Source organism: Lactuca serriola, chromosome 8 (assembly GCF_051521515.1).
Source record: "Lactuca serriola cultivar US96UC23 chromosome 8, Lser_US96UC23_V15, whole genome shotgun sequence".
Classification (NCBI taxonomy): Eukaryota; Viridiplantae; Streptophyta; class Magnoliopsida; order Asterales; family Asteraceae; genus Lactuca; species Lactuca serriola.
In genome coordinates this window covers 230,109,873-230,254,051 of record NC_136415.1, presented here as the reverse complement: position 1 = coordinate 230,254,051, position 144,179 = coordinate 230,109,873, and the positions used below count along the sequence as shown (strand labels likewise).

Here is a 144,179-nt window from a genome sequence, read left to right as displayed (position 1 = left end):
ATTCCCATCGCCATTAGATGATGTCTAGTACATCTCTGTCTTTTGATTAGGGATTAGCCTTTGAACATCTGTGCTCTAAGTAGCGCTTGTCTGTAAAATATTCCTAACTTTCAGTACTCTAATTAGGAATCTAAGAACTGTCAAACTTATCCTTTTGGTATGATGTAAGACCTGCTGTTAGGTCGATTTTCCTTGAACTTATTACATCAGTAATACTCGTACTATTGAAATCTATCTAATCTATGGGAAAAATCTGTACACTTGTGTATTCCTACTAATATTTCTTATTGTGATTTCAAACACTCATTCAACTCTTGGGCTATGGTTATTTAGTCCATGTGTCACTCTCACGTTGCTTACAAATTGATTCTTACCATCTTTCTTATCTTTATAAACTTATAGCTGAAAGATGCCTCCTCACAAATCTCCCAGGAATAGGAATAATCCTGCACCTCCACCGCCTCCACCGCCTCTGGTTATCGATACTGCAGCTCTGAATGCTGCCGTAGCTGCAGCAGTGGCAACTGCCATGGCTCAGTATCACTCATCCGATGCCAGCAGAGGTGGAACCCCTGTTGAATCTATTCCAGTCGAAATCCCGGTGCGCTCGAGAGAGTGCTCCTACAAGGATTTCACAGACTGCAAGCCGAAGCCTTTCTATGGCACCGTCGGAGTCATTGCCCTCTCACAATGGTTCGAGAAGACTGAATCAGTCTTCGAAATCTGTTCATGCCCTGCTGCGTGCAAAGTGAAATATGCCGCATGCACCTTTGATGGGAAAGCCCTAACGTGGTGGAACGGCCATGTTAAAGCCCTAACACTCGTCGTGGCTAACGACATTGGCTAGGAAACGATGAAGGACCTCATGACTGAGGAATACTGCCCGAGGGGTGAAATCCAGAAGTTGGAACATGAACTCTGGAACCTGACCATGAAAGGCACCAATGTGATCGCTTACACTGCCCGATTTAGCGAACTGGTGGCCCTCTGCCCCAATATGGTTCCCACTGAAGGGAGAAAGATCGAACGGTACATATGGGGGCTAATGCCTCCGTATCAGGGGAATGTCTTAGCATCGAACCCCGTTACCTTCGACAATGCCAAGCATTTGGCACAAAGACTCATTGACCATGGAGTCAAAACCCCTGCAACCACAACCACCCTAGCCATTCCAGAACCCTCCAAACCCGCTGACACTAAGCGGAAATTCTGGGATGAGAAGAAGAAACAGCAAGCTGCCAAAAGACAGCAAATCGTGGCAGTACATGTCGCGGTAACCCCTACTGCTGCTACTGCTCCGGGGAAGCAGTACGCTGGAAGTTTGCCGAAGTGCAACAAATGCAACTTCCACCACAACGGCGCCTGCCGTGAAATGCAGTGTTTTAACTGCAACAGAAAAGGACACACCGTCCGTTTCTGTAAGTTCCCGGCACAACCGATCTCCCAAGTCCCTGGCTCAGGCGCGAGCCCAACTTGCTATGGATGTGGCGAAGCAGGCCACTATAAGAGGGACTGCCCCAAAGCAAAGAATGCTGGTGGAGCAGGGAGGGTACTAGCTATAGGCCACGGGGAAGCAGTTGCTGACGCGACAGTGGTGACTGGTACGTTCCTCCTTGATAACTCCTATGCATGCATTATGTTCGATAGTGGAGCGGAGCGAAGCTTCGTAAACCACAAATTTGCTCGCATGCTTAAGCAACAACCACACGAACTTAACGAACAATTCATAGTAGAAATGGCCAATGGGAAAACTGAAAGTACTAATAGCATATACTTAGGTTGTCTCCTAACCTTAGATAACCATTCATTCCCAATCGACCTTATGCCGGTCTCAATAAAAAGTTTCAACGTTATTATCGACATGGATTGGTTAAGTCTTCATCGCGCCGACATCATGTGCTACGAGAAAGCAGTCCGTCTAAACCTCCCGTCTAATGAAACTCTTATAGTCTACGGCGACAAACCTGGTGCGAGTCTTCGCATTATATCAAGTATTCAAGCACAGAAATATATGCGCAAAGAATACCACGCATTCCTTGCTCACGTCGTCGACACGAACCTAGAAACGAAAGAACTAAAGAACATCCCAGTAGTGAGCGACTTCCCCGACATTTTCCCAGAAGAACTACCCGGATTACCTCCGCAACGACAAGTCGAGTTCAGAATCGACTTAGTCCCAGGAGCTACCCCAGTAGCCAAGTCGCCCTACCGTTTAGCACCAGCTGAGATGCAGGAACTCTCTGGTCAATTTAACGAACTGCTCAGCAAGGGCTTTATAAGACCAAGTTTCTCACCTTGGGGAGCACCGGTCTTGTCCGTTAAAAAGAAAGACGGATTATTCCGTATGTGTATTGACTACAGAGAACTCAACAAATTGACGATCAAGAATCGTTACCCTCTGCCACACATAGATGATCTATTCGACCAACTGCAAGGGGCGAACTATTTTTCCAAGATTGATCTAAGATCCGGATATCACCAGTTACAAGTGCTAGAGGAGGATGTGCCGAAGACAGCCTTCCGAACTCGTTACGGACACTACGAGTTCGTGGTGATGCCATTCGGATTGACCAATGCGCCCGCAGTCTTCATGGATCTGATGAATAGAGTATGCCGACCCTACTTGGATCAGTTCGTCATCGTTTTCATTGACGACATCCTAATCTACTCCCGAAGTAAGAAAGAACATGGCGATCGCCTACGACAAGTTCTAGGGACATTACGAAAGGAGAAACTTTATGCAAAGTTCTCGAAATGTGAATTTTGGATCCGAAGAGTCGAATTCTTAGGACACGTGGTAAGCGAAGAAGGAATCCACGTGGACCCATCCAAAATTAAGGCCATTGAGAACTGGTCAGCATCGAAGACGCCTACAGAAATTCGACAATTTCTAGGTCTCGCTGGCTACTACCGCAGGTTCATTCAGAACTTCTCACGAATAGCGAAGCCTCTTACAACCCTAACCCAGAAAGGCGTGGCCTTTGACTGGGAAGAGAAACATGACAGAGCGTTCCAAACGCTCAAACGAGCCTTGTGCACCGTACCAATACTATCCCTTCCCGAAGGAATAGAAGACTTCGTAGTTTATTGCGATGCATCGAATCAAGGGCTCGGATGTGTTCTGATGCAGCGAGGTAAGGTCATCGCCTACGCCTCGAGACAATTGAAGACACACGAGGTTAACTACACGACCCACGATCTTGAACTAGGAGCAGTGGTGTTTGCTCTGAAGATCTGGAGACATTACTTGTATGGAACGAAGAGCACTATCTTTACCGACCACAAGAGTTTACAACACATTTTCGATTAGAAGGAGCTCAACATGAGACAACGACAGTGGGTCGAGCTACTCAGTGATTACGAATGCGATATTCGTTATCATCCGGGTAAAGCCAATATAGTAGCAGACGCCCTAAGTCGGAAGGAATATTCTGGTCACAAAGTCAAGTCATTATCGATAACCATCCATTCACACCTGACTAAGCAAATTCAGGCGGCTCAACTTGAGGCCATGAAACCTGAAAATGTGTCAAGTGAGTCCCTTAGAGGAATGGACAAGAATTTAGAGGCCAAGGGTGACGGAGCTTTACATTTCATGAACCGGATCTGGACACCGAAACACGGTGGTTTCCGAGACTTGGTCGTGACCGAGGCGCACAACACTCGGTATTCCGTCCACCCAGGTTCAGATAAGATGTATCGTGATCTTAAGAAGCTATACTGGTGGCCTAATATGAAAGCAGAAATTGCTACCTTCGTAAGTAAATGCCTTACTTGCGCAAAGGTTAAGGTCGAGTACCAGAAGCCCTCTAGTTTACTGCAACAACCAGAGATTCCATAATGGAAGTGGGAGCGGATCACTATGGATTTCATAACCAAGTTGCCCAAGACAACGGGTGGACTTCACACCATATGGGTCATCGTTGATAGATTGACCAAGTCTGCACACTTCCTGCCTATCAAAGAAACCGACAAGATGGAGAAACTTACGAGAACATACATTAGGGAAATTGTACGGCTACATGGTGTACCTATGTCCATTATCTCCGATAGAGATAGTAGGTTCACCTCAAGATTTTGGCAATCACTACAACATTCCCTAGGAACAAGGCTGGACATGAGCACAGCCTACCATCCACAGACCGACGGACAGAGTGAGAGGACCATCCAAACACTGGAAGATATGTTGTGAGCCTGTGTGATTGATTTTGGGAAAGCATGGGATACTCATTTACCCCTTGTCGAATTTTCCTATAATAACAGTTATCACACGAGCATCAAGGCTGCTCCATTCGAAGCTCTCTACGGCCGAAAGTGCAGATCTCCTCTGTGCTGGGCTGAGGTGGGTGATACCCAATTAGCTAGGGGGCAAGCTTCCGACAGTACTCTCACCGGTCCGGAAATCATTCGGGAAACGACAGAGAAAATCGTTCAGATCCGTGAACGATTGAAAGCCTCTAGAGACCGACAGAAGAGCTACGCCGATAAACGAAGAAAACCTTTGGAATTTCAGGTGGGAGACCGAGTCGTTCTCAAAGTCTCACCCTGGAAAGGCTTGATACGCTTCGGCAAGCGTGGGAAGCTTAATCTGAGTTACATAGGGCCTTTCGAGATTCTTGCAAGAGTCGGCCCCGTACCTTACAAACTCGACCTACCCGACACACTTCGTAACGTACATTCTACATTCCACGTATCTAACTTGAAAAAGTGTCTATCCGACGAGACTCTTGTAATCCCACTCGACGAGATTGAGATCAACGAGAGCCTCAACTTCGTGGAAGAACCTGTAGAGATCATGGACCGTGAGGTCAAGCAGACGAAACAAAGCCGTATCCCTATCGTGAAGGTTCACTGGAACGCCAAGCGAGGACCGGAATTCACTTGGGAACGCGAGGATCAAATGAGACTGAAATACCCTCATCTTTTCGCTTAATTATTTGTAACTTCGTATTTGCTTAAATTCTAATTTCGGGACGAAATTCCTTCTAACGGGGGGATGATGTGACAACCTGAAATTTCCATTTGTACGAACATTATCTATTCAATAGAAGCTAGTCCAGTTTCAGTGATTTTCATACTTTTCCGAACAAGTTTGTGTACATTAGGGTTTATGTTTAAGGAGATATCAGGAGAGTGGATGCTCCTGGTTTTGTGAAATTTGAGCATTCCAAGTTTCATAATGTTACAGTCCTATTTCCAGAATAACAATATTTTCTGCCAAAATATTTCAGGACTATAAATAGTTTTCTGAATTAAATTAATTCATTATTCACAATTCCAAATAGAGAAAAGCCAATTTCTCTCTCACGGATCTTTGGGTTTTCATCCCAGATTATGAGTCTACTTTCCTAGATGTGTTTCATTACTTGTTATATGCTTTATAACATCAATTACATGTTTAAAACGCAAGATCCGGGAGTTTACCGCCCAAGAACGTTCTTGGGGAGTAAACTCCAAAATGGAGCTTTAAGGCTACCTAGTCCCATTTTCTTGTTAAGCAACTAGTTAAGGAATTAGTGTATGATCATTAGAGGCTAGAAATCATTCAAGAAACAAAAGTAATAGGAGTTTACGGCCAAGGACAATTCTTGGGCCATAAACCCCTTTTCAAGGGCTTTAAGTGCCCTAAACCACCCCTAAAGCCTAAGGACAATTACCCTCTAATGCTTGTAGCTATTTTGGACTTCAAAACACTTCAAAATCATAGATTTATAGGAGTTTACGGCCAAGAATATCTCTTGGGCCGTAAACCCCTTTTCCAAGGGTAAAATGCACCCTAAACATCCCTAAGGCTTTAAGACAATTACCCTTGAACACATAGGACTTGAATGGGGAGTAAAAGACATCAAAACCATCCCTTAAAGGGAGTTTATGGCCAAGGAACATTACTTGGGCCGTAAACTCCAAGTGAAGGCATAAATGTGTGCCTCTTGTCCCCTTTAGCCTTAGATAGAAACATGGAAGCTATCCTACATGTGCAAGTGCCTCAAATGAATTAAAACCAACACCCCATAGGAGTTTACGGCCGTAAACTCTAGGGGATATGGTCATTAGGCCGTAAACTCCTCAATGGAGCATTCTAGGGCCTTAAACTACTTCAAGGATTATTCCAACAAAGCTAGGTTAATTCTAGGATCAAGATAACACCTTAAAACACCCAAAACCACCAAGTGAGGAGTTCACGGCCATACACCCATAAGTTTACGGCCGTAAACTCCAAAGGTGGGGTTTGTTGGTGGTGAACTCTTATACAAGGCCATTTGATGCTTCAAACCCTTTTGCCTTGTCCCGTAGCAACTTAGATGCAACCATTAGGACCTTTAACACTTATGAAAAGTGTTTACATGTTCCTAAGTGTCTTAACTTATTAGTTAAGTTATTATTTGGCTAATTAGTTATATATATGGTTATTATATGATAACTAGGCTCGTGCATGTAAACAAGTCTCTGTTTGCCACCTAGCACGGTATCCGACACTACAATTCGTACAACTCACCACAAGTGAGTTCATACCCCTTTAATCAACCTTTGAAATGATTTTAAATGTTTTAAATACTTTATGGGGGGGATACAAGTCAAATACTTATAGTTATTGCTTCAATCACATGTGATTGCATTTAATCACATGTGATTAATAACTAGGAAACCAATGATTTTACCACTGTTCAAACTGTTTATCAAACTGCTTTACTTTGAAATGTTTTACAAACTCTTTTACTTTCCAAACTTATTTACAAACTATGATTCAACATATATTCCTTATACTTAAACTGTTTTATCAACTTATGCCTTCAAATTGTTTTATAGATTGACATCAAGTCGATCTTTTCTTGAAATAATATTTATGTTTTAAATGTCTTATGAAAACTTATTTATGCCTTTATATTATCAATTGCATGCCCATATATGTATAGATGTATAAATAATGTTTAAAGGGCTTAGGAAGGCCATCCGCCCTATTTCCTTTTTCTCGATTTGGATGTGGTCTGGTGGGATTTCGGGTGACCATCCGAAGGTCGTTTCAATATTAGTTATATATCATATATACATATATAGACATAAAAGTACTTCCATATTCATACTTATCAGTACATCAATTGTTAGTTACCATCGGGGTAACACAGGAACATATACAGCTATACTAGAAACATGAACATATACAGCTATACTAGAAACATGAACATATACAGCTATATTAGAAACATGAACATATACAACTATACTAGAAGGAGAACATCTACAACTATACTAGAACGAGAAACATTACATATACATGAATACGTTAACAATTGTGATCCACTGTGTCGGAGCATGCCTTAAATGTCATGGCCCGAGTTGTAGCCAGAATTCTCTTGGAGGGAGAGCGTGAGTTTGCGTATAGATCTATACTGGATTGACTATCCTATACCTTGCTGCTAGCTACAGCCGGACCTGCAGGTCTGCGGGTGTCAAACATCATTCTGTTATTATGACCATTCATTATGTCGTTGTTATCAGTCGATAGCATGGTGCAATTTATCGCATTATACCTTAATATAAATCCGGTTTAAGGTAGTTAGTATAACAGTAGTTCTTATTATACAAAACTATAGTACTAGAATGATTTACCCATTACATATTTTAGTGATAACCTTATTTAAGCATTAATGTACAAACTATATTTTATTAAATGATAGTTATACTTGGGTAATTACGCACTTTTACAACAAACAAGTATAAAAGACAGTTAAGCCTTGGTAGAAGGTTACTTTAATAGAAAATATAGGATTTTATGAGAGATTCAAACTTTTACAAACACTTTCAAACATTTACTTACATTTTTACAAACTTATACATTGAGACAGGTTCAAACGTTTTTGACAACAAACATTGACACTAAAATACTTATGAACTCACCAGCTTAATGCTGATAAACTCTTTCAAAATAACTTGTATTCTCAGGTCATCAGTAAACAGGTACCGATGCCAGCTTTTGAGAAGATGGAGTGCATTCAAGACTCATCTCATATTATTTTGTGTTACATTATTTTGGTGTCTATAACTGTACAGAACACACTTGTATTAAAATTATATATTTAATGCAATGGATGATGTTGTTTGCTTATTTACATTTACTGTGTTGTGATACTATACATGACGTCCTCCGCCCCAGAACGTTTCCGCCGTTCTTGGTTTTGGGGTGTGACAGCGCACATTTAAAGTTTCTAAATGGGTAAGCCTAGGGCCTAATGAGTTCGTGTTGCACATATATTTCCGTCAATTAAAACAACAAAAGGTTTTATCATAGAGTTTCAATAAATCATACAACACACATATCATGCAATGTCATAATTTAGGTGAACAATTAATTATCCAGAGAAAGAACCAAAGGTTCATTTCCATTCACCTTGAGACAACTAATCATCCATTGTACTCAAGTATTTTAAATATCCAAGGAATTGAGTATGATTCTCAATTCCCATCCCCGCCGATCACACACATCCGTCATGCTCACGGCGATTAAACACCTACCCATTCCCAATAAACATGTCACCCAAAAAAACGCACAAAATATAAACAACTTAAAATAAAAATTGTACGCAACCATACTTATCATAAAACATACTGTCAATAAATAAATAAAAACCACATAATAAACGCATGACAAACAATTATGTGCGAGCAACCACAGAACACGAAAAACTCACCTTGATGGCGTTAGTCTTAACCGGATGTCGTCATGCTACCCGCATATATGCACCCTAAGTTTGACCAACATTTATTTTCTAAGGCTCAATCCTATAAACATCTTATGTGTGTTTTGGTTCCATCACACATATGTCTCCTTCGTCCAACAAATAATTATTTCATCATATTAAGTAGAATGTGCATAAAAACTTTAATAAAAATATTATTGTCTTTTTCTTCATTTTCTTTTCATGTCGTCATTCCCATTTAATGAGGTTTTACCCGTAAAAGATTTAATACTCAAATGTCAAAATAACTAAACCTTAAAACAAAGACTTTTTTTTGAATAATAACAATAAGTAATATTAACATCAATATAAAGTAGCAAATTTAAAATAACAACCATTTATATGATGGTGTACAGAACTAAAAATTGTCAAATTATGAAAACTGGAGGGACTATTTTTATTTCTTTTGTTATGATTCACAAGTAACACATTTGTTACCTATTTATGAAAACTAAAATTGCCAACTTATCAACAATAGTGGGACCATTTATGTAAATATCATTTTTATCATTTGAAACATCAAGAAAACTGTTTCAACAAAAGATCCAGATTCTTTTCTTCTTTACCCGAACAATAAAAACGTTTCCGACCATTTTATCACAGTAAAATTTAAAAACTGTTGTCAACTAAAATTTATAAAACCACCGTTATTCATCTCCATTTCATACTGACGTATTCATATACTAAATTTTGAATAACTTATTATAAAGCAAGTTTATATTCACCATTTGTTTTACCAAAACATAACTTTTGTTTTTCACCAAATTCGAGTATTCCTTGGCCGAAAAGAGACATAGGATTGAGCCAAAAAACATACTCAAATCCTATAAACCTACTCAAACAACTTAATCCAACTCAAATCTAAGAGACATACCTTAATTTCTAAAATAGATTTGAAAACTTTCACGAACTTCAAACCGCGATTTCTCTTTTGTTTCCCCAACCTTTTTTGCACTTTTTTGTGGGCGTTACACTCTATTTTCCATGCTTTTTATAATACCAAGTTGTAACCTTTCTAGTTAAACCAAAATTCCAAATTTATGGCACTAATCAAAGTGATGGGTTTTGGAATTAAAATTCCATAATTTCTCTAGTTACTCCTACTTAATCACCATTATAATATTTTAATAATATAGTCAAATTATATATATTTATACATTTTTTTAGTTTGAGTTATCACAAACTTTCCCCCTTCGAAAAATTCCATCCTCGGAATTTGAAATAAAAAAACAAATAAGGGTATTTTGTCATATTATCTCATACGTTTCCCCATGTCGTTACTTTCATTGTGCTTTTTGAGTTATATTTCCACATTCATTAACTTCATGAACAGATAATCCATTTCTCGTTGTAAACTCTTCCAAAATGATGATATAAAATTAAGGTTCTGGTCATAAATAGACAATTGAACCATCTTATCAACATATAACTTAACTAACTTTTTCGTGATGTATATTTCACCTGATGACACACTTTATGGGAGTATTTTATATATCCAGAGAAAGAACCAATGGTTTGCTTCCCTTCCCACTTGGCACAACCCGTCTGTTGTGCTCAAGCATTTTAAATATCCAAGGAAATGAGTAACGTCTCAATTTCCTATCTCCTGCCGGTCACACCACATCCGTTATGTTCCCGGCTATCATACACCCATATCCTGATTAAACGTGTCATCATATATTAGGAAAACAATTCTAAAAAACGTTCCACTTCTCCTCTATCGAGGATTCTTCCGACTCCTCTTCAGTCCACCCAATACACCGAAGGTTACATCAATACTCATCAAATAAATCTTACTTGGTTCCTTCCTTACATACGACTTAGTGAATAAGTGACAACGTTAATCTTCCATAATTCGTAACGATATTACACCTTCTTTGACTTTTGGTATTCCATACGCATATATATCGTCCTCTTTTTTTTCGTGACGAGCACTAATAGTGCACCCATGCTGATGTACTATGTCGAATAAAAACCTTATCAAGCAGATCTTGCAACTGCTATCAAATTCTTTCATCCTTGTTGGTTTACTCTCTCACTATCACATTTCCTTGTTCCATCCTCAAGAATTCTTCCTCCAATTGCTTGATCGCCGTTCGAGAACAAAACATCTCTCTTAAGATTCTGGCACACTCATCCCATGACATCGTATTGATTGTATTTGACACCTTAACTTCTTTTACCCTCCCCATCAATATAAAGCCTCATTTTCAAACATCGTCATGACATAAACCATATTGTCATTATTTGGACACTTATCGGAATCAAATGTTTCCTCTGTCTCTATTATCCACGTTGATGATAGGATAGGATCAGCATGCCCACGACACGTTTATCGTTTACAAGTCATGAAGGTCTTGTAACAATTACCTCATCATTTGTCATTTACATCTTTCTGTGATCGTAGTGCAACACTAGGGTCAGAAATTGTAGGGACATACCATATCCATAGCCTTCCTCGTCATCAACCCTGTTACCACCGTTCACATTCTATAGTGCATCACGGTCCTGAACATTTACGTTCGACAATGTAGCTTGCATATCTTGAGCAATCTCATCAATTAATTATTCTCGCGTAACCATATTTGTTGCACGACCTTGTCTTCAATCTTGACCCAGACCACAACCTCGATTGGAGTTAGCGGTCAGTTTCACCAATTGTGCTCGTACCGGTGCTATGATGACTCCTAGACCTCTTCCCTTACACCTTCCTCTTCCTCGACCGTAACAGCGCCAACAACTGGAAATAGGGTTTACGGGAGCCTCTAGTACTTCTTTGGGTGCAGAAACATCGGCTCCAAATTGGAATGTTTTCCCGATCTAGTGTTACCTTAGTAAGCCTCCCATATATCCATGAGGACATGATGCCTACTAGTAAGATATGGTCTAAATTAGTTGCTAGGTTACCTCTCGCTCCTTCCGTCTTAGCTTAAGTGTTTACGGAAACACCTAATCTGCTTAAACCTGTCTCTGATACCAACTTGTAACACCCCAATTTTCATATATAGATTATATAACAAATAATTGTTCCAACATCTCCGAAGATCAATTAGGAACTAACTTATAGACTAAACTACAGCGGAAGAAAAATAAAACAAAAAAAGTTTTCAACCGAAGAGCTTCGGGTGTTATGTCTTTGCAGAAATCCTTTGTCTTCTTGTTGATCAATCCTTCTCCCTAGCCTTCTTACTGCCACTTGTTAAATAGTTCCCTGGGTTGCGCACATTTAAAGTTTCTAAATGGGAAAGCCTATAGCCTAGTGAGTTCGTGTTGCACATATATTTCCATCAATTAAAAAAACAAAAGGTTTTATCATATAGTTTCAATAAATCATACAACACACATATCATGCAATGTCATAATTTAGGTGAACAATTAATTATCCAGAGAAAGAACCAAAGGTTCATTTCCATTCTCCTTGAGACAACTAATCATCCATTGTACTCAAGTATTTTAAATATCCAAGGAACTAAGTATGATTCTCAATTTCCATCCCCGCCGATCACACACATCCGTCATGTTCACGGAGATTAAACACCCACCCGTTCCCACTAAACATGTCACCCAAAAAAACACACAAAAGATAAATAACTTAAAATAACATTTGTACGCAACCATACTTATCACCTAAAAAACGTACAACTTAAAATAACATTTGTACGCAACCATACTTATCATAAAACATACTGTCAATAAATAAATAAAAACCACATAATAAACGCATGACAAACATTTATGTGCGAGCAACCACGGAACACGAAAAACTCACCTTGAGGGCGTTAGTCTTAACCAGATGTCGTCACGCTACCCGTAGACATGCACCCTACGTTTAACCAACATTTATTTTCCAAGGCTTAATCCTATAAACATGTTATGTGTTTGTTTTGGTTCCATCACACTTATGTCTCCTTCAGCCAACCAATAATTATTTCATCATATTAATTAGAATGTGCGTAACAACTTTAATAAAAATATTATTATCTTTTTCTTCATTTTCTTTTCATGTCGTCATTCCCATTTAATGAGGTTTTACCCGTAAAAGATTTAATACTCAAATGTCAAAATAACTAAACCTTAAAACAAAGACTTTGTTTGAATAATAACAATAAGTAATATTAACATCAATATAAAGTAGCAAATTTAAAATAACAACCATTTATGTGATGGTGTACAAAACTAAACAGTGTCAAATTATAAAAACTGGAGGGGCTATTTTTATATCTTTTGTTATGATACACAAGTAACACATTTGTTACCTATTTGTGAAAACTAAAATTGCCAACTTATCAACAATAGTGGGACCATTTATGTAAATATCATTTTTATCATTTGAAACATCAAGAAAACCGTCTCAACAAAAGATCCAAATTCTTTTGTTCTTTATCCGAACAATAAAAACGTTTTCGACCATTTTATGACAGTAAAACTTAAAAACTGTTGTCAAATAAAATTTATAAAACCACCGTTAATCATCTCCATTTCATACTAACATATTCATATACTAAATCTTGAATAACTTATTATAAAGCAAGTTTAAATTCACCATTTCTTTTACCAAAAGATGACATTTGTTTTTCACCAAATTCGATTATTCCTTAGCCGAAAGGAAACATAGGATTGAACCAAAATACATTCTCAAATCCTATAAACCTACTTAAACAACTTAATCAAACTCAAATCGAAGAGACATACCTTAATTTCTAAAATAGCTTTGAAAACCTTTACGAACTTCAAACCCCGATTTCTCTTTTGTTTCCCCAACCTTTCTTGCACTTTTTTGTGGGCATTACACTCTATTTCTCATGACTTTTATAATGCCCAAGTTTGTAACCTTTCCAGTTAACCTAAAAGTCCAAATTTATGACACTAATCAAAGTGATGGGTTTTGGAATTAAAATTCCATAATTTCTCTATTTACTCCTACTTAATCACCATTATATTATTTTAATAATATAGTCAAATTATATATATTTATACATTTTTTTAGTTTGAGTTATCACATGAATGATGGGGGAACTCACTAAGCATTGTGTTTACAGTTTTCAGTTTGGGTTTGAGGTACCTCTTCGTAGAAGGGGAAGGAGGCAGCACAACAACATCGCATCGCACACACATGATTTCGCATTTTGAGATCCATGGGATTGTACTCTGACATTATTTATTATTGATGATATGATTTTTGAGACTTTTGATTATGGTCTTATTCATTGATATGATATCCATGATGTTTTTAAGTAAACTGTTTTATGAGTAACATAATTAAAAACAAAATTTTTGGTCTCGAAAACGGGGTTGTTACATTCTAGATTCGCTTTTCCCTTTCCTTCAACTTTTGTAGTAGATTCATTCCCCATAAACATTGTTTCAGAATTAGAGACATTCTGATATGTAGAGAACATGGTTTGAGAGTTGCAACTATACAATGTAGCTCCCTTATTAATCCCCCAATCCACACAGCTGCTAACCATGTTGGATTGAATCACAACAACAAACTGATTTAGTGATTCAACCATGTTGGTTTGACTAGAAGTTCCTCCAATAGAATTACCACCATTTTTCCATTGTTTCCTCATTGATCCCTCAGGAATTTGCAATCTTTGGCATTGTGTCCAGTTTTGCCACAAACATAGCATGTACTAGATATCTTCTTGTTTGGGCCATGATTTTTTTTCCATATTTGGAAGAGTTTTTAGATCTTTGCTTCTCGTTCTTATTATTATGCTTGGTTCTTGAAGTACTTTATTCTCCAACAATGTTTACACTTGGTTCCAAGGAATTTGCATCTGCCTTCTCATTCAATTTCTTATCTTCTTTCACACGATTTCTCAAAACATGTTGCTCAAAACTCATGTCATCAGTTAAGTGCTTAAGGAATAGTTTGAATTTCTTCCAAGAAGGAGGAAGTTTTTTGATGATTTAACCAACAAGAAAGTTATACTTGATACCCACACGTTCAACTTCAAGATCATGTGTAATGACTTAAATTTCCTCCACCTGTTTGAGGAAAAATTTGGTATCCAACATCTTTCATGAACTTCCTAATCACGAATTTTTTAGAACATGCGACTTTTGTTTTGTATTTTTTCCAGTGATTCTCATGTATCTCTAGCAGTTGGAATGGTAGAGTAGATATCATAGAGGGAATCATCCAGGACATTAAGAATATAATTTCTTTAATTATATTCATTTGTGTTCAAGGATTCCACAACCCTTTGATGTTCTGCCAATTAGGATGCAGTTGGTGAATTTGTCCATTCTGTAATGGTTGTACCAGTGGGATGAGTTGAAGAATCATTAGTGAGAGCATTGGAAACATGAAGAGTTGTTAGATAAAACATCTTCTGTTGCCATCTCCGAAAATCCGAGCCTTTGAATTTGTCACATTTTTCCACATGTGTTTTGATGATGAAATTTTGATCAATTCTTCACCTTTCTGATTTCTGTCTTAGATTGTTATTACAAAAGTAATCAAATACGATATTGAACAAACATAAAAATAAATAAATCAAACTTATATACAAAGATTCACAAATAAGAAGAACATACTTATATATGGATGTTTACAACAGTTTCACTAATCGCTAAAAAAAAAAGAGATTAAGGTTTGGTTTGTAGTGTCCTAAGACAAAAATTTACATGGTAGGGATGTATCTAAAGGATACAAAAATTTGATCATGATTAAATCTTGATACTGATGAAATTCTCCATGCTTCCTTGACTCCCAAAAAAATAAGAGTGAAAGAAAGTTGTATTTTGAATATGTGATTAGTACTTTAATCTGTTAATTGATCATGTATTTATTGATTGTTAAATAGCAGCTAAAACTGCCAACTATTATACCTATTCGAAAATCCAAATAAACTTCTTAATTAACTTCCAACCAGTTAATTAACAATTAACATATTTTGTAATTAATAACTGAATTTCGGAATTTGTGTATACAAAAAATAATTAATTACTCAAGAAGCGTCCCAAGGCCCAAGACCATCTTTTGACCATTAGTTATATTAATGACAAGCTTAATATAAGACTAATTTGATAGCCGAATACCACAATTCCTGCCCAAATGCCTTTTTATGTTGTTTTATCCATTTAAGAATATGTGGAGACAAAGACTTATAAAGCTAGTCAATGTTCTTTCTTTCTGATATGTGGGACAATGTTTTTAAGAGATAAGCAAAGTTCAAACACAGTTCGAAAGAGAATATGTTAAAACACAACATTCTAAAATAAATATATTACAATACGATCAATGGCGGAGCTAGATGGATAACTATTATTTATAAACTTTTAAGAGATATGCAAAGTTCAAACACAGTTGGGAGTACTACAGTACCCCTAAAAATATATATATATATATATATATATATATATATATATATATATATATATATATATAAAATATTATTTATAAACATTTTTCATGTTATTTAATGTTTGATATTAGATAACTACATATAATATATATTGACAATGTTTGTATCTCCATATCAAAATTCCTGACTCCCCCATACAATACATCTAAAACATAGTTTAAGGCCTACATTCCATATGTTGATTTAGTCTTATTGCATAATATATTATGATATATAAGTTGTTCGTTGGTCATTCCATCTGTATTTTGTGTTAGAATTTTATTTTTTTGAATCTCTTTGAAGACTTATTTGAGTCTTTGTTATCTTTAAGATCTTCGGCTACTTCTTCAATTCCAGACACATGTAAAGAGTTAGTTTCTTTAATTAAATCTTTTAAACGGTTACATTCAATTAGTTATTAGTTGAGGTAGTCGTTTTTCCTTTCTATTTTCTTGTTGCTTTTTTTCTTTCTCATCGGATGAACTGTTAGTTCATGATGTTCAACATTAATGATTGTTTATGAATCAGATGATGTTGTGCAACTAGACAAGCTACTCTTTCTTCTCTTAATATAAACATCGTCTAACCCCAATACCATTCCGCTTCATTCTTAAGAATAGCTCATTCGTACTCATATTTGAATGCCTTCTTCTACATCGTTTTATATAACTTCCTTGCAACATGCATCAACTTATCATTAGGCCATCCATTATGTGTGAAGGGTGAATGTATATAAAGTATGAGTGATTTCTTTCAAGAACAAATAATATCTTTTTTTATAAATGTTAAACGTCACAAACAAATGAAAATAGAAATAAACGTATACCTAATCTTTATTTTATAAACGTAAAATATGAAAAAATCAGTACATCATAGTTATGAAAAAAATGAAAATATTATGTAATCGTTATAAATTTATATTTCATAAATAAAATGTCATTAAATATTTGATTGAAACGATTAACTAGTAACTAAATTAAAAATATTTGAAATTAAAATATAATTAAAGGGTAAATGAAATATGATGAGAAAATGAGGGGTTAACTATACTAAATATAAACTATTTGACCAATTCAAACATATATTGAATAGTGAATAAAACAAAACAACTTATTACCTCCAATGATATTAAATTGTTTAAAGAAAATAATAATAAACCACAAAATAAGATTATTTAAAATACTCTTATTAATATTAATGATAATAAATTATTTAAAATGCTCTTATTAATTTTAATGATAATAAATTATAAATGAAATAAAACAGATAATAACAAGCTATGAAATAAGCTCTTGTTAGAGATACACACCAAATGATAAAATATAGTCAAAATTACTGAATGACAAAATATAGTCAAAATTACTGAATGTATTTCCAACCGTTTATATTATTCAAATTGATTGTTATTTTATATCATAATTACAAAAGATATTATTTTTTTAAATATATGCACCGCTAATTGTCATCTCGTTATTAATCATTGGTTTGCTAAGCGCCATGAAATATGATTTAATAAAAGAGCCACTTGCTTTTTGTAAAAGGTATATGTTTCATTTCCTAGTACATTCTTTCGATTTATCCGAATCCTTGTGCGAACCACGAATGAGCATAAAGGATATGCCAATTTCCCGACAAACCCTAAAAATGTTAACCGACCAAATTATCCTTTTTTATATACATGTATGTATTCACTAAGTAACTTTTGATTCCGTTTGAATGTCATCAGATACCGGGATTAGAATCTGCACATATACAAAAGAGGAACATTTGCTTAAACGGAATATGTAAAACGTTCACGTTAAGACTATATTTGAAATATTTCTTTTAACCTATAAACTAGATGAACATGGATGCGTTGTCCAAGTTAAATCAAGTAGTTAAAGTTCTCACAAATGTAGTTTGTTGATAATGATTGTCATTAATTTGTTATTTATAAAATAATAACTGGTATAAAATTGTTTGTAGGAACAATATTACAGAAATGTAGGAAAACAAATAATAAAATAAAAAAAGGCTGAAACATATGTTTAACACATTGTTATTAAAATAAATTTGTCTGCTATCCGGTGTTCATTTTCAAAGATACAACAGTTTAAAGTGGCTTTTCTATACAACCCGAACCCTCAATAGACCCAGATTATAACTTCAATGCAACAAAGAAACCAAGAAGATAAAGTTGAGAAATAGAGAAGGGAGAATACCCTTCGTAAACATCGATATATCATATTTGTCCAATTTAATTTTGAAATATCATATTTACCATTCATAGGTTTTTAAAATATCATATTTGTCCAAATATTTATTTTAAATATTTTATATCCACTTTAAATTCTTACTTTTTTAATTGACTATTATACCCTTTTTATAAATATCAATTGAAAATCTCTATTCTAAGCAAGTTATTTCAAAATTCAAATTTATATTTTCTAATTATATATTAAATTCGAAGTTATAATAATTTTAAAATTTTGATATATCTCTTAATTAATAGTTTATTTAAAATAATTGATTAATAATTATAAATTTTTATTATGAAAGTTTAATTAGTTTTGTAACATGTGGTTCCCATGAGTTATAAACTAGTGTCATATATACATTTCATGATAATTCTTCCTAAATATTATATTTATCTAAATGTAAATTATATATATATATATATATATATATATATATATATATATATATATATATATATTCTTCTTAGAATTGCCATTGTATAATTGAGAGTTACGTTTAATCGCCTGAGCCTCCAAACTTTAGGAGACGAAGGAGCTGTTTGGCAGCATCTGAATTTTTAAGATCTAAATTTTTAAGAGATCTAAATGTCTAAGAGGGTCTGAATTTTTAAGATCTGAACTTTTAATATATTGTTTGGTTGGAACGTCTGAATTGTTATGCTGAATAACAAAAATGACCATTTTACCCTTATGTATTATTTTATGTTGAATTCAATGTTTCTATTTAGAAAACAATTTGACAAACTTATTGAATAATTGTGAAAAATAATGTAACATCTGGATTTCCATGTACATTATTTATTCATTTATTTTGGAGATTTTGGAGGGACTCGGTGAGTTGATGCTTAGACTCACCGAGTAGAGTCGCGAATTCCATCCGGGTTAATGACCAGACTCGGCGAGTCGACTAGTAGACTCGGCGAGTCCGCCCTGTTTAATGAAACCCTAATCCCCGGGGTTTGAGGCCTATTTAAAGGGGCTTATATCCACCAATTGCGGCTACCAGACCCTTGAGTGAAACCCTAAGCGATCTAGAGCGTTTGCGAGGAAGGAGAGGCCATTTTTGACCCTTGTATGGGTGTTTGTGCAAGAAGAAGGTGACCAAGGCAAGAGGGAGCTGAAAAGGGCACTATTATGTGGATTTTAGAGCCAAAGAACTTCATATTGAAGTATATATCCGATCCTTCTTTAGTTTTGGGTGTTAATCCTTGAGGGTTAGGGTTTCTAGCCTATTTAGAGTGTGAATGATGGTGCAATTGGTCCCTTCTTGTGTTGAAGCTTCAGATCTGGATCCAAAGAGGTCCAGAGACCTTAACTCCCTGATCTTTATGGGGTGACATTGGGTAATATGAGCTTAGGGTGACATATTGAGGCCATTTCTTCAAATAGAGCCATTGGATCTTTGTATGGGCATCAAGATCTAGACTTTACGTGTTTATATTGCTTAAGGAGGCCAGATCTATGGGTTAGAGGAACGGATCTGACCTCAGAAGGTCATTTGAGTTAGAGCATTGCATGAACTCGCCGAGTCCCAAGAACAGACTCGATGAGTAGGGCTAGGGTTTCCCATAGTTCACTCAGTGAGTAACTTGCTGAGTTGGGGGAATGACTTGGTGAGTCAGAGGGAAATAGAGGACTGGAGCTCACGGCGGAACTCGCCACCTTCATAATGGGACTCGGCGAGTTGAATCGGGGTGGCCCCGCGATTCATGCCAAGTGTAACCCGTCGAGCAGGGGAAAGACTCACGTGTCATGCGAGACTAGAGGGATAGTGGACACGCGTAGACTCGCCGAGTCACCCAGGTGCACTCGGCGAGTCGGGTCAAAGTTTGACTGTTGACTTTGTTGACTTTGATGGTTTGGTCATCAATGGGGTCTTTGTGTCAAGAGAGGGGTAAAATGGTCTTTTATCCTTCTGAGGATGCCAAGATAGGGTCGAGTCTAGTCTCGAGAGTTATATTTATGAGAGTAATTACTTTATATGATTAGGCGTAGGCTAGACCATATTTCTACCGAGTCAGAGATTTACTGAGACATTTGAGGTGAGTCTTCTCACTATACATTACCTAGAGTGGTAACAGAGTTATGTGCTAGTGTATTGTATGCTATTTATGTGTTATTATGATATATGATATGCATGATTCAGAGTTTCCAGAGTTAGGACCAGTGGGTCCATAGAGTTAGGGCTAGAGGGCCCATAGAGAGAGTTGGGACTGGAGGGTCCCATTGAGACACACTGACCAGAGGGTCAGCAGAGTTATAGCCTTAAGTGGCTAATATATGTTAGAGTGGTATTTTGGGGAACTCACTAAGCTTCGTGCTTACAGTGTTTTGTGTTATGTGTTTTAGGTACTAGTGAGGAGCACGGGAATGCGCTGGCATGATTCGTACACACACACATGGAGTTTTATGTATTTCGATCTTGGGAAATGTTTTGTGGAACAGAGATATGATACAATGAGATTTTATTAATAATTGTGAATGAACAATGTGTTTTGAAAATGTGAAAAATTGCTTTAATTTTTACGGTGTTACAAATAACTTGACGATTATGTACTTCAAAATAAAAACATGCTCAAGCTCTTACCTAGCTAATTAATGGTACAATGCTTCTGAAATAAATACATGTTCATACACCCCTAATTTGTGACGAAATGAACATTCCATTGCTAATAAACATCCATATTACAAAGATTCATAGAAATTCAAAATTGATAACAAAGTCAAATTTAGGTATTTACATTTACAATTTATGTAAATAGAATAGTGAAAAGCACAAATCCACATCATCTTTTTTACTTTTGCTCCCTGCATCAAAAGATACTCCTAAACATTGACACCCATCCAATATGTTTTTCACCTTTTGTATCGGTATGGACGGTACCAAGCTGCAGCGCTGCACCAAAATAAGACTTTTAATAAGAAACTACTAATCAAAACATAACCATAACTATCTGAATTAATAATGAACTGTAAGCACATCTCCAGAATAGCAACAAAGTAGATAACTGATCAAACTGGTTCAAATCTTGATAAAACATCAACCAACAAACTCAATAATGGGTAGTAAACAACTCAATAATTGGTTCAACTTTGCCAGAAAATACTTCTATCAGATCAAGACTATATTGATTCCGAGTATACACCTGCTATCATATTTTATAAACAATGCATACCAATATGACTTGAAATATGCATATGAAAATGGCGGTGCTGAGTCATGGGGTTGGCTAATAAACAATATCTCATGCGGTGATCGATAGACAATTCCAAAAAACCAAGATAAATTGAAAACCCTAAAATTCTACACAATACCTGGTGTGATATCTGAAAATGGTGGGGCTGGCCGGTTGTCTTATTAGGTGGAGGGACTACGCTCCAACGATGGTCTGATTAGGGATGTGAGTCGTTGGAGGAGACGGTGACAAGCAGGCGTTGGAGGGTAACAGTCTTCGGAGAGGGGTTGGAAGAAATAGGAGCCGTGAGAAATAGAAAGATACGAGGGGGCGCAGGGGTAAAAACGAAATACGCGTCGATGAGGGAGCCGAATGACTTCTCTGTAAGCGACAATGTCGGAGAAGGCGGTGTCTGGAGGGGATGACCGGAGTGGATGGTGGACCGTGGAGGGTTGTAATTGGAGTTTTCAGTGGGAAGCGCCATTTGTGAAGAAGAAAGAGCAAAGGGAAGGAGATAAAGTATTTGGGCAAAAATGGAACGCACATTGTTTTTATTTTTTCAGATATGTCTTTAGATCTGAAAGTTTAAGAGGCAACTTATAAATTCAGAGGCATAAAATAATATGCAACCAAAAAGTCTTTATCTGAAAAATTAAGAGCTTGCCAAACAAGACAGAAGGCACCTTAAAAGACAAATCAGTTTCATCTAGTTTGACTAGCGGCACCTTCAATTTCTAACCAATTAACATAATCTTCATGGCCGAACTCTTGTAATGAGATTCCAACATGATTGATAAGTTATTTTCTCAAGTAACTTAAATTAATATACTATATACAACTTAAATTAATATACTATTTACATATAATTCAGTAAGTGTGAGCATAAGTCAAATCAATGACATGAAGATTTCTAAGATGATTATAAGTAGGCGTGGACAGCGGCCACAAGAACCTTATTTTGAAACCTGTCGTTTGTAATTGTGATATAGGGACAATATTGACATTTTAACTTTTTTATTTATTTTTTATTTTTTTATAATTATTGTGATTTTAAATTATTTAAAATTGTTATAAAATATTAAAATTAAACATTTGGGTAAATTTGATATGTTGAAAAGTTATAAAGAGTAAATATGATATTTCAATATTAAGCCGGACAAATACGATATTTTGATATTTAAGAAGGAAACATACAAAAAATTTCATAGAAAAGTTGGTCGCATTCTATATTGCGTCTAAAATCGTTGCGAAGAGGTTGTATATATATACTACAACCTATGACCAACAAGACAATGATAATAAAACACATATCGTAAAAGCAATTATACTTCATATCGTTCTTAATTACAAATTATAAACGAAAATTAAACATCAATTTTCATTATACATCATTAAGCTCCTCAACTTGGATGATGATTTCTGTCAATTCATCAATTATTTTTCCAACATTGCTATCACAATAGTCAATTTGTTTATGTATATCGTTTTTTTCTATATTAATAAAATTAAACGTAAAAATTGATTAAGTGTTACTTTTATGATCAAATAATTTAAAATTTACTTATTTGATTATTTTTTTAAAAGTTTTGATCGTAATAATTCTTTAAAATATCAACAATTATTTACAAACTAAAATAATATAATAAACTCGATTAAGGTTTTTATTTAAAACATGTAAACATTTTTATCTATTAAAATGAAATCTTAAAATATTTTTCAAAAGTCTATTTTTTATTTTGATTTGGATTTTTTATTTAACATCATATTTAAATTAACTAATTAAATATTTTATATTGATAAATCAAAAAGTTTTTCATCTATATAATAACTTTTCTTTTTTCTTTTATTTAATAACATATGACAACTCAAAGTTTTGTAATTAATATAATAATATCTTATACTTAAAAATAAATAAATTAAAAAATAAAATATATTAGTTTGAAAGTTGAACGTAAAAGGAAAAAAAGATTATTGTATAATATATTATATATAGATCTAAAATTCCATCGTTTTAACTTATATTTTCAAACTAGATTATTACCCGCGTAAAACGCGGAGAACGTATAAAGAAAATACATATAAATGTATAAAAGTTGACATAATAATAATAATAATAACAATAATAATAATAATAATAATAATAATAAGATAAAGTAGCATAAATAGACTTAACGTTAACATTGAAATGTCTAAAAAATACAATAAAATTCTTGAATATTTATAATTGTTGAAGGACCTCTTTGTATATAATATTTTTTGTTTTATTAGTTGGACGACCTTCATCGTCATATATGAGTACCTTTTAGCCTTTTTTAATTGTGATGTGAGGAAAATGACATATAACTAACCATAAGTGAAGACGGATCTACACAAGTATAATCCAACATTTGATAATGATTGTGATTGAGTTTTGTAAATGATCATAGAAAACAAACAACTAAGGGGAATTGCCTCCATTGAAAACAAAATGGGACTCTTTTATCTGGCGACTCTGTCTCACATAAAGAATCTGAACTCAAATACGTTTTCCTTTCATCTTTCATCAATCCTAACATGTAGTCATTAATATCATCGACTTTTTCATTTGTAGGGACCAAAATAGTTTTATCTTGAAAATATGATGGATTATCAAGATGGTTTTCAAAGGATGGATAAATGATGGATACAATTGAATGAAAATGGTCACCTGTAAAGCGAACAACAACGTCTTCTGGAAATTCAACCTCGGCTTCACTATCATTAAGGTCACCAATATTACATTCATCAATTTTAAGAATACATTCAACAAATGTTGTTGTCACATCCAAATCATTAGTTAGACAACCAACATGAAGCTTCATGTTTATGGTTAAACATAAAACTGTATATTCATGCCATAATCTAGATGAATGCAATGATGTTTGCACAATATCCGAACGATTGCATATTTGTAGTACCAGAAGAATTTGTCTAAAGTCACCTTCAAATACAATGAAAACACACTATTGATAATTCCAAAGCATGAAAACATTTTTGTTATTTGTTAATGTCTTCTGTTGTATTGATGTTTATGTTATATGATCGTACCCCTTTATTTGACTCCAAAAACTAAGACTAAGTTTAGTTGTGTAAAGATTCAAGGTCTCAAACTTGATGCTTTTTAAGTTTAACATCTATTCAACCATATTAGTATTTTAATTTTCGAAATGTACTTATTTTGTCATCTTATGTATAACTTATATTAATAGTTAATTTCGCCAGTAATGGCTATGTTAATTTTCAAGTTAAAAATTTTAATTATTTGACTTCCAAAAGTAAAAGACAATATTGGACTTGTATTTTGGAAGTAATCAATATTAGTTTATTTAACGTTTATTAATTCTTATTGCTTCGTTACCTTTGTTAAAGTCACTAAACATTCAATTTGAGCTTTTTACTTACCATTGATTCTTTAGTACCTTAGTTACGGTTCACTGTCTTTGGTAATTTTCTTCTCTTAGGAGCATTTGCTTCTTTTTTGTTTTTTTATTTATTAAATTCCTTGCAGAAGCAGAGTAATATATTTGTTGCAAAACTTTTTAAGGGATCTCTATGATGGTTGCATATTTGGATATTTATTTTATTGTTCAGTTCATGTAGAATCAACAGTGAAAATAAGTGATATTATTCCATCACTTATGCCTTCTGTATGTTTATGTTTGTGTAAATGTGTGGTTATGAGTGTATGTCTATGTCATCAGTTTTTAGTCTCCAAATTTCCCATTTTAGATTATACATATAAATGCTGCATCAATTTTCATGAATTAAAGTAAAAAACATGCTCTTGTTAAGTCTTAAAAAAGCTTTTCTATCTTATAAATGAAATACATGCTTTATCCATCAACCACTTATTACCAACCTACAATATTATTTAGTATTAAATGCTGCAACAATTAGGCATGTATAAAAGAAAAAAAAAAACCCAACGTCAACACTAATTTGTGACAAAAAATAAAAAAGTAATTTATTGTGCCTTAACTATTATTTGGCACTAACTTGATTCATTTTTAGTACATGGACCAATATGCAACTCATTCAATTTTAGCACAAACAAAAATCCAAAACTACACAGAACCAAAATCCAAAACTATTATAGGAACTAAAACTGTTACAGGGATCAAAATTATACAAAATTATCCAGGGTTCAAAACTGTTGGGACGAAAACTATTACATAGACAAAAATGTAGGTAAAAAATAACATTTTAATTTAATCCGTATATCATAACCTAATAACTTTTTTTACAAGATAAAAAGTTAATAACAAAACCTTACAAAGTGAAATATATATTTTATTACTATTTTTTGACTAAAAAATAAAAATTAACACAAATAGAGATCAAAATTAATATTATGTCTATAAGATATTTTTCACTGGTCTCTAATCTATACACTATATGAAAGAAATTTACCTTTCTAAAAGAAGAAATCTAATAAAATAGTATTAGATTTTTAAATCATCCAAATAACAATGCTATACATAAAAGATCTTATTTTCATTTTGACCCGAGTCTTATCAACAAACATGCTGACGTGGCATCATAAAGACATCAACTCGCCTGTTTAGATCAATTGAATTGCTTTAAAAGATTGAAAGTCCGACTTCAAATTTCAGATTTAGCTTAAGTCATTGATCTTCTGTTCTATCATCCTTTTCCGTAACAATTCACCATGGATATTATACCCATGACTACAGTGGACCATCCCTGCACTAAAATAACTTAGGGTTTAGAAGAACTAAAATATAAGTTTTCTGGAATATGTTTCTAATATGAATTTTTTTATTGAAATAATTAAATATGGATAATTTAAGATATTAACACTCATCAACAGAAAGAAGACCACTTTAATTCCGTCATTTGTAAGAAAACGATGGTCGGATACATTAAATAATAGTACAGGTTTTGCTTACACATAACTCAAAAGTATAATAATGCACATTAACTTGTACCTCTCTATTGTCTCTAAGGACCATGTTATCTTCAATTTCAGTATTCAAATCAAGCATGTCCATCATTCTTCTAAACCATCTTTTTATAGGTTTCTCAAGAATTCAACTTTTTCAAATCTGAATCAAGATAATTTTTATACCTATAAACAGAGCATTTTGTAGTTAGTAATGATCAAAACTGTCATCTTGCAAGACAAGAAATAAGCCCATCCTTTCCCAAAGTTACACAACAAAACACATATAATATTACATATAAACGACAAAAACATAGGGGTATTTGAAAAGATATCCATCGTAAGGTATGTTCATATGTAGAACTGAAACACAACAAATAACAATAATAATAGACAAATAAATAAATAGCCTACATGTATGCCATTACTCTTCAATAAAGTGCTTTTACATGAGTAGGAATGAAGACTGAAGTATAATAATATTTCAATGGAATGAAAAATGGATGTATAGTAATATTTCAATGGTATAAAGTTATCATAGTGTAGAAACGGGGATGCATGTGCTGCAAAAAATTATATAATACTGCTCATATGAAACATTTATGAGCGTTCAAACCTTCAAAGAAAGATTTCAAATTCGTTAAAGCAAAAGGTTTCTGCATGTTCCAAACTTCAAAGTGGTGAACAAGTAAGCCAATTTAAATTACACACCATGAACCGGAATCAATTATCTCAGCATTGAAGATGTCAATTTCATTGAATTAGAATAGGATACACATGAGATTACAACCACCTTTTCTTTACCGTTACTTCCTAAACAGTTGACACTTACATTAATTCAAATAGGCTAAGAAATGCTTGTAAACTCTTTGATTTTTTTTCAAGAGTAGTAACAAAACACCACATTTTGTCCAACTTGTGCAAGGATTCGTTGTCTAGATAATTTCCAACCAGAATAACAATAAAGTTAAAAGTTGAGGAAAGGAGCAAGATATGTATCTTTCAATGGAATTTATTACTCATACAACAACTTTAGCTTTTTGATAATCAATTTCTGTCATTAATGCACTTAAAACTTTTCTAAAGACCTCTGAGGCATTTCATCGAATGGGTGGTGAGTGAAAGCAGCAAATTTCCACTCACGCCTAAATCGACGGTTTCTGTGAGGCCAAAGGGGATAATCGATTCATGAAATAAAAATGTGGTAAATTAAATTGAAGAACTTACCCAGACGGATTTTAGGTGGATTCCAAGTTCCAGTTAGATAGATGGTTTTGCATTACCCTATAATCATCCATACAATAAAATTTGAGTTTGAAAATGAGTAAGCATTCCTGGGATTTAATTTTGAGCAAGAAAATCAACTCAAAGAGGAGAAAATTCTAACCTTGTATCCAAATCAATCAGAGCGCTCTAAAGCCATAATCACATAGAAGATTTTTCGATGGCAAGAGTTCGTTTGTTTCTCGATCAAATTGTTGAGAGGGAAGAAGATCTATGTAAGCACGTGAGTGTTAATAGGGAAAGATATGGTCGCTTACCTTCTTGTAGATTGTATCGGCAACATACGGTGGGTGGTGGTAACAAACGGCTGCAAAATACTCAAGAGGGACAGGAGATAGACATAGGAGATGTGTTTAGACGATGACTGATGATGTGTATAGGAGTCTAGGGTTTTCAAAGTGAGATCGTAAGTTACAATCAGACATGCGTGTATATTGAATGCCAAGCAGCTGTATTTGACTTAGTCTATGATGATGTCATAAAAAAATCCAATGGTGTAAAATATATAGTTGAAATGCAATCAATGGCTTTGATTTCTTTAGTTTAAAATTAAAGGTTCTGTTTTAATAATATTTAAGATAGTTTTCCTAAGCTTTTCCTTTATTTTTGGTCCAACTTTTCCTTAGTTTTAGATTATTTTAGCTCAACTCCAAAGCTTCATAGATCTTGGAGAAATAGAAGTTTTCGGGTCGATGTTCTGTCGTCGACATTCCGACTTTTCGCTAGAAACTTTGGAGGTTAAGATACACTTGTTATGATTTAAGTGTAACTTATGTTTAAGTTTATTATCATTATTATGAACCTATAGACAAGATTTATCAGTGATTCTATGTCATCATACCGATTAATCTATTTACGTGAGTGACGTCGATGCTTGATCTAGTGATGTATAAAAAGTGGGATTTATCAGTGAACCTACTTGGTTGTTCCATATTTGATTGATCTCGATGTATTGGGACTAATAAAAGATCTACCTTTCATTCCAGATTCCCATAAGATTAATAAGTTACAACATTATAGGTTAATACTTGTTAGGCATGTTGTTCGCCAGTTGGATCGCCGAGATAGCTGTTAATCGTTAGATTAACTGTTTAGGTGAGTTACCTCATTATACAATTTATTATGATATATATATATATATATATATATATATATATATATATATATATATATATATGATAGGATATAGGAGCTAGTAGAGTAAAGTCGAATGTATAGTCTGTATGTGATTAACGTTATTTTGATGTAGTTAATAGGTAGAGCCGAAATATAATATCTGAAAGATCTTATATGCCCAAGAGTCATTATATAATGATATTGCTAATAATATATGATCATATAAGCTCACATTATATAGCAAATTACCGTGAATTGATGAATTATTAGTATATTTGATTATTAATAAATATATCAACACTTGTATTTAATTGGAAAATTATTGTTTCATTGAAATAACATTTTACTAATTAAGAATTTATTATTTGTGGAAATAATATTTATTGGAGAAATAACAACTTATAAAAGATATCATAAAGTATGATTATTTATAAGTTATATTTATATCTTAATAAACTAGTTCAATTTATATAAAATAAGCTACTTACAATTTATATAAAAGATATTTATGAAAAATAAGATATTTATATATGAGTAGTTATATGAACTTATATATATATATATATATATATATATATATATATATATATATATATATATATATATATAGCCATGAGACAACTTTTGTCTCATGGGAGACATGCTTTTTCAAAAACTGATGAGGAGACCAACCATGACTCTCTTTTGAATTGTTTAATCAATTCATGTCATGCTTGGAACAAAGTTGTCCATGCTTTTGCTTTATGATCTCCTTTCAATTTTTGACCATTATATAAGGAAGGGCATGGAAGACATTTGAGGGAATTCATGGAAGTCTCTTCTTCCTCTTCTTAGAGCCAAAACCAATGGCACATACTCTCTTAGAGGGCTACCAAATTTCAAAGGTTTATGAACAGCAAATTACAAGTGAATAATAGCATGTTTTGATGATTCTACTCTTGCTTGGTGGATACTTCTAGAGAACTATTGATTTAGAGTTTCAAGCCACACTTCATCAACTTCGAACCTTCCATGAGCATCAAAGTCTTCAAAGGCTGTTATGCTTTCCATTTTATGGTTGTTTTAATCTTTCTAACTATTGCAAAGTATTCATCAGGGGGGTAAAATAGTTTTAGTTTTATTGAACATTTTTAAGCTCCCGTTGTCATTTTTATCGGTTATGAAACCGGATTTTATGAATAAAAACTCAATAATTGGTATCGGAGCCATTTTTGCAAGATTAGTTAGATTAATTGTTTAGTCGATGAAATCTTTCTTTTTTGAAAACATGGATGGTTTTCTCTTTGCAAGAAAAATTCATACATATTTTCTATGACAACTTTAGAATGTTTATAATTGTTATTTTTGACCAAAAGTTTACATGCATCTATTTGATCATAAAGGTTGTCTTAGAAAAACAAATAGTTGTTTTATTTATTTTTGAGGATATAAATATATATATGATGTGCATAAACTCACCATGAACCTTTGTGTTGTTGTATGTGTTGATTTATTTAAAATGGTTGTAATTATTTATTTATTCATATGGTAAGTAATAATTAAATAGATAGTTTTCTTCTATTAGTTTCTGTAAATAATAGATTAGTTTTAGAAATAGTTTATTTTTATAAAAATGTAACAAGAACAAAGATGGTGGTCATTTTGAAGATCAAAAGTTTATAAAGTTGATTTTATTAAAGTTTCTTAAACTTTATAAAATTATTTTTCTAAACTTGGTACAAGGTGTTAAAGCAAGTGGGAGTACATGAAGACTTTATAAGATAAAGATCCCTTGTGTCCCTTTAGGAATGGACTTGATAATTTTGTGATGGCTCACAAAAGTATTACTAGCTAATAGCTTGATTTATGCACATATGTTATAATTGTTATGCATGCTTATGTTGTTTTCAGTTTATGTTATTATTATTATTATGTTATGGTTGATAAATTAGTTTGTCAAATACCAAATAATATTTGAACATAAATAAATATCACAAGGAGTTTGGTTCTAATTAAATATACCTTTTAACATATGATGCTAAAAATAGTTTAATAATAAAACAAACTTTATTGTTAAAACTAGTAAGTGGTAAAATTTTCGGATTAAAATTGTATAAGTTTAAAATTTAGATTTATAAACTTATCAAACTTCAAACCTTATTTATAAAAGGAAGTTTTATTGAAAGATTTTCAAATGTTCTAAAGTGCTCAAACAATATAACTTAATACTAGTTATATATTTAAAACTTTGATTGCGTCAATTATATAAAACCGGGTTTTATGTTTTATATATAGAACATTTTTAAAATTTGATTTTTTTCATAACATAAGATATTTTAAAAGGTATACCATGGTTTGTTGAATGCATGCAATAACCATGATATAACATGTTTTTTTTAAACTAGAATTGAAACAAACATCAAGGACCCCTTACAAACCTCAAATATATGCAATTCTTTTTAAAGAACACTCGTAAGTTTCTTGTATACACTGGTGGCATAAATGATACCTAACAAATTGGTATTATCTTTATATATATATATATATATATATATATATATATATATATAGATATATATATATATATTGGAATATTGCTTAACATGTTATATATATATATATATATATATATATATATATATATATATATATCTGATAATATACCATGTTAAGCAATATTCCAAAAAATATAGTGATATTTTGTTGGAATAGTGCAAGGCTAAAAGAGCCACCTTGTGTGATCTAAAAGGCCCATGTTTTATGAAATAAACACCTTTAAGGCCATGAAATACAATAAGGCCCATATAGATGGATCTTGGACACCGGTAGAGGAACTGTTCCTCTTATCTAGAAAGAAAGTCTGAAAGAAACTAGTACTTCAGGTATCTACTGGATAGAACTCATACTTTTCATGCAACACTCAAGTACTTGGTACTTAAATGTTAATGTAATATTTGTAACTTGATTGCAAATATTTACAAAAGAGTAACTAGTTGAGCACAAGCAAGTTGGAACTACAATCTCGAAGTTTAGTTTATTATTTATGGTTAGTATATAAATTGCTTGTAATATAAAACAATGTTTGTTTTGGAACAATGTTTGTTTTAAATTTAGCATGTTTGAATATTTATGTCTCAGTTATTTATTTAAATGTTTGATTATTTAGCAGATCGTTTTTCGTAACGATAATACTCATATTGTGAAATGATTGACTTTTATTTCTGAGACTAGATCTCTTAATAGAATTACAAAGTAAATATTAACATTTTATAAATAAATTAAGTTCTATACGCAAGCACTTTTGACTTAAACTTGTCTTAAAGCGAACTTATCCATGACATTGTTATCTTTATTGTATAAATAAAATCCACATATTCCAACTTCAAGAAAGGGATCTTTGAAGGCAAATAATGTATTTTATTTGACATATGTGAATCTTATTTATATATAAAAGATTCCTACTAATATTTTCACTAAAGTGTAGAGAAGATAAGTATTAAGGAACTATACACTTTGGTGTATGACTTCCTTTCTAATGAATGTATATTATTGAGCACAAGATATAACCTAATAGTACCATCTAAAGCCTTTGTGATGATAAAGGGTGAATTAAACTTTACTTGATATAGTTTACTTTCTAATCGGTAGAAATATCATGCCTTTAACCTTTTTGGGATTATACTTCAATCACTATTAACAGTATTTAGAATACAAACACCAGCATATTACATAATTTTAGCATATTCTAAAAGGGCATTTAGATTATTATATACAAACCCATCAAGAATAAGTTCCTTTATTCCTCTAAAAGTTGAGTTAGAAGAAAGCAAGCTTCTAATGACATAGTAAGTGGGAGGCACATGGAAGTTGAAGTAGTTCAAGAACCATAGCCTGATGTAACAACTATTGGCACTAATTTTAACATGAAATTATTAAACATGAATAACAGCTATTAATAAAACAATTTTTTCTCAATAATGGTAGAAATAATATATGACTTGACTATGGTCCTTATCACACTGATGACATTGACTATGATCAAACATTTTCACAAGTAGCTATGATTAGATCCACAAGGATATTATTTACTATAACTTCATATTCTTAATATGAGATATATCAAATAGATTTCAAGAAAGACTACTTTTCTTAATAGACATCTACTAAAAGATATATATACATATAGTTTATCATGGAGACTTTCTTAATCCATGTTATCCTAAACAAATCAAACATCTCAAGGTTGGAATAATCCTTTTAATATAAAGATACAAGGTATGCTTTTATATCAAAATAAAAAGAACGTATATGTGTTTACTAAGAACTAGTGAGAGGATAGTGATATTCCTAATCTTGTATGAAAGAGACATATTTAATCATTTGAAATGACATTTCGACTATGCAATATGGTTTTCACCTTGACTGGGAAAGTATTTCTAAAATGAAAGTCTTAGGAATGACAAGATACATTCTTGGAATATAAAATCCATAAGAGATAGATAAATATGAATATTAAAGGTTTTAAAATTCTTTTTGCATGAAATGACAATATCTTGAAAGAGGTCAAGATACAAGATTCCTTTGGAAGATTCTTGACATTGTCACATGACATGATTTTTGAGTTTGTCTCAAATGGATCTAGCACAAGGTTACAGCTAGATAAAAGGATTTATATTCTATTTTCTTGGCAAATGAATCCATCATTTATGTCATATCATGAGTTACACAATTGAATACATGGTTAACTCACAAAATGAGTGTGAGAACATTCTAAAACTACTTAAGAAGAGCTAATAGAATGTATATGAGATAATTAGTTTAGAAAAAAATCTTAATAGTTATATATGATTTTGATTTCTAAATAAATATAGATAATTATGAATTATAATTGGATTATGACTTCATTATAGAATGAAGAGTAAGTTTAGTTGGAATGAGGTCCAAGAAAAACAAAATAACACAATCTACTAAATAAGAATACATTACTTTTCAGAAGTTAAAATCAAATATAATTGGATAAACTAAATCTTTGAAAAACTAGGTTGAATCCTTCCATTCAGGAATAACCTAGATATCTTTTGTGAGTAATAGAGTGTACTTAATTAAGCTAAGAAACTCTATGTCACATAAGAGCACCAATTATATTCTCCAAAACATTTAACTATACTTAGAGTAATGTCAAATATGGAGATGATTGTATTCGCAAAATTCACGCTAATTAAACTTAGTTGAACCCATTAATAAAGTCTTTCCTTTTAAGCTAAGTATGAGTGGTCACATATCAACCACAAGACTTTTATTATTTTAGTAATGAGATTTTGATTCGAATTTAGTGTTTGGATATTGGAACATTATAACAACTATTAAATAATGCTTTGATATATTGGGATATGATCATTACATTAGTACTTGTTGTGTTCTATATTAATAGTTAATACATGAATAATCTTATTATTCTAAAGGTTCATAGTCGGTCATGATTGTAGGAGCAATTATGAAGTAAGACTAATATGAAAAGGATTGGTTGACTCTCACTAGATGAAAGTCGGCAAGTGGTTGTAACCAAGTTTCATAGGTACTTGTCAGAGAACTAGTACTAAACGGACCCACATCAAGATCATCTCATAGATTGCAGTTATGAGTGATACTTGATTAAAAGTTACTATCTTTGTATCCTTAACATCTAAGATACATAGAGGGTACTTAAGTGTACAGAGTGCTATGCTTTGATATGATCAAATGATGTTCCTTGACCGGGTAGTTATAAAAGTCATATTCAGGTATGGTGTGAACTATGCAATAGGCTTATGTAGTCAAGATGGGATTTGTTCCTCTTAAGTGTTGAGAGTTAGACATCTTACGTACAATACGCAAAGTTGAATTACAAATGAGATTGATTGCGATCCAAGGCTCATGTTCAATAGGATGTCTGTAACAAAAGGGATACTTGATCAACTTACCTTAATACATCAATTGAAGCTTACAGCTTTTAGGAATTGGATGTTGATGAATGGAATTCTTCGTCATATGTTATTGGGGCAGTGAAATGTTGCAAGATGTTCACCACTATCTATATCAATCTATGATGTGTCTTGTGCAAGTGGGAGATTGAAAGATCTTCTATGCCCAAGAGTCATTATAGAATGATATTACTAATAATATATGATCCTACAGGGTCACACAATATAGCAAGTTACCGTTAATTGATTATTTATTAGTATAATTTGATTATTAATGATTATATCAACACTTGTATTTAATTGGAAAACTATTATTTCATGGAAATAATATTTTACTAATTGGGAATCTATTATTTTGGAAATAATATTTATTGGAAAAACAACAACTTATGAAATATATCATAAAGTATGATTATTTATAAGTTATATTTATATCTTAGTAAACTAGCTCAATTTATATAAAAGATAGTTTTATATAAAATAAGATATTTATATATGACTATATATATATATATATATATATATATATATATATATGTGTGTGTGTGTGTGTGTGTTTGGAATTCACTATATATATATATATATATGTAATAACTAGCCATGAGACAACTTTTGTCTCATGGGAGGCATGCTTTTTCGAATATTGATGAGGAGACCAAGTGTGGCTCTCTTTTGAATTGTTTAATCAATTCATGCCATGCTTGGAGCAAAGTTGTCCATGCAATTGCTTTATGGTCTTCTTTCACTTTTTGGCCATTATATAAGGAAGGGCATGGAAGACATTTGAGAGAGTCCTTGCAAGTCTTTTTCTTCCTCTTCCTAGAGCTAAAACCGAGAGCACATACTCTCTTAGAGGGCTACCAAATTTTCGATATTTAAACTCTCCATTCTCCTTGATTCTCTTGCATTTTGATGTCAAGGAATGTCTCTTTGTTGCTTCACGTTTGAACGTATATTTGGTATATATTTCAAGGATTTATAAACAACAAATTACAAGTGAATACTAGCATGTTTTGATGGTTTTACTCTTGCTTGTTTGATACATCTAGAGAACTCTTATTTTAGAGTTTAATACCACACTTCATCAACTTCCAACCTCCCATGAGGATCAAAGTCTTCAAAGGTTGTTATGCTTTCCCTTCAATGGTTATTTTAATCTTTCTAACTTTTTCAAAATCAACTTTGTTGGTTCAAATAGTTTTAGTTTTATTCAACATTTTTAAAGCTTCCTTGTCATTATTAGCGGTTGTGAAACCAAATTTTATGAATAAAAACTCAACAATTGGTATCAGAGCAATTTTTGCAAGATTAGTTAGATTATTTGTTTAATCGACAAAATCTTTATTTTTGGAAAACATGGATGGTTTTCTCTTTGCAAGAAAAATCCATACATATTTTCTATGACAACATTCAAATGTTTATAATTGTTATTTTTGACCAAAAGTTTACATGCAACTTATTGGTCATAAAAGTTGTCTTAGAAAAATAAAGAGTTGTTTTATATATTTTTGAGTAGATCAATATATATAATGTGCATAAACTAGCCATGGACCTTTGTGTTGTTGCATGTATTGATTTATTTAAAATGGTTGTAATTGTTTATTTATTCATATGGTAAGTAATAATTAAGTAGATAGTTTTCTTCTGTTAGTTTCTATAAATAATAGATTAATTTTAGAAATAATTTATTTTTATAAAAATATAACAAGAATGAAGATGGTGACCATTTTGAAGATCAAAAGTTTATAAAGTTGATTTTATTAAAGTTTCTTAAACTTTATAAAATTATTTTTGTAAACTTGCTATAAGGTGTTGAAGCAAGTGGGAGTAAATGAAGACTTTATAAGATAAAGATCACTTATGTCCCTTTAGGAATGGTTTTGATAATTTTGTGATGGCTCACAAAATTATTAGTAGCTAATGGCTTGATTTATGCACATATGTTATAATTGTTATGTGTGCTTGTGTTGTTTTATGTTTATGTTATTATTATTATGTTATGGTTGATAAATTAGTTTATCAAATGCAAAATAATATTTGAACATAAATAAATATCACAAGGAGTTTTGTTTTAATTAAATTTACCTTTTAACATAAGATGCTAAAAATAGTTTTACAATAAAACAAGCTTTATCTTTAAAACTAGTAACTGGTAAAATTTTTGTATTAAAATTGTATAAGTTTAAAATTTAGATTTATAAACTTCTGAAACTCCAAACCTTATTTTATAAAAGTAAGTTTTATTGAAAGATTTTCAAATGTTCTACAACGTTTAAACGATGTAACTTAATGCTAGTTATTAGTTTAAAACTTTGACCGCTTTAATTATATAAAACCGGGTTTTATATATAGAATATTGTTAAAATATGATTTTATTTCAAAACATATGATTTTTTTTTCAGTTACACCATGGTTTGTTGAATGCATCCAATAACCATGATATAACATGTTTTTTAAACTATAATTAAAAAAAACATCAAAGAACCCTTACAAACCTCAAATCTATGCAATACTTTTTAATGAACACTCGCACATCTCTTGTATACACTAGTCGGATAAAGGTGTCACACACCCCCAAACCGGAATGACAGAAACATTCGGGGGTGGAGGACGTCATGTACAGTATCACAACCATTGTATAATAGGAATCAAAGAAAACACAACTTTTACATTGATAAGGTAAAGTATTTACATCTATTCAATACATGGTTTGTATGACATCAAAATGTATAACTAAAGTGTAAAAGACGTGACTCTGGAAAGCTCCGTCTTCTCAGAATCCTGCAGGTGTACATGTCTTATCGGTTCCCTGAGAATACAAGTGATTTTGAAAGTGTATTAATATTTAAGTTGGTGAGTTCATAAATATGTTTTAGTGTTGGAAAAACTTGTCTTTGTGCTTTGAAAATACTAGTGTTTTTCTCAAGAAAATCCAATATTTTCTATAGTGAATATAATGTAGTCATGTATGTTCCTTGAATTTGTATACTGTATTAGTGTACTCTGTGTTAGAAAACAGTGTGTTATATCTATATTTGTATGAAAACCCTTGTATGTATGCTTGGATGTCACCAGTTGTTGTGAAAGCAATATACTGTAATAGTATCTGTATAAAATCCTTATGAAAACCTGGTATTCATCAATTGTAGTGTAAAGTAGTGTACCACAGTAATGTTTGCATGAAAACCTTGTATGAGTGCCTGGTTACTACTAGCTGTAGTGTAAGTAGTGTACTATAGTTTTACTAATTAAAATAAAACCAACAAACTAGTGTTAATCCCGTAAACATACGTGTTAGTTATACTGTTGTGAGTTTCATATAACCATGCTTGATATGACCTAGTAACCTCTAAGATGTTCTTCAGGCGTCCAAAAGTTATGACATTTGTCACCCTAGGCCTATCGGCCTAACTGTAGCTAACAGTTCAGGTGTGGGATTGTTAGTCTCGTACAGATCTAAACAAAAATCTAACGCTCTCCATCTAGGAGACTCTGGTTATACTGTATAGGATTTAGTTCTGTACCCTAATGGATACTAGTGAAGTAGTGCCTCACAACCCTGTATTAACTAGTTTACGTGTAGTGTTGTAGTGTTCTCTTGTATTAAAAATTGTATGTATTGCCTTGTGTTAATGTACCTTATAGTGTTAAATAATTATACTTAAATAATTGTTTTAGTAGCATATACTTGTATCATTGTATCAGAGTAGTGTTTCCCAAACTATACCTATTATAGTTTGTATGTATGCTCTCCTTTCGTGTATTGAATAATGTACAAGTAATGTAGTGTTCCCAAACCATGTATGTATTGTATTGAAAACTTGCAAATTTTGGTTGAATTTTGAAAGCTACCCTTATGCCCAGCATGTTATAAAAGGGTTAAAAATATCTAATATTTTTATAAATTGTAGTGATTTATCGGTTTGTATAAATTGCAATAGCTTTAAATTGTTTGAATAAAAACACAAAAAGTCCTTGTGTTTTACTTGTATTCCCTTATGAAAACATTAAAAACAGTGAAATTGTAGGGGTATGAACTCACCTTGAATATGCGTTTCGAATTAGCGAGTTGTAGAGACGATCCCCGGGTAGGCGTACTCACGAATAACGTTATCCTAAAAATAATTATATTCCTCGTTGTATTTAAATTAATAATATATTAATTTAGATAATGGGGTTAAATTATAATTTAATTATATAAGGACTTACAATTAAATTGGAATTAATTGGGAAATGTTGAAAATGAGTTTTCGGTTGGAAAATGGAGTTTACGGTTGGATTTTATGGTGTTCACGGCTGGACCTTGGATTATTTTGAAGATTTGAAGATTTGAATGTGGGTATGTGAAAGACCCACACTTTCATAATTGAAACATTACTTCAAAATATGCTACATGCATATTTATAAACGATATTTTGCATTGATAGTTTAATTACAAAAGACTGGATACAAACCGACTAAGTTTTAGTATATTACATAACTACCCATGAATCTATTATTCATATACATACATAAATCCAAGTACAAAAGTAATGGTATAAACTATTCTAAATCTTCCAACAGTATAAGACTATACTGGATGCTTATTATCTGTAATTGTTAAACATTGAGAGGGGTAAGCGGTGACGCTTAGCGAGTTCAATAATAGATACAATATAACGTTATGCCATATATATGCTTCCATAGGGCAGAAGCAAAGAGGAACAAGGAACAACAAATGTACATGTGTATTAAGTGACAAGCTTTCCATATCAATCAATGATTTGATTCAAATATATATAATCAATGAGACATAACAATTTCAATACTTTATATACATCAATAAAGCTTCAGTCCAAATGGCACAGAAGACATACACTTTCTGATTAAACATTTTGGTAGATTTCAGGCTTTCAACCCTATCTAACCTTCTGCCAATGCCATAGGGGTAGAAGTCATTCTCTTACGAGGCATGCTCTACACGGCTAGAGGCTACATACAAATACCATCGTGAATCTAAGTCCTTTCACTTATCACATGGTCAGAGGTACAACTTTGCTACCATAATAGCATGAAATAATAACACGGAAAAGAACATAGCACATATAACACATAACATACAATTGTTCCTATATATTGAACTCACTATGAATTAACTGGAGGTTAAAATATAAATTTGGGCAGCACTTCGTTACTATAATTAACTTTCTTTGATGAAAACTGGGAGCTTTCTTAAAAAATGGGCCTTGCGAGGGTTGAGCTTCAAAACGAAAAGTTAAATTTCTTGGGCTCTTCGGGCACTTCGGAACGTATTTCGGGTGTTGGGTATGATCCCGGGGCTTTGGGGGATGCTAAGTAGCTTAAAAGAGGGTGTAAGGGTGAAAATTGTGTGAATTTCTAACATTAGTCGGGAGGATTCGCACCCTCCTATTGATAGGTGTGAACCGAGGGTCTTCGGTCGAAGGAGAGAAGCACGTGGCAGCAGCGAAACAAGGCAGGTGGCGAGGGCATACGTCGGATGCGAGGGGAGGCCATGCGTCGGTCTCGGATTCGAGACACGCGTCGCACTTCAGACGCGCCACAGATGCGACACGCTGCTGAGCCAAATTGGACCTCGCTTCGGGTGACTCATCGGAATTGGACACGGGTCACTTCGCGGGTAAGGGCAACGTGGGTGTAGTATGGCCATGTGAAATTCCTCGGATTTTGGGATTTTCCTCGGTTTTTATGCCCCAAACTTAAAAAATCCATAACCTTCACATACGAGCTCCATTTTTTACGTTCTTTATATGCACACGTAGGTGAAATTATGCTCTAAAACTTTTCTTTAGACTCCATCGGCTAAGTTTGACATTATTTTTATTATTATATTTTTAACAGGCTGGGACAACAAAAGTATGTTAAAAATTCATAACTTCTTCATCCGATGTCCGTTTTCATTTTTCTTTTTACCGTTGTACTACTATTGACGAGACCTTCGATTCTCGTTTAGGTTGTGTCGACTAAAAATCGCTCGATCTTTATTTCGAGTTTTTAGGTGTCTAGTGCTATTCCGAAACTTAGAAAAAATCATAACTTCCACACACAAAGTCATATTTAGACGTTCTTATTATGAAAATTCTCGGTTTAACGAATACTACGACTTTCATTTAGATCACTAAGGCTAAAAAGTAATTTATCGAAAACTCATTTTTTACGCTAAATAGTGTTTGTTGGTTTTGTCGCGGATCTTCGATTGGTCATAACTTCTTCGTTCTAACTCGGATTTCGATGAGGTTTTCGCCTAAATATTTCTCATGTGATTCTTTACAACTTTCCATAATATAATTACACTTATTTCAAATTTTATATTTTCGTTAAATTTCAATATTTAACTTTTGATCGGAATCTCATAAGACTTCCAACACATTTTGAGTGATTCTAAACATAGTTTTACTTTAATTCAAGTAAAAACTATCTTTTAGAACTCAATACTCAAATTTCATATAATATTTGATAATATTATTCATTACAAAACATGATAACTAAACGTGCATGTTACAATAGGAATGTTCTTGGTGAATTGGTTGAAGATTTGAAGATTCTGGGCGTAAACCTTTGAAAATTCAAAGAAAATGAGGCTGTTCACAGATGAAGATTGAGAGGATTTTGGAGTGGTTCACGGTTGAGAAACAGGGAAATGAGTTGATTCAGGGTGTAAACACATATATAGGGGGTGTTTATGGCTGAAGTGGTATTGGACTTTTGTGTTTACGGTCCATTAATGGACTTGAATTGGGGTATTTAGCCCAATAAGGGGTGTTTATGGCCGTGAACCCTTGTTCCCACTTTGACTTTGGCCAAAAACTCCACTTTTGAATTATCTGTAGACCGTGAACTCCCTTTTGGAGTGATTTATTGGCCGTGAACTCCATTTGGAGTTCACTCCTTGACCGTCAACCCTTTTGGGGTGTATTTTAATTATTTAAACATTAATATATTCTCTTATATTAAGTTATAATATCATGGTTCACCTAATACTCATGTTATAAATTAATTATTAGCTTATAGATATGGCTTTGAAGTAATAGAGGAAATGTATAAACATAAGGATCGAAATGAAATTTTGGCTCTTATTGAATTTGAAAATAACGGGTTGTTACATTATCCCCCCGCTAGATGGAATTTCGTCCCAAAATTCTTGCTATAGTGAGTACATCATGGACTAGGGAAGAGCTACCGATACTTTTGTTGCATCTGGTATTCTCGCTCCCAAGTGAATTCAGGTCCCCGCTTGGCATTCCAGCGAACCTTTACTATTGGTATGCGACTTTGTTTCATTCGTTTGACTTCCCTATCTATGATCTCTACTGGTTCTTCCACGAAGTTAAGGCTCTAGTTTATCTCGATCTCATGGAGCGGAATTACTAGAGTCTCGTCAGATAGACACTTCTTTAGATTTGACACGTGGAAGACAGGGTGTATGTTGTAAAGCTCTTGCGGTAAACGGAGTTTGTAAGCTATGGGGCCGATCCTAGTGAGGATCTCGAATGGCCCTATGTATCTTGGATTTAGCTTTCCATGATTTTTGAAGTGTATCATGCCTTTCTAGGGTGAGACCTTAAATAGAACGTGGTCACCAACCTGAAATTCCAAGGGTTTTCGTCTTTTGTCTGCGTAGCTCTTTTGTCTATCTCTTGAAGCTTTCAACCATTCTTGGATCTGTACAGTGTTTTCTGTGGTTTCTCAAATGATTTCCAGGCTGGTGTGAGTGCTATTAAGAACTTGTCCTTTAGGCAGTTATGTGTCACCCACCTTAGCTCAGCACAGAGGGGATCTGCACTTACAGCCATAGAGGGCTTCAAATAGAGCAACCTTGATGCTAGTGTGATAGCTGTTGTTATATGAAAACTCAAAAGTGGAAAATGGGTTTCACATGCTTTACCAAAGTGGAGCACACAAGCTCTTAACATATCTTCTATCACTTAAATGGTTCTCTCACTTTTCCCGTCAGTTTAAGGATGATAAGTTGTGCTCATGTCCAACTTAGTTCCAAGAGCCTTCTGTAGTGACTTCTAAAATTGTAAGGTGAATCTACTATCTCTATCCGAGATAATAGATATAGGCACATCGTGCAGTCGTACTACCTCTTAGATGTAGATGTAAGTTCTAGTTAGCTTCTCAATTTTGTCTATTTCTTTGATTAGCAGGAAGTGGACGGACTTGGTTAATCTATCGAAAATCACCTAGATAGTATCATGACCACCTGACGTCTTGGGTGACTTGGTAATGAAATCCATTGTGTTCCGTTCCCACTTCCAGTCAGGTATTTCTAGCTGTTGAAGTAAACTTGAGGGCTTTTGATATTCTACCTTTATCTTGGCGCAAGTCAAACACTTGCCCACGTAGGTAGCAATCTCTACTTTCATGTTTGGCCACCAATAGAGTTTCTTGAGATCCAGATACATCTTATCTGAAATTGGGACGACGGGGTATCGAGTTTTGTGGGCTTCATTCATGACGACATCTGTATACCCACCGAATCTTGGTGACCAGATTCGGTTCATGAAATAACGAAATCTGTCTCCCTTGATCTCCAAGATCTTCTCCATTCCTCGCAAGGCTTCACCTACCACATTTTCCGGTTTTAAGGCTTCCAACCGAGCCTCTTTGATTTGTGTGGACAGATAGGAGTGGATTGGCATGGTTAGTGCCTTTACCCTATGACTTGAATACTCCTTTTGACTAAGAGCATCAGCTACTACATTAGCTTTACCGGGATAGCGAATTTCGCATTCTTAATCATTAAGTAGCTCTACCCATCGCCGCTGTCTCATGTTAAGTTCTTTCTGATCAAAGATGTGTTAAAGGCTTTTGCGGTCAGTGAAGATAGTGCACTTGGTGCCATAAAGGTAATGTCTCCAGATTTTTTGGGCAAAAACTACTGCTCCCAACTCTAAGTCGTGAGTTGTGTAGTTGACTTCATGTACTTTAAGGTGTCTCGAGGCATAAACAATAACTTTCCCTCACTGCATAAGCACGCACCCTATCCCCTAATTGGATGCATCGCAATATACAACAAAGTCCTCTGTCCCTTCTGGAAGAGACATGATAGGTGGGTTGCACATGGCTCCCTTCAGTGTCTGGAACACGACGTCTTGCTTCTCTCCCCAACTGAAGGTTACACCTTTCTGTGTTAGGGAAATAAGAGGCTTATCAATTCGGGAGATGTTCTGTATAAATTTGCTATAGTAGCCAGCAAGAACCAAGAATTGATGAATTTCCATGGGCATTCTCGGTGCTGACAAATTATTGATTGGCTTTATTTTGGATGGGTGCACATGTATGCCTTCTTCCCTAACCACATGACCTAAGAAAGTTATATTCCTAATCCAAAACTCGAACTTAGAGAATTTTGCGTACAATTTTTCTGCCCTCAGTGTTTCTAGAACTTGTCTTTAGTGTTGATTGTATTCTTCCTCGCTTCGTGAATAGATAAGTATATCGTCTATGAATACTATCAGGAATTTGTCTAGGAAGGGGTGGCACACCCGATTCATTAAGTCCATGAATATAGTAGGTGCATTGGTCAGACCAAAAGGCATCACTACAAACTCGTAGTGACCATATCGAGTTTAGAAAATTGTCTTAGGAACATCACTCTCCTAGACTCATAATTGATGGTACCCTGATCTCAGGTCTATGTTTGAGAAGTAGCTCGCTCCTTGTTGTTGATCGAAGAGGTCGTCTATTCTAGGTAGTGGGTAGCGATTTTTAATAGTGAGTTTGTTTAGCTCACGATAGTTTATGCACATCCGGAACGATCCATCCTTCTTCCTCACGAACAAGACCAGTGCTCCCCAGGGTGAGAAGCTTGGTCTAATGAATCCCTTGTTGAGCAGTTCGTTCAGCTGGCTGGATAATCCCTGCATTTCTATCGGTGCTAGATGATAAGGGGATTTAGCTACAGGGGTAGCTCCAGGAATCAAGTCGATTCGAAACTCGACTTGGCATTCAGGAGGAACTCCTGGAAGATCTTTGTGGAAGATATCAGGGATGTTACAGACTTCAGGGATGCTCTCGAGGTCTTTAACTTATTGCTTTTCGTTAACTACATGAGCTAAGAATGCGTGACACTCCTTTCATAGGTATTTTTGGGCATTGATGTACGAGATGATGTGCAGGTTCGTGCTGACTTTGTCGCCGTAGATAACGAGGGCTTCGCCATTTCGCAGGATGAGGCAAATGGCTTTTTTGTAACAAAGAATATCAGCACGATTTGGAATTAGCCAATCCATGCCGATGATGACATCGAAGCTCTTTATGGAAACCGTCATAAGATCGATTGGAAAAAGAATAGTCGTTTAGAGTGAGGGTGCATCCTATTAATACGTCATTAGCACTCTCTTTCTTTCTGTTAGCCATCTCGACAGTGAACATTTCGTTTAGTGGTTGAGATTTGTGTTTGAGTAAGTGTTTGAATTTTTGACTTACAAAACTCCTCTCCGTACCACTATCAAAGAGAATGCAGGCATAAGAGTTGTCGATGAGGAACATACCCATGACTACGGTGGGGTCTGTAACTACCTCCTCCTGACCCATGGCTAGCACTCTCCCCATGTTTCTGGCATCTCTTTCCTTCGGGAAATTCCTCTTGTAGTGTCCGGTTTCACCGCACCCATAACAGGCTTGGCCAATTCCAGCTCTAGAGGTCTGGGCATGTGGTTGTACGGGTGTCTAATAGAAGCGTGTTGTAACTCCCGACAAGGCCCATGAAGAAGAAATTTTCATTTGTCGTACCTAGGGACAGTTCCAACATATCTGCTGGGAGGTGCATGAGTAGTGGGAATAGAAGCAGGAATGATAGCAGCATGGACTGCCACTGTTTTTTGTTTCTTGGAGCGATCATGTGAAGATTGACACTTGCGTTTGTTCCAGAACTTTTTCTTTCCACTACCTTCTTTCGATGTCAGTCACTTGGCACTATCGAATGTGAGTGGTTTAGTAGTTAAGACATTCCCTTGAGTTGGGGGTGTCAATCCCGATATATACCTCTCAACTTTCTTGCTCTTTGGGGTGACCACCTCGAGACATAGAAGAGCTAAGTTACTAAACCTAGCAGTGTAAGCAGCGATGTCAGAACCTTTCATCTTCAGATTCAGAGCTCCTGCTCTAATTTTTGCATCTCGCCCCACGGGCAGTATTCAACCAACATCATTTCCTTCAAATCATCCTAACTCACAGCATTAGCTACCGGGAGATTTAGGGATATGATTTGGCTGTTCCACCAAGCTAATGCTATATCAGTAAAGGTGCATGCAACAAATTTTACTTTGCTCGACTCAGGGCTCGCACAGATCTCCAAGATTGATTCGGTCTTCTCGAACCAACAAGTCAAGGGAATGACTCCTCCAGTGCCATCAAAAGACCGAGGTTTGGCGTTAGTGAAGTCTTTGTAGGAACATTCCCTCGGGTTTCCATAACTATCTCCTCGGTTGGATGGGTTGGTGCCACTATCGGCCTCGCTAGTGCCACTCGCGTTTATTTGTGACATAGCGGCAGCTATGACGACTGATTATCACTTAGAAGACCCTTATTGAACTCATCTAAGCATGTCTTCCTAGAAGATCTCCTTACTCAGAACTCAGCACATACTCAATCAAACAACATATAACACTAATGAAAAGCATTCCCTAGACTAAGGCATCATAAATAAGGAAGCTCAAGCCCTAGAATATATAATACCTAACCTACCCTCTAGCATGCAATTCTAGTAAACTATCTCATAAGTATTGCATAACACAAAGTATGGTATTTTGGGAAATCACCGTTCGGGCTCTAGCTGATTGTACACACCGCTCCATCTTGTATTCTCTTAAAACCATTTCTCATTTTAGGAAAATAATTTCTTTTTAAAAAAAATTCTCCGAAATCCTCAGTTTAAGTCCAAACGCACCCGAAGGTGCATCCGATTCCCTCAAATCAATGCTCTGATACGAACTTGTTACAACGTGAAATTCAAACCCATTTTTTTTCAATTTAAAAACACATTTGTCTCAATAAATAAAAAATGTCACAATGTCAAATCATCATATCCCATATCAAAAGTTGTTTATATTTTAAAACTCCAGGATCCTCTAAATCATAACTCAATCGCTGGTGTGTGTAAAATCAGGCCGACACCTTCCCGTGATCCGTAGAAGTACCTGAAACACATAACACACAACACGGTAAGCACAAACCTTAGTGAGTTCCCTAAAATACCACACATATCACATTAGCCACTCGAGGCTAACTCAATACGACCCTCTGGTCAATGTGTTCAGTGGAGACCCTCCGGTCCCACTACTCGGGTGGAGCCTCCGGCCTTAACTCAATAAGTTCACAACAATAAGCATAAATCACAAGAACAACATACAAGGTAGAATAATAACACAAATAAGCACATAAGGCATCTCAGTCACACAAGAATACCATTCATGGTAAGTATAGTGATAAGACTCACCTTGCAAGCTAGTAAGTACAAGTCCCGTGCTCGGAAATCTCGAACTAGCCTCCGCATAATACATAGGATAACCATCTCTAATTAATACTCTATTCTTACTCAATTTCAATAAGGTTATTCTCTATTTCTCTCAAATTCTTGGAATGGGTAAATGACCATTTTACCCCTCCATGGTCCCAATTACTCATGTTGGCCAACCCTAAAGTCAAAAGAAGTCAAACTCTAGCCAACAGTCCAAGTTTGATCTGACTCGCTGAGTGCACTTGTGTGACTCATCGAGTCCAGTCGAACCTTAGAAGCTTCGTGAAGGTCCAGCTCGTCGAGTTAACCCCAAACTCTCCGAGTTAGAGCATGGTCAGCTCATTAGGAGAAAACTTAACTGACTCGTCGAGTCAGCTCCTCGACTCGGTGATTCCATTGAGTCACTTTTCTCCTTCAAACGATTCTAAGGCAGAAAACCTTCACAAACTGTAGATCTACACTCTTGAGGCTTGTTTATCACGTAAAGCCACAATATTTACGTCCATTCATGACACTTAGGGTTAGAAATGCCAAAGACATACCTTACAAAGGGTTTTTCACTCAAGAACATTACTATGGCTAAATAAAACATGGACTGTGGGACTCTAGGGACCTCACATGGTGCAGATCTGAAGTCCAAACCTCTATATGAACTCAAAACACTCAAGATCCTCATAATAGAAGGATAAAAAGCCCTAAACTCCGAAAATCATGAGATCTATTCAACAAGATAAGAAAGTTGCAAGCTTTGTACCTTTCCAAGAAGCTCTAAGGTGAAATAACCATGGATCTAATAGCTCCTTCTCTTCCCTTGGCTTGGAATCCTTCCTTCCTCTTCAAAAGACGCACCAAAGACTCAAAGTTAGATCAAAACTCTCTCTCTAAGCTAAATGGCTGATTTGGGTTTACTCTCAGTGAAGGTGAGCCGCAAATGAGGCTATAAGTGCTTTAAATAGGCCCCAAACCCGAGGATTTAGGGTTTGTCTTCACATTGTCTAATTGGCGAGTCGGTTCTTCGGACTCTTCGAGTAGATCATTAATCCACATGGCATATCACGACCCTACTCGACGAGTTGTAGCGCCAACTCGTCGAGTCGCTTACTAGTCCTTCCCAAAACATAATTAAACAATATACCTAGAAGTCCGGATGTTGCATGGACCTTTCTTCCATAATTGCTACACTCCCAACAAGCACCATGGTGGTGATAATCGCATTGATTACACTTTGGACCACCTCCTCTATATTGCTTTGGGCTGGTAGTATTGGTTGCTATTATAAGCACAAACAATTGTACTATTTCATGCTTCTTATCTGATGGCTACCTAGCCTTTCCCCTAGAATCTCTTCTAGCCTTCATTTTGTTACTCCTCACCCTCGGAAGATCATCCTTTTAGACCATGGTGCCATGACGCATTTCTTAGTTCGTCAAAATGAAAGCCAACATTTTGGCACTATCGTAGGTAGTCGGCTTGGAGGCAACAATTAATCCTTAAATGGGCCGAGTAAGACCCTGAATGTATCTTTCTACCTTGTTGTATTCCGGAGTGACCATTCCATGACACAAGGTAGCTAGATTAATAAAATGGTTCGTGTAGGTATTCAGATCATCTTCTTTGATCTCCAAATTCCATATTTCTTGTTCCAGCTTATGCGTTTACTCACATGGACAATACTCCTCTATCACGAGCTTCTATTGTTCGCACGAAGACATGTCATTAGCATTGCTAATGCCCATCGTCTTTGCATAACTATTCGACCAACTAAGGGTTGCATCTGCCATGTTGCGGGTAAGAAACTTCATTTTGTAGTCCTCAGCAAAAAAGCTAATCTCAAAGACAAAATCTATTTTATCTATCCAATGATTTCAACATACTACACCTTCATTACCGTAGAAGGATTTTGGCTTGCAATTCATAAAATCCTAATTAGCATACAAGATCGTGTTCTATTAGATCTTCGTTCTTCACTCAAAATCTATAGAAAATCGGCATAGAACCATCTGGAATAGAAGTTAGGGCAACTAAAAGTTTATCAAATGCTTTTTATATCTAGAAATTCACGTAGACCGATTACGCGATCGTGGTTTTCTAAACTACAATCGTGTTCTTATTCTACACGCTTCCAAAATCAATTTAATGAAGTACAATACTATATTCCGGCCTCCTTTTGACTTCGAAGGATAAACATGATCAAGTTTTGGGAGAAAGAAAGATCATCTTTTATCTTCAAACTCTTGTTGCATATTTTCTTCCAACAAATCATTAAAGCACTTACACGATCATGCTTTGGGAAAAAGCATGATTGTGTGATCTTCTTTTTTCATCAGTTGATCATAATTCTTCAATTTTAGCAGCTTGTAGTCATTCCTCAGCATCCATCTTCAGTTTCCAACTCCATATAAGCTCTAATTCTTCATAGAACGCCTCGCCAAAGTTTTATATTCTCATTTCTCTCTAATTTTCCCTAAAATCCATAACAAAAGTGAGTAGTAGCGGGCATTCAGTGAATATAATGAGAAGTACGCAATTTATAGCAATACAAGGGAGATAGTTAACTTTTTTCAAGAAAATATAAAGAAAAACTTGCGAAAAGATACATATAAAATGCATCTAATAAACCTCGCCAGGCTTAAATGTTAATAATCCTCGAGTAATGAAAGAATATGAATCTGGATCAAAACGGATAATGAGGATGACACATAGGAACCTAAACCAAAACAAATAAAACCAAAAAAAACAATAGAACAAGCATGCAAAAGTAAATAACAAAAAGAAAGTAAAACATAACAAGAAAGTTAAATCATCATTTTCTTATAAATATACCTTTTTTCACATGATCAAACTCTACGCTGAGGAAGCTCTAATGGAATCACTACCTAGACGACCATTACAATATGTTTCATGTATCCCATAATTCCAAATTCAGGAAGACTCGCGACTGTGTGAACCAATAAACCAACTATATCTTCATTTTAAACATTATACCTAACGACCCAATCACGTCAAATCAACTTTCATTGAAGTAGTCCGCCCTACTTTTGGGACCCGAGCTTTTAAGCTTCAACTTTTTCAAGAGCATCATATACCATATCACATAGTTCTTTAGTTATGCTAGATTTTCCTTTGAGGTGGTTCTTGATTTGATTGAACTTCCATCATGTATATTTTGCTTTCCATCTTTACTCTTTAATCATCTTTGTTTTTTTGTGGGCACTGGATTTCACTGTTTGTACCTACTTCGAGCTTCGATATGGCAGTTTTTTTTGTGGGCAATGAATAGTACAAAGAAGACAAGTATATATCTAACTACTCCTCAGCGGGATACACAAGCGCACACAGTTATATTTGATTAAAAAGTAAATCTTTCAGTTATTGAGTGAATATACCTGACTGTGTGCTGAGTAGCAGTGTATTTTTAGTGAACTGGAATTTTTTTTGACTTTGAAAAAAAAGAATTCTGTTGAATCTCTTCCTCGTAGTACTTAGAACAATCAATCAAAATCTGAATGCCTGATATTCACTAAGAAGGCGTAGATCTAAAATAGAAGTTATTTTTTTCACAAGTTTAATTATAAACTCGAAAATTTGAGGAGGATTCTACTTTACCAGATTTTTGTAGTAGTTTAGAAGAATGGAAGAAGTTAATAGAGGAAGAATGGTAGTTTTGTGCTTAAATCCAACAAAAAATAAAGAATTCTTGGATTTTTTTGGATTGTTTTCGATTTTTCAAAGAGAAATCAACAAAGGAGAGAAAGGTATGAAGTTTTAAAGTGGCGTAATGGCAACAATAGTGCATTTTATAGTGATCCTGGGAAAAGAACGATCGAAAACTACAATCTTGCTTTTCCTTTAGCGATTGAGTTTTTTCCCAAGTATGTGATTGAAAATCCTTGAAACAAAAATGTGATTGTGGTTTTCCCAAAAACACGATCTTGTTTTTCTTAAAATTTGATTTTTTTCAAGTTTTTAAAATTGTAGAACTGTGAAGGACAAATGTGATCGTGCGTTGGGAAAAAGCATGATCGCGTTTTTTCAAAATATGTCCCATTTTTTAGATTTTTTGAAATACATAACTCTCTTTTGTTTCCTTGTTTTGTAAAACATGACTCAATGTTGAAAGAAAACTACTAAAAACAAAAAATCACACTACAAAATACAGAAAAACCAAAGAAAATAACTTTAAACACCTTAGTTATGTCTCGGTAAGCTGCCCGTTTTTACTATCGTTGGTTTGATGTTGTTACTTGGTTTCCTGTAGTTGTGGTATGTTGGGACTTCAAGAACCTCCACTTCTTCGTTTATAACATGGAAACATTCATAGAATGTTTTGAGTCGGTAACCATTGGCTTTGAATACTTCCCTTGTCTGTTCACTTTTAATTTCTATGGCACCATAATCAAACACATTAGTAACAACAAAAGGCCCCACCTAACGAGACCTCAATTTACCATAAATAAGTTGAAAATGAGACTGATATATGTGCACCTTTTAAGAGGTTGTGAATACGTTTCGCGAGATCATATTTTCATGGAAAATTTTCTTGTTCTCCTTAACGAGTTTTTTTAGCATGGACATCAAAGGAGTCTCCATAAAGTGTAAAATCATCCATGAATACTTCTATGATATTCTCTACATATTCTCAGTTTTTTTACCATACACCTTTAGTATGTGGCTGGTGCATTACAGAATCGGCATGTGAATGTGTTTTTCTCATGATCTTCTGGTGCAACTAGAATATACTGGAAACCCAAGAATTTGTCTAAATAAAAGTAGTTTGATTTCCTTGTCAGTGTTTCCAACATCTGATTTATGAATTTGAGTGAAAAATGTTTTCTCCATCTTTATTCTCCACTATTATGACTCCAATTTTCTTTGGTACGACTTGGACATGATTAGCCTATGGGGTATTTCATTCCAAATTCCTAAAGTTTCATAACATTGTTCTTTTCCACTTCCAATATTGATGGGTTCAGTTTTTGTTTGGCTTCTCGAGGCATTAAATCTTCCTCCATCCTAATTTTAGGCATACATGGAGAGGGACTGAGTCCTATAATCTCAACTATAGTCCACCCAATCGTGTTTTTGTAGTACTTCAGAACCGCGATCATATCAACTTCTTCTTTCTCTAATAGCTTGTTTGATATGATCTATAGAAGTGTTTCTACAACATCCATAAAATCATCATAAATTTAAACTTTTTAAAAACAAATTTAAACTTCAGGATGTGTATGGTCATGCCTTCGCCTTCTTGCGATCATCTGAAATACTTGAAATATAACCCAAAACTGTAATCCAACGCTTAGTGAGATCCCCGAAAGTACCAACACATAACATAAGCATGATACAGACATCATGCATACAAAGCATTCAGACTGACATGAACGACCCAGTGGACTACAGTCTATCGGGTACACTCACAGACCTTCAGCATGACTGGTACACCTCATCGGGCCTTCATCCTATCTGGACCGTTCTTTGGGCCTTCGGCCTAACTCTTTCACCTCTGGGCATGTAGTCTATCTAGTATGCCTTGGGTCTAATTGCCATCAGTCTATACTGGTTTGCCTCAACCCAATAACATATAAACCATGTTGACATATACATAACAAATAAGCATACATAAAATCAGCCAACATACCATTAGACAGATCTTACAGATCACTAAGCATACCATCATCCTATATACTAGGATACAGATCTGACATATCACTACAACATACAACCATGCAATAAACAGGGAAAACAATCCAATGGGCTAGCGATGGTGCCTTTGACCCGAAAGTATAGTAAGGAAACTCACATTGCAAACTAAACAGAAGTTGATGAGGTCTCAACTCTGAATCTCTGCTCTCTAACCGACACCTATTCCCAACAATTGACCAATTTCCATCAAAATCCCAAAATACCCAAAATACCCTCACACTTAAATTTGGTCACGGTCAAAGACAACTAGTCGAACCAGCTAGGTCAACTAAGTTAACCCAAGTGAGTTAACTTGACTGAGTCAACGTAGGGTGCATACGCAGGGCATACTCTAGAGGTACGCTGGGCATACACGAAGCCTCAAAGGTTGACCACCATCGGGGTGGTTTACCTCGTACGCAGGGCATACTCCGAGTATACAAGGCGTACCCTCGTAAATCCAAAAATTCCATTAAGAGCATAATAGCTTCTTCTCTTACGTCTAAACTTTAGGTCCACGGATAAAATACTTATTAGGAGTCATCAAGTCTGTAACTTTATGACCTAGCATGTCCAATAAGTGCTTAAGACTTGGTCTTATTCCATTAACACCTTCTAAATGATGCATGAAGCAAAACTAACCATTTAGAACCCATTTTTATGACTTAAGACCCCTCATAGGGTTTAAAAGGACAACTCAAAGGTCAATAACATGCCATGTCCAAGATCTAACATTTTGGGACCAAAAAGCACCATAAAGACATCCAAAACTAGATCTATATGTTAGAGGAAGAAAGTTGCAAGCTTTTTACCTTCGAATGGTGGCAAAATAAGTAGAAAACCCAAATACAAGTGTTCTACTCCTTCATGTTGAGCTTGGCTTCCTTCCTTCTTCTTCTAAGGCACCAAAAACATACTTCTATGCTTGAAAAGGATCCTCGAGGTGAAATTAGGGATGTACAAATGTATGAGAGGGATGGAGGCACTTAGGGTGGATGAAATCAGGCCATAAGAGCGCTTAAATATGAGACACACCATAAAAATTAGGGTTTCCTTAACTGGAAAGTACGCCCAACGTACACTAATGTACGCCCAACATACTAGGGTACGCCCTAGTATGCTCCGATTACATCATGTATGCATGGCGTATTCCAAAGGCCATAATTACAACGATTCCATTATGGCCCCTTTGCACATTTTCTTTTACTTAGGGAACAAAATGCAACATAATAAAATTATACGGTTGAAATTTGAAGTACCTTATCATCGGGATATTACCATTCTCCTGCACTTGATCTAGACTTTTTCCTCGAAGTCCTCGAAGTCTGTTGTGGCAAATAACTCAGGATAATGTTGTGGTAAAGGTATCTCCTTGTTGCGCAGGACCTTCATCTTTCCCTCAAAAATAGCCACCGGCCTCTCAACATCGTTCAGTCGCTCATCGGCTTGAATATCATCCAAGGAGAACACTACCTCATCATCCAATACGCACTTTGTAACTGTGAAACATGGAAAGTGTTGTGAAACTGACCGAGCTACTAAGGTAAATCCAACCTATAAGCGACCTTGCCAATCCAGCCAATCACACGAAAATGACCAATATACTGGGGACACAATTTCCCCCTCTTCCTTAAGCGTATCACACCTTTCCAAGGTGAGACCTTTAGTAATACCATATCACCGATCTAAAACTCCAACTCAGATCAACGCCAGTCGGCCTATCTTTTTTGTCGATTGTGTGTTGTCTGCAGTCTATGCCTGACAACCTATATTCGACCTAGTTCATCGTCTTGGGGAGCCCCTGTGTTATTTGTAAAGAAGAAAGAAGGGAGCATGAGAATATGCATCGATTACAGAAGGCTGAACAAAGTGACGATAAAGAACAAGTACCCGTTGCCGAGGATCGACGACCTGCTCGACCAGTTACAAGGTTCGAGTTATTTCTCGAACATCAATCTTAGGTCGGGATACCATCAACTAAAGGTGAGAGAGCAGGATATCGAAAAGACTGCGTTTAGAACGAGATATGGACACTATGAATTTTTGGTTATGTCGTTCGGACTAACCAATGCCCCAACAACTTTCATGGATTTGATGAATAGGGTTTGTAAACCATTCTTAGATAAATCCGTGATAGTATTCATAGACAATATCTTGATTTATTCGAAAAGCAAGCAGGAGCATGAAAAGCATCTGTGTGAAGTGCTAGAAGTCCTGAAAAAGGAGAAGTTGTATGCAAAGTTCTCCAAATGTGGATTTTGGATTCAAGAAGTTCAAATTTTAGGTCATGTGGTTAACCAAGAAGGAATAATGGTTGACCCAACAAAGAGTGAAGCTGTGATGAAGTGGGAACAACCAAAGAGCCCTACGGAGATTCGAAGCTTTTTAGGATTAGCTGGATATTACCAAAGGTTTATCCAAGGCTTTTCTTCGATTGCTACTCCATTAACAGCTTTAACCCACAAAGGAGCTACTTATGCTTGGAATGATAAGCATAAGGAAGCCTTTGAGAAGTTGAAGAAGAAATTGTGTGAAGCACCGATTCTTTCGTTGCCTGAATGAGTTGATGACTTCGCAGTTTATAGTGATGCATCTGGAGTTGGGTTAGGTTGTGTTCTGACCCAAAGGGATAAATTGATAGCGTATGCATCGAGGTAATTGAAGGAACATGAAAAGAACTACCCCACTTATGATTTGGAGTTGGCAGCGGTAGTATTCGCCCTAAAGATATGGAGGCATTATCTTTATGGCACAAAGTGTAAACTTTTCACTGATCATAAGAGTCTCTAATATCTCTTTAATCAGAAGGAATTGAACATGAGGCAACGACGCTGGCTAGAGTTACTCAAGGACTACAACTATGAGATACTTTACCACCCTAGTAAAGCAAATGTTGTTGCTGATGCTCTCAGTCAGAAGGTAAACCTTGAAAAGAAAAGGCCAAGAGTGTTGAGAATTGAAGTTGTCTCGACAACTGTGGAAAGTATAAAGAAAGCTCAAGAGGAAGCTTTAGAGAAAAATGACCGAAAGGAAGAACGTTTGGGCAAAACGTTAATGTTTGGTACAAACAGCCAAGGGTTGAAGGTATTCCAAGATGATATTTGGGTACCTAAGACGGGAGGAGTAAGAGATCTTCTGATAGAAGAAGCTCACAAGACCATGTACTCGATTCATCCCGACAGTACAAAAATGTATAGGGATCTAAAATCCTATTATTGGTGGCCGAAAATGAAGCTCGATGTTGCTAAGTATGTGGCCGAGTGTGTAACTTGTGCTAAGGTTAAGGCTTTCAGAAACTGTATGGGAGTTTAGAACCTTTACCCGTACCCATGGGTAAATGGGAAGACATCACCATGGATTTTTTGACTAAACCGCCCAGAACAAGGAACGGTCATGACATGATTTGGGTGTTCGTTGATCGCTTCACTAAGAGTGCGCATTTCATAGCAGCCAAAGAGAAAGGGTCTATGGATAAACTTGCAAATTCTTACGTGAAGGAAATTGTGAGGCTTCATGGTGTTCCGTTAACAATTGTATCCGATCGTGATAATCGTTGTACCTCAAGGTTTTGGAGGAGTCTACAAGAGGAATTGGGTACCAATTTGTGTTTAAGTACAACTTACCATCACCAAACCGATGGTCAGAGCGAACAAACGATTCAAACATTGGAGGATATGCTAACAGCATGTACGTTAGAATTCCAAGGTAACTGGGATGAACACTTAGCTCTAGTGGAATTCTCCTATAATAATAGTTTCCACTCAAGCATTAAGATGGCACCTTATCACGCATTGAATGGGGAAAAGTGTCGAACGTCATCATGTTGGCTGGAAGCTGGGGAACGCAGTTTATGGGACCTGAAATAGTACATCAGACTGCTGAAAAGTTGATAAGGGAAAGAATGTTAGCTACTCAACATCGACAAAAGAGTTATCCTGACAAGAAAAGACAACCGATAACCTTTGAAGTTGGAGATTCGGTTTTACTTAAAGTCTCGCCGTGGAAGGGGCTTATAAGATTTGGGAAATGAGGAAAGTTGAGTCCAAGGTTTATTGGATCGTTCAAAGTTCTTCAGAAGATTGGGAATCAAGCTTAGAAGCTAGAGTTACCGGAAGAACTGGAGGGTATTCATAACACCTTTCATATGTGTTATTTGAGAAAGTTCACGGGAGATGTGCCCGACATAATTCCAATTTCTGAGTTAAGGTTGGATGAAAACAAGAGGTTGATCGAAGAACCTGTGGTAATCGTTGACCGTAAGACTAAGAAGTTGCGACGCAAGATGGTTGATTTAGTGCTTGTGCGTTGGAAACATACGAATGGACCAAATCTCACTTAGTAAACGGAGAGTGACATGATGAGTCACTACCCGCATTTTTTTGGTGATACATGATTCCGGGGACGGAATCATCCTAAGGGAGAGAGAATTGTAACACTCGTGTTTCTAGCCTAGGCATTTATATTGAGGTGATAGTCTAGGTTAACCTTTGTAACTCATTTTGAAGAAATGAAAAAGGAATTATGTGAATATTATGTGAATTATGTGTTTTATGTTTAATTATTAGGGATTAATTAATTAAGAATAAAAATAAGCGTCAAAATTAAAGTGTGATATAAGCCTGATATCTTTACATAAAGTTGTAGTGGTCGAAACAAGGATTTCAGGGATATAAAGAATACCAAAATCCAAGTTATAACGAAGAAGTTATGACCTGTCGAAGTTTCGCGACAAAACCGGCACGGTGCTGAATGTCGTAAAAAGTGAGTTTTTGATAAACAACTTTTTAGCCTTAGTAATATAAACGAAAGTCGTAGTATTCGTTAAACCGAGAAGTTCGATAAAAAGAACGCCCAAATCTGACTTCGTATGAAGAAGTTATGATTTTTCGAAGTTTCAGCTCAGCAGTAGACAACTAAAAACTCGAATTTTAGATCGATCTATTTTTAGCCAACACAACCTAAACAAGAATCGAAGGTCTCGTCATTAGTAGCACAATGGTAAAAAGTCTGACGAAAACGGACGTCGGAGGAAGAAGTTAAGAATTTTTAACAGATTTCCTGTCCCGGTTTGTTAAAAATAATAATATAAAAATTAAATCAAAATTAGCCGACGATGTCTAAACGGAAGTTGTAGAGTGTAATTTTACCTACGCGTGCATATAAAGAACGTCAAAAACGGAGCTCGTATGCGAAAGTTATAGATTTTAGAAGTTTTTGCACAAAAACAAAGAAAATTCGCATAGTCACAATTGCCACATCTCCCTCACTTAGAGTGTGACACGTGTCCGAAATCAATGAGTCATGCGAAGCCACATGGCAAAATCTGCTGATTCACCCTCGCATGAACAGTAACCGTGGTCCACTAGCAATCCGACGCGTGTTCCATTCCTCGTGTCCGAGCCTCGCACATGGGTCACTTCTCCGCGGTCTAATCAGCAACTCCCACCGAGGCCTTCGCATGTGCTGCCACCTGTGCACCCTCGCCTGCGGACCCCACCACCAAGCCGACTTCGGACCAGTAGACTTTGGTCCAGTCACAGGAAGCCAGCAAGCCTTCGCACGTGCAGCCCTCGTGCGAGCCTCCCCAGTGAGCTTCAGATCTGCGACGCGTGGCCTCTTCTCAGCGGTTGGATCAGGAGCTTCGGCCCCTATAAATAGGGGGTGCGAGACCTCCCGGGGATATTTTGAAAACTTGTCATTTTTAGCCCCTTTCTCCATATTTCTTTCATATTATCATCCCCCGAAGCCCCGATATCAATTATAAGCCCCGAAATACGCCACGAAGAGCCCGTGAAGCCCGCATAATTTATCTTTTCGATTTCGAAGCCCGACCTTTGCAGAGCCCGGTTTCATAATAAAACTCCCGGTTTTATTAGAAACGATCGTTTTAGGAAATGAATTGCTGCCTGATTATCATCAAATCATGTGAGTGTATAGTCACCTTCATCTTACACCTAGATATAAAGTATTTTATATAAAGGCTTATAATGTCTTGTTTATGCTTTTGATCTGTATCGGAACATGACAGCCCGAGGTTTTGATATATATGGAAAATATATACCTTCTTAACGAAGAGTTTTGATAAACTTTTATCAAATGTTGTTTGGGGACCAATTCCGCAACATCTTTTAAAAAGATTTCTCTGATTTTATTTTAAAAAGCATAAATTAAATCGGTCTGTTCTGGCTTAGAAATTAGGGGATGTCATAAAAATCTTTCCTACCTATTTGTGTCATGACCCAAAACATGTCCCTAGGAGAATGTTGCATTACGTATCCAATGTCTAATGTTCTACTGAATCATTTGGGCATAACCCATGATTTGATGCATATAACATTGATTATGGATGACTCATATATTATCGTGCCCATGTTTTTAAGGGTTGATTTTTCCTTTTTTTGTTTTAAGAAAACGGTGTTATCATTGGATGTCCAATCTCGTTACCCATGATAAGTATTATCCCCTGACGAACCACAAACCATCGTCAATGACAACATCAGTCCTTAGCCACTGATTTCTTCAACCACTGACAACATTTCATTTCCCACTAATGTTATGCTACATACAAATTAGAATCTTCACTCAGCAGGCTAGAAGATTTTAACAAAGCCCCATGACAGTTGTCACACCGATTTCAGTAATCATTAGCTATTTGGGCGGAAAAGATTAAATCAACAAATGAGATTAATCTTATCTGCTCGAGAACCCTAATATATTCATCTCCTTTTATTATAGAGTTTTTGAAGATTAAATTTTTTGTCAAATACTGAAGAATATCGAGTACTCTTAGCAAAAATAAAAAAACTAACAACCATTGCCATGGATGCCTTCACTTTTTTTCCTGAGTTAAACTTGTTCCTTGCTTCTATAACTCCTCTCGCTCCAATCACTATCAATAACTCAAATGAAATTACCAATTTTGAAATACCTTCTAGAGTTTTTGGCACCGGATTAGAATATTTCATGCAATATCTCCAATCCATTACTCTCACCACAACATTAACGAAGTAGTCCATCGGTATAAAGGCAACTGCCCTGTATGAATTCTAATATACGATAGATTATGATCAATATCTTGATTCAATGACCGGTAAAATCAGTAGAGGACTTCGATCCGTAACCATCCATGTTAATGTTTAATATATAAGGATTGCACTTCACCTTCCCGTCTATGATCTTTTCTACCCGCTTCAGTAAGATATCGAGTTACTCACACTTTTACCAGCCAGAGGATATGATCTGAACAAACAAGGAAACTCACCTAACCTCATCATGTGAATTTCCCACAAAACCAGTAGATATGATCAATTAAACACTATGGATCTCATTTGTATAATCACCATGTGTATTTCCCACAGAACAAATGGATGGTATCAATTAAATGATACGGAGATAAACATATTTTATGCCATGTACTATGGCTATAATATGGACTTTGCAAAAATGTTATTTGATCATATTTCCATACTACTAAAGAAATCCCCAAATCACTAGTTAAATGTTCAAATTGCAAGATTGTTGTCTTTAACCGTGGAAGAAACCCTTGGTCGGGTCTCGTATGCAGCTCTTCAAGAACCAAGCAACCGACTCACAAGATTTTTGTGCCATCTAGCACTGATACATACCAATCACTTACAACTCTCATGTATAGATTTATAAATCATCATTTTAAACCTATTTCTCCAATTCAAAACTCAATGGAAGATAATGATGAATATAATGATGATGATGAAGATGATAGTGATTACAACACTGATAATGATGGTGCAGATGTGTAACATCCCGAAAAAAATATAACCAAAAATTTTCGTTTTTATATCAATAAAACTGTAATTCGAACATCATCATAAAACCAAGATAGAACATTGTGTATAAAATACATCATGCAACATCAGAGTAGTCATAAAATGCAGAACGAGGTGGTATATGCACTGTAATCATCTCGGGCTCTTCCCTTTCGAACCAGAAGTACTTGAAACATAAACTAAAAAGCATAAGCACAAAGCTTAGTGAGTTCCCAAAAATACCACATACCATACATAACAAACACCTAATGGGCCCCGCCCGTCATCGGGCCCCATCCAACATTAGGTCACGCCCGCAGATTTGTCAGTCATCAAGCCTCGCCTGGAATCGGGCCCTGTCTGGTATACATATAAATAAATAAACATATAATCATACAAACACATGCGATAATTAAAAAGATAATAGCATATTGGATAGTCATCAGGCCACACAGACATCTAGCATCCTAACATAATAAACCATGCGTAGGCATTGCTGCCTTTGAGCCACTAACACAATGAGGAAACTCATCTCAAGCTGTAGAATCACTCAGATAAAATCTTAGTCTGCTGGTCCATAAAATCCCCACGTTAACATCATCAAATAGATATCCAATTAATATATGGATCTCAATCCATAAATAAGAATTTGAGTTACTTGCCAAATGCATAGGGTAAAAGACCATTTTACCCTCTTCCTTGATTGGTCCAAATCCAAGGCGTAGCTTATTAACACCAAAAAGCTCAATAGTGGCCCATCTTCTTAAATAGGCCCAAAACACATCATGGGCCTAATCAAAGAAGTCCCCATTTCCTAAACGACACCCAAGGTACAAAATCTTTCCAAGCACAGTAGGGCCCAAAGTCAGAAACTAGTGGCCCATCAAGGCCTAAAATCCCAAAACTGCGCCTCACGTCGTGAGCAACACTTTGTCACGTCATGAACCGTGTCCAATCCGATTCTGGGACTCACTCCTTACTCATATGACTTAGCGGGGACGGTGGCTCATGCTCACGTCTTGAGACCTTATGTATCACGTCGTGAGAACGGTATAACGTTCATACCTCCTTTCCAAAATTCTTAATCCTTTCAATCCTCAATCTCACCTTTTCCAAAAGTTAAATGGGACCCTAATGGTTCATTAAATTGCTTTCTTTATGGATATGCATGCACCATGCATGTCCCTTCACCATCTTAGGTCAAAAAGTGCAAATATGGCCTTAAGTCCTCATGCAAGCTCTAATACTCCACCAAATCCTAGATTTGAATAATATAAGATTCAAAGGACCATTTGAATCCATAAAGTTTCTAACTTTATGTGTTTACTCCACTCTAACCAATTCAAAACATAAGAAAATGGATCAAAAGCCTAGATCTAGCCATGAAATCCAATAATGCTTGAATCTTGATACTTAAATTGGTCCAAACAAGATGAAGACTGATGATGATGATGATCCCCAACAACTTCCTTCCAAGATACTTCTTCTTCTCTTCAGCAGTCTTGAGTACCACCTTTATACTCCCCATAACTTTGCTGATGGACATCACCCCAAAAAATCAGGGTCCTGCATTTCCTCCCATAGAGCATCTGAAAAGGAGGTCGATCGATGTTAGCATGATAGTTCTTGTTATATGTAAACTCCGATAACGAAGATAACTATCCCAACTCCAGCCGAAATCCAAAACACACGCCCGAAGCATATCCTCCAAGGTCTGAATAGTCTGCTCTCTCTGATTGTCGGCCTACAGATGGAAACTCGTACTAAAATGGAGACGAGTACCAAACTTGTCATGGAATATCTTCTAAAATCTGGAAGTGAACTGGATATCGCTTTTTGAAACCACCAAAACCGGCATCCCATGCCGCGCTACAACCTCCCTGATGTATACTTCAGCCAACATCTTCCTGGAGATACTTCCCTAAATGGGGATAAAATGTTCACTCTTTTTCAATTGATCCAAGATGACACAAATCGAATCGACTACCCATGCAGTTGAGGCAACGTCGTAATAAAATCCATGGTAATCTCCTCCCATTTCCAAACATGAATATCCAATGACTGCATTTTGTCGTGAGGTCGCTGATGCTCGGTCTTAACTTTCCAGCAAGTCAAGCACCTCTCCACATACCTAGCCATATCCTGCTTCAAGCACAAGTACTAATAATTAGGAAGAAGATCTCTATACATCTCAGTCGACCCAGGATGAACGGAGAACCTCGACTTATGCAACTCCTCCATCCGAACCAGATGCACACCGCCCTAATATCGAACCCATACCCTCTAATGAAAAGTCAATAATCCTCGGATATCATAATCAAAGGAAGCCACATGAGCGACAATACACTCACTCTTCCGGTACTCTTCCTTCTTAGCCTCGAACCGAGGCTCACGAATCCGATCCAAAAGCAGAGTAATCATGGTCATCCTCAAAAAAAATATCCCTGATCGGAGCTGATACCGCCTTGCGGCTGAGAGCATCGGCCTCCACATTGGCCTTCCCCGGATGTTAATGGATCTCACAATCATAATCCTTCACCACATCCAACGGCCGCACTGCCTCATATTCAGATTTGGCTGATCCATCATATACCTCAGGCTCTTGTGATGTGTGTAAATAGTATAGTAGACCCCATAGAGTTAATGACGCCAAATATGGAGGGCGAAACCACATGCCCCAGTTCCAGTGCATGTGTCGGATAGTTCACCTCATGAGGCTTCATCTTCCTCGAAGCGTAAGCAATCACACGATCCCTCTGCATCAAAACTACTCTAAACTCGTAAACGAATCATCGCAATAAATCACAAAGTCCTCAACACTCTCTAGCAGGGCCAAAATTGGCGCCTCACACAATCTCTGCCTTAGGGCCTCAAAAGTGGACTGTTGCTCAGGACCCCAAAGAAAAGTGATGGTCTTCTTCGTCAATCGAGTCAGAGGAACCACTATCTTAAAGAAATCCTAGATGAATCTCCGATAATAACCAGCTAACCCAAGGAAACTCTGAATCTAAGATGGAGACCTTGGAACCTCCCACCTCATCATGGTCTCCACCATGAACGGATCCACCATATTGTCATTCTGGTTGACAAGGTTCCCCAGTAACTGCACCTCACACAACCAGAATTCACAATTTGAGAACTTCTCAAAAATTCTCTCCTTCCTCATAGTATCCAAAACCTCCCATACGTGCTCCTCATGTAGCTCCGGGGTCTTGGAATTTACCAAGATATCATCAATCTATACAATCACATACCAATCTAGCATTGGTCTGCATACGAGGTTCATGAGGTCCATGAACATGGTTGTAGCATTAGTGAGCCTAAAGAGCATCGACATGAACTTGTAATGGCCATACCGAGTCTGGAAGGCCCTCTTCTGCACATCCTCCTCTCTGACACTCATTTGATGGTTACTCGAATGTAGATCAAATACCTTGGTTCTCTTTCCCGAACCCCCTTAAACTTGAGCCTGATCTGGCTTCCTCTTCCTCTCCATCTCAAGATCAATCTCTTTCTCCCTAGCTCTTGCAACAATATCCTCCAATGTCCTGCAATTGGATCGGTTTACAACCTGCCATATATCACCTCTCAATATACTATGTTATCTCGCCTTCTTTATCTCCTTATTTGCTACATATTGCGGAACCAACAGTGCCTTCTCATAGAACATCACAATGATCTCCGCCGCCATCTCAATAGTATGGCAAAGGTCCTGAAACTCCCTCGCTAGCTGCTGCACCTCAATCATTGGTGCGAACTAAGCTTGGAATCTGATCGTAAAATCATCCCATGTCATCAAGTCAACAACCACATCACCAACATAATGCCCAACCCCCTCCCACCAGTCTCAAGCTCCATCTTTCAGAAGATAGGAAGCAAGTCTGACCTTTGCCCTATCAGGACAACTACTAGTGAAGAAAGTGTTAGCAACATCAGCTAACCAACAACTGCTCGCAATCGCTTCCTTCTCCCCGTAGTAATCTGGAGCCCCACATAGTCGGAATACCCTGAAGGCCAGTGGACGTTGTCAGTACAAAAAACTATTATGCATGGACAACGTTTAAAAACTCAAACCCTAAGTAAATCAAAAAGATCAATGTCTGCTCTTAATTGGATGTTCCAGTCGAATCTGGTAATATGAGTTAGGACTTGAATGAAATATTCAACAAAGCGCATAATATTAAATGAAGACACTAGGATTATGATCAATGTAAAGACAATAACTGAACAAGAAGAATGTTTATGAAAGATATTGACTTGAGAGAAATGTGAAAGTAAATCAAAGGGAATTTTTGCTATCTTTTGAGTAAAAATGTGTGCTATTCTTGTCATTCAAATCATTCCTTATATAGGCTAAGGAGGAACATTGTACAAACTTGGATACATTCTTAGGACTAGATAATAACCATTCACTGACAACTGATCATTTAAAAGGTATACAAAAGATAAGTCCTATGAAACATAACATCATGAAAAAGCAAAGAAATAATAAATGTTTAAACTGACTGACTGATCTCATATCTACTCTCCATCTCAGAATAGTGTTCACTTCAGAATCCATCTTTACTTCGGAAACTGCTAACATCAGATCTTCAATCCTTGTGAATGTTAGAGGTTCACTTTTCAGGTTCCAACAATCTCACCCTAAGTGAACTTAGCAATCTAGTCAGCTTAGTTGGCTTCTTCCTGAATGAACACATGAGCTTTGTACAACCAATATCGGACTTCAAGATACCATTGAAGTTGACTTATAAACTTGGAATTCACATGCTCAGATTCATTTCACTTAGCTGCATTTTTTATGAACTTTTAAAGAGCTTTGGAGGGGACAAGATACTTGTCTAGGACTCAAAAGAAGTTTTTTTTGTTTGTCGTATTTTGTAAGTAGACGTACCCTAACACGGGTTCATCGATTGGCCCTTCTGCCAGTATTTCAGTTTCAGGCAACTTGAAGTCAATTAAGAACCTTTCATTTTGAACAAATGAGCCATTTCAAAGTCAAATCTGCAAAATTCTGCAACATAGTCCTCCAGATAATTCATAGCAGCACTGTAAGCAACAATGCTCATCTAACTATCTTGACGAGTTCGGAAATGTGCAACAATGGTCATGATGTCGTTTGGATTGTTTAAGGGGAAGTGAGCAACCATGATGGTGAGTTGTGTTGACTTGTTCCAGTATACATAGTAGCGATGCAAAAGATATTCCAAATAAAACATTGTTAAAACATTTCTTTTAAACATATATATTTAGTAATCCTCTTCCAAGACTACACTTCTCTTTGGGGACGTGCGTTCAAGGAGTAGAATGTCTTCAATCATTCTCTTTTAGTTATGATGATCATTTGAGGATCGTTTCCTAGGTGGAGAGGAGCAAATTTGATGTAGAACTTGAAGTATGAAGAAATGGGAAGATCGAGCAGGTCTGAATCCTAGGTTGGTAGATCATAATACATGAATGACACGATGTCCAATTCATTTATTATTCCTTATCTATAGAGTTTAGAAATCCCTAGCATCGGATTTGGGTTGTCTTTGAGAGATTGAATTTGGATGCTCTCTTCCAGGGCCTTATCTATTTGAGCCTAGGACCATGCTTCGGAATTTTTGGTGCTCTGTTCGGAGCTTTGAAATTCCGATATATGCTTCTTGCCTTTGTCTTGTTGCTTGTTGAGAGCCAAGATGACAGGCTGCATTTTTTCATCGATGATAAACTTTAGAGGAGGAAGAATCAGGGGCTCTTCAAATGTTGTCAGGTTTCCAAAGTGTAGAACCTTCATCGATAGTAGCTATTCTTGTTGAGGGAACTGGAGGCAACATTGGTTGGGTGGGTCAGAAAGCTTCAATTTCCAGCTTGGTCTTCACCTTAGCCATTTCATGGCTTCTTTCTAGTACATCAGCTATGGATGATGGCCACGAGCCAGCACACCATATCCTTTGCATTTTCTTAGAAAGAACTTTGGCTGGAAACCTCCTTGGAGCTTTAATTCCTTTCATAGCATCGGTGATGTACTTGTGATCCTCATCATCATCATCATCATCATCATCAATAGATGGAGTAACTGTAGGAATGATCTAAACAGAATCATCATCAGACTCATCTCGATGTTTGAACTCCGATTCGGGCTTCCAAGAGCTAGAGCGATCTCTTTTACTGGTACCTTCTCCCCCTCTTGCATCAGATGGCCTGGCAACCGAGGCCAGCAAAGTTGGATGCTAAAACTATGAGAGTCGATCAAACACCTTCTGAAAGCTGGTCTTTATCTGCAAGGTAAGAGGGTCATAGGTTTCAACAGTTAGAGCCTGAGCTTTGAGGTGGTCAAATAGGGTAGCAAGGATGTACAACGTTCTATCGAACTTATTTATTGAAACATCCATAATATTCCATCAGGCTCGAATGAGTTTGATGAGTACTTGTTGCATGATAAGATTCATCTCGTCTTTCTTCTTAATCTCCTTCTCCATTCTCTGAATATGCTTTTCATGGTGGACATGTGTTTGTTTGATCAGTTCATTGGTGTCACTAATCATATCATCATGAACTTTCTGCATGATGGTCATGTTGTCGAGATTGTCATCAAGAATTGAATTATACTTCTGCTCAACCTATGTAATGGTGTGCTCGAGTCCGAGGGACATGAGTTGATCCAGCTGTTGACCCCTTTCTTTATCCTAGGGCCTTAGTTTCTTGAGTTCCAAGAGTTATAGGAGAATTTCATCAAGCTTAGTGTCAAGACCATACACTTTATCATCAAGTTTGAAGTCACGTTGGTCAATCAACTTGTCCAGTGATTCAACTTTAGAGACTGTAGTGGAGACATTGTCTCGGAGTTCCAATAAGGAAAAGGGATTATCATAGTTTTCAGCTGATAATCTCATGTCTGAGGTGGAATTCTCGGACTTGGATTTGTCACTATGTTGGCGGTTGGGGGTTCGGAAGCACCAGGATTATTGGTAGTTTGATCATCCTTGGGAGGATTTTCTTTTGTTTCGCCTCCATGAATGTTGTGAGCTTGATCATCAATATGAATTTCTTCATCAACTGGCTCAGATAAAGATGATGAGAAACCAAAGTCGTAAGCAGGGCTGGATGAAGATGCTTTCTACAAAATGTGAAAAGATGAGAGAATAGGAGGAGCAGCAACCGAGAGACTATCATCATCAATCATGAATTCTGATGAGTGCTCCTCATCAGGATCTGGATAAAACGTATCATGGTGAGAGGACTTTGGAATGTTGTCTTGAAGAGTCTCTCCTAAAGGAAACTCATGGTCAGTGACTTCATTAGATGGATCAACAAATGGAAGGTTGCTTTGAATGGTTATGATCCTCATGGAAATGAGAGTAGCTTCGACATGTGATCGAGTAAGCTCTAGATGGCTGGTGTGAGCCCTGGTATGAAAAATCTAACCAATCGAGATCGTCAGTACTTGGTCGTCCTTTACTTTTGCGAGGTCTCAGAATAGTTGTGGCATCCGAGGTAGGAGGGACTACTCATGCTTCAGAATGCTTAGGATCCAATGCAGGGACCTTGATCGTGCTTATACAGAAAAAGAATGAGGGATATTTGAAGTGACTCGTGGGTGTGTTCCAGGGGGTGCAAGGAACTATGTTCAACACCGGCATCACCTTGTTGGGAAGATAAGGATGGATTATGAGGATACTATCCGTGACTATGTGCAATTGATTCTGAAACTCAGAAAGGTACTTTGGAAGAGTGGGTAGTTAGGGTCAGAGGATGACCAGATATAGTCGGAATATCTTTGATAGATTCCTGTTGAGAGGGGGAGGTCTTTCTTTTGGCAGCCTACATTTTCCTTCCGCCAGTGGAGGTAGCCTTGGCCACATCTAAGGTTGCCTCAATGGACACACGTGTAGACCGTGTATTTCTATACACAATCGAAGTCTCCAAAAGATGTTTCAAGTGAAGGGACTCGGATGGAAATGTGGCCAACTTATGTTCTGGCAATCTACGAATAGTTCCAAAGGATACCTAGTTCGAAAGGTGATAAGTTTTAATAGCTTTGAAAGACAGAAATACCTCTTTCGGAATTGTGTCGACTAGAATTGACTCACGCCTTTGTCTATAGAGTTATTGGATGGTAAGATCCTAGAATCTTGGACTCAATATCTCCAATGGCTTTCACTTCACAGAAAATCTCCAAAAGTCTTGCCACAAGACTTCAATCAAGTCGACAACATTTGATTTTCTGGAGTAGATATTGTAGACAACATAGAGCCTGTCTTTGCTCATAGTGTATGTTCCTCCATGTTTCCCAGACAAACCTCGAAGGATGAGGTGTATGAGAACTATATATAGCCCATGAACTATAGATTTCTTGAACTTTTTGGCTTTAAACTCTTCACCATACCCTATGTGGTTGAAAAACGTCTGATACTCTTCAGACGGCAGTTCGTGGTTAGTGAAACCCTTAGGGTTTTTAGGAATCCCAATGGACATTAAGAAAGTTTTCTTTGAAACCGGTATAATGGAGGCACAAGTAATCCTAACTTCAAGAACTCCATCTTCGATCTTGATTATGTCAAAGGCTGTGTGAAGGAGACAAAGAGGGATGGGTGGATAAGGGATTTGTTTTGAGAGAAACTGAGATGGGATGGTGGGATATGAACTCGATCATAGCCCGAATGGACTCGTTATAGTCCATTGGATCCAAGGAAAACAGTTGAGTTGTGTCTCTGTGGAACGGTTTAGTTGATCATGATGATGCAGAACCCTTGGAGGATCTCTTCTTGGGGGCATTTTTTGGTGATTTTAGGGGAGAATTGAGAAGATTCCATTGTTGCAGGTTTTGATTGCTCGAAGAACACTTTTTGAAAAGAGAAGGGGATGAAGGTTATCAGAGCGTAAAGTGTCAAACGGGTTTTGGTGAGGCTTTTATAGGTTGGATGATGGTGGGTAAGATTAGAAAAAAGTGTAATGATGAAACCAAATATAGATATGGAGCGCATTAAATGTATTGCCACATTTGGTATGAATTGACCTGCAAGGACGAAAGAATACTATGGCATGACGTGCAAAATGGAAACCGTCATTTGATTGCTTCAAAGCTTGACTAAGAGAAAGTGGAAAGAAAAGGGGCGATTAATAGTAATAGAACTCTACGCAAAGAATGTATGAGTCCCTCTTCCTTTCCTGAACCTGTGAGAACACTCTAAGAATATGCCAGCAAAGACCTTATTCAAGACTTTATAAATTGCATCCATCACTGTCATTTGGTGTTTACTTTATTGACATGTGTGCCAAAAAGAGTGATATTTTCATTGATTAAGGATAATAATCATTAAAAAAATAATTGTTTGGGTTATTAAGAAAAACATTTCAGTATTAACAATGAAAAACCTTTTGAACTTCTATCAATGAAAGACATCTCCAAGCAATGAAGTTCCGAGATGATTTGCCAAAGAGATCTCGTAGCATGTAAATTCCGAGATGGATTGTTATTGAGATCTCCGAGCATGAAAGTTCCGAGATGGATTGTCATAAGATACATCAAAGAATGAAAATGCATGTACATGATATAGAGTTCGAGATTGCAAAGACTCAGACTGAATATGATAGCTAAAAGGAGATAACATCTTAGAGGACATATTTAAATAGATCTTGAGATTCTGAAATATGAAGGAACAGATCTCATACAAAGGTAAGAGGTGAACAAAGATTACCATCTCGGACTTGAATTTTGACATGAACTTTAAAGCACACTTTTTGAAATAGATTCTGAGGCAAGATCAAACAAAATACCAATGTGACTATATTGGTCATGAACTTCAAGAGATCGGATGAACTGTACAACTTAAACTACAAGAAGAGGATAGATAAAAAAGGCAAATAAAAAGATCCTATTTATTCCGAGAGGAACGATTCCGGGATGAAAAATAATTTTGACTGCGAAATTGTTTCACTTCCTTATTATAAAATCAGAGAGTGCAAGCCTCTTGAAAGAATTGAGGATCAGGCAACATCATACCCATTTTGTTCAGAAAACCATTGAATTTGGTTTCATCTAAGGCTTTAGTAAACACATCATCAATTTCACCGTTAGATGGAACAAAAATATGTTCAATGTTTCCTTTAAAAACATGATCTTTAATGAAATGATAATGTATATCAATGTGCTTCGTTATTGAGTGTTGAATTGGATTGTGTGAAATCGCAATGGCACTTTGAGAATCACAATATATGGGAATTTTTTGGAACCGGTAACCATAATCCAAGAGCTGTGATTTCATCCAAAGAACTTGAGAGGTGAAACTAGCAGCAATAATGTATTCTGCTTTGGCTGTTGATAAAGCATTGCAGTTTTATTTCTTAGAAGACCAACTAACTAATCTTCCACCCAAAAATTAACAGCCACCAGAGGTGCTCTCTCTATCCCATTGAAGATCGCCATAGTCCGAATCTAAATATTCTTATAGCAGGAAGCTCTAATTTGTTAGGTACCAAATTCCAAGATTTTTTGTACCTTTAAGGTATCAGACAATTTTCTTGACCGCTAAAAGATGAGACATTTTTGGATTAACGTGCAATTTGGCACACAAACATGTAGAAAACATGTTGTCTGGAATACTTGGTGTTAGGTAAAATACCGATCCAATCATTCCTATATACGTCTTTTCATCAACAGCAAACACTTAAGGGGTCCGAAAAGTTCTTCTTTCCGAAACCCATAGGTACCTTTGTAGAGGCACAGGTGTCCATTGAATAATTCTTGAGGAGCTCAAAAATGTATTTCTCTTGGTGAATAAACATTCCTGTATTGGTTTGTTTTACTTGGAGACCGAGGAAGAAACTTAGTTCACGATTCATACTTATTTGGAGTCGACTAACCATTAATTTGGGAAAGTCATCAACCATTGATGGATTGGTGGATCCAAAAATGATATCGTCTACATAGATTTGAACTAGCATGAGATGTTTTCCATTTGATCTTCAGAATAGGGTAGGATCGATAAATACTCTTTGAAAACTAGAACACTTGAGAAAATCGGTGAGAGTCTCGTACCTGGCGTGAGCAGCTTGCTTGAGGCGATAAATAGCTTTTCGGAGTTTGTAGCAATAATTTGGATAAGATGGATTACCAAAACTGGGAGGTTGTTAGAGATACACTATGGTATCAAGTTCACCATTAATAAATACACTCTTAACGTCAATTTGGTAAACTTTAAAACCTTTATGAGCTGCATAAGCAAGTAAGATTCTGATGGCATCAAGGCGAGCAACCGGAGCAAAGGTCTCGTCATAGTCAAGTCCATCAATCTGTGTGAATCCTTTGGCCACCAATATTGCTTTGTTTCAAATGTTAAATCTATTGTCGTCTAGCTTATTTAAGAACACCTATCTCATACCAAAAATTAAATGATCCTGAGGATGAGGAACGAGAGTCCACCCTTAATTTCAATCAAATTTTGCACATTCTTCCTGCATGACCCTAATCCAGTGAGCATGTTCAAGTGCTTACATGATGGATTTTGGTTCAACCATTGAAATTAATTCCGAGAAATGACATTCATTTTAGATTTTGGTGATAGAACGAGTTTGAATACCGCATTGAGATTTCCAATAACTTAGTTTGAAGGATGATCCTTGGTCCAGATGTGTAGTCTCGGAAGTTGTTCTGAAGCAGATGAGCCGATATCAAAAACGGGGTTGTGTTTTCTCCCCCTGAATAACTTGAATTTGAGGATGATGCTCCCCTAAGAACATCTGAATCGAAGATATCCGCGTCATTTTCATCCGGAAAGTCAAAGAATTTGGCGTTGCCGTCGGTGTTGTCCGGAATAGGATCAAATTCAACAAATTGATCCTCTACAACCTGGAATCCTTCAACATTTGATTCAAGAGATGGAAAACCATTTCCCCCTCAATCTGAGAAGGTTGAATCGATTCGGAATCAAATGGAGGAAATGTGTGTGTCAGACCTGAAACATTTTGTGAAATTGGAACTACTGTAGATGAGGATTGTCTTGATTGAGATTCCAATTCAAGGTTGTTTTAGATGGTCCAAACATGGTTTCAAAATCAACTTCATGAATTATTTGAGGGTTTGTACATCCTAGCGATGGAGCATCGGACTCCATGATGTGGGTTGGGACATGGATTGGGACAAAATTCCGAACATAGTTGTCATCAAAGGTGACATCGAAGCCTTCTTCAAGAACACGAGTTCGACGATTCAGAACTTGGTAAGCTTTTGATTTTGCTGAGTATCCATGAAAAATAGATTCACCGGCTTTTGGCTGAAATTTTATGAACTAATCACGATAGTTTTTGATAAAGCATTGATAGCCAAAAACATGTAGAAAGAAGATACTCAGCTTATGACCATTCATGGCTTCATACGGTGTCATATTGACTCGTCGATTGATAATGCTTTAATTTTGAGTGCAGCAAGCAGTTGACACAGCTTCATCCCAAAGATAAAGCGGAAGATTTGCAAAGTTAAGCATTGATCAAGCAGCTTCAACGAGGGTTCCGTTTCGTCATACTCTTGATGATTCTTTAGCTTATCAATTACCTGAGAATACAAGTTATATTTAAAATGGACAACATATATAATGTTGGAGAGTTCATAAGCATGTTTGATTAAAAGAATTTGTATTGTTCATGAAACCCAGAAAATCTGATATTTTCTATAAATTCTCTGAAAATGATGTAATGATCAAGTATAAATGTATGTGTGATTTCCACTTGTAAAAGAATGTATAAATAACGATCCAAAATTTCCTTGTATTATATATGTTGTAAGTAGAAGGTAATGAATAGTAGTATTTCCTCAGAAAATCCGATATTTTCTGATTTATAAAAGTGTTGTAGTCTTTGTAATATCATATGAATTGTTTCATATAATTATGATTTAAGCACTTTGATTCCCATAATGTATTGATGGTAATGGATTTCTATGTGACTCGTTATAACCATGTATGATAATGACTAATTTGCCTGTCTTGGCATTTTTCCAAATGCCGGTTTTGACAAGGTTTTGTCACCCTAGACTGGCCTAGTCTAACAGCAGCGAACAACTCAAGAGTGGGGGAGTCACCCCCGTATAGATCTATTCACAAACTCTCGCTTTCCCTCCAGGAGAGTCTGACTATAACTACAAGCTATGGCCATACACTCAATGGTGTCAACCGATGAGTCTCACTAGATCCCAATTATTGCCACATGAATATGTACAATGTTATATGTATTTAGATTTACAACAGCAGATGATATGGCCCAATAAACATGAAAAAGGACAGTTGTGGCTCATTAGACATGTAGGTTATTTCTAGGCTTGATAGTATGCAAATGGATACTTTAAAGCCCATTAAGCATATGATGAATTTTTCTAGGCTAAATTAGCATGTAAATGGGACACTAAGGCCCAATAACATCTAAGGCTAATTTCTGCCCATTAAGCATATTGGATCGCGAAGGCCCAATAGACATGAAATGATTATATTGGGCCCAATAAACATGCAAATGGATCACGAAGGCCCAATAAGCATGTATAGCGAATACTAGGCCCAATGGTCGTACCGTTGTTGTATTTCGTTTGTTTGTTGTAGTATAGTTCTTTTACACGAAACATTTATCCATAATGTTATAAAAAGCCCAGTGTTTTGTTATAATGATATATTTACTTCAAAATTCTATAATTTAAACTCATTGTTAATAAAAATTTAACTTTAGGTCCCTTAAGAACAATTTGAACATTTAAAGGCTTGTTTTTACATAAAATGTCATTTTTGGTCTATTTTAATTAAAAATAACATTTTAGCCCATTAATTTGTAAAAATTTATATTTTCGGCCCAAATGTTTAATCATTGACGGATTTGACCCAAAAATACATGTAGTGACATTTTTAACCCATCTTTGCAGAAAATTACATTTTCATCCCTTATTTATATAAAATGACATTTTCGGCCCAATTTTTATAAAATTAACATTTTAAACCATAAAAATTGTCATTTTTGCAATTTGGGTCCAAAAAGTCGTAAGTCCCAAATTAAGGCCCACAATGCAAAATTTTACACTTTTAGCCCTTTGAAAAGTATGATTATTATAAAAACTCATTTTTATACAAATGCGACCTATTTGATCCTTATAAAACCGAAAGTGTCACTATTGTCCCAAAATTTTGTTCATTTGTCAAGAATGGTCCTTATACTAGATTTTTGTTTTCTTATTCACATCTTAAACATGTATAAACCTTTTATCTTTGTAGTGTTATGACGAAAATATTTAGTTTAGGAATCTCACCCATTTTTGTTAAAGTTTTCGAGATTTATCAAGTTTCATCACATATTAACAACATAAACAAAGAAGGGGGAATGAACTCACCTTCGCTTGTTGTTCTCGGTTTTTGGTGAAGATGTGAAGAGATTTTGGTCCTAGCAAGCTTCTTGAATAACTTTAGAACTTAGATGTGTTCAAATGTTGAAAAACTTGATGAAGATCCTTGAAACACAACCCAAGTCACAAGATTTTGGTGGAAGAAGGAAGATGTTCTTGAGATATTAGAGAGAGTTTGAAGCAAAAGTTTAAAGATGTGTGTGTGTGTGTGTTTGTTGGTCTCGGCCGAGGGAATAAGAAGAGGGAGAAAAGAAGGATTTTGCATGAAGGGTAATATGTTTGTCAATAATGTGAGTTCATAGATATATGTTAGTCAATGTTGTGTTGTCACCTTTTCCTTAATCCCCCTTAATCTTATATATATATATATATATATATATATATATATATATATATATATATATATATATATCAGAAACCAAGAAAGGGAATGAATTGGGGGGAGGGGGTTGGGACTTGTTTTGATTTAGTTAAAGATTTTTGAAGTCCATAATGAAGATTCTCAGCCCAATCGACCCTTTTATGATGGTTCACGACCCATTAGGGTAAAATAACATGAACCATTCTAGGCCTACATGGCCTAAAATGTTGAGTTTTTTTTATATGTAGATCCATTTAGAGTCCATTTAAGGTTTGCTAGGCCCAAAATAGTCGAATTGAATGCTTATTGGTCCGTTAGGCCCAATAAGAAAATCCTAGTCCCTAAAGAACCTGAACCAGGATTTATAGGGTTTTCAACTCCCAATTGATTTTCTGAAATGTTGTGCATAGAGTTTTGAACTTAAATTGTGGATATTGACTGAGTTCATTGTCATAGAATGAACATTGTGCATGATATCAAGTTAGATTTACAAATATTTTCATAGATGACGTTTACATGATCACAGAATTTCCTGGCTAAAATGCCAATTGTGACATAATCCCCCCGTTACAGGGAATTTCGTCCCGAAATTCTTTTGAAAACTAGGATTATGAAGAAGAGAATATGTGAGGGTACTTCTACTTCTTTAGGTCTTCGCATTCCCATGTGAATTCTGGTCCACGCTTAGCGTTCCATCGAACTTTGACAATCGGAATGCACTCTGCTTCGTACGCTTCACTTCCCTTTCCATAATCTCGACCGGTTCTTCGACGAACAGAAGATTCTCGTTTATCTCCATCTCTTCCAAAGGAATGACAAGAGTTTCATCTGATAGACACTTTTTCAAATTCGAGACGTGGAACATGGGGTGTACATTGCTAAGCTCGGCAGGTAGCTACAGCCTATAAGCCATTGGACCAATCCGGGGAAGAATCTTGAACGCTCCAATGTATCGTGGGTTTAATTTTACCCATTTCCCAAAGCGGATCATCCCTTTCCATGGAGAGACCTTCAATAACACTCGGTCCCCGACTTGAAATTCTAATGGCTTTCGCCGCTTGTCCGCATAGCTCTTCTGTCGGTCTTGTGATGCTTGGAGTCGAGATTTAATTTGGATTATCATTTCGTTCGTTTCATGAATAATCTCGGGCCTTGTTGAAGTATTGTTCGGTGCTTTCCCTTTGCTAGTTGAGAGTCACCCACCTCAGCCCAGCATAGAGGTGATCTGCATTTGCGACCATAAAGAGCCTCGAAAGGGGCAATGTTGATGCTCGTGTGATAACTGTTGTTGTATGAAAATTCAGTCAGAGGTAAGTGGGCATCCCAAGACTTGCCGAAGTCAATCACAAAGGCTCAGAGCATGTCCTCAAGTGTATGGATGGTTCGTTCACTTTAACCGTCCGTTTGAGGGTGGTAAGCAGTGCTCATATCAAGCTGCGTTCCCATTGCTTGCTGAAGAGATTGCAAAATCTTGAGTGAACCTACTATCTCGATTCGAGATAATACACACTGGCACTCCATGGAGTCTCACGATCTCCTTGATGTAGATTCGGGTCAATCTTTCCATCTTGTAAGATTCCTTTATTGGCAGAAAATGAGCGGATTAGTTAGTCTATCGACAATTACCTATATGGCATCCAACCCATCAGTTGTCTTGAGTAATTTGGTTACAAAGTCCATAGTAGTCCGTTCCCATTTCTACTCGGGTATCACTGGCTGTTGTAATAGTCCCAAGGGATTTTGATATTCCACTTTTAGCTTGGCGCAAGTGAGGAACTTGCCCATGTAAGTGGCTATCTCTGCTTTCATATTTGGCCACCAATAATGTTTTTAGATATCCAGATGCATCTTATCTGATCCATGATGAATAGAGTATTCTGTCTTGTGGGCTTCATTCATGACCACTCCTCTAAATCCTCCAAGTCTAGGGACCCAGATTCTATTCATGAAATAGTATGCTCCATCCTCTTTGGCTTCCAGACCCTTATCCATTCCACACAACATTCATTTGTGATGTTCTCTGACTTCAACGCATCCGTTTGGGCTTCCTTGATTTGTGAGGTTATGTGAGATTGAATGGTTATCGAGAGAGTTTTTATGTGACGAATCGAATATTCTTTTCGGCTTAGGGCGTCGACTACCACACTAGCCTTGCCCAGGTGGTACTTGATCTCGCATTCGTAATCATTTAGCAGCTCAACCCATCGTCGCTGCCTCATGTTTAACTCTTTCTAATTCAGAATGTGTTGGAGGCTTTTGTGGTCGGTGAAGATGGTGTACTTTGTACCATAAAGGTAGTGCCTCCAAATCTTCAATGCGAAGACCACAGCTCCCAACTCGAGATCATGAGTGGTGTAGTTTACTTCATGCATCTTCAGCTGTCTGGATGCATAAGCGATTACATTTCCCCATTGCATAAGTACACAGCCTAAACCCTGATTCGAAGCATCACATTATACTATGAAGTTTTCGGTTCCCTCTGGTATGGATAGTACTAGTGCGCTACAGAGGGCTTGCATCAGGGTTTGGAAGGCAATTTCTTGTTTTTCAGCCTAGTTGAAAGCCACGCCTTTTTGTGTTAGTGTGGTAAGGGGTTTGGATGTCTTGGAAATTTTTTGAATAAATCTCCGATAGTAGCCTGCGAGACCCAAGAATTGGTGAATTTCTGTTGGTGCTATCAGGATCGCCCAGCTTTCTATTGCTTTGATCTTGGAATTATCTACATGAATCTCGTCCTTGCTGACAACATGTCCAAAGAAATTTACACTGCGGACCCAAAACTCACACTTGGAGAGTTTCACATATAACTTCTTAGCTCGCAGGGTCTCTAAGATTTGGCAGAGATGTTGTGTCACACCCCAAAACCACGAACGGCGGAAACGTTCAGGGGTGTAGGACGTCATGTACAGTATCACAACAGTGTAATATAATAAACAAGCAACAACATCATCCATTGCATTATAAGTGAAGTTTTATACATGTGTGTTCTTTCATTGTGGTAAGACACCAAAAATATACAATCAAAATAAAAGACGAGGCTTGTCTGCAGCGTCTTCTCAAAACCTGTCCTCCGTACCTGTCTACTGGCAACCTGAGAATACAAGTTATTTTGAAAGAGAGTATCATCTTTAAAGCTGGTGAGTTCATAAGTATATAGGTGTCATTGCTTTGTTTGTGAAAACCTGCTATGAATGCCATGAAAACCTTTAAGTGAAAATGTTGAGGTAAGTATGAAATCCCTAGAAAAACCCTTATTTTCTATAAGTATGAAGTGTAGTCTTCTACCAAGACCCAATGTTTTGTATAAATGAAGTGTAGTCTTCTACCAAGACCCGAATGTTTTGTATAAATGAAGTGCAGTCTTCTACCACGACCCGAATGTTTTGTATAAATGAAGTGTAGTCTTCTACCAAGAGTCGAATGTTTTGTATGTATGAAGTATTTTTCCTTTTTATAGACTAGTACTAAAAGTGCTTAGTCTAACTCATCGTTTATGTGAAAGATATCACAAAATAAAGTAAACAGGAAAAATGTAATCAGGTAAGTGTTAGCCGGAGGTACTGGTGCTAACAAAACGAATGTAAATGTTGACCGGAGGTACTGGGGCTAACATATTACATATAACCTAATGGACATCCGAAGATAGTCCAATTCTTCCTCTGTAGCAGCAGCAGGTGGAAGGAATGGTTAGTCCCTGTAAAGGTACTCCTAGTATAAGTATTAACCGTAGGCATCCGTAGATGTTCATTACCCACTGTTGCTAACAGATGGGTTCCGGAATGGTTAGTCCCGTACATATATCCCGAGGTACTGTGGGATATAGGCCCATCTAGGTATCCCGAGGTACTATGGGATAGGGTCCTTTCTTAAATATTCTGAGGTACTGTGGAATATGTAGGAAGATTTACACAGAAGGTACTGATAAATCATCCTCGTAATGCGAGATACAAGTAATCCTATTAATGTATACAGATAAGTGTATCTATGGAAAGGTACTCAGGTAATGCGTTTACGTAATCGTGTTGATGTATCATGCAAGTATATGTAAAGGTACTCATGTATCAGGTAAACATCTATAAGTACTCATGTATCAGGCAATGTGCTAGTATAGACTCATGAATGAACTGACTCATGTTTGATATCTTCTGACTATCCCTATGATAGCTAACTGGAAAGTATGTTGTTGTTCAAGTAGGTTTATGCAAGGTATCTAGGAGCTTTGAACAATAATATAAAGTGACTTGAAGTCATTATACAATTCAAAACTAATACTTCTGTTGTCTAAGTATTTTAAGATAGAAAACCATTTCACGTGACTTCCTTTGAAATATGTGAAATCTACTGAGTGAAAACATAGTTATAAAATACATGAAACTGATTTAATAACATGTTTGTTTCTACTTGTATTCCCCCCCCCCCCCCATTAAAGCATTTAAAATCCTTTAAAACATTGATTACGGGGTATGAACTCACCTGTAGTTGGTGATTGGAATGAACTGAACGGTATCGGATGGCTAGGTGTCAAGCAAGGACTTGTGCACACACTACGATCCTAATGAACATATAATCACACATATATGCACTCAATTAGACACCAAAGACTAATTGATAATGTTTAAGACATCTTAGATATAGATAACACTTTATGTAAGTGTTTTAAGCCGTAAGGACTTCATGTAAGCTATTGTGGGACAGGGTACTTGAGTTTAGGGTTTCCAAAGGACCCCATATGAGAGTTTACTCTCCATAAACCATCACACATGGAGTTTACGGTTGTAAACTCTTGATTTTATGGCCGTAAACTCCCAAACATGTGTGTTTGGTGTGTTTTGAAGTCCAATATGCTTTCTAGAATTATTCTAACCTAGTGGCTATGTTCTTGGAAGGGTTTAAGGCCTAGAAGTACTCCAAATAGGAGTTTACGGCCTAAAGGACATTTTCCCTTGGAGTTTACGGCCGTAAACTCCCTTGGGGTGATTCCTTGGTTGTTTTCAAGCCTCTTGTACTAGTGGGATGTGTTCTAGACTTTTAATCCTAGCATATGAAGGCATTAGGCACCACTTAGTGCCCTTTATAGGAGTTTACGGCCCAAGAAGCATGTCTTGGCCGTAAACTCACTTGTTTAAGTGATTTTGGTGTGGTTTGGTCCTTCCATTTTGTGGGTACAATTTCTTGTAAAGGGCTAGGACCTTAGGTGTCATGAAAACACCTTTTGTGAACATTTACATGGAGTTTACGGCCTAGGAGAGTTCTGGGCCGTAAACTCCCTTTCTTTTGTGTCATTTGAAGTGTTTAAGACCTTAAGCAACTTGGGGAATTAATCTAGATGCAAGCCTTAAAGTCCTTTAGTCCAAAAACCACCATTTAGCCCTTTGAAATGGAGTTTACGGCCTAAGAGAGTTCTGGGCCGTAAACTCCCAATCTTGGGTGGTTTTGTGTGTGATTTCATGTCCCTAATGTGTTTACCTAATATCCTAAGGCCTTAATCTAGCATCAATGTCGGTTTTGGCCTTGATTCGGGAGTTTACCGCCCAAGAACACCTTGGGGAGTAAACTCCTAGATCTCATGATTTAGCCCACTAAATCATGTTATAAGCATCAAATATGTAATCTAACACTACTAGAAAGAGTTACTCACAATCTGGGATAAAAACCCGAAGATCTGTCAGAGAGAAAATGGGTTTTCTCTAGTTGGAATTGTGAATAATGAATTAAATAAATTCAGAAAACTATTTATAGTCCTGAAATATTTTGACAGAAAATATTTTTATTCTTGAACTTAGACTGTAACATTATGAAACTTGAAATGTCCAAATTTCACAAACTCAGGAGCATCCACTCTCCTGATATCTCCTAAAGTGTAAACCCTAAGGTACACTAACTTGCTCGGAAAAGTCTGAAAATCACTGAAATTGGACTGACTTCTATTTAATAGATATTGTTCGTACAAATGGAAATTTCGGGTTGTCACATCATCCCCCCGTTAGAAGGAATTTCGTCCCGAAATTAGAATGTAAGCAATTAAGAAATTACAAATAACTAAGCAAAAAGGTGAGGGTATTTCAGTTTCATCTGATCCTCACGTTCCCAAGTGAATTCCGGTCCACGCTTTGCGTTCCAGCGCACCTTCACTATCGGGATACGGCTCTGCTTTGTTCGCTTGACCTCTCGGTCCATTATTTCTACTGGTTCCTCCACGAAGTTGAGGCTCTCGTTGATCTCGATCTCGTCGAGTGGAATAACAAGAGTCTCGTCAGATAGGCACTTTTTCAAGTTTGACACGTGGAAGGTAGGATGTACGTTACTGAGTTCTTTCGGTAGATTGAGCTTGTAAGCCACAGGGCCGATTCTCGCGAGAATCTCGAAAGGCCCTATGTATCTTGGATTGAGCTTCCCACGCTTTCCAAAGCGTATCAAGCCCTTCCAGGGTGAGACTTTCAGTAGGACTCGGTCGCCCACCTGGAACTCCAATGGTTTCCTACGCTTGTCGGCGTAGCTTTTATGTCGGTCTCTAGAGGCTTTTAGTCGTTCACGAATTTGAACGATCTTCTCTGTCGTTTCCCGAATGATCTCCGGACCCGTGAGAGTGCTTTCGGGAACGCGTCCCTTAGCTAACTGGGTATCACCCACTTCAGCCCAGCACAGAGGGGATCTGCACTTTCGGCCATAGAGGGCCTCGAATGGAGCTGCCTTGATGCTCGTGTGATAACTATTGTTGTAGGAAAATTCAACAAGAGGTAAATGAGTATCCCAAGCTTTTCCAAAGTCTATCACACAGGCGCGCAACATATCTTCTAAGGTTTGGATAGTTCTCTCACTTTGCCCGTTGGTCTGTGGATGGTAGGCTGTACTCATGTCCAGCCTAGTTCCTAGGGAATTTTGTAATGACTGCCAGAACCTCGAAGTGAATCTACTATCTCGGTCTGAGATGATAGATAAAGGAACACCGTGCAGTCATACAATCTCCCTAATGTAAGTTCTGGTAAGTTTCTCCATCTTGTCTGTTTCCTTGATCGGTAGGAAGTGTGCAGACTTGGTCAGTCTATCGACGATGACCCATATGGAATCAAGTCCACCCGTCGTCTTGGGCAACTTGGTTATGAAGTCCATCGTGATCCGCTCCCACTTCCATTCTGGTATCTCCGGTTGTTGTAGAAGACCGGAGGGTTTCTGGTATTTGACCTTGACCTTTGCGCAAGTAAGGCATTTACTCGCGAAGGTAGCAATATCTGCTTTCATGTTAGGCCACCAGTATAGCTTTTTAAGATCCAGATACATCTTATCTGAACCCGGGTGGACGGAATAACGAGTGTTGTGAGCTTCCGTCATGACCAAGTCTCTGAAGCCACCGTGTTTTGGTGTCCAGATCCGATCCATGAGGTATAAGGCTCCGCCACCCTTGACTTCCAAGTTCTTATCCATCCCTCTAAGGGATTCACCCGCCACATTTTCAGGTTTCAAAGCGTCGAGCTGAGCCTCCTTTATTTGTGTGGACAAGTGCGAATGGATGGTTAGAGTCAAACATTTGACTCTACGACCAGTATATTCTTTTCGACTTAGGGCGTCGGCTACTACATTGGCTTTACCCGGATGATAACAAATTTCGCATTCGTAATCACTAAGTAGCTCGACCCACCGTCGTTGTCTCATGTTGAGCTCTTTCTGGTCGAAGATGTCTGGTAGACTCTTATGGTCTGTAAAGATCGTGCTTTTGGTACCGTATAGGTAATGTCGCCAGATCTTCAGAGCAAACACAACTGCTCCTAGCTCGAGATCGTGGGTTGTGTAGTTAACCTCATGTGTCTTCAGCTGTCTCGAGGCATAGGCGATGACTTTACCTCGCTGCATCAGAACACATCCGAGTCCTTGGTTGGATGCATCGCAATAGACAATGAAGTCTTCTATTCCTTCGGGAAGGGATAGTATCGGGGCGGTGCACAAGGCTCGTTTGAGCGTTTGGAACGCTCTTTCCTGTTTCTCCTCCCAGTCGAAGGCCACGCCTTTCTGGGTCAGGGTTGTAAGAGGTTTCGCTATGCTGGAGAAGTTCTGAAAGAACCTGCGATAGTTGCCAGCTAGACCTAGAAATTGACAAATTTCGGTAGGTGTCTTTGGTGCTGACCAGTTCTCGATGGCCTTAATTTTGGAAGGGTCCACGTGTATACCTTCTTCGCTAACCACATGGCCCAAAAATTCGACTCGCCGAATCCAAAATTCGCACTTCGAGAACTTTGTGTAGAGCTTCTCCGCTCGTAATGTTTCTAAGATTTTACGGAGATGTTGACCATGCTCCTCCTTGCTTCGAGAGTAGATGAGTATGTCATCAATGAAGACGATGACGAACTGATCCAAGTAAGGACGACACACCCTATTCATCAGATCCATGAATACTGCGGGCGCGTTTGTTAATCCGAATGGCATTACTACAAACTCGTAGTGCCCGTAACGAGTTCGGAAGGCTGTCTTGGGAACATCTTCCTCTAACACTCGTAGTTGGTGGTATCCGGATCGCAGATCTATCTTCGAGAAGTAGTTGGCTCCTTGAAGTTGATCAAATAAATCGTCAATACGGGGCAAGGGATAACGATTCTTAACGGTAAGTTTGTTGAGTTCTCTATAGTCTATGCACATGCGAAACGATCCATCTTTCTTCTTGACGAACAAGACCGGTGCTCCCCATGGTGAGAAGCTTGGTCGAATGAATCCCTTCTTGAGAAATTCGTTAAGTTGACTGGAAAGTTCCTGCATTTCAGCCGGTGCAAGACGGTAAGGAGATTTGGCTACGGGGGTAGCCCCTGGCACTAAGTCGATTCTGAAGTCGACTTGGCGTTGTGGTGGTAAACCGGGAAGTTCTTCTGGGAATATGTCGGGAAAGTCGCGTACTTCTGGGATTTTCTAGATGTCTTTCTGTTCTTGGCTGGTATCGACGATGTGTGCGAGAAATGCATGGTACTCCTTCCGCAAACACTTTTGTGCTTGAATGCACGAAATGATGCGAAGGCTAGTACTAGGTTTGTCGCCGTAGATAGTTAAGGTTTCGTTGTTAGAAAGGTTAAGACGGACTGCTTTCTCGAAGCACATAATGTCGGCACGCAGAAGACTCAACCAATCCATACTGATGATAACGTCGAAACATTTAATGGTAACCGGCATAAGATCTATCTTGAAAGTATGGCTATCTAAAGTTAAAGTACAACCTATGTATATGCAGTTTGTACTCTCTGTTTTCCCGTTAGCCATTTCTACCATGAATGAACTATCTAATGCACATGGTTTTTGTTTAAGCAGGTGTGCAAATTTGTGACTCACAAAACTTTTCTCGGCTCCACTATCGAAAAGTATGCAAGCATAAGAGTTATCGAGGAGGAACGTACCAGTAACTATCGTTGGATCAGCTACTGCTTCCTCGTGGCCCAGAGCCATAACTCTTCCCACTCCTCCAGCCATCCCTGCTTTAGGGCAGTTCCTCTTGTAATGGCCCACTTCGCCACATCCGTAGCAAGCTTGGCCCATACCGCCGTTAGGAACTTGAGCAGCTTGAGCTGTTGGAGTTTTGCAGAAGCGGACGGTGTGTCCCTTCTTGTTGCAGATAGAGCACTGCATCTCCTTGCAAGGTCCGTGGTGATGGAAGTTGCACTTGGTGCACTTCGGGAGGGTTCCAGCATATGCCCTTGCTGGTAAGAGGTTGGCAGGGGCAACAGGAGTCACTGTGGCAGCATTGATCGCCACATGTTGTTGTTTATTGGAGGATCCTTGCGGAGCCCCTCTTTTCCTTTTGTTCCACCCCTTCTTAACGTAGTCGGGGTTGGACTTTTGTGGTACAGGGGTAGCAATGGTTATGTTATGAGGTTTCCGCTGATCGATAAGAGATTGTGCCAGTTCCTTGGCACTATCAAAAGTAATAGGCCTGGAAGCGATCACACTTGACTGGATCTGGGGTGACAGTCCCCAGATATACCTCTCGATCTTTTTGCTCTGGAGAGCAACCATGTCGGGGCATAAGTTTGCCAAATCACAAAACCTATTTGTGTAGGTAGTGATGTCGGATCCAACCATTTGTAGACCCCAGAATTCCTGCTCGAGTTTTTGTATTTCACCTCGAGGACAGTATTCCTTCATCAGCATTTCTTTCAACTTTTCCCAGCCAATGGAATACGCCACCGTCAGAGTTAGATAGTTAACATGGCTGTTCCACCATGTTAGTGCTCGGTCAGAGAAGGTACAAGCTGCGAACTTGACCTTGCTGCCTTCTTGGCATGAGCAGATCTCGAAGACAGATTCCATCTTCTCGATCCATTGTCTCAACACCATAACACCCCCAGTCCCATTGAAGCTGCGGGGTTTGGCGTTAGTAAAATCCTTGTAGGTGCATTCCCGAGGGTGTCCATGGCTTTCGCCGTGGTTTGAGGGTGGTGCACCTGTTCCTGATCCACTAGGGGCAGGAGCGTTGATTGCTGACACAGCAGCTGCAACTGCTGCTGTGAAAGCTGCCTGGAACATAGTGGCATCAAAAGGATTTGGAGTTTGAAGAGGTACAGGTGGGGGTGGAGGTGGTGGTATAGGTGCTTCGTTGTTTGGATTCCTCCTAGGATTCCTGCGTGGCGGCATCTTTAACTATACATTTAAAAGATGACCACATGGATAAGAATAAATGATAAATGAATGTGTCTCATGGACTAAATCGCCATAGTCCAACAACAGAAAGAATGGCATGACTAAATGAAGAAGAGAACAGTTGGATAATAATTTCCATAAGATTAGATATCTGTCAATAAACTGGAATTACAGATGTAACAAGTTCGGGAAAAATGGCCTAGAAGTAGGCCTTACATCAACCAAGATGGAAAATTTTAACAGACTTAAGATTAAACAAAGACCTAACAGTTCTAAGATTTATATAGACAGGAAATTAGACCATAGTTTTACATAAACTAGGCTATATCCAAAAGATGAGATAACGATATTCTATCGGCGACGAGAACTACTAGCATGAGTCCTTGATTCCGACAGTAGACGTTCGATGTCCCTTATACGCCTGTCCGACCTTGCTTGTTGAGCTCGGAGTTCTCTAACTTCGGCTCGGGTTTCAGCAAGTTCCCTTTGCAGATTTGCATTACGGACCAGAGTCCTTTCATGAGCAGACTCTAGCTGGCGAATGTGGACAGTGTTAACACCTGAGTTGGCGTCAACTTCCAAGACTTGATTGACAGCCGCCTGGGCTATTATCGAGTTCCTAGACATCCTACGCACCATGATTGGTAGGACTCTATCGGCCGAACCTCCTTCTGTGAGGTTGTAGAAACTTCGGTCTCCGTTGTAGGGAATGGGCTGACCCTGTTCATGACTCCATGTTATCAAGTTAGTGGCCCACAGGGGTGTGGGTCCTTGAAACACAGGGCGAGGGTTCAGGTTTGGGTTTTGAGCAGCCGGGGGTAGGTTATTGACTTCTGGCTCCGAGTCGGAACTATCAGAAAAGCCCTCAGCATGGTGATCATCCAAAGGGATTGGTTGATCATCTTCTGGCTCTGCCTCTAGCCAACCAGCATTGCCTTGGTTCGGAAAGTACGGATCGCCGTGGGGAAATCCAGCCATCTTAATCTACGCGAGAAAAGGGATATAAGAGATAGCTAAAATAGACGAACTAACTAAGATAATTACAGTAAGATCAAATACCCATATGGTATTTCTTTGTGGTTGTGTTGGTAAGTTTTTAGACTTGTTGCCACATCACAACCATTCTTGGGCATATGCTAATCACTCTTTGGACCAGCATAGTTGATCAGGCTATGCTATTCCCAAGACTGACTATATATCCCCAGGCTTACTTGTGATATCCAACAATCGTAATACTTTTGTTCTTGTCGTTGTGACACTGATTTTAGTAGGAATGCAGGCACGTATACTTTGTTAAACACTTTATTATTTAAAAGTATAACTCTTAGACAGAGTGTTTTAATCCCATGTATTAATAGTTAGTATATCTTTTATGGGTTGATATACTATATTCACTATAAACAATGCTCTGATACCAATCTGTCACACCCCAAAACCACGAACAGCGGAAACGTTCAGGGGTGTAGGACGTCATGTACAGTATCACAACAGTGTAATATAATAAACAAGCAACAACATCATCCATTGCATTATAAGTAAAGTTTTATACATGTGTGTTCTTTCATTGTGGTAAGACACCAAAAATATACAATCAAAATAAAAGACGAGGCTTGTCTGCAGTGTCTTCTCAAAACCTGTCCTCCGTACCTATCTACTGGCGACCTAAGAATACAAGTTATTTTGAAAGAGAGTATCAGCTTGAAAGCTGGTGAGTTCATAAGTATATAGGTGTCATTGCTTTGTTTGTGAAAACCTGCTATGAATGCCATGAAAACCTTTAAGTGAAAATGTTGAGGTAAGTATGAAATCCCTAGAAAAACCCTTATTTTCTATAAGTACGAAGTGTAGTCTTCTACCAAGACCCAATGTTTTGTATAAATGAAGTGTAGTCTTCTACCAAGACCCGAATGTTTTGTATAAATGAAGTGCAGTCTTCTACCAAGACCCGAATGTTTTGTATAAATGAAGTGTAGTCTTCTACCAAGACTCGAATGTTTTGTATGTATGAAGTATTTTTCCTTTGTATAGACTAGTACTAAAAGTGCTTAGTCTAACTCATCGTTTATGTGAAAGATATCACAAAATAAAGTAAACAGGAAAAATATAATCAGGTAAGTGTTAGCCGGAGGTACTGGTGCTAACAAAACGAATGTAAATGTTGACCGGAGGTACTGGGGCTAACATATTACATATAACCTAATGGACATCCGATGATAGTCCAATTCTTCCTCTGTAGCAGCAGCAGGTGGAACGAATAGTTAGTCCCTGTAAAGGTACTCCTAGTATAAGTATTAACCGTAGGCATCCGTAGATGTTCATTACCCACTGTTGCTAACAGATGGGTTCCGGAATGGTTAGTCCCGTACGTATATCCCGAGGTACTGTGGGATATAGGCCCATCTAGGTATCCCGAGGTACTGTGGGATAGGGTCCTTTCTTAAATATTCCGAGGTACTGTGGAATATGTAGGAAGATTTACACAGAAGGTACTGATAAATCATCCTCGTAATGCGAGATACAAGTAATCCTATTAATGTATACAGATAAATGTATCTATGGAAAGGTACTCAGGTAATGCGTTTACGTAATCGTGTTCATGTATCATGCAAGTATATGTAAAGGTACTCATGTATCAGGTAAACATCTATAAGTACTCATGTATCAGGCAATGTGCTAGTATAGACTCATGAATGAACTGACTCATGTTTGATATCTTCTGACTATCCCTATGATAGCTAACTGGAAAGTATGTTGTTGTTCAAGTAGGTTTATGCAAGGTATATAGGAGCTTTGAACAATAATATAAAGTGACTTGAAGTCATTATACAATTCAAAACTAATACTTCTGTTGTCTAAGTATTTTAAGATAGAAAACCATTTCACGTGACTTCCTTTGAAATATGTGAAATCTACTGAGTGAAAACATAGTTATAAAATACATGAAACTGATTTAATAACATGTTTGTTTCTACTTGTATTCCCCCCCCCCCCATTAAAGCATTTAAAATCCTTTAAAACATTGATTAAGGGGTATGAACTCACCTGTAGTTGGTGATTGGAATGAACTGAACGGTATCGGATGGCTAGGTGTCAAGCAAGGACTTGTGCACACACTACGATCCTAATGAACATATAATCACACATATATGCACTCAATTAGACACCAAAGACTAATTGATAATGTTTAAGACATCTTAGATATAGATAACACTTTATGTAAGTGTTTTAAGCCGTAAGGACTTCATGTAAGCTATTGTGGGACAGGGTACTTGAGTTTAGGGTTTCCAAAGGACCCCATATGAGAGTTTACTCTCCATAAACCATCACACATGGAGTTTACGGTTGTAAACTCTTGAGTTTACGGCCGTAAACTCCCAAACATGTGTGTTTGGTGTGTTTTGAAGTCCAATATGCTTTCTAGAATTATTCTAACCTAGTGGCTATGTTCTTGGAAGGGTTTAAGGCCTAGAAGTACTCCAAATAGGAGTTTACGGCCTAAAGGACATTTCCCCTTGGAGTTTACGGCCGTAAACTCCCTTGGGGTGATTCCTTGGTTGTTTTCAAGCCTCTTGTACTAGTGGGATGTGTTCTAGACTTTTAATCCTAGCATATGAAGGCATTAGGCACCACTTAGTGCACTTTATAGGAGTTTACGGCCCAAGAACCATGTCTTGGCCGTAAACTCACTTGTTTAAGTGATTTTGGTGTGGTTTGGTCCTTCCATTTTGTGGGTACAATTTCTTGTAAAGGGCTAGGACCTTAGGTGTCATGAAAACACCTTTTGTGACCATTTACATGGAGTTTACGGCATAGGAGAGTTCTGGGCCGTAAACTCCCTTTCTTTTGTGTCATTTGAAGTGTTTAAGACCTTAAGCAACTTGGGGAATTAATCTAGATGCAAGCCTTAAAGTCCTTTAGTCCAAAAACCACCATTTAGCCCTTTGAAATGGAGTTTACGGCCTAAGAGAGTTCTGGGCCGTAAACTCCCAATCTTGGGTGGTTTTGTGTGTGATTTCATGTCCCTAATGTGTTTACCTAATGTCCTAAGGCCTTAATCTAGCATCAATGTCGGTTTTGGCCTTGATTCGGGAGTTTACCGCCCAAGTACACCTTGGGGAGTAAACTCCTAGATCTCATGATTTAGCCCACTAAATCATGTTATAAGCATCAATTATGTAATCTAACACTACTAGAAAGAGTTACTCACAATCTGGGATAAAAACCCGAAGATCTGTCAGAGAGAAAATGGCTTTTCTCTAGTTGGAATTGTGAATAATGAATTAAATAAATTCAGAAAACTATTTATAGTCCTGAAATATTTTGACAGAAAATATTTTTATTCTTGAACTTAGACTGTAACATTATGAAACTTGAAATGTCCAAATTTCACAAACTCAGGAGCATCCACTCTCCTGATATCTCCTAAAGTGTAAACCCTAAGGTACACTAACTTGCTTGGAAAAGTCTAAAAATCACTGAAATTGGACTGACTTCTATTGAATAGATATTGTTCGTACAAATGGAAATTTCGGGTTGTCACATGTTGACTATGGTCTTCTTCGCTTCGTGAGTGTACGAGGATATCATCGATGAAAACGATTACGAAGTTATCAAGGAATGGGCGAAAAACTCGATTCATGAGATCCATAAATGTGGTGGGGGCATTTGTTAGATCGAAAGGCATCACAACAAATTCATAATGTCCGTACCGTGTTCGAAAGGCGGGTTTTGGTATATCTTTCTCCCGGACTTGGAGTTGGTGATAAATAGATTTCAGATCTATCTTGGACAAATAACTAGCTCCTTGACGCTGGCCAAATAGTTCATCGATATGTGGAAGTGGATACCGGTTTTTGATAGTGAGCTTGTTCACTTCCCTATAGTTGATACACATCCTGAAGGATCCGTCTTTCTTTTTAACAAAAAGAACCGGAGCTCCCCATGGAGAAAAGCTTGGTCTTACAAATCCTTTATCCAGGAGTGCACTCAGTTGCCTTGATAATTCTTGCATTTCAATGGGAGCCAACGTATTGGGTGATTTGGCGATCGAAGTGGCTCTAGGCACGAGGTCGATTCAAAATTCGACTTGCCTCTCTGGGGGTATTCCTGGAAGATCTCCAGGAAATACATCCGGAAAGTTGCATGCCATTGGGATATCTTGTATGTTTACTTCTTCTTTGGTCTTGTCCACAACGTGAGTGAGGAATGTATAGTTCTTCTTGTGTAAGCACTTTTGTGCCTTGATGCACGAGATAAGATGAAGATTTACACCGGGTTTATCTCCTTATATTATTAGGGTTTCATGATTGGGAAGATGAAGGCGAATGGCCTTCTTGTGATACATAATATCAGCATGATGGGGGCTCAACCAATCCATGCCAATTATCACATCAAAACTCCTAACAGTTACAGGCATCAAATCTATTTGGAAAGAGTTCCTTGATTGTTAACAATGGGGAAATTGAGCCTGAAATGTCCGGTTCTCCCATAACCATAATAGGTATGACTGGCCCCAACATTGGTGTTGTTGTTGTTGTTGTTATGGCTGTTGTTGTTATTGTCGCTATTGTTTGGTTTCTAATTTTGTGGAAGCTGAGTCCTACAGTACTTTATTGTATAACCTTCCGGTTGCAACTTGTGCAAATCATCTCTCGGCATTCCCCATGATGATGGTAGTTGCATTTGTTACATTTGGGGAGATTTCTTGAGTATTGCCTCAGGTTATTTTGTGTGGATGAGGCTGGAGCATATGGTGTGGTGACCACTTGAGTTGCAGCATGGACAGTTACGGTTGTTTTTTCTTCGATGATTTAGAATTTTGATTTCCCTTCTGCTTGTTGTTTTCCCCCCTTTTTGTTCCTACCTTCTTTCTTAACTTTCACTTCTTCTGTTTTGGCGCCCTTTTGTTGTCGTGATTGTACAATTTCTTGGCTAGCCTCTTTGCACTATCATACGTGGTCGGATTTACTGTAATTGCATTTCCTTGGATTGGCGTGGTCAATCCCTAGATAAATCTCTCGATCTTCTTCCCTTCATATGTGATCATTCGGGGACACAAAAGAGACAACTCACTAAACCTTGTTACGTACACATCAATGTCATAGTTTTGAAACGTGAGGTTCTATAGTTCTAGTTCTAATTTCTAAATTTCTCCCCGGGGACAGTACTCAGCTAACAACATCTCCTTAAGTTCTTCCCATGGTATCACATTCGCCAATGTGAGCGTCATGGCCTCTATGTGACCATTCCACCAGGAGAGGGCTTGATCAACAAAGGTGCAGGCCGCAAACGTGACCTTAAACTCATCCGGACATCCGCAAATTTCAAACACCGATTCCACCTTCTCAATCCATCGTTTCAAGGTTATTTACGCCTCCCGTCCCATTGAAGGTTCGAGGCTTGGCGCCGGTGAAATCCTTGTAGGTGCAAGTTCTTACGGTTCCTTGGTTTGTTCCTTGATTTGTCCTTCCGGTTCCCTGTCTGTTGCCTTCCCTGTTATTCTCGTTGTGAATTTGTGCAAGCATTGCAGTGACTGCAGCAGAAACTGCTGCTTGGAATGCGACTGAGTTAATTTATGGGGGCGTTGGTGTCGACTGGTTCCCATGGTTTGGTCTTTAAGGCATCTTTATGTCATGGAACAGAGAGATGATGAGTATAGATTACATTCCTAGGTTAGAATGCCACTGACTTGTCGAATCGATTTGTGTATCTAAGTGATTCCATGTATTAATATAAAATAAAAGTAAAACACTTAGCAGATAACAAGGTGACGATAAAACACAGGGCATTTTCATTCATAATAATTGTTTTTAATACATGAAAATTTGTCCAAAAGGCATACAATACATAGGAAACATATGACCCGTCAGCATGACGACCCTATGAGTAGTGCAATCACTTAAACATAAGGTCAATTGTACATAAAGTAGCATACATGAAAAGATATATAATACTAGCAAGAGTTACGGCTGGTCCTAGTCATGGTGGGATGTGTCAGGGGTGGTGCTGAGGAAGTGGATGCTCCCTGAAGGCGAGCCACATGTCGTTCGGCAACTCGTAGTCTAGCCTCCCAGGCGACTTGTCTAATATGAAATTCCCTGATCACCTCCTGTGTTCCTCTTTCTGCCCATGCAACCGCAGCTCACATATGATATAGTTGGTCAGCAGTGCTCTGAGCCAAATTACCAATATCTCGCAGAATCCTCACCATAACGGGGAGTGCTCGATCAACTGGCCCTCCATCCCTCAGGTCATAGAATTCTCTCGCCATACAAAACGTGGGTCTTTTTCCATGGTGTCTGCTCCACTTCCAAATATCGACAACCCATGGAGGTGTAGGGCCATTAGGGCCCATTCGGTGAGCTGGAACCCTCACTGGGAATGGTAGATTAATGACTACGGACTCTGTGTCTGAATCATCATCGTTGTCATCACTAGACTCTTCTCCTCCAAAATTTGCCACGGTTTCTACAGCTCCATCTTTGATTTCTTCTTCCTATTCTTCCTCTTCTACGGGGTCTTCTTCAGGTTCTTCTTCTGGTTCATCCAACCACCCGTTATTTCCATGATTGGGAAAATAAGGATCTTTGGGGTGGTGGAAACCAGCCATACTGACTGCACAAAAGCGTATAAATAAATTATATTTAGATTATCCATATAGTATATTTCAATCATTTAAGTTTGGGTTCCCAGAGTTATTTGGAAATGAGGTAAGCTCCTAGATTCATTTCCCGCTATGATTACTCCCAAACACATGATGGTCATATTTTGAATAAATATAGTTGATCAAGCTATATTTATACCCAATATGACTACATAACTGTCCATTTAAGTCATAGTGTTTAATTTCCTCCAAAATCTTTTAGTATTATTGTTTAAATGTATACTTAGGTATGCATTTATTCAGAGTGTTTTAGTCCCATTGTATTTATAGTTGCATATCATGTATGGGTTGACATTCCAGTTCACTATAAACAGTGCTCTGATACCAACCTGTCACACCCACGAACCAGATGGCGGAAATGTCCGGGTCTCGTGTGACTATAAATTGAAATCTCATCACAATGATTATACATGAAACATAACATCATCATCACCAAACATTACATAGTACAACTGGTATTGTTCACATCAAGTACATTGTTTTACATTATACATTCCAATTTTTATAAAATTAACATTTTAATCCATAAAAATTGTCATTTTTGCAATTTGGGCCCAAAAAGTCGTAAGGCCCAAATTAAGGCCCACAATGCAAAATTTTACACTTTTAGCCCTTTGAAAAGTATGATTATTACAAAAACTCATTTTTATACAAATGCGACCTATTTGATCCTTATAAAACTGAAAGTGTCACTATTTTCCCAAACTTTTGTTCATTTGTCAAGAATGGTCCTTATACTTGATTTTTGTTTTCTTATTCACATCTTAAACATGTATAACCCTTTTATCTTTGTAGTTTGATGACGAAAATATTTAGTTTAGGAATCTCACCCATTTTTGTTAAAGTTTTCGAAATTTATCAAGTTTATCACGTATTCACAACATAAACAAAGAACATCATACATAACATGCATAAATACATATATATACACATGAATATTTGTATTCTCCCCCTAAAAACATATAAAAACTGAAAACAATGGGGAATGAACTCACCTTTGCTTGTTGTTCTCAGTTTTTGGTGAAGATGTGAAGAGATTTTGGTCCTAGCAAGCTTCCTGAAAAACTTTAGAACTTAGATGTGTTAAGATGTTGAAAAACTTGATGAAGATCCTTGAAATACAACCCAAGTCACATGCTTTTGGTGGAAGAAGGAAGATGTTCTGAGATATTAGAGAGAGTTTGAAGGAAAAGTTTAAAGATATGTGTGTGTGTGTGTGTTTGTTGCTCTCGGCCGAGGGAATAAGAAGAGGGAGAAAAGAAGGATTTTGCAAGAAGGGTAATATGTTTTATGGATGTTTGTGAGTTTTTAGAAATATGTTAGTTAATGTTGTGTTGTCACCTTTTCCTTAATTCCCCTTAATATTCTTTTTTTATATCACAAATCGAGAAAGGGTACGAATAGGGGGGGTTGGGGCTTCTTTTGGTTTAGTTAAAGATTTTTGAAGTCCATAGTAAAGATTCGCGGCCCAATGGGCCCTTTTATGAGGCTTCATGACCCGTTAGGGTAAAAGAAGAGTTTGGGATCCATTAAGGCTATTGTAATTATTGTGGCCCAATTTGGCTCATTAGAAATAACATGAACCATTCTAGGCCCACATGGCCCAAAATGTTGAGTTTTTGTGAATGTTGGTCCATTTGGAGCCTATTCAAGGGTTTCTAGGCCCAAAATAGTCGAATTGATTGCTTATTGGTCTGTTAGGCCCAATAAGAAAATCCTAGTCCATAAAGAACTTGAACCGGGATTTTTAGGGTTTTCAACTCGAAATTGATTTTCTGAAATGCTTTTTATAGAATTTTGAACTTAAATTGTGGATCTTGATTGAGTTCGTTGTCATAGAATGAACATTATGCATGATATCAAGTTAGAGTTACAAATATTTTCATAGATGACGTTCACATGATCACAGAATTTTCTGGCTAAAATGCCAGTTGTGACAGAAATTTTGATCAATACCTTTCTCGAAGAAAATTTTCATAATGTTCAGATTGTTAAACTCCAAACCATTATCACTTTGGATTCTTCGCACATGCAGTTTGACAAGAACTTCAATTCCTTTGATGATGTTGATAAGTTCTGAGGCTGATTCTGACTTGAGCCTAAGGAGAAGACCCATGTGAACCTTTTAAAATGATCCACAGTCACAAGAATGTATTTCTTGTAATGTAGACTTTCTATAGTGGAGATTCCATACAGATCTAGATGAAGTAGCTCTAAGGGTTTCGAGGTTAATTTTTCAATGATGATAGGATGACCTTTCTTCGATTTCTTCCGACATTCAAAGGAAGCACAGAGATGATCATTTTTAAACATGAGGATAGGTTAACCTTTGATCATTTCAGCATAAACAAGATCATTCATGTATTGAAAACTTAAAGGACCAAGACTTATATGCCATAACCAGCTGACATCGGGAACTACCTTTGAGAGTAGACAGAGTTGAGTTTGCCAATAATCATGGTTATTTCAAGAGGATATAGGTTCTTGCTTTGATTTGACTTGATCAAACATTCTTTCCGACCTTCTGTCAAGACATAGTTGTGTTCTTGCAAAATTCAACTCGACGATGTTCATCAGTTAGTTGAGCCACACTAATTAGATTATGCTTCCGATCAGCTACACATGCAACATTTTATGTAGATAATTTTCCATTGGTGAGGATGCCATAACCTCAGATTTTGAGAGTTGGAGTTGTTGCCATACGTCACATAGCAAGCATTTGGTGAGAGTTTGAGATCACGCAGAAAATATTTCTGCCCTGTCATGCGCATGGAACAAGACTCTATCAATATACCATATTGCATCTTTCTCTGAAGCACAAGGTGCCTGCAATAATTAGTGAAGTTTGGAGTTTTTAGGCTCAGAGTTGGGTTTTGGGACTTGGGCACTGGTTTTGGACTTGGATTGTGACTTTTAAGCAATAGTTGTCTTGGAAGGCTTGTTCCGAGATCCTTTGGGAAAGACGCAAAATGCCAAGGTCTTTTCATTGATCCAAAAATCATATTCAACATCAGTGTGTTTTGGAACAACTTTGATCAGACATACTGTTATTGGAGCTGTAGCAATCACAATGTTACTTGAAGTTGCAACATGTTTTTCAACACTTTTAGTTCTCCACTCAAACTTTTGTTTTTAATTCTTTGAAAAAATTTCGAGTGACAATGTTTTAAACAAATTGTTCTTTGTTTGGTGTTGTTGATGGTACATTTGGTTTTGAAAGATTTTGTGATTTAAAAATCATACCATCAGATTAAACAATAAAAATAGAGGAAACAGTCCACATAGAACTTTTTCTTATGGGACAAATGTCAACATTTTTTTAGGAATGGGACTGACAACTTTGTTTTGAACTACCGAGCTAGGAGGAATGGATGGCCTTTTGAGAATCCTTATAGGCGTAAATGTGCTATGGTTCCTAGTGGTGGAGCCTATAGTCGAAGATAATTTCATTTTGGCAACCTCAATGAACCTGGAGTCATTTCTTGACCTAATTTCCTTTTTGAGGGAATATTTTGTTTCTATCTTAGGATCGACGATATCTCTCGTATTCAACGAAGGTTTCTTCTTGGAGTTAGATGATGACTTGGAAGTTTGGCAACCAGATGTGTTGTTAAACATGGGTTTAATTGGCACTAATTTGGTTTGTGAAATCACTTGAGAATCAAAAACACAAGAATTAGATGAATATTCTACTACGATTTCTTCTTCAACGTCACTATCAAAAGATGGCCAGACAAAATTTGAATTATCCGAGTCGGGTCTAGTTATCTCCGGAATAATTTCTGCAACAACACAATTGTGAGGAGGGCTATTGTTCGGAAGTGGAACCACAGTATTAGGAACGCTAGGGAAAAATTTAAGGTCTAATTCAAGTCCAGGGGTATCAGAGGCGGAAGAGGCGTGAAATCAGGACATTTGACAACTATTGGTTGAAACTCGGGAATTAGAGATGAGAATCGGTTCAAAGTCTCAGTAAGGGGTGGCAATGGAAAGACAGGGGTATCCGAATGTTTGTGGTTTGGAATTTCTCCTATAAAAGTTAGGTTTTGTAACTCCTTCAAGGGACAAGCAATAGGTTTCAGAAACTCGCTTCCGAGACCAGGTGCTTTAGACCAAGGATGATAAAAATTATGAGTCATTCGTTCATTTGCTTCAAGAATGTCTATGGAATTATGCAAATCATCTATTTTGGCATTGAGACGTTTGTTATAGGAAATTAAAACATTTCTTTCAAAATAAGTGATTTCACATTTGTCCTTAATAATGATACATTTATCTTTTGACATTATAATTTCATGCTCTAACGACTCAATCTTAAGCTTCTTATCCTTGAAATGTAATCTAAGACGACTTAGTTCTCTTTCCATTTTCTCACTAGCTTCAATCGCAGGCTTATAGGATTTTTAAATGATGTTCATATCTGATCGAATCTGGGTTAGATATGGGTCACAAAGAGATAAATCAAAATTATTATCAGTAATCATAGATTTTACCTGTTCAACGATGCTTCTACTGGGTGGGTCATTGGTCGCCATGTAGCAATAGTTTGGTTCAGCATCGTCATAATCTTCCTCTGATCCAGATGACCAATAGCCTTTAACACATTCGATTGTTTGTCTTGCCATAAGACACATGTTTATATTGGTACTCACATCATCTTTATCACCAGATGACCAATATCCTTCCACATCTCTCGACACAGTGATAAAAAAATGCTTTTTCACTAGCAACCATTTCTTGAGCTCGACGTGCATAGTAAGCTGAGTCCTTGATATTGGGTTTTTGTGGTACTTCAGCCAAGTAATCTTTGGCATTGTGATTTGCATGACCACACTTATGACATGCGATCTTTGGTCTTTCTGACTTCAGAGTCTCATGAGATTTTGAGGTATGGTTTAGTGTAGAGATGTTAGGTTTATAAGCAGGTGGATTTTCTGATGGTTTAGGATATGGTTGGGGATTACTTTGATTAGGATCTTGGAAATGGTTTTGATATTGTTTGTGAGTGGGATTAAATGGACACTTATATTTCATTGAAATCAAAGTAAACTCTTGTTTAAAGTATGGTTCGTAGTCTATTGTTTTAGGGTCGAGGACTCCATCAAACTCATATTTTCATCCAGTAGGAGCAAGTAAAGTTGGCGAAGAGGATTGAACAGATGGGATAGTTTGGATAACAGCTTTAAAAGGGTCCAAAATAGAAGGGTTCGAGACATGAGGATCAAAAGAGCTAACAAGAGCAACAAGACCTACTGAGAATTCTCTTAAGGTTTGTAAAACATTTGATTCATGACCTTGAAGATTGTCGAACATCTGGTAAAGCTTTAACTTCTTTAGAGATCAATTACTCTGAAGACACGATTTTACGTTTCCCTATGAGTTGTCATGTTGTTGACGACGATTCGGTATCTATTAGAGGCAGAGGCAACTGATTCACCGGGAATTGTTGTGAAAGTATCGAACTCGTTGACAACAAAAATAAGACATTTATCCTTTATATTTTCTGATCCTTCGAACAGGCCTTGGAGGGTGTCCCAAATCTCTTTAGCATATTTACACAACTTAATGTGCTCAAATGGAGAAGGAGGAAAACCAAACACCATTTCGGAAAAAGCAACTTGATCTGTATGTAATTTCTCGATGTCATCAGAAGTGAGAGTTGTCTGATGTTGTTATTCCGATCCCATGAGAGTTGCAGCAACATCTCTTACAGTTTGTCTAACATGAATATGTGGACCTTCTTTTACAGATCTCTAGAGAGCTTCACCTTTTTCTTTATCACGTAAAAACCATTACATTCTTACTTTCCAATGATCATGCTCTTCAACAACTAGAAATGGGGCACGAGAGGGCAAACCATGCTATTTTCTATTTGCATTGAATACATTTGTTGAGAATTAGGAGTAGCCATTGAATTTAATATATTAGAGAAGAAGCGGTTTATAGAAGAACTTTTATCCTGAACACATAAATGATTAAAATACCAAGGTAATTTTGAATCATCTATAATCTATTATTATGAATTCAAATGATAACCACTCAAGCTTTGATACCAATTGTGAGTAGAAAAAACTATTGTGCAAGGACAAGGTTTAAAAATTCAAACCTTGAGTTAATCTTTAAGATCAATGTCTGATCATAATAAGATGTTCCAGTCGAATGTGGTAATACTAGTTAGGACTTGAATGAAATATTCAACAAAGTACACAATATGGAATGAAGAGACTAGCAGTATAATCAATGTAAAGACAATAAATGAACAAGAAGAATGTTTATGAAAGATATTGAATTGAGAGAAAAGTGAAAGTAAATCAAATGGAATTTTTTCTATCTTTTGAGTAATAATGCGTGCTATTCCAGTCATTCAAATCACTCTTTATATAGGCTAAGGAGGAACATCGTACAAACTTGGATACATTCCTAGGAATGGATAATAATCACTCACTCACAAATGATCATCTAAAAGGTATACGAAAGGTAAGTCCTATGAAATTTTACATCATGAATAAGACAAGAAATAATAAACGTTCAAATAGATTGAATGATCTCGGATCTACTCTCCCTCTCGGAATACTCTTCACTTCGGTCTCCACTCTACTTCGGAAACTGCTGACATCAGATATTCAGTACTTGTGATTGCTAGAGGTTCAGTTTTCAGGTTCCAACAAACGTGTCCCAATCAAAGCCACAATCTCAGAACGGAAATAGCCAAAACGCTCCTCCACCAGCTCCATGATACCTTCCTTGATCGTACCAAAGATCACAGGAGTCTGCTCAAGTATGTTGCGGGTAATCTCAGATAAAATGAACTCAGGTGTCTGATCATCCAACTATTCAGCTCCAGAGCCTAAGACTGAGCCCTCACCCGCACCATAATGACTAGCCGGTCTACCTCGAAGATTCATCATACTAAAAATAGACCATATAAACCATCAGAATACACATCAATATATATATATATATACACTACTACTTCATAATGCATATATAATTGAAAACCAAAGGTTTTTAAAACTAAAGTCTTAAAAATAAGGAGCTTGATTTTGATCCATTGGATTTATTTTAATGGTTATGATTAAAAATTGATGGTAATCCTTGTGAAATAAAATTGACCAATCAATAGCATTTATATCACTATATATAGCACCTTTTAAAACCCTAATTAATCATATGGCAAACTTTCTCTTGTGTAAAATCAACTCCCATCAACTCTCCACCCCTCTGCCGACACCTTCCTAAAACCCACTCGTCCTCCTGAAAAAAAAATGTCAGCCACTCTCTTTTCGCCTCCTCAACCATCGTACCAAAGCATAAAACCCAAAATCATTTCCACATCCTTAGCTAATTCTCTCTCCTGAATACTTTCACATATTCTCTATACACACAAAGAGTTTGCGCCATTGCCACCACTATCTTCAGCTAGCATCGCTGGTCAGTGGAACAGATAAGATAACTCCAACAAACTGGTTGTATTTATTGAAAATATTGCAGTTTTTTAGTTATTTTTATGTAAATGTATTAAATAGATGTATAGTCTTTTGTTTGTATGCGTTCTTTTTTTGGTTGTTGAATGAGTTAATCTTCTTTCTGGATTGTAAATAGGTGGTTTAGAGTCTTGGTTCTTTCATCAGAGTAACTAATGGGTTAAATTTTTTTATTATTTTAGCATTGTATTTTGGGTTATTTTTTACCATGAGGGACTTGGATTAAGTGTGTAGACTGTTTAACTCCTTCACCAAGTTTTGACTACAAGAAATATTTTATTTAGTCCATTTAATTTTTGTTTGTAAGTTTAAATATTTGGGGCAAACATTGTCGTTTTTAACGTAAGTACTTAGTTATTAAAATAAGAGAAGTTTTGTTTCAAAATGTTGACGATATACGTTTTGAGATTTTACAGGTTTGTTTTTCGTAGTGTTTGTGTATTAAATAATAAAACCAAAAGATTTGAAAATACACTATTAATGAGATTGGTTATGATTAATATATGTAAAAAATAAATGTTATTCAAATTTGAATAATTCAGATTTAAATAAATGTGTCATATTGAAAGCTATTGTTTATGATTATTTGGAAAAAAAAACTTGAAAGAAGTTCATTTCTATAATTTTAAAAATTAAACCCAAGTTTGTGTTGGTTATAACTAAAGTTTACCTGATAAAAAGCTTTGATACATCGCTGTTAAAAAAAAAAAAAAAAAATTGACTCATTTTTTTTGGTTAGTTTAAACAAAAAGTACTGACAATCTCATCACAACATAAACACGAGGAGCGGTACGATCACGCCTTCGCCTTGCCACGGTCTCCTGAAGAACCTGAAAAACATAAAACCACAACTGTAAGCCCGAAAGCTTAGTGAGATATTCCTAAAATACCAACCACATATACCATACACGCATAACATGCCATAACATATCCGATCACAGAACAGCCATGCACTTCGGGTCTACTGTGTCACTAGTCCGCCGCACCGGCCAACAGTCCACCTGGTCCACCCTCCGAGTCTAGCCATATACCTCGAGTCTGCAGTGTGATTGGTCCGCCCGCACCGGGCCTTCAATCCACCTGGTCCACTCTCCGAATCTAACCACATACATCGAGTCTGCAGTGTGATTGGTCCACCCGCACCAGGCCTTCAATCCACCTGGTCCACTCTCTGAGTCTACAGTATGACTGGTCCGCCCGCACTGGGCCTTTAGTCAGCCTGGTCCACTCTCTGAGCCTCGGCACGTCTGGTCCGTCCTCTTGGGGCCTACAGCCTATCCGGACCGCTCGCTGGGCCTTCGGAACAACCGGTCCGCCCTGGGTATCTTGGCCTACAACACAAAGCAGGACCCGCCTCAACCCAACTCCAGTCCAAACAACCATGTACACATAAACATACAATCATATAGCAATTCACAGTCAACAAGCCGATCAAACAGATCACATAACATATCATCATCCTAACCAGGATACAGACCTAACCGGTCACTAGCATAGCATCACCCTACATCTCAGGATACCGATCTCAACCAAGTCTCTAACATATGCCATCCTAGCTACCAGGATGCAACATATCAAAGCAATAACATACAGCAAATACCCGGATCTCAATCCGATAAAGGGCCGGCCTTGGTGCCTTAGACCCTGTTGATATAGTGAGGATAACTCACCTCGAAACTGCCGACTGAACAGATAACCCAAGCTGCTCCGATCACTGACACGATCTCCACCACTGGACAACCACCAAGGCACTGAACTCAAAACAATATCCAACAATTACCAAAATGCCCCTGGAACCACTGGTCAACCATTGGTCAAAGTCAACCCCTGACTGACTCTACTCGCCAAGTCAATCCGATGACTCGCCGAGTCCCCATGCTCAGAACTTCCCCAATCCGCGACTCAACTCGCCGAGTCACCCCGAGACTCGCCGAGTTCAACAACTCCGAGTCCACTCACACACAACTCACCGAGTCATCCCCTGACTCACCGACTCACGGCTCAACCAGAAAAGATTGGGACTCTTCGACAAGACTCGCCGAGTCCAAGAACAGAGTCGTCGAGTCTAAGGCTATCTTCAACCTACTCGCCGAGTTGTTCTTCCAACTCGTCGAGTTCCAGGCCATCTTCATCCAACTCGCCGAGTACCACCGGGTCTGAATCCATACAGAGGCTTTCCAAGCCATGCAGATGATCCAAACCATAGATCTACCCTTCCTAAGGCCATCCATCACGTAAAGTGGCAAACTTTACGTGAATCCAAGGAGATCTAGGCACTTTACACTCTAGCGCTAGGGTTTGGGACAAAATAGCTCCTTCAAACACTCCTCCGCAGGGACTTTATGACATATAGGACCATCACAAGCCTAGATCTGAAGTAGCATCCTCAGATCCAAGCTTCTATCTCAATTTAGATGTCATACCAACCAGCACACATGAACCCATGAAGAAAACAGCTTAAGGAAATGGTTCCTTACCCTTAGAATGAGCCCAACCAACTGTAGATTGCTCATTCCCCCAAGCTTCCTGATACAAGCCTCAAATGTTCAAGCTTAAAGCACCAAATATCCTTCTCCAAGCTCTAATTCACTCAACAATGGGGTTTCCTCACAAAATTAGGGCTTCTGGAACTCAAGGAATGATAAGGAGGCTGGGGAGGAGACATAATGTTCTTTATATAGGGCTCAACCTCCGGATTTAGGGTTTCCTCCACTCAGCACCAACTCGCCGAGTCCACCCATGCTACTTGCTGAGTTGGTCACTTAACACGGGACTAGAGTCACGAACCTACTCGCCGAGTCCACTCGTGGACTCGCCGAGTCGCTCTTTCCCATTTTACTCTTTTAGCCCTTCAACTTTACTCTTGCTATTCTGGGATGTTACAATTCTCCCCCACTTACATTAGGCTTCGTCCTCGAAGCCTGCGGCAATTCAACTCCAGAACTACTCCCGTAATGCACCACCTGGCATTAACCAGGCCAGGCTCCTTAACGCCCCACCATCGAAACCAGAAACTCACTTTCTCCTTTCTTGCGGTGTCCTGACCACCGTCTCAAGCCGGCCACCGGCTTTATCCTCTGATAACTCCACTTAACAACGGAGTACTACTCATGATGCAACACTACTCCAAATCACAACCATCACTCGACCCATATGAGCTAGAAAATAACCATGCACCACCGGATTCCCGATCTGAGTCCAACTCTAACCATTCTGCTGACAGAAAGACTCATTCTTCAGAGCAACTCCCATGGGTTCTCCTCTTGCAATCACATACACACGCTAAACTAGCTCTAGCACCCTCAGGTTGGGAAAACCCGATACACTGATGACATCTTCAATCATCCCTCAGGATGAACCACTACTACATACGCACTTCCCTGATCAGAATCACACTGAGAGCCCGAGACTCCCTCCCTGCATCCCTTCCGAGCCTCTTGGTTCTACACCTGCAGAATTCCTTCCGCGACCTCAGTAGACATCCCAAACCGGATGTGATTCCATTCCACTGCCGGAAACACGTTGCTCAATGACCATACTCGGATCACTCTAATCATAACTCTACTCTGCCGCTTTCACTTCTGTAAACTTGCACTCCCTCTCGGAGTTACACACCTCTCCCTTTCCTTTACCAAGGAATCCACTTGGCCACCTTGTCACTCCGACAAGTCCCACGGTGCTCGCCCAACGCTACACCACTCCTTCATAGCGTAACCGCTATCCATCCACCATACATGCTCTGACTCTGATCGTAGGGACTCTCAAGCCCATGCACTATCTCAACTAATCAGGATCACTACCCGTGGCCAGACCTTCTAATGCTATCACACCGGAACATACACAATCCATATCCTCAAACCGATCCAACAATACCTGCAGAGTCTTCAGCATGACTGGACCACCTCACCAGACCTTCAGCCAATCTGGACCACTCTCAGAACCTTCAGCCAATCTGGACCGCTCTTAGTGCCTTTAGTTTAGCTGGACCGTCCTCCGAGCCTTCGACCTGACTGGTACGCCTACCGGCCTTCAGTCTATCCGGATCGCTCAACTAGCATTCATCATTCCGAGCTATCTCTTCGGGAAATCCTCCCATGCATACCGTTCTAGCCCTCTAGGGGTTCCGAACTCTATCTCCATCACACAGAATCAATCCCGGCCTGATCCCAGGCCCTCCACAATCAAATGCCCTAGGTCTGTATCCCGCCCCGCATGCCCGACACTTGCTCCTACCAGCCTACACTCTGGGGTGACAGAACACTACTGAATCCCAAACAGCTAAGCACCCTCAAATGCTCATTGATCTTCCGGAGAATTTTCCAATTCTCCCCCACTTGTAGCACTGACTATCAAACACCGGTCGCCATTACCGACCACCCAAAACAACCCTGCACAAAACCAACACTTACACACGGACTGCTTCCCACAAGCATAAACAACCTTAACAAAATCCCATATCAACACTGATTAACCCGCTCGAAAGAAACTCAATCCGCAGCTAACCACTCCTCAGAAAGCAGATGCTACCCGACCTTCAGACCAATGCCAGGTTTCCACTAACAACCCCTCATAAATGACAACCACGAAATTCCCAATACTAACCCATATCCATGCCATAACCCTCAAAGAACAACGAATACCACACCAAGAACCACACAAAGATACTAGCACATAAACAATACTCCACAATAATCACAAGATAACAAGACATCAAGGAAGAAACATACCCGCAGCTGCATCCGGCACTGCTCTGACCTCCTCTGTTGTAAGCTGAAAAACACGATCTTGAGCCCTTGGGGGCTCCGCTCCACCCTGACCTCCACCCGTGATCCTCAAAATGGCCGGTGTTGGAGCCTGCACCGGTCCTGCAGCGAGCTGTGGACAGTTGACCCTCAAATGTCCAACCTGATGACAATGGTAACAAATCCTCAAATCCCGAACCGGCGCTGATTGCCGACAATCCCTCGCATAGTGCCCCTCCTTTCCGCACTTGCGACATGCACCACCGGACCTATCAAACTCCGGTGTGACTCCTCCCACACTTCCCACAAGTGTGGCTACTCAGATCTCCCACTCTAGCATCAACGGTCTTGGACCGTTTCGGCGCCGGCTGCGACTGCACCGGAGCTTACCTCAGCTCACGCAACTGCAACTCAATCTCTAACTCACGCCGCCCGGTGGCCACCTGCAACTCCAACAAGGTCTCGCACCTCTGCGTAGACACAAACTGTCTGATATCCCTCTTGAGCATGCTCAGATATCGAGACATCTGAGCCTGATCTGAAGCGATCTCTGGGCAGAACATCGCCCTCTCAGTGAACATCCTTGTGATCTCAGTCACCGACTCCGAATCCTGCTTCAGCTCAAGGAACTCCTGAGCCAATCTCTCCCTCTCAACTTGTGGAACATAACGAGTGCTGAACATCTCTCTGAACTGATCCCATGAAACCTCAGCCCTCTGCGCATCCGAATATGACCCCGTGGTCAACCTCCACCAATCCTTCGCCCCGAGCCTCAATAGGTTCAGAGCACACCTCACCCTCTGATCAGCAGGGCATGAACACGTGAAGAAACACCCCTCCACGTCCGATAACCATCTCATAGCAACAATTAGGTCCTGAACTCCATCAAAGGTGGGAGGCTTCGTATTATCGAAGTCCCGATACTGAAAACGCCGACCAGCTCCTCCCCCTGCCGCTGCTACAGCCGCTGTAGCCGTCGCGGTAGCCGTCTCTGTGAGATCTGCATAGCGCTCATCAAAATACTCAACCATGGCGGTCTTGATCGACCCAAACAGTTCCGGCAACTCGGCCCGGAACAAAGCAACAACCTCATCATGCAGGATCTCACGAATCATCGCATCCAACTCGCACGTGCTCAACTGACCAATAACCTCGGGCGGTATTGACCCGCCCGGAACTCCCTCTCTTGCTCCCGATCCTGACCGGATCCACTCCCAGCATGCCTCGGAATCTCCATACTGAAAAACACCGCAAAATCTCAGACACTTCCCACTACCTCGGGAACCAACTCTCTCAACCCAACCCTAGAGGTCATGGTTTCCCTGATATGCGTATGGGTCCTGTGCTTTCAGTAGTACGGGCCCATACTACCTTCCACACATACCCATATTTGTATGAAGTACTACCACAACACCCTAGTGAAAACATGCATAACAAACGCTCAACCCTCACTACTAGAGGAACACTGGAAATCTCCCACAAGGAAACCCTAGGCTACAGGCATCACAAATCAGGCAACATTATCATGAAATCCTGAAAATCCCTAGCCTAGCACTAGCATGCTGTTCTATCAAAGCTCAAAAACAAATATCATGTATGGTATTTTGGGGTTACTTACTGGCTCCGGCTGATCGTACCTCCGCGTCCTCCTTTACTCATTTTGAAAAACATTTTAAATTCACTTTTGAAAACTCTCCTCGATTCGAGACTGGAGTCACACGAGTGTTCCTCCAATTCACTCAAACCAAGGCTCTGATACCAACTTGTAACGACCAAAAATTTCAACAAATTTAAAATTTTCGAAAACAACCCGATTCTATTAAAGTTATTACAAAAAGGTTTTCAATACAATTTATTTTAAGTATTCCCAGAATCTCATCACAACATAAACACGAGGAGCGGTACGATCACGCCTTCGCCTTGCCACGGTCTCCTGAAGAACCTGAAAAACATAAAACCACAACTGTAAGCCCGAAAGCTTAGTGAGATATCCCCAAAATACCAACCACATATACCATACATGCATAACATGCCATAACATATCCGATCACAGAACAGCCATGCACTTCGGGTCTACTGTGTCACTGGTCCGCCGCACTGGCCAACAGTCCACCTGGTCCACCCTCCAAGTCTAGCCATATACCTCAAGTCTGCAGTGTGATTGGTCCGCCAGCACCGGGCCTTCAATCCACCTGGTCCACTCTCCGAATCTAACCACATACATCGAGTCTGCAGTGTGATTGGTCCACCCGCACCGGGCCTTCAATCCACCTGGTCCACTCTCTGAGTCTACAGTATGACTGGTCCGCCCGCACCGGGCCTTTAGTCAGCCTGGTCCACTCTCCGAGCCTCGGCACGTCTGGTCCGTCCTCTTGGGGCCTACAGCCTATCTGGACCGCTCGCTGGGCCTTCGGAACAACCGGTCCGCCCTGGGTATCTTGGCCTACAGCACAAAGCAGGACCCGCCTCAACCCAACTCCAGTCCAAACAACCATGTGCACATAAACATACAATCATATAGCAATTCACAGTCAACAAGCCGATCAAACAGATCACATAACATATCATCATCCTAACCAGGATACCGACCTAACCGGTCACTAGCATAGCATCACCCTACATCTCAGGATACCGATCTCAACCAACTCTCTAACATATTCCATCCTAGCTACCAGGATGCAACATATCAAAGCAATAACATACAACAAATACCCGGATCTCAATCCGATAAAGGGCCGGCCTTGGTGCCTTAGACCCTGTTGATATAGTGAGGATAACTCACCTCGAAACTGCCGACTGAACAGATAACCCAAGCTGCTCCGATCACTGATACGATCTCCACCACTGGACAACCACCAAGGCACTGAACTCAAAACAATATCCAACAATTACCAAAATGCCCCTGGAACCACTGGTCAACCATTGGTCAAAGTCAACCCCTGACTGACTCTACTCGCCGAGTCAACCCGATGACTCGCTGAGTCCCCATGCTCAGAAATTCCCCAATCCGCGACTCAACTCGCCGAGTCACCCCGAGACTCGCCGAGTTCAACAACTCTGAGTCCACTCACACACAACTCACCGAGTCATCCCCTGACTCACCGATTCACGGCTCAACCAGAAAAGATTGGGACTCTTCGACAAGATTCGCCGAGTCCAAGAACAGATTCGTCGAGTCTAAGGCTATCTTCAACCTACTCGCCGAGTTGTTCTTCCAACTCGTCGAGTTCCAGGCCATCTTCATCCAACTCGCCGAGTTTTTCTTCCAACTCGACGAGTCCCAGCCTATCTTCAAGCAACTCGCCGAGTCCACCCATGTGACTCGCCGAGTACCACCGGGTCTGAATCCATACAGAGGCTTTCCAAGCCATGCAGATGATCCAAACCATAGATCTACCCTTCCTAAGGCCATCCATCACGTAAAGTGGAAAACTTTACGTGAATCCAAGGAGATCTAGGCACTTTACACTATAGGGCTAGGGTTTGGGACAAAATAGCTCCTTCAAACACTCGTCCACAGGGACTTTATGACATATAGGACCATCAAAAGCCTAGATCTGAAGTAGCATCCTCAGATCCAAGCTTTTATCTCAATTTAGATGTCATACCAACCACCACACATGAACCCATGAAGAAAACAACTTAAGGAAATGGTTCCTTACCCTTAGAATGAGCCCAACCAACTGTAGATTGCTGATTCCCCCAAGCTTCCTGATACAAGCCTCAAATCTTCAAGCTTAAAGCACCAAATATCCTTCTCCAAGCTCTAATTCACTCAACAATGGGGTTTCCTCACGAAATTAGGGCTTCTGGAACTCAAGGAATGATAAGGAGGCTGGGGAGGAGACATAATGTTCTTTATATAGGGCTCAACCTCCGGATTTAGGGTTTTCTCCACTCAGCACCAACTCGCCGAGTCCACCCATGCTACTCGCCGAGTTGGTCACTTAACACGCGACTAGAGTCGCGACCCTATTCGCCGAGTCAACTCGTGGACTCGCCGAGTCGCTCTTTCCCATTTTATTCTTTTAGCCCTTCAACTTTACTCTTGCTATTCCGAGATGTTACAATGTTACTTATATTCATTTGTTATATTAAATAAAATGTAATGTTTAATCTATTATGTAAAATATTTTAATGAAAGTAAATAGTAAATAAAATATAGTTTGGAGATATTTTATTGGGTTCTTATTTGAAATGGTGAAGACATGAAGTAGATTAATCGTTTATTATGGTCGATTTCTGGAAAAAAAATAATATGGTTGTGGTTTCTATGTTGTTTATTTTTTAAAAATGGTGTGTTTAAATATATAATTTAGTATATGGATAATGATATAGGAGGGTAATAACGTTTCATGTTTGTCCATTTTAGGTCTTTAACGTATTTTTTGTGCGTATTACACCATTAAGGTTATTATAACCATTTACAAATAGTCCTTTTAACAGAGAAAAACCGGTAAATGGGATTATTTCTAAATGATTATAACAACCTTAATGGTGCAATAGACATAAAAAACACATTAGGGACCTAATATGGACAAACGGGAAAAGTTATTACCTTCCCAAGTCATTATCTTCGTATGAAACTATAAACCCCTATAGAAAATTTTTACTTTTTAAATAAGAAACTTTTAGGTCGTGGGGTTGGTAGTTTGAATGTTTTTAACCTCAACCTTCTTTATAAATGGAAGTGACGGTTTCTTAATGACAATGGAGTTCTTTGGATTAAAATTGTCAAATTTTGTCATGGGGAAGGTGGTGGTTTTTCGGAGGATTCGAGAATAGGAACTGGAGGGGGTTTTTGGCAAAAGATTGTAGGATCCATTAATCATATCCATGAGAATGATTGTATTCCTTCTAATTAAATGTATAGAGTGGTGGGGGATGGGACTCAAACGAGGTTCTAGAAGGATATTTGGTGCTCGGATATTCCTCTTAGGGAGTGGTTCGGGAGGCTCTTTGCTTTGGCCTTTAATCAAGATGCTCGAGTAAGTGAATAATGGGATTCGGGGGGGGGGGGGGGGGGGGTGAAATTTTCATTGGCGTCGAGGGATTAGAGGAGGGGATGAATCGACCCAATTTGATTATCCTGTGGAGATATTAAATCCTATTCGCATGGGGGAAATGCTGGATAAGTGGTCTTGGGAGCTTGAATCGTCGGGTATCTTTACTGTTAAATCAGCACAAAATTGGCTTAATGATATGACGCTTCCTATGGGTAGTATGCCTACTAGGTGGAATCATTTTTTCCCTATTAAAATTAACATTTTTTATGGTGTGTGTTATTGGATCGCATTTCGGTAAGAGCCAAACTGGTGGAAAGGGGGGTGGTGATAGATTCCCTATTGTGTCATGTATGTCATAATTCTCAAGAAAGTGTGAAACATTTGTTGCTACAGTTTTCGGTTGCTAATCAGGTTTGGAGTCGGGTTGGGCATTGGCTTCATTTGGACCTTCCTATGTTTTTATCTATACGTGATGTGGTGGATTGAGTGGATTCTAGACCAACGGTTCATATGGAACGCCCGATTGTTGAGTCGGTGTTCATGGTGGTCATATGAGTTCTTTGGACGTTTCGTAATTCATTACTTTTTAGTAGCAATAAACCTAGAAAAGATAGACTCTTTGATTCTGTTATGGATCTTTCTTTTCGTTGGTTTTCGTTTCGGAATTCTAAGGTTCGGATTAACTGGATGATGTGATTACAAAATCCAATCCAGTCTTAATTTGTTCTTCTCTCTAGCTCTTTGCTAGAGGTTAACTGGATGATGTGGTTACAAAATCCAATCCAATCCAATCAAAACCTTTCCACTTTTTATTCTTTTTAATTTCAACAACTTTATATGAACTACACATATAAAAATAAATACTAAAAATCTTTAAAATATATATTCAAAATAATAAGTACTAAAAATCTTAGGAGGGTAATAACATTTTCTGTTTGTCCATTTTAGGCCCCGCACGTATTTTTTGTGTGTATTACAGCATTAAGGTCTAACTATTTACAAATAGTCATTTTAACAGGAAGAAACCGGTAAAAGGGATTATTTGTAAACGGTTATAACAACATTAACGGTATAATACACACAAAAAATACGTTAGAGACCTAATATGGACAAACGAAAAACGTTATTACTCTCCTAAATCATTATCTCATTTATTATATTACTTTTAGTAGTAAAAAGTTATCTAAGCAAATTTATTATAAGTTTACGGATGAAATTTGTAATTTACTTTTAATTAATACGTATATATAAAGATGTTTAAGAAAAAAAATCACACTAACACTCCATTTGTAAAGAATCAACATTATATCAAGCACATGAATTATTTTTTTGTCCCTTTATATAAAAAGTTACATAAAACTGGATAATAACTAAAGTGATGTTTTATACATTGTATAAAAGATTTATGTTTTAAATGATATTTATTATTTAATAAGAAATAAAGTACGTTTAAATGGCTTCACAAATATTCAGTAATATGGAAGATATAAGGTTTCTATTTCTTTGGCAAACAATTCACAAGGAAGTGTATTGGGAAATTCAAAAGCACAAGGAACTAAAAAAATATGGGAAAGTTAAAAGTTTTATAAACTTTTATGAGCGGGAGAGTTAAAAGTTTCATTACTTTTATGAGCATAAAAATTCTCAGAAACCATTATTTATACACTATTAATTGCGACTTGCATAAAATCAAGTGGGTTTTGTTTTTTTTAAATAAATATATATTAAAAATTGTAACTTTATATTACTAATTTAGAATTTTTCATATAAAAAAAGACATAAAGGTTACCATTTTAACTATTGGGTTAAAAGATAAATGGTTTATCGGTAATAGTTGAAACGTAACGTCCTAAAAACTATCATCAAAACCAAATGTCAATTAATAGCCGAAACAAAACGTCTGAATGGAAACTATAATGAAAACATAACGCCCAAGGAAAACTATCTTTAAAATGAAACATCTAATGAAAACTAATAGCCGAAACGAAACGTCAAAAAAAAAAAACTATCGTTGAAACGAAACGTTCAAAGAATACTAATACCCAAAATGGAACGTTCAAAGAAAACTATTTAAAACCAAACATCCAAAGAAAACTAATAGTTAAAATGAACATCAAAAGAAAACAATCTTTGAAATTAAACGACCAAAGAAAAACAAATAAACGAAACGAAACATCTAAAGAAAACAATCATCGAAATGAATGATCCAAAAGAAACTAATAGTAAAACAAAACCTCGAAAGAAAACTATCGTCGAAACGAAAAGTCTAAAGAAAACTAATTGCTGAAAAGAAAAGTCCAAATAAAATTAATAGCATAAACGAAATTTCCAAAAAAAAAATAAATAAATAATCGCCGAAATGAAGATGTCCAAAAAAACCTAATAGCCAAAACGAAGAATCAAAAGAAAACTATAATTGAAACGAAATGTCTAAAGACAACTAATAGCCAAAATGACACCTCAGAAGAAAACTAATAGACGAACAAAATTTTGACGCCGTTGCATCGCGCGGGTATCCTGCTAGTATATATATATATATATATATATATATATATATATATATATATATATATATATATATATATATATATATATATATATGTATTGAAGAGTCTCATTCTCTAGAAGCTCCTTGGCTTCATCGCAATTCTCCTTGACTCATGTATGGATCCTCTGCTTCCAGTAGTACAGTCTCATACTACCTTCCACATCTATCTGTAGTTTCCTCAATGATCCCTTTAAATCCTCCAAGTTACTCCTTATCCACACAAATAATCCTTCAAAAGACAAGGCTCCCAGTACTAAATCTCTTCCTTGGTTTTCCTAGGATAACCACCAAACCACTCTTCGCCATCAACTGCAAAAGGATCTCCTACCACTACCTTTAATTAGCTCACAAATATAATTACATATCACTGACACTAGATAATTTTTAGAATGGAAGGTCTCACACTACATCGATTAGAGTCAAATAAGAGCTGCACAATAGAGTTAAAACCTACCGTTCTAAAATTATTTAGTTTCAGTAATATGTAACTTGACATTTTCGCTTACAAGTTACCTGAAGTTAGTGAGAACTACTAAAAAGCACAAAGCCATCAGCATTCGAACATCGAGTAATCGGAATCAAGCATAACCTAATCAGGCTATCCTATCACTAACTGATCAGTACTAGCATGCAAGTCTACAAGCTCACACAGGAAGCATAAAAGGGCATCTATCCTAGACTTCTATCATGCAAATATTGAGCAGATCCTTAGCCCTAACTAGCATGTGATTCACAGATTCATAAATCAAAGCATATCATAAATCATGTATGGGCATTTTGGGAAAACTTAATTGAGCTCGGTCAATTGCATGAACCACACACTTTTCTTTTAATAGAAACTATTTTTATAAAATCTTTCTTTTTGAAAATTTTTACAAAACTCTCAGTTTGAGTTCAGACATATGCGAGAGTACATCTGAATCCCTCAAACTAAGGCTCTGATATCAACTTGTAACATCCCATAAAAATTAAGACAAAAAATTTTCGTTTTTAAATTAATAAAATTGTAATCCAAACATCATTATAAAACAAATGTAGAACAAAGTGTATACAATAAATCATGAGACATCAAATTAATCATAAAAATAGGAACGAGGTGGTGTGTGCTCTGCAATCATCCCATGCTCTTCGCTTTCGAATCAGAAGTACCTGAAAAATAAACTAAAAACTATAAGCACAAAGCTTAGTGAATTCCCTAAAATACCATGTACCATACATAATAGACACATAATGGGCCCCACCCAGCATCGAGCCCCGCCTGGCATATAGATCTATCAGTCATTAGGCCCCGCTTGGCATCGGGCCCCGCGCGGTATACATATAAAAATATAAACATCTAATCACACAAACACATGCGATAATAACAAAGACAATAACATATAGGATAGTCATCGGGCCCCGCCCGGCATCGGCCCTTGCTCGGTCAGCATAAAAGCACATAACACATGCAAGAGTCATAAAGACATCTCGCATCCTAACATAATAAACCACGGGCCAACGTTGGTGCATTCGACCAGCTAAGACAACGCGGAAACTCACCTCAGGCTGCAGAATCTCCTAGAAAAAATCTATGTCTGCCAGTTCGGAAAATCTCCGCGCTAACATCAACAAATAAATATCTAATTATTAATTTGCATTTCAATCCATAATCAAGAATTTAAGTTACTTGCCCAATGCATAGGGTGAAATACCCTTTTACCCTCTTCCTTACTTGGTCCAAATCTATGGCCTAGCCCATTAACGCCAAAAATGTAACATTCTATTTAATATAAATAAAATAAAATAAAATAACTAAAAACATAAATAATAAGCCCTAAAACACCGAGATGTATTTTATAATTTATTTTATTTTAACCCTAAAGTGTTAGCCATGAGGAGTTAAATGATATAATTTCCAGAATTTGGGATCTATATTGTAACATTAGGGCTTGAAAGGTAAAGAATTTAGTGAAGCAAGGGTTGTTTAATAAATTATGGATCTGGTATGAAAGGGAAAAGGAAGGGGAGGACTGAAATTGAAAATTTTGCAATATGTTGAAGTTGGAGACGGGTTAAGACCTGTCAACCCTCCGTTTTTCCTCTCGACGCATACTCACCCTAAGAAAACCCTAACCCAAAACTTATCTTACAGCCACCACCTTACTTCTAGGTATTCCAACCGCCACCATCATCCGCTCCCTGTTGCACCGAACCACCACCACCGTTGCTCCTAGTGCCAGCGACGAGGGATGTCTGGAGAAGTTTTATAGACCGAAGAGGGAAGTTGTGAACGATCGGAAGTTTCAGGTTATTGCATATATCTCGATAAGTCTAAACCATGACTAACCCTTCTCTGTTACTTTTATGTTACGCTGCGACCTTGCCAACGAATACCGTTGCCGCTGCTCGTACGACTCTTCTTCGGCTGCTCCGGTCGATATCCACCACTTCGAGGGAGACTGTTGTGTGCATTTTGGTATGGATGGTCATGTTGTATTTCTTTTTTTTGTGTAGGTTTGCATACTCCAATGCAATTTGTCTATTTGTTTTTGCTTGACCAGGAATCAAAAGAGAACCCACCACCACCACCGTGAGGTGGTGGATATCATCTCCAACCACCGCCTGCCACCACGTGGGTGGTTGTGTATATGTTGTAACACCGAAAATTTCAAAACAATTTTTTTTCATTTAAAATAATCATTTAATTCTTAAAAACACTTTGTTTTTAAATCTCATTCATAATCGTATTACACAACATAACTCCATTTCCACTTGCATAATAAACCAGGATCCTCAAAACATGACTCATTCTCTGGTGTGTACAATCGAGCCGGTGCCATCCCATGATACTGTGATAACCTGAAACACACAACACAAAACACTGTAAGCACGAAGCTTAGTGAGTTCCCCAAACTACCGCATACAACACATACGCCACTCGAGGCTACAGTACGACCCTCCGGTTGGTGTGTCTCAGCGGGACCCTCCAGTCCCGTAGCTCGTTGGATCCTCTGGTCCGGTCATAGCTCGTTGGGCCCTCTGGCCCGATCTGAATCGTTGGACCCACCGGTCCGGTCTATAACTCCGCATAGCATAAATCACAAAGACATAATGCATAGCATGTCACATACAATAGGATAACATAATACTCAATGTAAGCACATACGACCTTCCGGTCACACAATACTACCACTCAAGGTAACGTAGAGTGAGAAGACTCACCTGGCAAGCAGAAAGCAGATATCCCCACACTTGAATCTCGAACTCGCCACCGCTTAACACGTAAGACATATACTCTCATGAATATAACTCTTGAGACTAGGATCAACCCTCTCATGGCACCCTCTTAAGGGTAAAAGGCTATTTTACCCCTCTCTCGGCCCAAAGGCCACATCGCTGACCAAAACCTAAAAGTCAACGGTCAACTCATGGTCAAAGTCAAAGTCCTCAGTTAAAGTCAACCTTCCTGGTTGACCCTGCTCGCCGAGTCAACCCGTCGACTCGTCGAGTCCCCATGCTCAAAACTTCCCCAGTCCGCGACTCAACTCGCCGAGTCACCCCGAGACTCGCCGAGTTCCACAACTCTGAGTCCACTCGCACACAACTCACCGAGTCATCCCTTGACTCGCCGATTCTCGACTCAACCAGAAAATATTGGGACTCTTCGACAAGACTCGCCGAGTCCAACAACAGACTCATCGAGTCTAAGGCTATCTTCAACCTACTCGCCGAGTTGTTCATACAACTCGCCGAGTTCCAGGCCATCTTCATCCAACTCGCCGAGTTGTTCTTCCAACTCGTCGAGTTCCAGCTTATCTTCAAGCAACTCCTCGAGTACACCCATGTGACTCGCCGAGTACCACCGGTCTGAATCCATTCAGAAGCATTTCAGGCCATGCAATTGCTCCAAAACATAGATCTAGCCTCCTACAACTCATCCATCATGTAAAGTGGCAAACTTTATGTGAATCCAAAGAGATCTATGCATTTTGCACATTAGGGCTAAGGTTTGGGACATGATAGCTTCATCCAACACTCAACACAGGGACTTTCATGCATTCCAACTCTTCTCCATTCTAGATCTGAGGTAGCAACCTCAGATCTAACCTCTAAACTCCAACACATCCAAATATCTAATCTCTAATACCCCCAAAATGATGCATCAAGGAAATGGCAGCTCAAAGACGAGATATTACCTCAAAAGAATACCCCAAATGCAATGAAACTTGAATCCAAGCAAAGCCCCTTGCTCCAAGCCTCTCCTTCTCTAAGATCTCTTCAATAACCCCCTCTCCAAGCTCTAATTTGCTCAACAATGGTGCTTCTCCACGATTTTAGGGTTTCGGGGACTCAAGGGGTGATAAAGGGGCTGGGAGGAAAGCATAATGTTCTTTATATAGGGCTCAACCCCGAGAATTAGGGTTTTCTCCACTCAGCGCCTACTCGCCGAGTCCACCTTATTGACTCGCCGAGTCGGCTACTTAACACGCGACCAAATCGCGACTCTACTCGCCGAGTCCATCCATGGACTCGCCGAGTCACTCTTTTCCAATTTACTCTTTTAGCCCTTCCACTCTGCTTTTGATATTTCGGGATGTTACATATGTTATATGGTGTGTGTGTGTGTATGTGTGCATTTCCTATTAGATGAGATGTTGTATGGGTGTTCTTGGCCGTAGAAAAGTCAAAGAAAAACATGTCACCACCACCGTGAGGTGGCCGCCACCTTTTGCCACCGTTCTACCACTACTATCCACAATCTCAGGTGGCTATGTGCATATGTGTGTGATTGGACTGATGTTTGGAATGCTTTTTCTATTCTTTTGGCCTAAAAATATAACCACCACCACCGTAAGGTGGTGGCTACCTCCGTGAACCACCGTTGACCACTACCGCCCGGGGTGGTAACGGGTGATGCCCAACTTATTAACCACTAATTAACCTAAAAGCCTAACCTAGAACCTATTTGGCTAGTATTTGGGTTGCAAACCCTAATTAGGGTTTAGAAAACCCTAATCTCATGAAACCCTAGTGTTAGGAGTTGGTCGAGACCCGCATTAAAACTATTAAATTTAATATAGTACTTAATAATTCTCTACAATTAACATAATGCAGCATTGGACTTAATGAATTAAGTCCTTAAGGAGTTATGTGAGGAACACTAACCCTAGTTATCATTTTATGTGGAAAAAACCCTAGAATCGGGGAGCTCTATTTGGACAATGACCGGTCTCGTATTTGGGTCATTGATTCATTTATTTTTTAACCCGATAATGACGAAGTCAAACCATAATCAGTCATACCCTTAAGTGATTAAGTCCTTAATGGGTTAAGTGTTCTTACTTAACCCTAATCATTATTTTATGTGAAACCCTAATTGTCATTTCATGTAAGGTGGTCACTCTTGCAAGTGACTATAACCTGTGATTTAGTATTGACTCAGGTATCTTCGTTTAGGTGTTTGGAAGTAAGTTGAAGCTGCTAGAATCCTTCATTGCTACGGTGCTTATCTACGTGCATCTCGAGTTGATTTTCACCTTATTTTACCCGTGGGTCGAAGGCACCAGTGCTGCCCCACTAGTTTTGGTAATCTGCTATTAGAGGGATGTCGTAGGGACCAGATATAGTAATGTAGGATAGACTGAGGACTCATGATCTAGGTTATCTTACATGTTCCTTGTTTCATTGTGGTTCTCAAGAAGGATCACATGTTCGGGTGATTATCTCACATCTGAGTATATACGGCCATGCATTCCTTGGATTGTTAATATTTAGTATGCTGCTATGATATAGTGATATGTTAGAGCTGTGTTCTAGTATTGAGTATGCAATTATGATGTAGTAATCTGTTAGATCTGTGTTCTGATATTCTGTATGATGCTATGTTGTGGTGATTTGTTAGATCTATGATCTGGTATTAAGTATGCGGCTATGATGTAGCGATAAATTAGATTTGTCTCCTGGTATTAAGTATGTGTCTTTCTGTTAATAACCTATAGAACTGTATGTTATCCGTTCTTGCTAGTTATCATCTATGGAGTGCCCTTATGGACAGTCTGTAGTCATGTAGGATAGCCTGAGAACTCTTGGTCTAGGCTCTCTTACATGTTCCTTGTTTGTTTGTGGCTCTAGAGTAGGACCATCTGTTCGGGTGGCTATCTAACCTCTGGTTACTTAGGGTTGCGCATTCTATGGGGGTTAGATGATAGCAGGACTGTATGTTGTAAGAGGATTAGTAGACAGTAGTGAGATGTATGATTACTGTTTGCATGTATTGTGTGTCTACTTAATCCTGATTGTTTATATGTCGCCATATTGTGTTTGATTTGGTTTGAGGCAGTACTGCTTTGTACTTAGGTCATGACACGCAGTTCGAGACGGCGGTAAGCCATAGGCACGGAGGCTCGGGAAGAGCGGTAGGTTTGAGGAGGTAGGCCAACAAACCCTGCTATTCTAGCATGATGGCTGATTGGAAATTTTGTATATTGGCATTCCAACCTGGGGTATTACATCCAGAGGATGACTGGATCTGGAGGTTGACTGGGCTTCGGGTATTCCAACCCGATGGTTAACTGGACCCGACATGTTTGATTGTATATGTGATCTGTTTATCTGGTGGTATTTTGGGGTAAAGTCACTAAGCTTTATGCTCACATAGTTTTTTATGGTTTCTGTTGGGTCAAAATATGGTTTATACTTTGCTTTTCTGGGAAATTATATTTTTATGTAATATTTTATGAGCTTACAATCTAGTTTATGGTCAGGTGGTGTTTACGGTTGAGTTTACAGATGTAAACAGGTTTACGGCCATAAACCCATTTACGACCCATGTTCCCCTTGTATATATATAGGTGTTAGGGGTGAGGAATAGAGATTGATGAACATAAGAGAGTTTACGGCTAGAGAGAAGTTTTATGTGTGTGAATCGTTTTTATCCGGATCTTCATTCTAATCAATTCATACATAGATTAATATTATTCTTCTTCTCCTTCTCTTCTATTTGATCTGACATCATCCGTTTGATTGGGATTCCACACCAGCAAACGGATCTGATTGATACATAGGCAAATTTGGGCTCCCTTTGATATACCAAAAGATTCTTTTGACAACAAGAAGATGTGAAAGTTTAGGATTAGCTTGATAACGTGCGTATTGACAAACTGCAAACATGATGTCAGGTCGGCTTGCAGTAAGATACATCAGCGATCCGATCATCGATCGATAGTGAGTCTGATCTACGGATCCGCCTTCAGGATCCGGAGTTAGAAGAGGTTGTTCAGCCATTGGTGTTGAAGCAGAGTTAGCATCGTGAAACTCGAACTTCTCAAGAATATCCTCCATATACTTGGCTTGATGTAGTAGGATTACAGTTCAATTCTGTTTAACCTAAAGCCCCAAAAAGATGGTCATGTCTCCCAACGAACTCATTTTGAACCGTTTCTTCATTACACCTTCGAATTCTTTGCAGAGATGTGGACTGGTTGACCCAAAGATGATGTCGTCAACATAGACTTGCACAAGAATTTGATCATTTTCGACATGTTTGATAAACAAAGTCTGATCGATGGTGCCACGTGAATAGCTATGCTTGAGCAAATATTTTGTTAGAGTTGCTTACCACGCTCGAGGAGCTTGATGTAACCCATACAATGCCTTGTCCAACTTGTAGACATGATTAGGAAATTTGAAGTCAACGAACCCAGGAGGTTGATCAACGTAGATATTTTCATTCACCTTGCCATAGAAGAAGGCAGTCTTGACGTCCATTTGATACACGGTAAAGTTCATGTAAGAAGCATATGCTAGAAAGATACGAATAGCCTCCAGGCGAGCTACTGGAGCATAAACTTCAGTGTAATCAAGACCCTCGACTTGCCGAAACCCGTGAACCACCAGTCTAGCTTTATTTCGCACAATGACCCCTGAATCGTCCAACTTATTGCGATAAAACCATCTTGTTTCAAGAGACTTCTTGCCCTTTGGTAACTCAACTAATTTCCAAACACCAAGTTTTTCAAATTGATGCAGTTCCTCATGCATTGCATCTACCCAGCTAGGCTCATTCAGAGCCATTTCAACATTCTTGGGCTCTACTTGAGAGATAAAGCAAGAGTAGAGACAGGTATTAACATCTCCACTCTGAATTCTTGTTTTAACACCGTCTCCCAGCTGACCAATGATGTTATCGATCGGATGATCGCATTGAATTCTTGAAGGTATCTCTAGGCTGATATCATTGAGAGAGACAGGAAGAGTGTGAATGTTGATAGCTCCTTCATTTGCTAATTGAGCCGCTCCAAAAGGCTCTGCTATAAACTCATTAGAGATAAATTTAGGAAAGATTAGTTCCATAAAGGTTGAAGTGGTTGCGGAGGCGTTATTAGGAATGAACTCTCTCTCCATAGGTGTAGATGGTGTAGCTTCAGCATCAGGAGTATCATTTTGTACTGGAGATTTTGGACTATCATGTTGCCTAGATGACTCCCCCTCTGGTGTAGCATAGGACTCCCCCTTAGGCATAGTAGAGGACTCCCCCTCAGAAGAGACCGGGGAGTTCCCTTTGAATGATGAAGAGGATGATGATGGAGGTTTGTAGACAACTTCTTCTTCTTCTTCTTCAGAAATCTTCTTCAAACTAGAAATAGATCCATATGAGCCACTTGAAGACACACTTATTGATTTGAAAAGCAATGTGTAATTAAATAGCCAATCTAGACCTACTCCAACGTCCTTCTCATTTTCTTCAATCCAACGCACATCATAGGATTCCACAATATGTTTTGTCCTTTTATTGTAGACTCTATAAGCAGTGCGAGCGACATACCCTACAAAGTAACAGTCATTGGCCTTTGCATTAAACTTCGGGTTGGCATCTATGTGAAGAAGAGTGCAAGGGAAACCAAATACATGGAAATGACTGACTGATGGCTTGTGACCATAGAGAATCTCATACGGGGTCTTCATCTGAGCTTTGTTGATCAATACTCGATTCTGAACATCACAAGCAGTGTTTATCGCCTTGGCCCAAAAGAAAACCAGTAGCTTTGAATCACACAACGTCGTCCTTGCAGCGTCCTTTAAAGTTCTGTTCCTTCTTTCAGCAACACCATTTTGTTGGGGTGTGTGAGCAGAACTGAATTGACGTAGGATACCCTTTTCTGCGCAAAAGTAATCGAGTACAGAATTCTTGAATTCTGTTCCGTTGTCGGTACGAAGCGCCTTCACTTGATTGTTAGTTTGGTTCTCAAATAATACAATGAACTTCTTGATCAAATTAGCAACTCCAGCTTTGTTGGATAGAAAGAAAACCCACGTAAACCGAGAGAAATCATCAATCACAACCAGGCAATAAGAATTTTTGTTGATGCTGAGAACATTTACTGGTCCAAACAAATCCATATGAAGCAATTGAAGCAACTGGCTAATTGAGTTGACCTGTTTTTGTAGGTGTGGTTTTCTATGATGCTTTCCTTGGACACATGACACACATTTTTCAAACGTAATGAAGTCATTGACAGGCAATCCACAGACCATCTCATTCTTCGCAAGACGATTCAAGTTCTTGGCATTAGCATGACCTAGTCTTCTGTACCACAGCATTGCAGTTTGTTCGAAGATCTTGGAGAAAAGAAGGTGATATTCTCGATATGAAATCATTGGGTCCCCACACTATAGGACTCATCAAACAGAATCGAAAAGGAAAGTTTATTTTTCAAGGAAAATACCCACTTGAAAAGTTTGGAAAGTTCACTAAACTGAATGAACCTACAGAATCTTATGGTTCATCTGACCAGGCTTCTTCTGAGCTTGCATCTTCTGACAAGTCATCTCCAATCAATGCAGTTATTGATGTATCTGAGGATGAGAGTACTGAAAAGGAAGATACTCCTACTCCTAACGCTTATGTGGCAGAGCAACATGTCGTAATGTTTGATCGTGCTCAAGGTGATGATTCAGGAAAGAATGTGGAGCTTGAAGCAAATATTGAGGGTGATGAAAATGATTCTTTTAGTGATCTTGATCTCACTGGTTTTGATCATGATAAATTGCAGCTTCTCTAGCTAGTAGTGCTAACTTGGTGTCAAATGAGAATCTTGACACAATCTTTAACAATGTCGATGATGTCGTTCTTCCAACAACGGAGACAAGGGAGTCTAATGAAGTTTTTGAAACTGCAACCCCTACTTCAAACCAAATGGCAAATATTTCCACTCCAATGGAGACGGTTATAGGACTTTCCCCTCTTGTTTCTTTTCCTCCTACTTCAGAGCTATTTGTGAGTGATTCTGCGACAATACAATCTGGTCAACTCCGCTGAAAAGACAAAGAAGGGATCCGAGGCAGAGTGAGTTAATTGCAAGTCTCGTTAGCGGCCTCCCAGTGCCACCTACTACTACTCCCATTCTTACCACAACCAAACTTTTTACTGTGGGTCCAGACACTACTTTTGATGTTGGTGGTCCCTTTATTCCACCAGGGTTTACTCCTCCTCGATCTGATCACGATGAGACTTCTGTGAGATTAGCCATGCATTTGGCTGAGGAGCAATTTTTGATGGCCTCTCCTCGCGGTAAAGGTATTTCTATAGGGGATGGTGGTTTTGGAGGAGACAACCTAAGTATCTCAGGGCTACAGAAGGAGATATCAGTGCTGAGTCAGAAAAACATTGAGGTTGACATTCGTGTGTCAGATCTTCAAGCTGAAAATTCAAAGCTTAATGTTCAAGTGTCTGAGCTTCAATCTGATAATTCAAAGCTTGGTTTGCAAGTAGCTGATCTTACTAAGGACAAAGATCTAAAGTCAAAACAGATTTTTGATCTCCAAGATCACTTCAATCTCTTGACTTTAAGCTATTTTGAGCTAAAGAAGAAACTTGAGGAAGACCTCGGTGATAAATACCAGACGTCTGCTAATGAGTACAAGATCAATCTACATATTCAAGCCTTTCCAGTTTCTATGCGAACTGGTCAAACATCAGGAGCAGTTAATCGTGTTGAAGATGAGCCTCCTCAAGCCCCCCATGTTTCAGCAACCATTCGCGATGCAAAAGAAGAAGCAGCTAAGAAAGGGCAACTGTTGTTTAAAAGAAACCCTAATCAGAATGCTTCTTGGGATGAACCTACGATTACAATGACTAATCTTGAAGTCGTTCGATTCAGAGATACTTTCGGTGATAGGTCGGGAATTTTTTCGTAGGGATTTCATGATCCTCTCAAGATGTGGATAGTGCTAAGGAAAAGTGGCAACTCTGAGCTTTACAGAGATAGTCATGATTTCAGTTCATGGACTAGGGTCGATCTGTCAGAATTGTCTCGAGCTCCTTTCTTTAATCTCACAAACAATCCACAGGTAACTCAGTTCAAGCACTTCCTTGAAGATCCAGTTAAGAAAGGGTTTCCTACCATGAAAACTGCTGAGAGTAGAGCATTCTGATATCATTGATCCTAAAATTGACAAGCCTTTGCAAGTTGTGACGTGGCCCGCAACCAAGCAGGTCAAACAGTTCCCTGTGCTTCAAAATTATCCAGATGGATCTCTAAGTTCAATGGAGTGTTGCGTTTTCGATGAAATTACTTCTGCTACGGTCATCAAGCTCAAGAATGGATGCATTCCACTCTATGATCGAAGAGATTTGTTACAATTTCGAAAATAGGATATTCATCACCTAAGCAACATTCAGATTTTGGTGGCGGAGGATGCTTTTGAAGATGTTGCGAAGGTATATACGACCATGGTTACTGAGATTCTTAACAAGTATATGTGGAATGGGGCAATGGGGCAAGCAGAAGTTATGGTGGTCAATAAAGGTTAACTTCAAGCTAGCACCAAACCAAAGATTCTTCATGAACTTAATGACTCATTAAAAAGAGAAGTAGAAGACCTTAGATATGAAGGTTACCAACTCAGAAAAGGTCAAAAACCACTTAAAGCGCAATTGGAATAAAAAATAAGGGACTTTAGGAGACTTCAGGAAAACTACAGTAATAAATGCGAAAACTATGATTATGTAGTGAAACAGAATGTTGAATTAGTGGCTGAAATTGAATCTTTAAAGGGCAAATTTGAAACCATTGATTTTGATTTTAGGAAATTTGATGTACCGAGTGAGGTAGTTGCAAATTGATTTCACTAGAGATTGTTATGAACGCTCCCTAATTAGGCTGGAACAGGTCCACACTGATAATAATGTGGTGGATTTGTTCACAAAGCCATTTAACAAAGCTCGCTTCCATATGCTTGTAGGTTTTCTGAAAATGATTCGTTTTGAGGATTAAGTTTTTTTATCTTATTTTTTTTAATTCTTCAATTCTATTTTCAATTTTTTAATTTTTTTATTTTTTTAATTTTTAATTTCTTAGGATAGATTAAATTTGCGCATTTCACTTTCTTTTATTTTTATTCTCACCCATGCACAAATTTAGGGGGAGAAATAATCAAAAATCCAAAAACAATAAAAAAAACCCAAAAAATTAAAAATATTGCTGATAGTTTTGTTTATAGGTGTTGTGACGGGAAATGAAATTAGCAAGTGATAACGGACAATCTGAATCGGCGTAACGTACCTAAGTTGAATCATCTACGCTCTGTGTTCGATGCGCTGGTAGGCACGAAAGATTTAAATGGACTTGACTAGGGAAAGTTGAACCTAATGAATTTAAGGACTTGATAAACTTTGACCTAGTTGGATCTGTTTAACCTGACTTCACGACCCTCAGATAGGTTGAGCAGGGAGATATTCATGGGAATCTACCGGTCACATTAAATAACCCGTATCTAGAACTGTGGATTCACCTTTCCTTGATGTGCGGATTCTGTCCTTAATTCTGGTTGGATGGGGTGACTGGTAAATTCTGATAAACTAGGTCTGTAGAAGGTTATTTTCTTTCTTTCTATCTGATAGACATATGTTGCCTCCTTTGCGTGATCGAAAGATCCGACCTGGACTGTAGCATATGCAATTCTATCTCTCTGCATCTTGTTTCTATGCAATTCTTTCTATCTGTTAGCCATATACTGTCTCCTTTCTGTGACTCATAATCCAACCTGGTACAAAGTATATGCAACGTTCTCTTCTCAATCCCTCTGAAACCTCAGTTAGCCATATGTTTCATCCTTTGCGTGATTGGAAGAGATCCGACCTGGATGTAGATCATATGCATTCTAAATCTATCTTCTCTCTTAATAATTGTCTGCTCCTCCGGTGTAAGGAGTATTCTGGAAGTCCTTGATGGCTAGGGCATGCCAGGAAGCGGGAAACACGTTCTAGTCCAATTAAAATTTGAACACATACATAAGAAAATTTTATTTAAGAATTAGGGCCAATCATGATAATAAAGAATTATAATCATCTATATGAGTATGTGTCATGTAATTGGTAAATTGTCCTAAAATTGTCACAAATTTTTCATGTTTAAGTGGACCACAATATTGGCGATCGATCAGACGAAGATGTGAAGATAAGGGTACCGACAAGTGGAATAAGATTGTCCAACAACTTTGATCGCAAATCACTCTTAAAGTTAGCTATTATTTTTTTTTTTTTTAACTTTGTTCATAGTGTTCTTCTAATTTAAATATTAGGGGAGGATTAAAAATAAAAAAATTCAGAAAATTAAAAATTTAAAAAAAAAATAGTGTTATTTCTGTTTTATTTCTTTTTTCAGAAAATATGAAAAATCCAAAAATATTTTTGTTTTTGTTTTAATTTGTGTGATAAGTTTTCTTTTAGTTTTGTTTTGTCTTGAAAAGTGATTTCAAGTATAAATAAGACTAATGGAGATTGTGTCGAAGATTTCTGAGCCAAAGCTTCGTCCATGAGCATTGAAGAAATCTCATTCGAAGGAGCAAGAAATGAAGATTATTCTTTCAACATTCAATCCTTCAATCCCAGAAGCATGGTGAAGCAGAAATTGAAGATTATGTGATGGATTGCATTGAAGACTCCTCAATCAGTCTGCTGCTATCGTTGTACCTGCTGAAGTGATCCATAAAATTATTTCTCTCTGAAGATTCTCAATCTGAAAGCATCATCTTTCAAGAATTAGTACATCAAGCATCCTCACCCAATGTGCGTTCAATTCCAAATCTTGAAGAATTTCCCAAGTGCTCAAGATGAATTCATTCATTGAAGATAAATGCTGAGGCCAAGCTCTCGATGAAGATTGACAAGAAAAACCAGCTACTTTTTAGGGGGAGCTTGTTGGGTCAATTAAGAAAAGAAAGTTATAAACCAAGGGGGAGATTGTTGGGTCAAAATATGGTTTATACTTTGCTTTTCTAGGAAATTATATTTTTATGTAATATTTTATGAGCTTACAATTTAGTTTACGGTCAGGTGGTGTTTACGGTTGAGTTTATGGCCGTAAACCCATTTACGGCCCATGTTCTCTGGCCCGTGTTCCCCTTGTATATATATAGGTGTTAGGGGTGAGGAGTAGAGATTGATGAACAGAAGAGAGTTTATGGCCAGAGAGAAGTTTTTTGTGTGTGAATCTTTTGTATTCGGATCTTCATTCTAATCAATTCATACATAGATTCATATTATTCTTTTTCTCCTTCTCTTCTATTTAATCTGACATCATCCGTTTGATTGGGATTCCGCACCATCAAACGTATCTGATTGATACACAGGCAAATTAGGGACTTACAGTTTTAGTTATCATCGGTTATTTCTGGAAGGCGAAGGCAGGACCATACACACTCATCAGTAACATTGAATATTCTGAGTTTCTACAATACTTTGATTTTTAAGAAATGTAATTCAAATTAAATGGTTTTCTTAATTATTGGATTAATAAATTAGGAAGTTTTACCTTAATAATAATGAAAATTTTTTGGTTGTCAAAATGGGACGTTACAAGTTGATATCAAAGCGCTGGTTTGAGTGAACTGGAGGAACACTTGTGTGAATCTAGTCTTAAACTAGGATCAGAGAGTTTTGCCAAAAAAAAATTGAAGAAGAAATTATAATAAGAGAGTTGGGTTAAGGGCATAGGATTGGTCTTTTGTCATGTTCTTGTTTCATTGTTGGCTTAGGATCAGGAACGTGGACCTTGACTTAACTTTGATTTTTTAGGAAGATACGGTGTGTACAGTCAGCTAGAGTCCAAAGAGGAATTGTTGGTTCCCAAAATACCGATACCTTTTATATTTACATAGTTTTGATCTTGCGGATACATGATGTGTTAGAAAAGCATGTTAGTGATAGGCTAGGGATCTTCAGGAATTTCATGATAGAATTGTCTGATTATATGATAACTAATAGCCTGGGGTTCTTCTTCTATGAAAATGACATCATTACTATAGTTGCTTAGTGTATGCATCATAGTTATACATAACTAAGATTCCATAGCCTGAGAATGTTTGTTTAAGCCTTATTTCATGTTCGTGTTTGATAAAGGTCTTAGGGTAGAATCATGTATTCGACTGTTTATAGGGTCCAGTCTTATGTATGACTGGCATACATGACTACTATAGGGTTGGTGGAAGTTTCATAGACGAGTTGTGTGGGGTTTGCCCACCAGTTGAGTGATGCCTAGCCTTCCTCTAGGATGAGAGCATTGAGTGCATGTGTATTTTTGTAGGTATTGTTAAGGTGGTTGTGATGATCTTCTAAGACAAATATGGGTAGGTGTGGAATGTAGTATGGGCCCATACTACTAGAAGCACAGAACCCGTACGCATATCACGGAAGACACAAACCCTAGGGTTGTGTTGGGAATTGATTCCCCTGGTGTTATATGTGTTTTGTTTGATATTTCCCTGCTTTATTTTCAGTTCGGAAGAAGTTGTTTCTTTTGTTCAGGGGCAGATACCAGAGTTGGTTGAATCTGTCAAGGCCGCTATGATGAAGTACTTTGATGACCGATATGCTACTCTTTCTAAGGTTACTGTTGTTGCAACCACCGTGGCTATTGCTGCCATTGGATTTCGAGGAGAGATAGATTGATAATATAGGGACTTCGATCATATGAAGCCCCCAGAGTTTGATATGGTCTTGGACCCAATTGTGGCGATGAGATGGTTGTCTGACATGGAGGGGTGTTTAATCATGTATTCGTGTCTAGATGACCAGAAGCTCAATTGCATTCTGAACCTTATCAGGTTGGGTGAAAGGGGTTAGTGGAGACTGATGACAAGTTCTTATACTTCTAAGTAGAGGGACACAATGACTTAGGAATAGTACTCGGAGATTTTCCGTGTAGGCTATGTTCCCCTGGTATAAAGGGAGAGACTGGCATAGGAGTACCTAGATCTGAGACAGACGACGGAGTGGTTGACAGAGATTACCAAGATTTTCACTGAGAGGGCTTGGTTCAGTCTTGAGTTCGCTACTTCAAAGCAGGATCAGATGACTCGGTATTTGAGTATGCTCAAGATGGATATTCGACATTTTTTGTCCATCCAGCGCTACAGTTCTCTCGATGAGCTTCAGGATGTCACGAGGAGGCAAGGGATTAAGATAGAGACCCAGGTCAGGGAGTAGTGCCTGGCTCTGGATCAGTCCCATCCTGCAGCGAAGCAGATCAAGTCCGCCGGCCAGAGTGTGCGAATTTATTTTTATTGCGGTCAGGTAGGCCACATTAGAGCTCACTGTCCTTTTCTCGTAGAGGTGCTTGATCCTTCACCCTTATCTTGGCAGTTACCTGATGGTCGTAATGGGACCGCCAGGGTCCTGAGGATCAAGATTTGAGTTGGTAGCTCTTCTATTTAGCTGTTATGGTAGTATTGGTATTTATCTATAATTATGTTTGTGTTTCAAGGTTCAATTGTAATCTTGGATGATCTGTTAAATGAATTTATTTCAATTATCTTTGTTTAAAATGAACTCTTGTTATGTATGGGATAATTATCTTTGTCCTTGATTATATGCGAGATGGAATATATGAATGCTTTGTAGGTTTAGATTCGCATTTGCATATAGATATCGGTAGTTGGGATCAAGTGATGGAGCTCAATTTAGTATGGATATCAAAGGACTATCAAGTTCTCAGTTTCTAGCATATTTCAAATGGGGGAGAGTAGAACCTCGCAACAGGAAGACTCTTAGCCAAGATTCGGTTCTCTTTCTAGCATATGTCAGTGTTTGGCTAAGAAGCTCGGAGACCAATTGATTCCGTGGATATCCACCTTTGTTGTTTTGGAGAAGTGAAACTTGAAGTAGAAGTGAGAATCGATTTCGAGGACGAAATCTAGTTTAAGTGGCGGAGAATTGTAACATTCCGTTTAAAATAAAATAAATAAAATAAAATAAAATAAAATAAATGAAACAACATAAGAAAATAAATAAATACTTAGCCCTAAAACCTAGAGATGTATTTTATATTTTATTTTATTTTAGCCCTAAGTCTGTAATAATTTATCAGTGTTAGCCATAAGGAGTTAAATGATATAATTTCTAGAATTTGGGGTCTATATTGCAGTATTAGGGATTTAAATGTAAAGAATTTAGGGAAGCAAGGGCTATTTAGTTAAATATGGATCTGATATGAAAAGGAATGGAAGGGAGGGCCGGTAGTCTAAAATTCGCCATAAGTTGAAGTTGGAGACGTGTTAAGACCTATCACGCCTCCCTTTTTCCTTTCATTGCATACTCACCCTAAGAAAACCCTAACCCTTAAATTATCCTATAGCCGCCACCTTACTTCTGGTATTCCAGCCACCACCACCATCTACTCCTTGCTGCGCTGAACTATCACCACCGCTGCTCCTACTGCCAGCAACGAGTGCTGTCTGGAGAAATTGTCTAGACCAAAGAGGGAGCAGTGAACGATCAGAAGTTGCAGGCTGTTTCATATGTTCTCGGTAAGTCTAAACCATGACTCACCCTCCTTTGCTACTTTTCTTTAAAGCCACATCATTCCTAACAAATACCGTCGCCGCCACTCATACGACTCTTCTTCCACTGTTGCATGCATTTTGGTGTGGGTGGTCATGTTGTATGTGTTTTCGTGTGTAGGTGTGCGTATTCCAGTGAAATTCATGTGTGTGTTTGCTTAACCGGGAATCAAAAAAGAACCCACCACCACCGTGAGGTAGTAGATGTCATCTCCGACCACCGCCTGTCACCATGTGGGTGGTTATGTGTGTGTTATATGGTGTATGTGTGTGTGTGTTTCCTTTTAGATGACATGTTGTATGGGTATTCTTGGCCAAAGAAAAATCAAAGAAAAACCTATTACCACCACCATGTGGTGGTGGCTGCCACCTTCTGTTGCCGTTCTGCCACCACTAGCCACCATCTTTGGTGGTTGTGTGCATATGTGTGTGATTATACTGATGTTTGGAATGCTTTTGTTATTTTTTGGCCTAAAATTATAACCACCACAACCGTGAGATTGTGGCGGTCGTCATGAAGCAATGTTGACCACCATCGCCTGGGGTGGTATCAAGTGGTGCCCAGCTTATTAAACACTAATTAACCTAAAAGCCTATCCTGGAAACTAGTTGGCTAGTATTTGGGTTGGAAACCCTAATTAAGCTTTAGAAAACCCTAATGTCATGAAACCCTAGTTTTTGGAGTTGGTTGGGACCCGATTTAATGTTGGATTAATGTCTAAGTCCATAACTATAATTAGTAAGACTTGACCCGGCCCGACATGGTCCATTTGGGTTGCATGGCATCATGCACTTGGATAGACTATAATGAGAGAAATAACACTTCAGGTTGATTAATATATTATAAGTTCTAATATATTAATAGGATTATTTAATTAGTATTGATCAAGAATTAATCAAGAATTAATTAAGTGATCAAAAGAAGACTAATCAAATATATGGGTTGATTGTGTAAATCATCCATACTTGTATAGTGTGCTAATGCTCCATGGATAATCAAGTTGGGCTAAATCCCATAGGATGGTCCATGGATGCTCCATGGTGTATTTGAACCCATGGATCCAACGAAATGGAAGGCCATGACAATTAGAGTTTACCCTAATTGTAACAACTATATAAGATCATATTCTTTGGGAAAAATCGGACACTATGAATATTAAGAAAGGGCTAGCCGATTTTAGATGTGTTCAAGTTTCTCTCAAGTTACTCCAAGTGTATTTGGTGTTGTGTGAACCATTTGAGGTGTCACACTTGAGGCACTAGGCACTCAAGCTTCATGAAGACATTCTACATCAAAGATGTATGTATTCTATCTTGTTATATTCATTATTTTGTATACTAGATTAGGATAATACATTGGATGTTAATAATTGCATGTATAATAGAGAAAAGATAGATCCAAGGTATTTAGGGTTGCATGTACACTTAGGAGTGTTAGAATGCTCAAAACCTAACATTTAAAACTATTAGTTAAACTTAAAATAATACTTAATATTTCTCTACATTTAACTTAATGCAACATTGGACTTAATGAATTAAGTCCTTAAGGGGTTATGTGTGGAACACTAAGCCTAGTTATCATTTTATGTAAAAAAAACCCTTGAATCGGGGAACTCTATTTGGACAATGACTATGTCAATCCTTAATCAGTCATACCCTTAAGTGATTAAGTCCTTAATAGGTTAAGTGTTCTTATTTAACCCTAATCATCATTTTATGTGAAACTCTAATCATCATTTCATGTGAGGTGGTCAATGTTGCAAGTGAATATGACCTGTGATCGAGTATTGACTTAGGTATTTTCCTATAGGTGTTTGGAAGTGAGTTGAATCTGGTAGAGTCCTTCATTGCTACAGTGGTTATCTATATGCATATCGAGGTGAGTTTTGCCTTACTGTACCCGTGGGTTGAAGACACCAATGTTGCCCCTCTAGTTTTGGTTATCTGCCCTAGGGACTGTATATATAGTCATATAGGATAGACTGAGCATTCTTGATCTAGGCTATCTTACATGTTTCTTGTTTTGTTTTTATTCTATAGTAGGATCATGGGTGACTATCTAACGTCTAAGTATATACGGCCATGCATTCCTTGGATTGTTGATATTTAGTATGCTGCTAGGCTACAGTGATATGTTAGATCTGTGTTCTAGTGTGGAGTATGTTGTTATGTTGTATTAATCTATTGGATCTGTGTTCCGGTGTGAAGTATGTTGCTATGCTGTGGTGAACTGTTAGATCTATGATCTAGTATTGAGTATGCTGTTATGTTGTAGTGATCAGTAAAATATGTCTTCTAGTATTAAGGATGTTTCTTTGTGGTAATAACATGTAGAAATGTATGTTATCTGTTCCTGCTGGTTATCATCTATTTAGTGCCCTTAGGGACTGTCTGTGGTCATTTAGGATAGTCTGAGAACTCTTGGTCTAGGCTCTCTTGCATGTTACTTGATTGGTTGTGACTCTAGAGTAGGGCCATCTATTCGAGTGGCTATCTGTGACAACCCGAAATTTATTCCGTTATTGTAACCCGCTTCTGTTAATAAATTTTAATTTTTATTAAATTTTCCATCAACTTCTTGGGTTAAAATAAATCAGTTAGGGTTATTGTCATAATTTCATATGTGCCAGAAAACAAAAACTCACGCGAAAAACCCTCAATTCCCTCGAAAAGCCACGAGTTCACGACCAAGGTGAGTTTACGGCGGTAAACTCGTGTATGGCCGTAAACTCCGTTTTCGGTCGGTGCTCAGTGGACCCCCACCCCTAGCCGTAAACACACCCTATATAAGGGTTGAGTGTGACAATAGTCAAATTCGGGTCAAGTCTAAGCCGGACAAGGTCAACGAGTCAAACCGGTCAACCCAATTAAACCTGGTATAATAGGGTTTGCATTATGTAATTTCTGTATACCTCACTATCTTAATGAGAAAACATCACTTGGAAAGTTCGTGTGTTTAAAATTCTTTAACTTTAGTGCTAAACAATAAACAAGAACAATAAAACAATGTTGCATACTCATAGGGAGTGTGTAAGATCCTAAAACATGGCATAACGGGGTTTACGGACCTTGCATTTCGAAGCCGGACACTCACATTCATCACACACGAAAACGCTCTCAATCGTTTTCACACTATCTCTTCTTATCGAGAATCTCTCCCAAATATCTCTCTGTATGTGAAATCTCTCCAAGAATGTCAAATCTCTCCCAAATCTCTCTAAGTATGTGAAATCTCTCCCAAATATCTCTTTGTATGTGAAATCTCTCCAAGTATGTCAAATCTCTCCCAAATCTCTCTAAGTATGTGAAATCTCTCCCAAATATCTCTCTGTACGTGAAATCTCTCAAAGAATGTCAAATCTCTCCCAAATCTCTATAAGTATGTGAAATCTCTCCCAAATATCTCTTTGTATGTGAAATCTCTCCAAGTATGTCAAATCTCTCCCAAATCTCTCCCAAATAACTCTTTGTATGAGAAATCTCTCCAAGTATGTCAAATCTCTCCCAAATCTCTCTAAGTATGTGAAATCTCTCCCAAATATCTCTTTGTATGTGAAATCTCTCCAAGTATGTCAAATCTCTCCCAAATCTCTCTAAGTATGTGAAATCTCTCCCAAATATCTCTCTTTACGTGAAATCTCTCCAAGAATGTCAAATCTCTCCCAGATCTCTCTAAGTATGTGAAATCTCTCCCAAATATCTCTTTGTATGTGAAATCTCTCCAAGTATGTCAAATCTCTCCCAAATCTCTCTAAGTATGTGAAATCTCTCCCAAATATCTCTTTGTATGAGAAATCTCTCCAAGTATGTCAAATCTCTCCGAAATCTCTCTAAGTATGTGAAATCTCTCCCAAATATCTCTTTGTATGTGAAATCTCTCCAAGTATGTCAAATCTCTCCCAAATCTCTCCAAGTATGTCAAATCTCTCCCAAATCTCTCTAAGTATGTGAAATCTCTCCCAAATCTCTCTCGAAATCTCTCCCAACTTTCTATAATCACTCGGGGCATCCCGACCCTTGAATTTGGCGAAAACAGCCCAAAAACGGAAGTCTAAGCAAAAAACGGACTTAAGGAACCGAAACCCCTCTTAGGAACCGAAACCCCTCTTAAGAACCGAACCTCCTGATGAAGAGGAACCGAACCGAAAGTACTGTTCACTACTAACCGAACCTCCTGATGAAGAGGAACCGAACCGAAAGTACTGTTCACTACTAACCGAACCTCGCTTAAAAGGAAGAACCGAACCCGAAGGTACTGTTCACTACTGTTCACTACAGTTCATTCGGTTCTGACTTCTCTTCGGACGGACCCTCGCCCTTCGCTTCTCGCTTCTGGCTCGCGCCTCTCGCTTCCGACTCAGCACCAGCAAGGACCGAACCTCGGCCTAGGACCGAGAGGTCTCGCTGGGAAGCCTTTTTCTCCCGGTTTTCGATTAAATTCGCGTTTTAAGCCCGTTTTTAATTGTTTCAACACGGGATTTTCACCCAAAACTTTATTTTAAAATATAAGACCCCTAAATTAATGATTTAATAACATTTTAAGGATAAAACCTTATCCAAAAGAGAGTAGGTAAAGTACAAAGGTAGAGTGTTGACTTTACCTTATTTTATGACCCAAGCAACCCCATACCCACTCCATGATTAACCCACACTCCTCCCCACCATACCTTGTCACTTCCTTGTACTTTTTACCCCTCTCACAAGCCATCCCCACGTTCTAGGGTTGGTCACTCAACCTCTCTCCTCATTTTCTTTCAATCACTCTCATTCCACCAAAGATCCAACTCCAATTTTTCTCTCCAACTTTTCTCTCTAATTCAAGATCCTAAGGCTGATCATCAAGTGTTCTTCCACTCTTGGTAAGTGTAATTCATCCTCCTTGTGATTTTTACACTTCATTCTACTCAAATCATTGATAGCTTATACAAACTCCATAACTATGATGCTAGATTCTCAAAAATCTTCAAGGCATCTCCAAGTGTTCTTGAGTTAAACACCTCCATTCTTCAACAATCATCTACTGAAAACACTTAAGGTGAGTTCATACCCCTACATTTTTATGTTTTCTCAAGTTTTTAGGGGGGGAATACAAGTAAAACAACAAGAACAAAACTAAACTTTTCTAACAGCCTACATCAGAAAAGTTGGACCCCATTCACGGACTGTTTTGGACAACTTAAACATTTTAGTTTTTAAAACTGTTTTAGGTGCAAGTAGTTCCACTTCTTAGCTTTAAAATGACTACTTGTACATCTCCATACGATTTTTCTACAATTTATGGTGATTTTTACAAAACTGCCTATCATCTCAGACATCAATCCGGACCAGTCTGTGATTATGGACTTGGTTACACAAGTTAGAGGTCCCTAAAAATTATGGGAAAATTTATGAACCAACTAGGCTCATTTTCCAAACTCCCAGAAGCTACAGAACTTGATTTGGTCATTTTATGATTTTTCTACACATCTTCTAATAACAGTTACAGAAAATGTTATAATCAGAAAAGCACTAGCAATTTCATTTCACCTTGTAACATGTTGAGCAAGGTGTATATTATTATGTGTTTATGTGTTATTGTAATATATGACATTCTTGTGTTAGTATCTAGACATAAACCAGTTAACAAATGGATTTTTACTAGATAAAGCTTAGATTAAACAAAGCGTTATTATTGAAGTATACCCATTACACACAAACATTTTATTAAACTATGTTAAGTATAATTTACATACTTTGCTGTTACTACCCTTGTTTTGACAAACTATAATAGGTATAGTTTACAATAGATTTCAAAATGCATACATTTCAGAAGGGTACATTTATACAAAAGGGAAAACTTTCATTATGTTAAGTGTAAATTCGTTAATAACTTTGTGAGACATTCACTTCACATAAATCATAAGTCCTGTGTTGTAACCAGAGTCTTCTGGAGGGAGAGCGTGATAGTTGTATATAGATCTATATTGGGCTTGACAAACCCACACCAGAGCTGCTTGCAACAGCTAGACCGGCAGGTCTGTGGTGACAAGTGTCATTTCAGTTCTACGACGCCCGAAGAACGTCGTTTTCAGGCCACCTAGGTCATAGTATGGTTATAATAGCTCACGGAAAGTATTAACAAACTTAAGAATTTATGAGTATTTCACTAATATCATACGCGTTTGTATTGAAATAAACTCACGTCATTTTCTGTAAATAAGGAAGGTTACTCATACGTTTCAGTCTTTGGATACAAGACTACAATATTCATTTTAAGGAAAATATCAGATTTTTCAAGAATAACTATACAATTACATGACAAGTTTTTTTCATAATTATATACAAAAACTTATGAACTCACCAACCATTGTGTTGACACTTTTTCAAACTACTTGTATTCTCAGGAAATCGCTAAACAGGTAACAAAGTACTTTTGAGGATGGGACGTTGAGGCGTCAAACTTATCATATTTTGTCAACATATTGTAATTGATTTTGAAACATGTAATTCATACAATGATGTAACTCTTTCAATTATATATATGTTGGTTGTGTTTACTTTCATCACTATTGCCATTGTTGTTATGATACTACACATGAAGTCCTCCACCCCCGGACGTTTCCGCCATTCTTGGTTTGGGGGTGTGACATTGAGTGGCCTCCATTTCAGCCTTTTCACCCTCTAAGAAGCTTTCTGTATCTACTCTCTCTCTACAATTACGGGTTTTTGATCAAGAACCATCTAGAAGGTAAGTGATTCATCACCTTTCCTGTGTTTTAATCCCTTCTAAGTGATGAATCCATTTTTTCATTCCATGAAATCTCATCTTTTCTAGATACTCTCTCACACCAAGAACACACACTAGTGTGTGGTGGCTAATAACCTCATTCCAGGCCTTTTTCAATAAGTAACTACTCTCCATGTTAGATGTTTATTGGAAACCACTGATTCTGACCTAGAATCGACCCAAATCATGAACTCGGAATGGTTTTACGGCCGTAAACCCTTTAATGGCTGTAAACTCCATTTTAGGTCGATTATTGGCCTTTAAACCCTACTTTGAGCTTTGCACGAGGCTTAGAATAATTCCAAGAGGCTAGAAAGGACTCAGAAACACCGAAAATCACACATGTCGTCCAATATTTACGGCCATAAACCCCTGGGCCGTAAACCCTTAGACCGCAAACCCATGGGCCATAAAACCATGGACCGCAAACCCAGTTCACGGCCATAAACTCCCTTTACGGCCGTAAACAGCTCATTCGTGGGAAAAAGTCTGTTTTTCTCAATCCAACCAATTTCCAATGACATTCCTTAGCCAAAAACCAAGTGTTTATCTAAAACTTATCTAAGAAATCGCTAATTTAAACACACATATATGATTTGATATTAGGATTCCGTTAAGTGCAACATACACCAACTCAAGGATCGTCCAGTTCAATCCTCTGCACCCAACTGTGAGTTCATACCCCTCCACTTTTCTGAGTTTCCATGTTTTCAGGGGGGGGGGGGGGAATACAAGCTAAACATAAAGGTTTTCATAACTTAAAAACTGATGCAATTACAATGACTTTCTATCAAACATTTAGATATATCCCTTTTTTAATATGTGGAGCAGAAGGGACGTTTTCTGATCATAATTGCATAGTTTTCAAAACAGTACATGAACATAACCAACCATTCAAAACTATAATGGGTATAGTTTGGGATTTCATTACCAATCTTACAGGTTCAACCCTCGCGTAAAATCAAACATATAAACTATTTCAGATTTAGTTTATCCATTACTACGAATACAAAACAAGAGTATTTATCCTAATAATTATTTTGTGTATAATTATTCATACTCTGCACCGTTACAAATGATTTCGAACTCGAGAACGACCGAACAACACGTAAACTAGTTAATACTAGCTTGTGAGACTTATCTTCGTCACGCCCCTCGGGGTACCAATAAATCATCTCCGGTAGTATAACTAGAGTCTCCTGGAGGGAGAGCATGAAATTTGTGAATAGATCTATTCGGGACCGACAATCTCACACCTGAACTATTAGCTACAGTTAGGCGGGCACGCCTGGGGTGACAAATTTTGTAATCGTACGACGCCTGAAGAATGTAAAGGAGGTCACATGTCAAATTAGTATGGTTATACGACTCACAACATGTATAAACTAACCTTTGTTTACGTGATTTCTTTCTTTTATGGTTTTATTTTAAATAACAAAACTACCTATCTACTTACTGGAGGGTAATCCAGGGACACATCCTTTGGTTATTTTAAGTAACAAAACTACTATACGTACTGGTGTTAGCCAGAGTCTTCAAATAGATCTTACATACTGGTGATAACTAGGGTTTTTCAACGGAACGATACTTTCATACATAAATCAACAAATAGGTTAGAAAATATGGGATTTTCTTGGTAAACCTACATTCATATTCAATGACTAGTTTCCATTACAAAAACATGTTTATGAACTCACCAGCTGAATGCTGATATGTTTTCAAAACCACTTGTATTCTTAGGGAAACAAAAGACAGGTACCATCGCCAACTTTTAGAAAAGACGGGGCATTTTGAAGCCTCGTCTTTATCTTTTGTTTATATCGATGTATACAAACTATGTTTCCAAACAGATGTAAATATTCATATTGTAATGTAATGGTTATGTTTACTTTGATTCCTATGATACGATTGTTGTGATACTATGTATGACGTCACCCGCCCCAGGACGTTTCCGCCGTTGTTCTTCGGATGGTTCGGGGGTGTGACACTATCTCCCCTCTGGTTACTTATGGCTGTACGTTCTATGGGGGTTAGCAGGTAGTGGGACTCTATATTGTGAGAGGATTTGAATTCAGTAATGAGTTATACGATTACTGTTTTCATATATTATGTGCCTACTTGATCTGGATTGTTTATATGTTGACATATTGTGTTTGGTTTTGGTTGAGGCGGTCCTGCTTTGTGTAGTAGGCCATGACACCCGATGCAGGCCGGCGGTAAGCCGTAGGCACGAAGGCTCAGGAAGAGCGGTAGGGTGTGGCGGTAATCCAACTAACCCTGGTATTCCAGCGTGATGGCTGATTGGAACTTTTGTATGTGGTATTCCAACCTAGGGTATTTCATCCCGAGGATGACAAAACCTGGAGAATGACTGGGCCTAAGGTATTCCAACCCGATGGGTAACTAGACCCAACATGTCTGATAGTATATGAGATATGTTTATATGGGGGCATTTTGGGGGAAACTCACTAAGCTTTATACTCACCCAGTTGTTTATGGTTTCAGGTATCATCGATTATTACAGGAAATTTTGTGTTTCTACAATACTCTAATTTTTAATAAACTTAATTCATAATAAATGGTTTTTGTTAATTTATGGATTAATAAATTGGGAAGTTTTACCTTGATAAAAATTAAAAACAAATGGTTGAAAATGGGACATCACAAAAAAGCCCACTAGTGGCCCATCTTCCAAAATAAGCCCAAAACCCATCATGGGCCTAATCCAAGAAGGATCAATTTTATAAATGAGTACCAAGGTACAAAATGGGAACAATCATAATAAGGCTAAAAGGCATAAACTAGTGGACCCTCAAGGCCCAAAAGCCTTAAACAACGCCTCACGTCGTGATCAACTGTTGGTCACATTGTGAGACGTTTCCGATCCGATTTTGGGACTCACTCTTGACTTAGACAACTTAGTGGGGACGCTGACTGAAGCTCACGTTGTGAGACGTTATGTCTCACATTGTGAGCATGGTCTGAAGCCAAAAACTCCTTTCCAAAGTTCTTAATCCTTTCAATCCTCACTCTCACCTTTTCCAAATGTAAAATAGGACCCGAATGCTTCATAAAAATGCTAGATTTCTCTACATGCATGCACTATGCATGTGCCTTCACCATCTTAGGTCAAAAAGTGCAAATATGGCCTCAACTCTTCATGCAAATCCCAAATATGAATGATATAACAATCAAAGGACCTTTTGAATCCATAAAGTTGCTAACTTTATGGGTGTACTCCACTCTAACCAAGTCAAAACATAAGAAAATAGACCAAAATCCTAGATTTAGCCATGAAATGCAATAAATCTTGAGCCTTGATACTTAAAATTATACAGAAGATGAAGGTTGATGATGATGATGATCCCAAGAAACTTCATTTGCAAGATACTTCGTCTCTCCTTTTCCTTCCTTTCCACAAGCAAAATACTCAATAATTCAAGATGACACAAAGACTAGGGTTGCCAGAGACTTAGATGGTGAAAGAGGCTAGGGATGAGTAAACCTAGCCTCTCATTACCTTAAGTACTCGAAGATTAGCATTTGGGGTCATTCACCTACAATCACATCGTAGGACCTTATGTCTCACATCATGAGACTCTAAAATTTAGGTCAACGGGTTAATGTTCACTCACGACGTGACCTCCCCCCTCCCCCAAATCTCATGCTGTGAGGACCCTTAAAATGTAAAAATGAAATAACTTAGTAACTTAGGGTTTCGTATGTTACAAGATACCCATTATTTCTCAAATGAGTGATCAAATGTTGATATTGAACAACCAGTTACAATGGTTATACCTGAAGTTAGGTGAAAAATCTTCCATTTTTATTTCTCCTCCCAATAATAAGTACGCCTACTTCCACGTCCTAGATGACACTGATCCAAATCAGTTAGAACATCAAGAAGATCACCAGGATGAGAACTCCCATCTATTAATAAATGCATTAGGCTCCCAACCACGGACGAGTCAATCAGGGCCTCTAAGTCAAGATGAGATACATGAGGAACTATGTGACATCCCCATTTTCATGGCCATAAAAAACGATTTTGTTTATGCTTTATAAAAATCAGAGTAACTCTTTTAATAAAAATGTTACGAAACTTGTTACCAGAAAAACATGATAAATACGTTATCAAAGCATTTATGAAGAAATGTATTTTTATTCATTTTAAAACATTTGGGATGTCATCGTCAATACAGAAACATAAGCATAAACAGAACTTACAATCATTCAAACTTGTGATCTACATCTCTTTAATCTCTCAGTGTAAAGTAACTTCGTATCGACACCTGTAATACAACTAAGCTTGAGTGAGTCAGGTTGGGAAAACTCGTGAGTACATAGGGTTTTCAACCCACAATAATATAATTATTATGTTTAAACATCAAAAAATAAACCCAATTACCCAATCCCTATTACTCTTAAGGGTCTACCCTAAGAGTCACCTATCCCGCATTCGTTCATTCTGAAGACCCTTCCTTCTAGGGTTTATAAGACAGGCACTAAGTCCATAGCCGCCAATGCCCGTTCATAAAGCACTAATTCCATAGCTGCTAAAGTTCATTCATTGGGTACTAAATCCGTAGCAACCAATGTTTATCTAATAGATACTAAGTCCATAGCTACCAACATTTATCCATCAGGTACTAAGTCCATAGCTACCAACGTTTATCTATCCGGTACTAAGTTCATAGCTACCAACGTTTATTTATCATGTACTATGTCCATAGCTACCAACGTTTATTTAATTGGCAGTAAGTCCATAGTTGTCAATGTTCACTCATATCATCTTTTATCTCTCATTATTCATCTACCTATGTTATACCCAACATATTTGTAGATAATAAATACGTATACGGTTTAAATCATTTAAAACATGTATAAGATCGTTCATCCAACATTGATAGCAAGTATACAGACAATGTGCACACATGGCATGTAATTTATATAAAATACTTCATATCTATGTGTAAGATGAAAGTAACCATGCACTCAAAACACATAATTCATATTAAATACTTCATATCTATGCGTAAGATGAAACTAACCATGCACTCACTTAATAAGGTGGCGACTCGGTACTCGGATAACACTTCGTTTACTTTAAACAACTCCTTTGACAGAACAACGGGTTTTTATTAAAAACCGGGCTTTGCTGGAGCAACGTTTCCGAGCCGAAAGCTTTTCTTCTCGGAGCCGTCGGGCGCTCTGGGGCTTCCTTCTCGTGCTTGGGAGGTTCCCTAGACTTTGGACGGGTTTTGGGAGGCTAGAGAGAAGTTAGAGAGAGAAAGAAAGGCTTATGGTGTGAAGAAAATATGAAGAGTTCACCCATTATTTATAGGAGTTTTATTGTAAAGTAGCCCCTAAGTTTCGTCTGTATCTTCCGCATAAGAGCTCCGTTTTCTATGTTCTTTATATCCACGCGTTGGTATTTACAAGTAATACAACTTTCATTTAGACCCCATTGGCTAATTCGTCTTCTATCTCATATTTAAAAAAATTGTATCGTATTTATCGCACACGAAGAGTAGCGACTAAGCTTCGTCCATATCTTTCGCATACGAGCTCCGTTTCAGATGTTAATTACATCCACGCATTGGTATTTACGCGTAATACAACTTTAATTTAGACCCTGTTGGCTAATTCTCATTCTATCTCGGATTTACAAAACTGTATCGAATTCGTCGCGCTCGAAAAGTAGAGACTAAGCTTCGTCCATAAATTTCGCATAATAGCTCCATTTTGACGTTATTTATATCCACGCGTAGGTAAAAATAAAATTTACGACTTTCCTTTTTACTCTGTCAGCTAATTCTCAACCGATCTTAAATTTTAAATTAGCAGGTGATTACACTGTTAAATGTCCGCGTAAAATTCATAACTTTTACATACGGACTCCGTTTTTGTCTGTCTTTTTTTCGTTAAGTTCCTATTAATGAGGTCTTAAATTCTCATTTAGGCCGTGTTGGCCAAAAACAACTCGATCTAAAATTCGAATTCCGGGTTGTGCACTCATATGCCAAATCTTAGAAAAATTATAACTTCCTCATACGAAGTCAGATTTGGGCATTCTTTTTATTCATGCTCTTAGTTTAACATATACTAT

The 144,179-nt window shown here is 37.8% G+C and overlaps 1 long non-coding RNA gene across 2 annotated transcripts; it reads right to left on the bottom strand.

Moving 5' to 3' along the window:
• Positions 1–25,862: 25,862 nt before the first annotated feature.
• Positions 25,863–28,090, bottom strand: LOC145069771 (uncharacterized). 2 transcript variants are annotated; one of them, XR_013689673.1, is made up of 4 exons: positions 27,812–28,090; positions 27,652–27,708; positions 26,471–26,610; positions 25,863–26,230 (listed from the first exon to the last, which is right to left on the bottom strand). It is a non-coding gene; the product is annotated as an uncharacterized LOC145069771 (long non-coding RNA). The 2 variants fall into 2 exon arrangements; XR_013689674.1 differs by having other exon boundaries at positions 25,863–26,225.
• Between the last annotated feature and the right edge of the window lie 116,089 nt (positions 28,091–144,179).